This window comes from Chaetodon auriga, chromosome 16 (assembly GCF_051107435.1).
Source record: "Chaetodon auriga isolate fChaAug3 chromosome 16, fChaAug3.hap1, whole genome shotgun sequence".
Classification (NCBI taxonomy): Eukaryota; Metazoa; Chordata; class Actinopteri; order Chaetodontiformes; family Chaetodontidae; genus Chaetodon; species Chaetodon auriga.
The window spans coordinates 12,656,583-12,790,731 of record NC_135089.1 but is presented as its reverse complement, the minus strand read 5'-3'; the positions used below and the strand labels follow the sequence as shown (position 1 = coordinate 12,790,731).

The window sequence follows — 134,149 nt, the reverse complement described above, 5'->3', positions numbered from 1 at the left end:
ACACACACACACACATACACACACACACACACACACACACAGCTAAAACCTGATGCATTCTCAACCGTCTCTTTGGTACATGCAATAGCATGCTACCCATGCTATTTCAGCTATCTGAATAGACAGGAGAAAAACTGTACTCGTTTGACAAGTAAATGCTGTTATGGAGAGCATCAAAGACAGGAAACCGTCACCTTTGACTCTCATGAAATGAGGTTTTCAAAGGCAGCATTGTTTGTAACGCTGCGTCTTAAAGTTGCCATGCCATCACCATACATTTTCAGCAGAAGATCCAACTTATATCTGCAGTTGGTCAAACAAGGGAAGTACCAGAGGAACGCAGCTGGTTGTTGTTTCTAACAGAGCATTTAAGGAGGCGACGGTTTAATCTGTTTTCTTGCCGGCAGTCAGCTTGTCAGCGTGGAGAGCGAAGGTCTCAGCCACTATCAGAGGGAAGACTAAAGAGGCATCTGCATACACCTGGGGACGGAGAACAGAGCAGTGTGTCACTTTTCTTCACGTTACACACTCACTACACTGGACTGAATCCAGCCCCTGGTTTTCATATTTATGTTTTGATGCCACTCTGTATCCTTGGATCAAACACTGCGCAGACACTGCCGCCTTGAGGCCAAAACGGAGACAACAGCTCCTGGTGAGCACTGATTTTTTTTATTTTTTTTCATCCTAATGGTCAAACATTAAAAGCAAAAAATGAACACAGAAAATTGATGTTTGTTATATTTGAATGGAGGGATGCCATTCCTCATAGATGTTATGCCATGGGAATTTTTAAGATGCGATACAAGCAGCTGCTGACACATAACTACTTCTGTATTTCTGGACCAAATTTGTAGGTAGTATTCATATCTGTCACACTGCCATAATGCTGTCTCAGAGTCAGAGAGATTAAATACAATTTTTCAACTAAAACACCACCGTTAGCGTTTGATGCGGGTCAATCACCAATAAAGAGCAAGGAAAAATCCACATCTGAAAACACTTGAGGTGCATTATCTAAGGGCTGTAAAACGCATCTGGAAAATATGTGAAATAACTAAGTGAAGCAGCAGAAGGGAAGATATCTCAAAATAAGTTCTAATAAAAGGGTATCTGAGGATATAATTGTAATAAATGGAACATAATGTTGACATTAGTCTTGGTCGGGTCATGGCTAACACTGCTGGGATGAATACCGGTACCTTAACGGGTTTGGCATCTGTCTTGATCTTGCCCCAGGATACAGCCTCATCAGGTCTGGCCCCAGAGTCAGAGCCGTCAAACTCCTGACCCGTATTCACAAACACTGCATAGTCAGCTCCATTCCTCTGGAAGGAGACAGAGCAGGTTGTTGTTGCATTAGGTCTGAGGAGGTTTGCTCTGCTAACAGTGGCTGTGCTGTCCGAGCTCATTATTTGCATGTAAAAAACTTAAACTGGAAAAAAAGTACAGAAAAATGGCATTGCATGGAAAATACTCATCACATTACTCATTGGAAATACACAATACACAGCTGCATTCTACCAAAGGCCAACTTAACTTCTCAGATCTTAGCAGGCTTGTATACAAAACCTGATGTGAAGTCATGTATGAGTAATAGAAAGTCAGAAATAAAGGTCATGGACGTTCGTTACCATAAGATTAGCATTGGCTATATGATGTTTGACCAGCCCTCCTCCCAGGATGATCATTCCCGTCCTTTTGGCAAACACTGCCAGGCTGTTCAACTTGCGAATATCTGAAATAAAGTACACATTCATGATATGACCAACAGCTACTGCTGAGACAGCTGTGGCGATCCTGTTCTGTAGCAGCAATGTTGCTTTTACCTTCCACTATGTCCAAAACCAAGCCAGGGTTCCTATAAGAGTGGAAGTAGATCATGTCGCCCAGAGAGCCGTCTGTCAGAGCAGGACTGAACACTGGAATGTTATTCTGATACAGAACATAAAGAGCACATTTACTGACTGATGTTTAGACAAAAATACACTGTAAGTACCATCTAAACAGAGTAAGCAATGTCCAGAAGCCAGATGAACAAAGCAGAACAATGAATTCATAATCTGCATAGACTCACCTTGTATGCCCAGTAGTACACAGAGTCGGTATTATTGATCTCCTTGCCAAGTCGATGAATCATTTTGGAGGGAGTCCAACGAGTGCCCTGAAATAAGAAAGTTCAAAAGGGTTAAAAACATTATATGAGTAGTAGTCAATATTATATGATTAGAAATACCTTTCTGACTGCACAGCTGTGTTTTTATGAGAGGACATCAAACTAACAGGCAATGCCGTTTCATGCTATCCGTTTCGTCTGCTCTGGGTGCAACAGACAAAACATGTCCTAATCACTGAGAGAGACACACCTCTGTGTTCTGCTCCAACAGCATCTGGTCCAGGATGGGCATCAGCCAGTCTTCAAACTTACAGTAGTTGTCATTGGGCACCAGCAGATTCCCTATCCTACATCCAGCAAGACAGAGAAGTGTGAAGATGACAATTTACATTTAACACTGAACATCCACTCTGATGGTGGCACACGGGCACAAGTACTTCCAGGCAACCCTTGAAATCACTGGAAAGTGGGGGGCATTGGATTTCCACCAGAGAGGGGATCTTCATCTCTGTTCAAAATGCTGCCAAACTGCAGCAGTTGCATTTTTTGAGGGGACCGATTCACTTGCGCCCACCATCTGTTTTTCCTAATTTTCCCCCCTCTGAAGAGAAGCTGTCATGTGATGTACAATTGTGATTGCCTCTAAATGGCTTTCTTTTTGACCAAATCACATTGTTTTCAAAAAGCTCGATATTTACTGTACAGACTCATAGATGTATCAGTCTTCTCATCGAGGTAACTCTGAGCAAGGCAGTGCACAAACTGCATCATTCTGAGGATGTGACAGGTGCGTTGCATCTGTAGTTGCCAACCTGTTGATGCCCCTCTGGCGGAGGTCCTTGCCAGGCAGGCTGAAGTCTCCCAAGTAGGTGTGAGCCAGACACTTGATGAAATCCTCTTCTATGCCTCCAGCTGTGGTTACAATCACATCCACCTAAAACAGAGTAACAAGACAGATTCTGGTCCCTGTGTCCAATTGCTTCAAATGTTATCTGTGATGTAACTACGACCTGGACAATAATGAGAACTGTATAAATGTGTACCATTTTGTGCTCTGCCAGGTAGCGGATGCTCTCTCTGACTCCGGAGCTAATGAGGTTGGAGGTGTAACCCAGGAAGATGGTGCAGCCCAACTTGCAGGAGGCTTCACCAGACTCTTCACACTCATTTCTTTCATCTGCCTTCACTGGCTCGAGACGCTTCTCTATCTGTGGGTGCCGAGTCATAAGACAACAATGGTCAACACGGCAAATGATCACTGACAGACTGATCATAGGCTACTGAATCTGTGTCATTTAAAGGGCCAGTTCTCCCAAATCACTAAAAAACAACATATTTACCTCTACTGGTCATTGGCAATGCCGATAGGGTTTGTTTTATGTGCCCAGGTTTAAGAAATCCATCTCTGAGATTTCTGCCTCCTCCCCAATACAAAGGAGGTGAATGAAATCTTGTTTGTGTGGCATCCTGGCAGATGAATGGTTAAGACATATAACAAATAACTGCAGTGTTCACTGTTTGACTGCCAGAGTTACACCCTTATCTCTCCCACCATTTTAAAAAAGAAAGGAAAAAGCCATTAGAGTCTATGGATTTTCCAAAGCAACAAGTACATTGTTTCTGGAAAGACAACCTGTAATTTATTTAGTGTTGTGATCCCCACAAATGAAGTCCCATGCATCTCCGTTGTATTGGGGCAGAGGAAGAAATCTCAAGACACAAATATCTCAGCTGAGACAGATATCTCTCCTGCATGGCTATCAAAAGTAAATGACAAAATGTGTTTTTGTACAATAACCCTCAGGACACAGCCATTCCTCTCACCATTTGGTTGATCTCCTGAATGGCCAAGCTCAGCCTGCTGGCCTGGAAGCCCGTGGTGAGGTAGGACTTCAGCACTGCATGCAGATCAATCCCCTGGTTGAAGTCGTATCCTCTGATCTTTGGCATGTCCTCTGGGAGGTCACAGCTGGGCTTGAGTACGGCCTCCATGGCAACAGAAGGGGCGTGGTCTGCCATTTTTTCTGCGAAAAACAAAGAGAACACGTTAGTGGGGTGGTTATCACCACAGACATGCCCGGTAGAGCCCTGATCAAGTACCAATGGATGTCATCTCTTCAGTCTGTGGTGACAGGTTGCATCTCTGCTCTCCCTGACATGTACAGAAAAAAACATGACTGAGCTTCCCAGCTGCTGGGCTGCATGTCAGAGGAGTGAACAGCTGAAAAAGATGTGCACTAAACATATTAGCCTAGCTTAAATGCACCTGACTGATTTTTCACAAAACGTCCTGAAGCACAGGCTCTGGCAGATGAGTTTTTGGTAATGATCAAATGACAGGATTCTGATGAGGCGGTACTAAAGGAACTGGTTTTCTTGTCAGGGTTTGGCATACTTCATGAGTAAATAATTGCATAGTGGAGCACAACCGTGACACGCCCATGAACATCAAGTTTATGCAACCTGAAGGCAGCCAGGGTGAAGGAAGGAAATCAGCCATTTCTACACTCTAGTGTTTACATATACAGTGCTTTAAAAAAACTGTTCATGCCCCTAAGCTTTTATAGCCTTCATTTCAAATAGGTTACGTTTCCTCTTTTTTTACTTAATTTACACACAATAACAATAATGACAAAGTGAAAACACGTTGCTGCTGCTGTTGTTGTTGTTGTTGTTGTTGTTGTTTGTCACAGTCGCCTCCCTGCTGTTTATCTTGATTGGATGTCTAGCTTCTCCTGTCGGACAAGACAGTCCTGTATAACTGGCAACTGGCTGGCTGGCTTGCACGGCCGCCACACAATGCTTACAGTAACGACTTTATGGCAATTTACCTGAACATGTAAAACAAGTAAACGAAGTACATACTGCGTTTACGAGGTGCAGGATAACGTCATTCATAACATGCATGTAATGTTAGCTGATGTTAGCTAGGAGACAAGCTAACTGTTAGATAGTTGAGTCACGATTAGTTGAGTCACGATTAAATCACGATTAAACATCAGAAGACAGAGATGAAAACACACCTATTCTTGGAGTGACGTTAATTGATGGATGTCGTTAAGTAGTAAAGAACTGTCTCCGGACACGACAAGACGTTCACTGAACATGAGCATTTCTGTAAACACCGCATGAATGCCCTACGGCAGGCACGCTGCTGCTACGGAAAGTGCGGAAGGACAAACGTGACCAAACGGTACTTCTGCGCAAAACGCGTTTGTGAACATTTATTTACATTTACACCAAAGGCTGCATAAATAAAATCCTATCTCTGTGTCTCCTCTTGTAGCAACAACTATAGTCTGCAGTCCATACATTATTTTATTATAACAATGATAAACAGTTTGCTTTGAGTAAACATTCATACTTTAGGTACCCGCAGTTATAATTAACATTCTTGTGTTCTGTGTCACACTCCCTTTTTCAGGCTTTTGTCAGCACTGATTTTACAAAAATGAAAGCCAAATTCTGTTTTTGACAACTTCTACTAGTGGCCATTAAAATATATTTAACCATATTAATGGTTCTATTATTCCATAAACTGATGTAATTTTTGTAAAATATATATATATTTTGTAGCTGAAAGGCAGAACCCATACCTAAAGGACAGCATAATGCCTTAGTCAATAAGCTTTTCATCAGTGGTGGCTGTGAAGTGTGATCTTTGTGACATTTCCAACACTGTGTTCTATGACCTTTTATATCACAGAGTCTTTGAACTGCCCCAACAGTGAATAAAAGGGAGATACAGGTGAGAAAGGAAAGTCAGAGCTTCTCTGACCAGATTTTTCTGCACAACCAGATGTGACTCTTTGGATCAGATAAAATACATAATTTTCCCGCTGCTCCTTTTGGTGTGGGAGAGGCATCCAGAGAGGGTTTTTGCTGAGTCTTTTGCTGAAGGCAATGTCAGGAAAGATGTGCAGCAGCAACAGCGTTGTTCAGGCACAAAAACTGGTGGATCAACTTCGGGTGGAGGCGAGCATTGAGAGAATCAAGGTATGTAAAAATGTGAATAATCCGTGAACTACATGGATGCTAGGTTCATGTCATCATATATTTACTGTACCACTTAAGACCAGTTGTTTTAAGATTTCCATAGTTACAAAACACCAAGTGTGCTGACATGGTCCTTGTCTGTGTTAGTTTTTTTAGAGGTTTATTTCAGTATTAAAATGCATGAACTCCAGTAAAATGCCATCCTGTCCACCTTTATCCCAGATCTCCCTGACAGCAGCAGACTTGGTCCGGTACTGCCAGGAACACAGGCGCAGTGACCCTCTGCTCACCGGCATCGCTGCCTCGTCCAATCCTTTCAAAGACAAGAAGACCTGTGTGCTGCTTTGACGGTCCTGAGCAGACATGATCATATGGATACCTATCTGAGTGTGCAACCACAGACTTTCTACTGTCAAATGTGGACCAGATAAGCCTTTTAGTACAGCAATGTGTCTCGTTTCACTTAATTTTGCTCCTTGACATAACAGTATAATCAATTTCTGTGTCCCTTAAAAAGTCTGATCTCAGCCTTACAATAGTAAAGATAACATGGCTAACTTGAGACAGGTCACTTTTTTAAGAGTTGCTCAGATCAAATAAACAATGTTTGCAATTTGTAATGATTATAGTTGCTTTGTTCAATCCAGACACTCAGCACAAAGCTGTTCCATCATAACTTCCCACAGGGCAGTGAACAAATCCAGCCAACTTCAGGCACTAGATTTTCAGGCCATTTAATAGTCTTTCGATGTGTTTTAATGTGGATGCATCTGTCAAGTATTGAGCAAATTATTCATAGTTAAATTTATCCAAACAATTAGATGGCTAAACATTACTAAAAAAACAAACACACACACACGCACACCGCAGGTATATGCAGATATACTTAAAAAAAGATGAACAGCTTTACAAATACAATCAGTGTGTCACAGAGAACTTAAATAATTCAAATATTTCACTGTACATGACAAGTAACTAATGCTTTGGTACAACGTCAGTTACTGTTATGGATTCAGTCAATTTATGAACATGTAAATAGTAGAAATTTGTTTCCACACTGTTTGAACATACAACAAATTAAAGAGGAGAGACGTCAGTGTAGTGTGTTTGAAAGCTTTGAGAACTGGCACAAAATGGCAATTAAGTGCAGGGACATACTTTACACATTTCATGTAGTAACATATTTTTTGTGGGTTTTTGGCTGAACCAACAGAAGTTACCTTTTTTAATGTTAAGTACTTGTGGTTTACTCCATGTGTTCTGAAAGACCAGCACGGACCGCACCTGTTTGCAAGTCTTGCCACATAGTTTGCAGGCCTTGCTCTTCATTTTCTGGGCCTCCAGACTTCCACACATGCATCCCCTGAGGCAACGGCAAGGATTCCAGCCTCCACACTCAGCTGACAGTTGAAGACAGGTTGAATGTCATTAGTGAAAGAGTGGACACACAAAGAGAAAAACGCATTTCAGAAATGAGGATGAGCATGTTAATTACAAATATCTTTGGAAAATGTAGTAAAACCAGTTGCTTTGTATTGATTATCGCTTTGCACTTCAGCTCAATCAGCTTTTTAATATTTCTGCCATTATTCTGACATTGATTATTTTAATTATTGATATGTTGTACAAAGCACTAACCCCACTGACTCCATCTTGGTGATGCAGTGTGCACAATGTCCTTGGAGGCGCACAAGGGATATGTACCTACAGGCAAAAAATGTCAAAGACTGTTCAGTAGCAGAGTTAGCTAAACGGGCAAAGTGACAAGGAATTTGCCTCATCCTACCTTGACAGTACGATCAGATGAACAGGTGTAGAGGCTTCCAGGTGACCTGTGGATGCCAGTGACCAGAGCTGTGTGACCCACATCAAACTGGGACAGGGGTTTTAAGGTCCCACCTTGAGCGGAAAAGGAGTGGAGCATGCCGCTATTGTCTCCTGCCCATACTTCAGAGCCACTGTAGCTCATAGACAGCAGGTAAGAGCTCAGCTAGAAATAGACGGTTTGGTTGGAGTTAGTCTCAGTATACAGGCCAAATGAACATATATGCACACAAACACAAAAACAAATTGCGTGTGCATGTACCCGCAGTCTCTTCAAGCCTTTGCCTGCCCTGCGGTCATAGATAGCCACAGTGCAGTCTTTACTCCCAGAGATGATGTACTTGTCATCTGCAGCTAGGCACATTACAGCATTACCATGGAGACGGAGGCTTTTCACCAGGGGTTCAGCAGCTGGGGACAAAATAATGACACAGTCATCCTAAAAAAAAAAAACACTGATTTGTCCAAGTGTGTAAGAATGATTTTCCGAGTTATGTCAATGTGTCACATTTCTAAAACGAATGGCCTTCACTTTCTCTTCATGCACATTCTGCCCCTGAACTGAAATGTGATGTATACACTCATCTCCCTCACCTCTGGTGTCATACAGGCTGACCCTCTTGTCAAATGTACCAGCCAGCAGTACATCCGTCTGATAGGACAAGCAGAGCACAGCAGCCCCAGCTCTGATCAGGCCCCTCTCTGCACCACCTGCCTGTAGGTCCCACAGCCTCACTGTGCTGTCAAAGGCCCCTGAGGCCAGCAGAGGTCCCTGAGATGCCAGGCACCAGACCCAGCCCCGATGGGTGCTGAAGTCACCCTGCCCCCCCAATGTGTGCAGCAGTGTGCCACCAGAGCCTGACTGTAGATCCCACAGTTTAACATTCCAGTCTCTAGAACCTGTGGCACAAACTGCCCCCTCTCCCCCGACGAGGAGGACTGAGTTGACTTGGGCAATGTGGCCTGAAGGTAGGGTGATGCACTCCAGTGCTGGGGGTGGGCTAGGACTTCTGGGGGATTGACGTTGCTCCATCTCTACCTGTCTTCCATTACCTATATTCCTGGGGTTTGGCAAGTCCTCTCGGTTATTTAGAGCACCATCTTGGCCTTCATCAGCATCAAACGCCATCTCGTGGTCCCTTTCTTCCATCAGTGCAGCTGCGTCATCCGCAAGTCTCTCTTCCAACGCCTCCCTCAATCTCGCCAGTTGGTCCCCACCTACAATGGGCTGCATTTTACCATCATCACCTTCCATTGCCACCTCCATTCCTTCATCAACACCATACGCAACCGCCTGAGCAGCCACTCCCACCCCTTCTACCTCATCCTCTCTACCATCTTCCTGTCCTTCTGCAACTAGTTCCCCATCGTGCCTTGCTCTTTCCTGCAGTCTCACTTGTTCCCTTTCCTCCTCATCCTCTTGGGTTTGCCTGGCCACAAGCTGCCCTTGGCCTGTCCAGCAGGTTATCAGCTGCTCCATCTCTAAGCAGGCAGAAGGCCAGTCAAAGTCCTCCCTTGGCCCCACTGGAAAGCTAGCTCGGGATCCTATCAGTCTGCGTGCCCGGAGCTGCCAAGCAGTGCTGTCCTTACCCACATTACCCAATGCATGACAGACCTAAGAAGAGGAGGAAAAACAGGTTTGTAAAATGCTTTGTGACGAAGGAAAAGCATTCACCGCATTTGTTAAACTGAATGCACACAGTGCGTTTTGATAAGCAGCACTGAATGAAAACATAAGTGTTCTGTTCCCAAGAGAGCTCCAGTTTAAATAAAGAAAGGTTGATTTTGGAAATCAGTTCCTATGTTTTTTGGCTTACTTTACTTACTTTAGGCAACAGAAATAAGCAAGAAAATTAGACCACAAGACATCTTCAAATTAATGTCATGGAAGTGATGGGCCAAAAGTTCTTTGAAGACTAACCTTTGGCAACACAGTGATGACACACTGAGCAGGAAGGTGCGAGGCAATGTGTGTCACCATCTCCCATGGCAATGACAACAAGCCACTTGCCTCAGCAGAAGGTGAGGGACTGGCATCAGATGAGGTTGGGTGACCAGCGGGCAGAAGACTGGAGGGAATATCAAGACCAGTGCGACCGTATTCATTTCATATGCGACATTGTGCTACATGAACGGCCACATAGATGAGGGTGTAGCGAAGTCTTACCCCTGTTGGTCAGAGCTGGAGGCTTCACTGCTCGGAGGTTTCACAGGGTCAGGAGATGGTCCATCCAGGCCACCGTGTGTCCCTGGCCCTGCTTCACTCAGGTCTACCCTGGCCTCAGACATCACTGTTTCCCCTCTCAGCACAAGACCACTAACTCATGTTCTGTGAGTCAATGTTACTTTTAAACTTTTTTTTTACTTTAAACGGCGTTACCTCTATTCTGTACTTGTCGCTGTATGTGTCTCAGTAAAGAAAAACTTAAATATTACGGCAGTTAGCTGAATTTTGACAAAACGTTAGCTCCCCGGGGCTTAAATTAGCCTCAGCTACACTGGTAGCATTACAATTCAGAGAAGCGTTGCTTAAAGAAAGCTTTAACTAACGTAACCCAAGAAAACAATCCTTTTCTCTTCTGTTTCTCTGGATAGCTAGAGATATCTGCAACAGATGTCAGTAACATACATGTATTAAAAAAACTACTTGTTACAGAAAGACAAACGAGTAATGTTACCACAGCAGATTAGCGACAGTTACTGCTAACGATACGTTATTGTGTACAAGGCGCTGGTCTAAAGTCCTCACCTAAGCCACTGTACTGTCACTGCAGTCACCACATTAAGACTGAAATATAATGCAGGTATATCATCATTATCATCATTATTATCTTGTTGTTGTTCTTCTTTTTCTTCTTCTTCTGCTGCTACAGCCTCCGCTGCTTCTTCTTCTTCGCTTTTGCTTTTTGATAACGGTTGGCTAACAACTACTGAGCCGGCACGTTACCGCCACCTTCGGTATTGGAGTGCGCAACGGAACGATTTCAATGTTAAATTAAATAATTCCTGTTGTCTAAAAATCTGAAAATATCCCTGTAGCCCTGCATCACTTGAACTCCACTGCAACATTACTGTTATAACTAATGTCATGTGATTCTTTTAGTGTAACTGTAAACATCTGTCTCTCCTGTTGTTATCTAGGACAGTATAAAAATACATGCTCCATTTCATGTTGTCCACAATGTTCACATCTATTCATAGCATGCTCAATCAGTATGTTTAATGTGCTGTTCAGACTGGTGTGACCAAACCTCATCCTTGATATGTCCTCCTCCTTTCTATTTCTATTGCTTCCTCTCATTTCTCCTGTTTTTCTTTGTTTGCTGTAGCATCAGCCCTTACGTCCTCTATCTCACTGTTCCTGCCATTTCTGATTTGATTATACTTGTGGCCTCAGCCTTGCTGTATTTTATGACCACAACCAATCAAAACTGTTTGGTTATCACTAACCCTTCTGTCTGACATAACATTTCATTCTGCAATGTTAAATGCGATCCCTACTGTAGACACCAAATACTCAGCTCTGTCCCCCTGGAGGTAGGCAAAGCAGTGTGTCCCACAATCTACTGCAAAAGCACCACCACCACATGTGTTTACAAAAAAAATAATTGCACACCAATTATTACACGACTGGGACTCTGACTGTGTTTGCAGTCCATGACATCCAGTGCTCATGTTTTCAGGAGATAGTGAAATGTAGAGTTGAGTATCATCTGCGTCGCCATGATAACTGATCACGTGTTTGCTGATGATGGAGCCAACCAGCACGTAAACCTGGTGAACGCCCTCAAAATCAACACCTGATTGTTGCTTCTCACGGCATCTCTGACAGGCTGTAACATGCCACCAAATACATCTGGAACTGAGTACCAGAACATAACTCTGGGGTAATTAGCTGCTGTATTGCCGTCTGCATGTCTTCAGTGAGACAGTGACGTGCATCAGTATTTAGCTTATATGGAAACCAGTGTCAGGGCATAACGTTAACACATAGGCATAATGTACTTGTAAATAATAATAATAATAAATGTACTTCTAGAAGTTTACACCTTCTCATGTTTACTAAAATAAGACGAGAAGAACAGCGGTGTGTTGGCCTAAATGCTAATCCTTCCTTAGCTTTTAGTTTTATGTTTGGCTGAACTGGAAATTCAGAACTGCATTTAACAGTTTATCTGATTGCAGATTTTGCTGGACGAAGACAATTCTTTCAGCCTTGCAAGCCAGAAACACTTAAGTTCAAGGCTGTACAATTACCCGAACCCAAATGTTCTTTATAATGCTCATTTTGGGGACATTTACTCAGCCCCACAGTCAGACTTGGCTGAGCCTTATTGGGGCTTACTTGTAAAATCAGGTCAGTAAACATGCTGCATGTTCAACTTGTTTCCAGTCTGACCCCAGTAGATCAAGTTTCATGTGACCACACAGAATACAAACATTTCAGCTGACACAAAGCTTAATAGAAAAAAATTTATTTTCCCCATTCACAAAAATTAAATAAAAAGGGATACATCAGATAACATCCCACCTGCACCACAGTTGAGAAAAAAGATACTACATCAAATTCAATTGCCAGCCTTGATATCAGATTGAAAAAGTTATGAGTTAGTTTTCCACATTCTTCCCAAAGGTATGCACCAAGCACTGACTCTCCTCCAGTCCAACCACAACATCAAATTTGACATAATCAAATGGTCCGCTATAAAACAACGAAAACAAATTATTCTTTAAATAAAAAGAATAAAAAAAAAAGGGAAAAAAAAAAACTTTTAAAGTCCAAAACAATTTGTGCACTGCAGCACAAAAAATAAATCAAAAATAAAATAAATAAAAAAACCTATCACATAAGCATCAAAATAAAAAAAATAAAATAAACAAAAGAAAATAAAATAAAAAACCTGTGGACAACTTGCATTTAAATTTACTTCTGTATATAGCTTAGTGCATCACAACATAGCAAGGAGTGGTAAAGCCTCAACTTTTTACCAATTTCTTGTGGCACAGGAGTTTCATCCTTCTGAAACACCAATGAGTGCTTCATGAGTTAATGCTCTACAAACATCTGTTCAGCCTGTGATCAACGGGTGGCCACTATATCTCAATGCTTGCACACATCGGTAACACTTGTGCTACAAAAAAAAACAACAAAAAAAAAAAACAACCTCCATATCACATTGGTTGAAAAAAAAAAAAAAACATCAACTCTTATTCTATAAAATACAGAATCTATTGATGTGAGCTGATATTCAGGAAAATGTTACAATCAGGAAGGAATAGATTTTGGTGTTTCTCCATTAGTGACGGTCTTCATCGTAGAAGAAGAGCATCCTGACGATCAAACTGATGTTAACTGGCAGGCAAATGTTGATACTCCCAGCGGCCACATCAGCTCAGGCATGACTAAAACTATGCCCTGGACATAACTTTATTGTAGGGCTGATGCAAAGTTACATCGAAGCAGTACTCGCGTACACACCTTTATCATAAAACACCAAGAGCCATGCGCACTTCCATTACAACCGTCCACTATGACAATGTCTAAATGATGAGGCTGGATTGAGACCACCACTCTCACCTAAGCTAACCAGTGTCAGGGGAGAACTATTCGGACTCGGAGTCAGTGTATTCCCAGGCATATCCTACACAGTATCAACGGGTGAATATATGGCAACAACAGTCACTAGTTTGATCACAAGCTGGAGAAGTACCTTATTAGTCCAGCAGCAAGTTGCATTGCCATTGACAAAGCTCTTATAAGGTTTGGATCCCTCCAAACGGACCTGTTATAAAATGACTTAAAAAAAAAAAAAAAAAAAAAAGGAGCAAGACTCATTGGAAAGCATGCAATGTTCATGACGAGGAGAAGCCTTGATGGCTCAAACAGCCATCGTTTAACAAGAAGCTCTGATGAGAAAAAAAAATATACACAGATATGGATTGACAGGTGCACTGGGACGTGGATCCATAATACTGTAATTAAGAGGTCTCCCTCCTCTTAAATACTATTCAATCCATCTTAGAAGGAGCTACATTAAAAAAACCTATCTTAGGAGGCCTCAAGTCTTACTCTAGTCACTTTACCATTGCTTAACATTATCATCATTATGCTTACTTTAGCAAGCCATTAACAGTCCTAAAATCACTTATCAAAAAAACTATATCTCAAGATCAGTATATTACTGTATGTCTTACATTTGAAATTCTAAATTTCTTAAAAAAAGAAAAGTGCATTTACATCAGTAAGAACCAATTTATTCTTGGTGATGTCTTATCGCTCTCATTAAGTCCGTTTTGTAAATACTCTAAAAAACGAAGCAGCAGCAAAAAGGATTCTCAACTTGCCTACAGTATTTGAACTCTTGTTGCAGTGAGTGATTCTCCAAACAATCAGACGTGAGCCGATTCCTGTATCAATCTACCTATAGCTGGTCTTCTCACACGCGCACACTCACGCCCACACAATTAACCTACAGGGACACTGATAAGACAATATGTATGAATGGGAGGACAAAAGAACCAAGCAGTGACAGCTTCATATTATGGCAGCCTCCCCATACTGACAATGTAAAAAAATCAAGTGAGCAACAAGACAGACATTCACTCAAACATGCGTCACTTAAGAGGTGATCATATGCCATGCAATAAACCTGGTACTGCGGTGGTAAAACCTTAGAGGACAGACCTACTGCATCTTTTTTTTGGCCTCGAATGAGGAGGGAAAAAAAGAAACCTATGATTCAGAGGAATTCAGCAACCATGGGAAGAGGAAGGATATTAAATTCAGCTAAATGTACATGTGAAAAGAGAATAAGACCCATGTATATGCACACAAAAAAAATGTTTTTTGCAATTTCGCCGTAAAAGGTGCAAAAAATTTGTGCACATTTCCTGCAGTTACATAGTAAAAGCGTCTCGTGTTTTTTTGTCTTGTTTATTTTATTTTTTGTATAGCCTCTGGCACGAGCCTGTTTAAACACATCTACATGTGCAAGTCATCCTACTGACTACGTGCGTTGTGGTATTTGGAACTGTGGCACCCTATGCTGGTTCAGATAATTCCTTTTTATGTACCTATCTGAAACCCCCTCCCCTCCCAGTCGTCAAATATCTTAACAGAGTAATTCAATCGAGGAAGGGGAGGTCAGAGCCAGCCCCTATTTTTGTCCTTGCCTACGTAGGATCCCTGCGGTGTTGTTAGCTAAAGTCACTTTTGAGTGTGTTGGATTTAGTGAGGCGTTTAATCCGAGAGGTATATGTATATCCCCAGTTTACCCTCCCACACCCACCACCCTCCTCCCTCCCTCCCTCAGAGACACACAGGGCGTGGGGGAAAAGGGGGCCATCCGCTGAGTGGAGGACCAAGGCCAGTCACATCCCTCCTGCTCCTGTTTCTCCCCACAATCTGGGCAGTGCAATGAGTTCCCCAGTAACCCTCCCCTACATTTACCTGGGGAGAAGCAAACAGAGGAGCAAAGATTAATATCACACCATATGAACAAATACTCAATGTAGAGCTCATATGAATGGTTCAGGGGTTAAGAGGGTGCCGCGGTGTGGGTCAAAAATGGGATTCTGGATCAGAAAATTCATTTGGGAACAAAATGTATCACTGCTTATCAATGAGCTGGGAGTTTCATCATTTCCAGAAAGGCGGTGTGGGAGTAGGCTGTTGAGACCTTTGCTGGACATACCTAACAGGTTGGTGTCCTGTGTTTACCAGGGGGTGGCTGGGTTAGACGCCATAGCAGGCTGACAGGCGCTCCTTCAACAGAGGAGGAAACTGCTCAGAGAACTGCTGCCAGTTCTCTTCCCCGACCTGGTCCTTGAAGCCATGCAAGATCTTGGGAGAGAAAACAGGAAACTGTCATGGACACCAACAAACCTCTCTGAATGAATATTTAAGATAGGAGGGTTAAGAATGAATTTGACGCATAGTTGCCAACTTGAAGACTTAAGTCTGTCTTCACAAGAAGCAACAAGGCAACTGACTGTTTGCTAAAACCCTGCCCCCCGTATTTATTGTTGCTACACCTGTAAAGCATCCTATTCCATTTAATGTTGGCTGGGGTTGCTGGAGAGTAAACCTTTCCAAATCCATTACAGAGCAAGAGAGAGCTGCTAACTTTACGCTAAATTCTGATAGCATCCACCACAGGGCTGTATCAAATAAATCAAAGCTTCATTCATCTGAATGTCTATTGCAGTGTTGTGGACCGGGTGGAGCAGAGGGACAGATGCCAGCAGACAGCTGCTGAGAGTCGGGGAGCTCTGGAGGAGAGCAGGGGACAGAAATAAATACTCAAAGTGACTCTGAATTCTGGTATAATTCAAGGCTGGTTGAGGCATCAAAAGAACTCGTAGATTATTGCTCCAAGTAGAGCCTAAGGCTTACGCTTCAGTATGTGCAGAGCTGCAGAGCTTGACAGACCAGTCATGCCTGGTAATGTTTCCAGAGGCATTATTGGACAATCACGGTTCAGGGAAGGGGGGTTTAGCAAACAGTCAACTGTCAAAAGCAAGCTCTAGCCACACTTCTCAGAGTGTAAAATCATCCGCACCATGAAATCAGATTTCGAATGTCTGATATGTGATCATCACAGAGTGTGGTGAGCCAGCTAGTTATCTAAAGTAACCTAAGGTCCGTCCATCAGATCAATGTGTTTGACAAGGTGACAGAATAAGGCACTCACCTTATAAAACATGTCTCTCAAGTCGTCCTTGGGGTTGACCCAGGAGGCCACAGCATCACAGAAGAAAATGAAGTCCTGGACAGGGAGGACTTGTTACTTCAGTGCACAGTGAGGTAGAGCTCCCTCTTCTGTCTAACCCCTTTACCCCAACAGCTTTAAAACATATCCCCTCACCTGCACCACTCCTGCAGGGTTAACGCCGATCATCACACAGATCCCCCGGAAGGCCGAGTCCTTCTCCTCGTTATCTCTGATGTTCCTCAACGATGTGCACCTGAAAACAAACAGACAAAAGTGGAAAACACAAATCAAGTCAGGCCTTTAAATGATCCAAGTTTCTCTTTGTCCTCATGAGGTCAAATTTAATTCCTTTGCCCTACTTCAAGAAAGACAATTTCTCCTTTGATATTATTCCTCCTTGATATCAAATGATCAAATACCATGATGATGATAGTGACTCACCATGGTCGAATGAACTGCTGCAGCTGTGGTGCCACTTCCTGGGGACAGACGTAACCCAGTCTGCCGATCGTAATGGCTGAACACAGGGAGACAAAACAAGTCCTTAACTACCTAATGTGACCATCAGATGCTTTCCAACGCTTCAGACACTTCCCAACTTATTTTGTGTGTGTGACTGCGTGTGTACCTGTGTTTTCCAGCAGTGTCTTGGGTGTGTTGGGTCTATTGATGATCTCCACCAGGTGTGGCAGAACCATGCCCACATACGGCTGCATCTCTGCACCTACAGACACACAGTAGACAGCAAGCACACCATCAACTATCTGGGTAATATGGGCCACCTGTTGTGTGGATATGTCATGGTGACAACTGTCACAATGTCATAATTTTGAATTTGATGCCAATCAGGCATGAGACACGGCCTGCCGCCCACTTTAAACCAGTAAGAGGAGCACAGAGAGAACCTAAATACAGAAAACTCATGTGCAATAACCAGAATTGAACTATGGCAGATCACCAACTCCACCAGCCATCATCAGAAGTTTTCAGGGTCTTAAAAAAAAAAGAAAAAAAATCTAACCAATGGCGTATCAATTTATTGAATTAATTTAAGAATGAAACTTTCTAAAATAATTTGATGCACTAATTTTTCCATTTTTAAAATTGGAAAATTAGGGAAACGTTCCAATGACCACACATAAAATTTGAATTAAACTGCTTTTAACAAATGGAAAGAAGGGGGAGGCAAGTGCCAACATCTGTTGAGGAAAAATGTCATTTGATTTTGCACTCGGTCTAAATCATACGCTCACCAGGACAATCTCTTGTTTTGCTGCTGACACTTGTGCCTGAAAGGAGATCACACAGAGTGTCACTGGGCTGACTAGATCATGCGAAATGGCTTGCCAGGCATGCATGCACGCATGCACGCACAGACATAATGTTCACACAGTGTGCAAGCATAATGAGGTTTTTTTGGTACTATGAAAGACAAAAGGGGAACAGCACACTGCATGACCCACTTCCACAATCAGGCAAAGTTTGTCTATTGTGCCTATAGTGGTCTGAAAAAGATTTGTACATGTCTACAGCTATAGAAAACTGTTCTGCCACGAGTAAACTGTAGAAAATGTTCTGCCAAGTTCCAAGAACCACAATTTACAGCCAACGGAAAGACAGAGACAGTGCAGTTCACACAGGCCTGCAGATCAAATGAAGGCAAGTCAGTTTGATTTATGTGGGCCAGAATCACAAATGGTCCCAGGGGGCTTCAAAATGGCTTCACTTAGCCTGGGGTTAAGTGTAGTGCAAAAATCTTAAGAGGTTTCAAAAAAAAAGACGAAGAAGTAAAGCGCCAAATGAAACTCAGTGGGGAACATTTCCTCCAGAAAGGCCAAAGTCAAATGCAAACTGTGTGATGTTGTTCTCCAGCTCAGCAGTAGTACTTGAACTGTGCTGCACCACATTAAGAATACGCACCCTGCGAAAAAGCTCACTGTAGGCCGGGAGGATATGCTCGCTGATACGAAGCCATCACCTAACTTGGTGTGCCGCATGACAGAGCGAAACGAGAGCTAACGCTGCTGTGACTAAACGCATCCAAACACATGGGAATAAGAAGGATAAGCTGAAAGTTGAGCCAACCACAGCAGATCAGCTTGCTCTGCCCACCAACCGCTGGCAAGCTTAACTTCTAAACATTAAACACTAAATATTTCTGCAAATCTTGATGACAAACTACAAATGCGTGTAGACTGTAAAACATCAGTTTGTATTCTTTACTCTGAATCACACACAAGCTTCCATGCATGTAAATCTACATGTGAGCACTGAACTGTGTCACCTCGAGCAGCATGAGGTACGCAACATCTGGATCAGAGAATATTAGGAACAAAATGTATCATTTTGTGTCAATGAGCTGGGTGTTTCATCATATCCAGATACTGGGCACTCGTCTTCAGTAAACACAAACCATTTGTTAAAAAGAAAAAAAAAAAGAAAAAAAAAAACTCACCCATTTGCATGGAGATCTCTCCAATTGCCCATGTAGCATTGTTACACACCGATATAAACTCTGGGTTCAGGTTGAGCCCCAGGATGGGCATGAACTCAGCTGAGGGAGGACACGGACACACGCTGGTTACGATACAGTCATTTGCTGTCACTTTAACACATAAATATAATTCCTTTACAACCTGCTATCTGTAATGGTTTCTCATCAAAGACATCGAACCATCTATGGCTACAACAGGCATCACAACCAGCCAATGCTGCTGGGAGCTACCTGATATCCAGGGGGTAGAGGACAGGTGACGTACTAAGTTACTCAGTGTTCAGACACACTCACCAATGCAGGGCTTAACATGGAGGAAGCATGCCTTGGTTAGATCTCCCAGCAGAGCGAAGGAGCTTTGCCTCACCTCAGGCATCGTATCCTGCAACACAAACCACACACACACTTTAGTGTTATACTTGTACGATGAAAAAGGTCACATACATAAAAATATAGAATACTACAAAACACACTCCCTCATACCTGCATGCACTGGAAAAGCAGAGTCATGATGTTAGAGCGGGCCACTAGCTGCTCCACATGACCCCCTAAACCCTCAGCCAGGCCGCTCAGCAGATCCAAGGCCACAATCATAAAGTCCTTGTCAGGAGCCTCGTACTGATCTGGATGCTGGTTGTACATCTGTATTAAATACAACAGACAAGTTTCAGTGTCTCTTCTTTACCTCTGAAGAAAGATCACCAAGTTCACAACATTTATTTTGTGTGTGTTTGTGTTCTCACCATAGCCTGAGCTAATGTCTTCTGGACGAGTGTGACACAGCGCTGGTAGACAGGCTCACAGTAAGGCAGGAAACCACTCTGCAGGGCAGTGGCTACTGATGACAGACACTGGAAGAAACACAAAGACACACACCGTTTGTTGTCTGTCCAATAAATTTCAGGGGGTAGAGGACCACTCAGCCCTCTGTCATCGACCCACACACACAGGTTAACTTGCATGTGGGCACTAAACTATGCCACCTAAAGCAGCATAAGGTCTGCAATATCTGGATCAGAAAATATTAGGAACAAAATGTATCATTTTGTGTCAATGAGCTGGGTGTTTCATCATATCCAGATACCTGGCACATACACCTGTCAGGCAGCTATTGCTTTAAACATCAATTTCTCACCTCTAGTAGTGGGAAGAGATCCTTGTCTTCGTCCTTCAGCTCGTTCCACTTGGCAATAAGGGGGGGCATTAACTTCTGAATGTACTCCTGAGAAACAATGTAAATTGATGTGATCAGGGTTTTCACCCACTTTGTAAACATAACCTTTAAACACATAAAAATGTATTTTTCTTTGCCGAGTTAGAAGATCGATACTAATTTAATATGTTTGTTCAATATGAGCCTAGGCTGGCTGGTCTATAACTTATCAGCTTTGTATTTTGTTTGTTTAATCTGCACACTGAAGTAGAAAACAAATGGCACTGGTATCAATCTTCTCATCAAGAAAGCAAATTCTGTCTGTAAATAATTAAGCATGGGGGGGGGATCAAACATATTCTCCCTGTCCGCATCACCTTTCATATGGTGAAAAACAGAACGTGCACACGTGTACATTTCACAGGCACTTACGGGCTGATTGAGATGGTGACCCACTGAGTCTGCCAGAGTGCCGATGGCATCGTAGAGAATGAGGAGATTCTTGTGCTGGTACTTCCCAAAGGCAAACACCAGCGTGTCCAGAATAAAGCTCAGGTAGGGCACCAGCTCTGTGCATGCCTCCTCCTCCAGGGTGGCAAACGCACTAAGAAGAAACAAGATGGAGGACACGTAAATATTTTATCTGTGTCGTAGTATATATTGTTCTAACACACTAGGAACGATACATACAAGCTGTGGATCAGAAACAATATGGGAACAAAGTGTATCATTGTTTATCAATGAGCTGGGATTGTCATCATATCCACATACGACTGACACAAAAAGCACGACGCTGCTCACCTGCAGGCGGCCTCCTGTACCTTCTTGTTGCCATCCAGGATGCGCTTCAGAAGCTCAGTCATAAGGGGTTTGAGGTAGGAGTCGGGGGGCTGGGAGACCACCCAATGTGCATAGCGACTCAGGGTCCAGCAGGCAATTGAGCGCACCAGGGCCTTTTTGTCACACAGACACTGGATGAGGTGAGGGATCAGCTCCGGCAGGTAGGGCACCATGCCCTGCATGCAGCCTGAGGCACGGAGAGACGAGCCAATAAGAAAATCAAAATCAGTGGACACTGAGAGAAAAAAAACACTGTTGTGCAGTCACATAGCAAAGAGCCTTGGTGAGTCTGGATCAGAAAATATAGGAACTATGAGTATCATTGTATATCAATGAGCTGGGTGTTTCATCATTTCCAGATACAAGGTCAACTACTTTATTCTGAGTGGAAAGAAATATGAAAGACTCATTATGGCCTCTCACTGCCATCCACGAAAAACGTCTGTACTGGGCCTCTGGTTTCATCCTAGTGGGTTTATTTCGAAAGTGAAGTTCCACTAACAAGGATAAGATACAGCTAACTTGTAGCATCTCTAATAACAAATGGCTAACTTCTGTAAGCACGCCAGTCCGTTGAGTCTTACCCTCAGCTATGGCCCCCAACACCAGGATGCCAGACTCCTTGATGACCCAGTCCGGATGGAAGAGCAGGCCTTTCAGGAGAGGCAGGAGGTGTGGCAGCAGCTCGTCACGGAACACGTTGGCAAGGACGTCCAGTGCTGCAGCTGAACACTTTCCTACATCAAAAAAAGAAGAGCTCAATTACGATCTCTGCCCCCCTTACAAATCCCCACCCACCCCTTTGTTTTACAGGTGACCTGACAGCAGAAGAGGAGCTTTCCAAAACAGGTTTCCACTCCTGTATGTTCAGTATTAAACCAATGACACCTTTTGCAAGATGAATAACAAACAAAACAGTTATGAAATACCAGCATTCGTAACTGCATTTCTCCATCACTTACGCAAGTTCCAGTCAGACAGCGTGTCATCATCATCGTCATCATCATCTTCAATGTCCTCCCCCTCCTCGCCCTCCCCTCCTTCATGCTGCAAGGTGACTGTGCGCGACTTGTGGAAACGGGGCTTGATGTCCTGATCGCTGTCTGGAACTGCCTCATCCTCTTCCACATCACCCTGGACAGACACACACATTTTACTTCAGTTATATCAACATGTGAACTTTTTAAAGACATGGGGGTACTTTTCTGAATGAGTCGTTATTGAAAGTAAAACAGCACAAGATCAAAGAGAGCTCACCTTTAATAGTATGATGTCTATCTCTGAGTACTTCATCCCATTTACCAAGATAGGTATGAGCCTATAATAAGGTGGAGAGGAGGAGGAGCCGTGCTTAGTGGAACAGCCAACAACTCTCATGTACAAGGTGAAAATAAAGTGGTCGATTCTGTATTAAATTAACTAACTCATGAACAAATCTCTCAGAGTATATATATATTTAAAAATGTGGGGATTTAATATATAGACAGTAATTCATACTGATAGTTTGTGTCATCTTGCATCATCAACACAGAGCACACATTACATTAAGAATGGTCAACAGGCTACTCACTGCACCAGGTGTCCAGACAGCATCTCCTTACAGATAGGTTGCTCTGCTAAAGTCAGCCAAAACTCGCAGGCCTCCAGAGCCACGTTCTCATCGGGGTCCTGGGTTCTCTGCAGCATGTACTGCAGGAGAGGAGGAAAAAAATATTCAAGATATGAAGTGTCAGCTGACAAAACATCAATATATATCTGAAAATATAGGGACTACAGGTCTCAATGAGCTGGGTGTTTCATCAGTATGGAGAGAAATATGAGCGTGGTGTAAATGGTTTCCCACATCTAACTACAAGGGTGTACAGGGAGTCCCTCAGGTGATCGGCGATCACCCAACTCTTACCTGGATGATGCTGTGCATGTGGGGGATGAGGCGGTCAATGCGGACTTCCAGTAACATGACCAGGGCTCGGCACACATTCTTCCGAACCTCAGAGTCCTCATCTGCTGCCAGCGCAAACAGGCTCTAGTAGGGGAGAGGAGAAATAACACAAAGATGATTTTTATGCACACAAACGTAAAATCTGGATTGGGATGAACAAGAAAATGGGCGGATAAAGGCAAATGTCAAAAAATGGGGGATGACAAAGACGACTTTCTCTGGTCTCCTGTTCACACACAGCTCACCTCTATGAAGGTGTCAATGTTGTCCATTAGAGCCTGGGCTCGGCCAATGATGAACTGGTTCACACAGGCTATGGCATGGGATCTGCAAGGACAACAGGAACATTAATAAGTCAACCAAAGAAGTGGATTAGTGTTAAATACAAGAAGCATGTGATATTTTTTTATAGAAACGGCATGTAAATTTCTGAACTATTGTTATGCATTTGGTGTTTCTAAGAACAATTGCTTCTTTACAAGGTACCTCTAAGAACAACAGTGTAACAAGAAAGGTTTTAATTGAATCTTATTAGTGATGAATGTAACTCTATAATTAAGTTTAATGAGTGGGTAAAGTGACTATCTGGATCAGACAGTATGAATACCAACACCTATTACTATGCTTCACGCCTAGATGCTGATGATACAACGAGATGCGAGTTTCTCTCTTGTACCTAATCTTGGGGCTGCAGTGCTTGAAGAACTGAAGAAATTTGGGAATCATAATGTTGAGGGGTCTGTTCAGAGCATCACTGTCCAGCAGCTCCGACGAGTCCTCGCAGATTTTCTGCAGTGCTCCAAACGAGCCCTGAGACACGGACATACACAAAGAAGCTGTCAAATCAAAACGCAAACGTACAGGGACACAGAGGAGAGAATGAGACTGCATCAGAAAATACAACCCAGGCAAAAGCACCGAATGCATTGTGATTTGATGTGTCAATATGATAGAAAACATGAGCTTTTGGATGTTGGAGGCTCGGCACATCCATGTTAAACCCAGAGGTGCTTCAGGAGGAATGTACAAACTCTGCTTGATTGACATTTCCCTGACCATGTTAGCTTTTTTGCATGTGCCATGGAGGGACAAATTACACCTTCAACATTTTTTCTGTACATGACGTTTGGTGACCATGTGTTATTCTCTGCACAGCTATGGCCACATTCACACCTGTGTGGGCGTGTAGAGCTTTGAAGAGAAGTGACAGCCCTGCGGCTTTTATAGTGTAAAAAAACAAATAAGGGCAGAGTGGGATGAGTGCAGACCTCGCAGGTGTTGTAGTCCTCTGAGTTCAGCAAGTTGCAAAGCTGGGGCAGCAACTCAGGCCACGTCTGTAGCTCTCCCTTGGAGGCGATAGTAGTGATCAGGATGCCTGGAGGACCAAGAGATTACAGACTTCAGACAGTGATTTATAGTTGACAGGACCGTGAGCAGCTGCCTCTGCAGCAGCTCTGGATCAGACAGTATGAATACGAATACCTTCACTAGCATTCAGGTGATTTTATGCATCATCTCCAGAGGGTAACAGAAGGAAAGTGGGGGAGTGGTAGGTGTATTTACTGGGTGCGTGGATGAAAAGCAATCCCACAAAAATAACTGGTGATGGAGAACAGCATTTACTCCACACCAACACAAACTCACCAATGGTGGCACGGATGAGCGGCGAAGGGTCGCCAATGTTGTTGAGACATTCCTGCTTGATAAAGTCAGCAACAGTTGGGGGGAAGTTCTGGTAGTGGGCCTTAACATTGTTCTTTAGTATCAGACCGCTAAGTGAGCGAGTCGGCTCGTCTGAGGAGGTGAAGAGAAAAGAAGAAAGGTGCAAAAGAAAAATCATTCCTACAACCGATCAACAAATGTCATCGTCAATGTAATTGTTAAAATATTGGACAAGGATGAACAAAGCTATAAGTCTTTTTTTGGTCTTAAAATGTATCCTGATAACCAGTAGATGCACAAATCCAACTCTTTTCTGTCCAGATACCAGTTCTCAGTTCAGCAGATCTGACACATAGCAGTACGTGCTTATGTGCTTCAACACATTTTTGGGCTTGTGCAATTTTCTTTTTAAAATCATATTGTTCTTGGCCAGTTGAAATGTTGCATTGTTACAATTTTGTAACAGAAGTGTAAAGTGTAAAGCAATTCCAGATTTATATAATAATCACACCCAGTATTTTCCCTTGGTGACACCCTTCCCCTGACAAAGTCAAGTATGACAAACAGTATATTTGGCTTTTAAGTGTATGGGGAGTAATTTTTGTGGCTCACTGACCTCGGTGTGTTATATACGGATGAGAGAGGAAAAACACCTGGCGACTCACCTTCAGTTTTAAGTCGTGTGAGGACAAAGATGAGATAGTTGTTGAAGTCAGGGAACTGGTTGAGTTGTTCAAGTTTCTAGCACGGTGGTTAAGGACCATTTCACTTTAAGATCCAAACAAAGCAACCGACCACTTATCTCCAGGCTAAGTAATGTGTTTGCTAACTATTTCAATAATCCTAAAAACATTCTGTGTATAAATACAGTTAACGGTGTGAGGAGATTTCAAAGCTTGCACTAAAAATGCATCATATGCTATTGTATACTTGGAAAAGTAGCAGACTCTGGAGTCAGATAACGAAACTTGTTACCAGTACATGAATAACTGCACACATCTTCCACTCTAGGCAACAACAAAAAATCCTCTACTTGATAACATGGCAGTAAGAAAAATAAAGACGGTACACATCAAAATTCCTTTGCATCTGGCACGAGCATAACATCATGTATGTCATTAGAGAGGTACAATTTAGTAAAACAGAATATGCTAGCTTTACTACGTACACCCTACAATTACACTGCAGTAGGATACTTGTTGGACAGCTCTCTGTGTGACTGTGTTGGGTGACTGTGAGTCTTTGAGCAGCTGGAGGACCTGCTGAAGTCCCTGCTCATCTGGCTGCCACTCCATCCTGAAAAACACACAAAAATTAATCCTTAAAATTAATTTTGTACTATACAGTAATCTTGCGTAATCTTATATTTTCCATAGATTACTGAGTAGAATGAAAGCAGGTGGTCTCTGGATCAGACAGTATGAATACAAACACCATCACTGTTAGTCAGATGTTTTCAATGCATCATCTCCAAAGTCCACATGCATCAGTATGGTCACGAAAGGACGCGATTTATGTATGGAGCACAATATCAAGCTGAATCTTCTACGCTATACAGATTCCTAATGCAAATCAAACTCTTCAACTCATCTGCATAACTTCTGTACAAACAGACTTCATACCCAAGTCATACATCTAATATTACCTTGCATCATTAGGTTTTAGTTAAAGTCTACGGTATCTTCGGTTAAAGATTATTCGGTGGTGGTCAACCAGTCACAGCAAAACAGCAGTAAAACAGCCCCTGATTAATAGTTTGAAACGTTTGATAAACCTCTGCAGACACCACGTACTCTTATTTCTTATCTAATTGACCCATTGAGGAAGAAAAGGAATCTGCCAAAGGGTTTATGTAGAAAGCTGAAGGTGCACATGGTGTAGGTTCAAGGTGGACGGCCCCCCCACCAGAGTTGGATACTGGGTACGAGGTAATTTGAGGGGGGAGAGAGACACGCAGCAGCAGTTGGCCTCGGAATCCCAGCACGCCAGCACCTAAAATTGTGATTGGAAATCGGCTTGGGCACAAAAACGAGGACATTAGACAACACGACCAGCTAAAATCTCTGTGACCCGGCTTAACCGCTCCAAGTTAATCCTCCCCCCACCCCCACGCCACCCGGTCCGTCGGTCTAAATTACAGAAATGCTTAGTATCTCCATATTTTTCGTTCAAATTTCAACACCCGGGCGCGATACTCGCTATTTACAAAACGGGGAGTAATCAGTCGTGGCTGATTAGAGTGTGTCAAAAGTTGTCCGGGAATAAGTTAGCGATGTAGCAGGGCCGCCTTTCCCGGTTCCAAGCTAGCAATCCGTGTGCTTCACTTTTATTAACGTTAGTTCCATTTAGCTGAACTGGTTAGTTTACTCCCACGATAAAGTTATTTATCGAGTAACCTACAGGATTGTTCCGCACCATTTGAAATGTGTATTTACAGTTGACCTGATACTACCAAAAGTTGCCCTTTTTGCACAGGCCTGGTCGACAAGGCAGTTCCAGGCAGGGTGGTCACAATGTGCCCGGCATAAAAGTAACGTTAGTCAAATATCGCCATCTGCTATCTCAAGAGGGCACTGTACCAGCCCATCCTTTTAGGAAAAATCGAATATCAAATTGAACATGTCACGTCACGGTTAACACAACGCTGGCAGCTAATATTTCGTACAAACTTGGTGAACACGTTTTGCAAGCTGGCGTTAGCCGCTAAGACCTCTGAGCATAGTCTCACTAACGGTAATGCTAATGCTACTAGCCACGCTAATGCTACATAACTAACACTTGCTTTTGATATTCGATTTATCGCAGCACCTTACCCGATGTGACCGTGTAATCGATTGAATATGTCTCGAATGTTTGTCAAAGTATAAAGCGTTACAATATTATACGTACAATATTGACTTGAAAGTTGATTATCAGTACTAGGCCGCTGTCCTCCCGTGCTTCGTAGCGGTTCTTCTTGTTCAAATGAGCACGCCGACTGAAATTGACCTATGGCGGCTTCCGTTTAGTACACATTTCGCAACTACGCGAGATCACAGGAACCCCTGTTGTTTTTTTCGGTCAAATTATTTACAATCATTGTTAATAATTAAATGCAAAAAATAAAAAAATAAAAAACTATATTGTAGGACTACAAACACTAAATGAATAAGAATGGTAATAGTAATGTTACATAAAATAGACACATTAATAAATCATGAAAGTACTTACACTATGGTGGTATGATAACGGTCTTCAACTTTTGTATTTTATTATTATTGTTTCAATCAAAGAAGTGAAACATGTAGCAAAAAAAATCGCATGATAATTAAAAAAAAAATTGAGCAATTCCTTTTATTTTTGTTGAAATTGTAATTTTCATCATGTAGTTAATAGGTCTGAAAGTGCTCTAATAATCATGTCATTTTTTTTTTTACTGGGTAGGGTGTACTGTACTGGGTGTAACTATATGCTTCTAACATTCGACACAGACGTTTGCATTTTGTTTCCTCATATGCTAATACATAATCATGTATATGAGCACATGCTATCACATCAGTGACATAATCCCAAACTCTGCTACTTTATATTAGGGCTCTAGAAATTACAATTGACTGCAAATCCAGTAAATTGTCAGTTTGTCTGCGGATTTGTGCTGTTTTTCCCTCTTAAAATACTTCTCTTGGCTCATATTTTCAAAACCAGACAAAACACAAGACAGAAATACACCTGAGTACATCTGAGTTCTAACTAAAATGGGAAAAGTGAACACCATATGGAACAGCAAACAATCAAATGTTCCAAAACCAAATACCAGAATAAACAAATGTGAATGGTGGCAGCCAGAGTAGAGGTAGAGGGATTGGCTGACTTTCATTGTCTTTGGTAGATTAATCTCTCCAATGACGTCCACTTCCCAGGGTCTTGCAGAGAAAAGCTACACAAGTCTGTCCAGACAGTCAGCGCCTTCTCTGCACATTTAAGAAATAACAACACACATCCGAGAATGTCCACAATTCAACGTGGCGACATCAAGAAACTTCCAGTATTTCTGAAGCAGTGGGCATGAAGTGCTTTTCGTAACCTGATGTGCATTGTTCTTCCTCTGATGAGCTCCAACAATCTTTCCTGTCCTCCTCTTCCCTGTCCCTCTCCTCATCTGAGTCAACCATTTTACTGTATGCCTCTCTTCCACATCTGAAGTCTGTCCTGTGACACTCCTCTGTGACAGCATCCTCCCTCTGATTATCTTGGCAGTCCATGTGTGAGCTCCTATCTCCAACCACTGGCCTTGTTAATCCGTTGACATCTGAGGCTTTCTGTTGGGAGGACTTAGATGGCCAGGTCTCAACTTGCACAACCTCCAACAGAGAGATCTTAGGATGTGGCTCATGGATGGGAATGCAGATCCACGCCATGGGGTCATTAATCTACAGGGAGATCACACACAGACAGTTTGTGATAGTGACATTAGCAAGCATATAGTCGTAAATGGGATAAGCAATTACCAGAGGAATAGCAAAATAATGCCATTTACAAAGATTAATAATCAATGTAAACCCCATTCAGATATTAGACTACAGTTCACAGAAGGCAAAGAAGACCTATCATTCGGTCAGACTCTCACCTGGTGCTTCATCCCTCTGAAAATGCAGCTATTGCGAGGATCTGGCACTTTGTCAGAGAAACATGGCGGCACCAGTGGACACACTTTGAATTTTACTAGACAAGCACTGGCAGTGACATATGAGCAAAAAAAAAAAAGGTAAAACATTAGACACCCATCATAATCTTAATGATCGCTTCAATGTTAACATCAACATTTTTTGATAGTCAACGTATAGACTGAAAAAAGGAAAACAATTGTGATACACCACTCCTATATATCAGACTGAGAGAGGATAATAGAGATTCAGAAACACAATATAAGTCAAAGTCAAGCTGTTTAAGATGAATGTCTCACCTGACCAAGACAACAAGAACACATATTACAAACACAGAAATTACAACCAGGACCAGGAAGTATGCTGGAAGAGAAAGAGACAGAGAAATGGCATGAGAGAGATGAACCAATTTATCCAGCCATATGATCAATTCACATTAAACAAGAAAAGAGTTCAAATGTGATAGACTACCAGAATCATCATCCGTTGTTTTGAACCTTATGGTGACGTTTTGTCCAGGCCCGGCTGAAGTCACAGCTCTTACCCACACCTCATACTCCTGTCCTGGACTGAGATGCGACAACTGAACTGTCTTATTTTCATGCTGTGGAGGTGCACTCACATTGTACACTAGAAGAGACAAATTGTATGCAATGAGGTTAAGCATGTTAAGGTTTGTGTCCTTTACAAATGATTACCACTGTATTACATGTTGCTGATCTTTACCTTTCTGTTTGTCTACTCCTATCTGGTAGTAGAGGATCACCCCATGCTGCTGGGAAAGTGGAGCAGGCTCCCAAAGCAGGGTCACATTAGTGGCAGCAAGGGAAATCACCTTAAATAATGTCACTCTGGGGGGGGCTGAAAAGTGATTGAGATTGAGACATGAGGATTACAAATTTATCTTCTATTTAATGTGAGGAGATGAGAACTTAAAATTAGCCAAGGAAGTAAAAAAATAAAAAATAAAAAAAAACCTCAGAGGATGGCCCAGGAACAATGCACAAATACTTACGTCCTTCAAGAGAATATCCTGTAACTGTTGAAAGGTGAAAGACTTCCCTGCTGTGCGATACTGTAAACAGCGACACTTGAAAGGGTGTGTACTTTTCAAATCGACCTGTAGGTGGAGACACACATCAGAATAAAACAGCCATTTTGAAAACAGCCAGCTCAGGTCCAGCCACAACAGTAGAAGTCTTTGCAAGCTTTAAAACTCTCTATTCAAGTTGAAAATGTATGTCACTGATAATCATTAAATGACAATTTCCTTAAATGAATGTTCTCTAACACTTTCTGAGGGTGCTCCATTAAATGTTTGAAAATTTGAAGCAGCGTCTTTATATAAGTAATCTCTCCTGATGATTGCATCTCTGGCAATGCTATCAAAGTATCCAAATCAAAAAGACCTTCAAAAAATGCTGTTGTCTGGTTTTTGGTCACTTTGACCCAATCAAATCCTTGCCCTGGAGGAGATCTTGCTTGTTTGTATTGCACCACATATTCCTTCAGGTTGTCAGAGGACTGAGAGGGCAGATCCCAGGACACAGTGAGGTTTTCTTCATTGATATTGAGGCGAAAAGCTTGCTCATTCTTCTCTTTTCCTTAGGAAGAGATGAATGCTTTGTTAGTTGTGTTGAACCATGGGAAAAGTAGAAATACAAATGAAGGAAATAGAGAGTAAGATCATACAAAGATATAATTACTGCACCATTTTTCAGCAAGAACAACCCCTTAACTATAACTTTTATCTTGTAGCTCTCCATATGACAGTCTGGGAAGACAATACCTGATACTGGCATAGCGAGGTAAGAAGGCACTGTGGCACCATGAGCATTGTAGGCTGAAATGCTGGCTGATGACGCATCCTTTAGAGAGGAATTGAAGTGGCATTGCCTCTCATCACACTCTAACTGGCCCTCTTGCTTAGATGTGGATGCGTTCACTAACACTACAGTGCCGTTATTGTAGGACAGTTTGACTTCATATCCCAGAATGTGACCACAAGCCTGAAATGTAGGAAGGTTCTGGATGGGATGAAGAGAAGGAGAGGATAGCAATGGGGTGAGTTTGTGGAAAGTGAGACACTGGTTCATTATTTCAACCAGATAATAGTGACTGTGCATAATTTGTTTTACGCACCTTCCAGGTCAGAACACAGTCAGAGCTCGCAGGGGATATACCACAATCCCTCCATACATCCAGCTCTCCAACAGGGGCTGAACAAGAGAGGGAAAAGGAGGAAAAAGGAGAGAAAACCAGTTATAATGGCAAAATCAGAATGACAGGGTTGTGTAACTCAGTGGTTCATAGTTTTAGCAGAAGAAATGGAGTGAGAGACAACAGAGCAGAGTTACTGTCACAATACTAAAATTATAGAGTGAAAAATTGAATTGTGGTCATGTCAACTTGAAGGAATTGTTCAACATTTAGGAAATTATAGTTATTTGCTTTCTTGATGACGTATAAATGACAGGATCAATAACACTCTCAAGTCTGTAGAGTAAGCGAAGCTGAATAGTTTAGCTTAGTACAAATACTGTAAACAGGGGGAAACAGCTATGCCTGTCCATAAAACTATTAACATTTATCAGCCTTTTCAATGGCCTGTGCATTGCTAAACTTTGAGACCACATCACAAATGAGGACTCACTTCTCTCTGTGCCTTTTATTCTGTGGATTGGACTCCAGTCACTCCTCAAGATAGTGCCACAAGCACAGCGAACTTGAAGTTCATAGGCTGTGCAGGGCTTAGGGCTGTTGAGTGTATAGCTGCCATAGAATCCACCCTCCTCCTGTGCAGATAGAAAAACAAAATGAGCTTGAGCATGAGCATGTATTCAGTTGATAAGTCTTTAGTCAATCAACAATTTCTAGCTTTTCTAGCAAGATTATCTTTGAGTTGTTTTCAGGACATTAATAAATTCATTTATTATTTCAACACCACTGCCCCCTCATTCTCAATATACTCCATTGCACAGTCTAGACTATGTCGAGAGGTAGAAAAGGAAAGTAGTGGATGAGAAAACCTAAAACAAAGACACCTCCTGCCATTTGCGGTCTGCTTCAGCCCGATGTCGAACATCACAGTGTCCCATAGAGAGCAGCAGCTGATCACAGCTGAATTTCCAGTCAATCTCGAATGGCTCATCATGGTTCGGTGTGACTTCAGGAGAGGGTGGCTTGACTAGAATCAGAGGCAGATACCCACAAATGATTTGATAAAAAAACATCCCTTGAATCAAAACCAACAATTTACAATAAATTACAAGTCAATATCAATTTTTTACATTGAGACGGGGTAATTATTTTGTTTCTGGTAGACTCACTGATGTCTGCTGTATTGTACACAACCTCCTGAGATTTGGCTGAACCATGCTGGTTCTTTGCCTGGACCCAAACACGAAGGTCACCATGGTTGACAAAGTGTACACGTTGGATATACCCACTAAAACCAGTCCCACTGATCACATGCTGATCCCTGGAAGACAAGACAAGAGAAGATAAGAGAGGAGGAGTAAAACAAAGTCAGAAGGCTTCTCCCAAAGTAAACGCATTATTTTCAGCAAAACTTTTAAGTTGTCAGACGACAAAGACAACGAATTTTTTTGGTTGTGTTTACTTGCTATCTGTTGCCTTCCAGTGCAGGCTGTAGTTAGTGGGGATCTGAGGTTCCAGCCTTGCATTCCAAGTACAGTGAATATCTTTCCGACAGTCTTTCTCATCACATGGGATATAGCAATCGGGAGCAGGGGGAGGAGCAGGAGGACCTGGAGAAACCAGCAAGAGAGAATAAGAGAAAAACAAGGCATTATTTCGCAACAAACAAAAAAAAAACAAAAAAAAACAACTTCACACCTTGTATAAAGAGTTCTTTTAATGTCTGTTGTAGGATAAGATTATCCTTTTATTGATCCCCAATAGGGAAATATGGGCGTTATAGCAGAGCACAGGGACAGAAATGAGTACAGGTAAATAGAAAACTTGTGAACTATATAGTTAAAAGGTCCTTGAAAGAAAAATGAGAATAGAATACTGTGTATTGTACTGTCCAAAACAATACCTGGAGATCCATTCATTTAGTGGAAAAGAGAGCAGTTAAGGTGGGATCAGAGGCACATACTGCACTGAAATGTCTAATCCAAAATGCCACCGCCATGATTCACAACAAGGAAAGGTACTGGCCTACTGTGGCAAGGTTCAAGGATATTATGAGTCACAAAATTACTTACCAAAGACATAAAGCACTAAAATAAAAAACAGTTGCATTTAATTGGCCTGAAGAAGTGAAAATGAACACTATGCTTTTCTGCCAGAAGCTCATACTTCAGCATGACCTTGCAAGGCTCCACAATGTAGTCAAACAGGGAACTGAAAAACACCCAGTACTGATTTACTGTCAGTTTTAAGCTGTTAGATTAAATGCACATTCTTACTAATTTACTAGAGTTTTAGTCTGATAAATGTAACTACCATAATAGGAAAGAAACAAAGAGAGAGAGAGAGAGAGAGAGAGAGAGAGAGAGAGAGAGAGAGAGAGATATTTAAATACTGAAAAACAGTCAGACAGTAACAGAGGACTGAGCTTACCCACAAGAAAAACACACGCATGCGAACACTCACACACACCTTTTTCTATTCATCACAAGACTTCCACCTTCACCCACTTCTCATAAGTCTACACACTGTCAGTGGTGATCAGTTTGATGCCTGCACACAGCATGTTGCAGGGAAGCGCACTGCCGGTAACTTTAACAGGAAATGAGCACTTTGATCAGGTTGGGTCCAGACCCTCGCCTTGTAACCACTTCCTCTACAGACAGAACTGAATCACACAAGGTCAGCAAGAGATGAGAAAAGAGTCAGAGGAACAACAGCTCTCTACTTGGAATAAAAGTATGGAGAAGTATGAAAAAAAAATAAAAAAAATAAACGGAAATGAACAGAAATGAACACATAAAAGGTTAAAGAAAAGTGAAAGTCTACAGTAAGCCCACCTACTACAGCAACACAAGTTGGCAAGTAGGCCAGCAAGATGGACAGAAGCCACCCAGTCCGAAGTGCGGCCATTACATTTGGACCCAGCCCTCACGTGCCTGAGGGACACAGAGAGAGAGAGAGAGAGAGAGAGAGAGAGAGAGAGAGAGAGAGAGAGAGAGAGAGAGAGAGAGAATGTGTGAAGCTACATTCCTCAAATCCACAGTTTGTTGGTGTGTTTGACCCTGGTGATGAACATCTGGAGTCACTGCATCAAAACATAAGCTAGGGGTACGCTCTGGAGTTTGGCATGCCCACAGTCTATCTGCCACACACACACACACACACAGTCCTGTTAGATGTACTCAAATTTAAATGAGCAAGTAACTAAGTGCTATGGCATTGTAAGAGCTACAGTAAAACACGGACATAACGGCTCAAATACTCCGTTAAAAGTGGCCATATCCGGTGTTCGTATGTGAATATTGTTCTGTCTCATTGTAACAAGCTCTTTTGTTCTTCAGTATTAGCGAACTATCGAGAGCTATAACCGTGAATTACTGACCTCATTATGAGACGCACTGAGCCTCCTGTCTTGCATTCTGAAGCGCCTTCTAAGTTTGTTGTGAAGTTGAATTTGTGAGCACGGTGAGTCGTTGTTTGGCCCCGCCCCTTTTCGGAACTGCCGATGACGTAGGCACCCATGCGCCAGAACACACACACGCACGCACACACGCACGCACGCACACACACACACACACACACACACACACACACACACACACACACACAACACTTTCATACTTCCTGCATTGCTACTGCAGGTCCGCAATCATGAATAAGCACCCCGTGTTAAACAGAAGATATCACACAAGAGTGACCAGCTACTGACAAGAGAGAATGGAGGCTGCTGAAAGTGTATTTCATTTTCCATTTTGTGCTCCATTCTTCCTTTGCTCCGCTGTAATGCAAAGGGAAATATTGCTGTTTCTACTTTTCAGATAACATATATATGATGGACCTCTGAAATGCAATGTTGTGTTAAAGGTTAAACCAGAGGTTCCCGACCTTTTTCTTTTATTATGACTCTTTGGAGGGGTCCACCCCTTGGTTTGGAACCATTAAACAAAAATACCCAACAGTACATGAAGTTGTTAAAAACTAGCAAGTAAAACAAACCGAACAAATTGATGCGCCAGCATTAACTATGCAATAATGTCATCATCATCATTACTACAGGTATAATTCTTATGCAGATATAACAACTTTACTTTTGTAATTTGTACATTTGCTTATGATACTTTTTTACTTTTTGTACTTTTACAAAATTTTAAATGTGGAACTTGTAACTTGTAATCAACTATTTTCACATTACTATATTAGTACATTTACTGAAGAAACTGAATATTATTTTTCAACTTTGGCAATGGGCATTGGGAAGACAAGATTTCAACATAAGCAACAATATCATTGTTTTAAGACAATTTTTTATTGTGGGTCTGAATGTTTAACCCATTTGTGTTGTGTGTGCTATGAAACAAAACCAAAACAACAACAATCTATGCTTTACAAACGAGATGGGACATTGTGATTTTTTTACAGTTGTCGTCAAATGATCTGAACAAAACACAGGTGCACAATTCAGCTTCATACAAAAAAAGGTCTATGACAAAATATATGATAGTAGTTGAGGAGAACAAAACAGCTCAGTTCAAGATTGAATAATTAAAGCTGGTCATTACAAAGACTGGAATGCATTTTTAAACAGAAAAAAAACATATATATTAACATGGACATGAACACATGGCAGCCCTTTCCATACACCTCATAGATGTTAAAATATACACTAAACAACAGCTTTAATGGGTTAACTGAAACACACTCGATACACAACTAATTAAGATTCAAGAGATGCTAAAAAAATGTGTGTGTGTATTTGCATGCCTGTTTGTTTACCTATGTATACAATACATGTCTTCCAGTGTATTTGCTCACATGGTGGAGGCCGACCCTCAGCAAAGAGAGCTGATCTCGCTCTTGCTGCAGCCCCACTTGCAGCAGGCATTGGACAGGCCCACCACCACATCCCGGCCCTTGCGGTCAGCCTTGCGAAGGGCTTCCAGGATCTCCTCGGTGATGAAAGAACGGGCCGGCCTGCTGAACACTTCCTCCTGGTTGTCTCCGGGTATGAAGCTTAGATCTCTGTTCCTTTGGAGAAGACTTTCTACCACAGCGTTGTGACTCAGGCCCTCTGAGGACTCCTCCTGCCAGGAGCTGAATGGGTCCTCTGAAACATCTGATACAGTAAAACAGGCAAATTAAGCTCTAGAGAGTAGTTATGCTTTTAAGATAAGAAAAGATAACACTCTATTAATCCCCATAGGAGAAATTTTGGTGTTACAGGCAGCAGCAGTAGTATCAGACGTATAAAAAGACATAGATAGGAATACAATACAAAACAGAAGATTAAAAAAATCCAAATTCCGTATATATACATTTGTTTTTTTCATGATTGCACATTGGTTAAAAAATATGTAGCAGTATATAGAAGAAAAATATGTATATGCATAGACTTGATACAAGGAGATAGGAATGAAATATTGAAGAAAAAATGTCATATTGCACTAGATGTTGCACGAGATGTAATGGCATGATGATGAAAACATAGATGATCTCTTACACCCAGAGATTGAATAATAGTTTGTTCTTGTCCATGATCTGTATTGTCATTAAAGGACTTGCTGAAGATGGTATGGTGGAGGAAGAAAGTGTCACAAGTCCCAGGAATATTTGGGGGAAAATTTGCCTGTTTTATAACTGCGAGGATGCTCAACATAATACATCTAATGGAACTCTAAATAAGGATCATAGCGCTCGGATTCCTGCATCAATTGTCCACTCTCTAAACACTGATTCTCTTCTGATTCTTTGTCAATCTGTGCTTAAAAGTACATTTAATTTCCTTCTCCCTCCATTGCCATTGTTGTATTCTTTTCAGCAGTATTGAAAACAATCACAAATGACCAGAAGACGATAAAGACGGAAACTTCATCATGGATATGCAATTAATTCACGCTAATGTAGAGAAACCAAAAATTATCATCAAAGAAATTATCAAAGAAACTTGGAAAAAAAGAAAGCTTATCTCATACAATGAATGGATATGTTTTACTCACCAGATTAAAGCACATATATAGTCACAAGATAAAACTCGAACAGTGACTGTAGTGACATCACAAGGACAGTAATGGTGATAGCGTAGCGCCTTCAGCCTCTCACCTGCACTCCTGACTGACCGTCTCCATCGTGAGCCTCCACAGGTGAAGATGACAGCGCGGATGAACTCACGGCCACATAGCTTCACCCCATATGTTGGGTCATCCATGGGCTGAACCTTGGCCACCAGGAGACACACAGCCAGCACCACAGCTTTCCACATAATACCCCAAGAAAATAATGCTAAATAGAAGTGGTTAAAATAAGAGGGGATTCTTGGCTTTGAGCAGCACTTAGCTTTCTGTCTCTCTGTTTGCTAGAGCTATGACTCTCTAGATGACCCAGGCGTGGTTTATAAAGGGTTTTGGAGCACTGCAAGGGAGACATGCATACTGCGCATGCAGGCCTTTTTTCTGAGAGAAGCACTGATTCAAAAGAGAGATACAGTCAGGGACCTTTATTGAGACAAAAAGCAGACCAAAGGTGGCATAATTAAAGAATATGTCAGAGGCCTCGATGATCTAATTGTGTTTCAGCGTGAGAAGCATTTCTGTCACCTGTAATGTCCCTCAGCAGATCCCACTTACATCTAATATGTTAAACATTCCATGATCGTGGTAATGTGCTGAGTGAGAATATGAGGATAATGTTGATATTTATATTGATAAACAAAGGAAAAAAGTATGACACTATGTAACTTGACAAAATTTTATATTTTTATTACATACTGGCCAATTACAGCTGTCTCTAGCCATATATCTCACAAAGGTTATGACTACTTCCTTTGCTATATTGTGACATATCATGGTCTCTTATCCCCAACTGACAGCTTAGTATTGTTGTGTAAGATGTATGGATATTTTACAAACTAAATAAACTAGTGAAATAAATCAAAGCAATAAACAGTACATTCAAATGGTAATTCTTTGGAAAATAAAAAATGTTAAAAACATAAGTATGTTGAACTGCCTGAAAACATGAAATTAACCTTCCAGGTCTTAATACATATGTTGCAATGAATTTTCCTGATTAGATGAAATACTTGCTGACACAACTACGGGGAAATAGTTAGGCCATTGTGACCATAGTGATCAGTTTTGCCATTTTTTAATCTACACAAGACCTTGTATTACTTCTATGTGCATCATTTTCCCTTTCACTTAAAAATCGCTTTTTCTATCCTCTCTTTGCCAAAAGGTGAACTGGGAAAACTGAGACAGAACCAGTGACATTTTCAAAGTCAGATAACATAGAAGTCTTATTATGAGTCAGACAAAAATAAAACACATTTTTATCAGTATCATAGTCAAAGGTCATTCGTTTAGAAGAATGACAATGGGGGTGATGAATTTTTAATTAATGTGACGATAACAAGCAAACAAAATGGCATTTTAGGAGGGTGTCCACCCTGACATCCATTAACACAGTGTCACAGCTGTGACCTGTGGTGGTCACAGGAGCAATATGAAAATGCAATGGCCTGTACTTTTTATAAATGTGTAATTTGTCAATGCAATGCACACAGTAGATACATTTATATAATTTGGTCCTACATACTGGTCCTTTATACTGTATTGTTTTAAAGAGTAATTGTGAAATTATTTACAAAATACGTTTGTGTTGCATCAGGTGTTGTCATTTATATGTTCTGTTGCACAAAGGCTACATAGCAACAAAACTATTCAAAAAAAGTATTAGTAAAATATATCTACAGTATAAAGATGAAGAATACAAACTGTCACTACAATCAAGTCACTGCTTGTTATTTGTCAAACAAGTCAAACTGCCAGACCCCAAGGCCATTCACTGAATGTCCTTTGTGTCATTGTATCCAGGTGTTCCAGACAGGTGTATCATCACTAAAGACAAATGGGCAGTGGTGGAAACTAACTAATTAGGCCTACATTTACTCTAGTACTGTACTGTGGTACAAATTTGAGGTGGTTGCACTTTACTTGAGTAATTTAATTTTATGCTACTTCAATACATGACAGTGTACTTTTTATAATACAGTTATTTTACATCTTTAGCTTTTAGTTACTTTATAAAATTACAGATTTTTGTGATCAAAATCTATGACGAGCTAATTAAGTATTATGATTCGTTATCAATCACACTACCCAACAGTATATACAATTATAGCTGAAACAAGTAGTCAATAAATCAATTTGTCAATAGAAAATTAATTGGGAACTATTTTGACAATAGTCGTTTTCATGTTGAAACATTCCATTGTTCCAGTTTCTCAAATGTGGGAATTTGCTGCTTTTCCTTTTAATTATTTTAAATTATTTATATATTTCTAAAATACTTTTTGAGGTCAATTTTGAGGTTTGGACTGCTGGACAAAAGAAAAACCTTTTACATCGACGCATGAGAAACAATACTCCAATGATATAATAGATAACAGTGATGGGGACAGTTCTGAATTCAGTACTTGCATACATTTACTTAATTAACATTTTCACCTTTAGTTGTTGGCCTTACACTGTAGTATTGATACTTTTACTTTGGTAAAAGATCTGAATACTTTTTCCACCATTCCAAATGGTTAGTAGGCAGAGTTACTACGACACTATCAAATGACTAACTGCAGAATTTTGACAAGCACTAAGATTAACCTATTATTTTCACTGACACAGCGGCCTTAATTGTAAAATTTTGATATCTGTGATAGACAGGGACGTTCCACAAATGGGCGTGAAAGGCTTTGTAGTGAAAAATTGCAGTCCCTGTCACTTTAAGGCAATTTGTCAGTACTCAGCCAATCAGAACACGGAAGGGGGAGGGAAGGGAGCGGGTGGGTAGCAACAGTTGCCCTGGTGAGGACGAAGCGCCATAGCCGCGGTAGCCCTGGCGACAAGAGCCCAGCAACGAGAATCAACAACAACAACAACTCAATCCGCCATAAAAATAAAAGAAGATATTTTACCGGTGGGAAATATACACGTGGAACCAGAGGTGAAGCTCTTTACATATAGGACATATTTTATGTCCAACTATGCTTCAGCTGAATTGTGCTATTGCTCTTTTCCCTTGTTGTTTCAGTAGCCATAACAGGCAGCTGCCTTCCAGTGATAGCTGAGGTTAGCCTACAAGCTAACCGCTGTGCTGATAATCAGTCGAGTCGGTTTATTGAATGGAGCAGTTTGTGCTTGCTCCTCATTCCGGTGACAGTGAATTGTGCCTGCCATGACGACGCAGCCACAGACGCATACTCAAGCAGGCCGTTGTTATGGCGATGTCAAATGCAAAAGGTACAAAATGGCGGTTGTTGTAGAGACCAGTTAGCTTACTGCCTGTGTTACCTTGCTACACAGTTAGCATCAGTGCTGTCACGACAGGCGTGTGATCGTTACTGCTAACAGCTAACGAAACGGGTGAAGAGTAAAGGCCACTCGTGTCGTTCAACGATATTTTACGTGCATTCTGTGGTAGTTTAATACATTGACTATCCTTTTTTTCGGTAGCCGGCTCAACAGAAAACCAACTCCCTGAATACGTTACGTGAATCCCCCAGAAGGGAGACCAAATTAGGCTAGTGAAATTCAAAGTTGAATTATTTAACGTTAGACAGTCTTTAGGTTGGTTTTTAGATGGAACTGGAACAGTCAGAGCTAACTGAAATATCGTTCTCTCAATAACGGAAAGTTGAGGAAGCTGGCGAAGGTGGCGGACATTTAACATCCAATGGGCGTGGTGAAGGAGTTTTGCAGGTGCTTTGCAGGTCCGAGTTCAGTTTAACGTTTTTGTAACCTGATTTGAAAAATAAGCGACGTTATAGATTTGTTATAAGGTTTCTAGTTGCCACTGACCGTTAACGTAAGGGTCAAAACCATCATCCGAGCTTGAAAACACAGATATAGATCAACACAAACCCATCAATCTGCCTTATCTTTTCCAGTGGTTAAACAAAGATGGAGTTTGTTTGTTTTTTTAAGTTAGTATGTAGGAGATTGTTTTAGAAATGTAACAAAAAGGAGATGGGGGTACATTTTTATTGCTGGTAATTGTGTGTAATATAAATGACAACAACAGCTCACAGTGTAGTAATAATACATTGTGGTAAGGGATTTTCTCAACTTGTGCTACAGGCATAACTGTACGTGAATGAACATAGGATGTGTGATCACATTACAGGTAATGAGACACCGAAATGCTTGTTCCCGTCAATGCTCCTCCCCCACATCTCCACATTAGCTGTACCACCAACAGGTCAACCACAGTAGTACTTTGAGAAACAGCCATCGTAATCATTCATTTGTATCAAGGCAACAAATGACAATATAGAGATATTCATAATGTCTCTAGGGTTTGAACTGTTGATCAGAGATTAATGTTATTTGAAACAATAATGATCAGATCAGCATCTGATGTGAGTCATGATTTTCAGCTAACAGTCCTAAGAGATCGTGTATCAAATATCACTTCCCTTTCCAGAAATCAGAATCAAAAATCAGAATCAGAAAAAGCTTTTACTGCCAAGTACGATTTTACACATACGAGGAATTTGTTGTGGTGAAGTTGGTGTATGACACATCTACTAAAAATAAGAGTACAAAATATAACAATATAAATATATATACACAAGTGTGTTTTTTGTTTGTTTGTTCCAAGTCGGACTCCCCAATCCAAAAATATTAATGTATTACTCTACTAGTTACACATTTACATAAAAGTAAGAATTTACTAGAAGCTGAGATTCATTTCAGTTTATTCTGCTACATCCTCAAAAATAGGGAATTTTATCCCTCTTACCTTCAAAACTCTTGACTAGATGTCTATTCCCTGCCCTGCCTCTATATGAATGATTAAAGTGGCTTGAAAGATCAGTTGACATTAGGCTCCTATAACCAAACAGAAACAAGAAACTAACAGTTCTGGGATGAATCACGGGTTGACCAATTTAGAACATCCCGAAAAACAAGAAATGTGTCACTAGTCACTTGTTTCTTTTCCCCCAGGGTGATTCCCAGCTCTTGCAATGGCCACCTCAGGCTACGTAGGTGAGATCCAGCCAGCAGCCCAACCCCAGGGGGCTGCTGTTACTGTCACACCGGGGCAAACTGATGCCAGCTCCACCCCCCCAACTGCCCCACAGTTTCTGGCTGAGATTCAGACCACTGTGGTCACTCCCACTGTTGTCACAGCCACAGGCCAAACTACTCCCACTGATCAAGCCACCTCGATCACTGCTCAGAAGCCTGCAGCTGGTAGTCAAGCTCAGTCCACAGCACAGACCCAGCCAGCTCAGACACAGTATGTGACTGCAGAGATCCAGGGCTCCCCCACACAGTCTGGAAATGCTCAAAGCACTCCTCAGTATATCGTTGTCACAGTCACAGGTAAGGACTGAACATCACATATCATTATGCTATTGGTATTAATGTAGACCAGGTCAGTTTGGGGCTTTTCAGTAATGCATGCATAGAAGTGATATGTAAAATAATGTTACCAACTTCCAAATACATTTACATTCCCTCTTTGTCCTTCAGAGGGCTCCCTTCACTCAAGTGACAGTGTGTCGGACTCTAGCCCCCCTCCAGCTGTGGTGCAGACAGGAGTTCCCACACAGGTTGTTCAGCAGGTACAGACAGCTCAACAGGTAAATTATGCATGCGCATACACACATTTACCATGAATCTGATGTTTCCTTGACTCATAGAACTAAATAGTATCTTTATCTCAGCAGAGGTCTGTGGTTCAGGCCACATCTCAGATAACCAAGACTGAGCCAGGCACCCAGCTCAGTGTCACCAGTCTACAGCCTGTTCATATCAGCCCAGAGGTAAGATAAACACCTCACAGTGACACAGTTCATCATTGGTGGTTGAATATGATGTCTGACAATCACTTGTACTGTCACTGTGAACAACACACATTTGTGCAATGCAAACACACACAGAGCTTATCACAGCCTCCATCACAGAAGGGCATCACATGTGATATCCAAAACTTCACAACGTCCACAGATTTTGGCTTAGTGTTAGTCAACTAATCACATCTTTGGTCGAACCTTCTTCTGCTGGCTTCCAGCTCTTCGCTAGCACTGAGGTGACAGTGTTAGTCAGTGGTAACAGAATAGAAGAATGCCAGTCATATCATGAGCTAGGACAGCCAGAGTGCCTCATGGTTGCTTCAGGAGACTGCATACAGGAATGCTGTGCCAAGCCCTTCTGCCTCCCCTTGGACCTCCTTCAGTATTCCCAATCACTATACTGGCTGTCTGTGCATGCGGAAAAAGAGATAGGAGCCTTCCCTGCAGTCAAAAGCTCAGGCCCTGATCAGCCACCAGTGCAGGCTACAACTGACACTTTCCAAGTAGGTCAGGGACACAAGGGAGACTACTGCGATATAGTTAAGGGAACTTAGAATCTTGTCTGTAGCTAAGAAATGTTTGTAAGTGAGAATTGCAAATGGAGGTGTACAAGAAAGATGTCCACAGTTTGCATGGTCCAAAGAGGCGGGCAAGGATTTATTGGATTTTTGTGTGTATGTATGTGTGTTTGCCCACTCCTTAGGTCCAGCAGCAGCTCACCTCAGTGCCAGTGCAACATGTGTACACCAATCAAGTGCAGTATGTGGAAGGAGCGGACACCAACTACACCACCAGCACCATGTTAGAATAAAGCTGTGTCCAACATTTTCTAACACATGTCCAGACAGAACTTTTTCCTTTTTACAGTTTAATTTCTCCTAATTTACTTTGTTTTCTAACACGTCTTTTCATTTCTTTCATCCAGTCGTTCCAGCACCTTCCCTTACACTGACACACCGCTGTACACCCAGACCACAGCTACCCAGTATTATGAAGGTCAGCCAACCTCAGGCTCACAGGCCTCCACCCCTGGCACACCTCTAACCGTCTCAGTGACTGCTGGCACAACAGGGGGTGTATCCATGTTTGTGGCCCAGCCCACCAGTGCAGCAGGGGGAGGGGCCACTGTAGTGACCACAGGTGGCACCACCAATGGGGCAGGGGAAGGGGCAGGCACCAACGGTGGCGCAGCAGGCAGCTATGTGATCCAGGGGGGTTACATGCTGGGCAGCAGCAGTGGAGGGGCCGCTGGCAACACTCAGAACTACTCACACACCGCCCGCGCCTCTCCGGCCACTGTGAGTATTACAGAGGGCGAGGAGAGTAGCGTGCCGTCGGCAGACAAGAAGGTATGCAGAGGCGCCAAGCGCAGGAATTTCTTCTCGTTTTTGTTTTCATCCACACAGACCTTTGGTGGTGCACACTGATGATGTCATAGTTTTGTCAAATGGAAAGCACAATTAAAAATGTGGAGATTAATATTAGGACCAGAAAATGTTAATATTTTGAGTTGTGATCACACTAAAACTTGAAGCATACAATATTTTTAACTGTGATTTCCTAGTCCTCAAAAAAATGACAACAAAACCATGACCTCATCATTTTCATATCATTACAGTGCATGTGATGAGGGTCATTTTTAATTTATATGAAATGCCCCAACACTATATTGTTCATCCCAAATTCATCATATTGAACACCATACGACAATGGTAACCAAACTATGTTTGGCAAACATCCCATATTCCAGGTCATTAATTCATTGCATACCAAAGTTGTATGCCACGGCACGCAAACAAATGTATTTGTGTTTTCATTCCCAAATGATTGACAAACTGTAAATGTGAATGGATTTGTTTGTGTTTGTATAATGTATTGATAAGAAAAATGTGTGTGCATGTACTATATATTGAGCTGAAAATGTGGGTACTGTGTTTGCAAATAAGCGTGCGTATGCAGTATTTGTGAGCACACATGTTATGTGAGTTTTCCTGTTTTTATCTACTGGCTTTGCTAACTGCTCCAGCTATTTCTTTTTTTCACTGCCTGCGTGTCAGGTACAGTGGTTGCTGGACAACTATGAGACAGCTGAAGGAGTGAGTCTGCCACGTTCCACCCTCTACTGCCACTATCTGCTGCACTGCCAGGAGCAGAAACTAGAGCCTGTCAATGCTGCCTCTTTCGGGAAGCTCATTCGATCTGTGTTCATGGGGCTGCGTACACGACGCCTTGGCACACGGTAAGATGGGTCATCGGACTCAGGTATACAAGATATGATAGACTATATGCACACATATACACACAACCCATTATTACCCCTTTCATACACAGCTTCAAGCTTGTATATCTTGATGCCCTTCCTAATGTGCCAGTTTTTAAGTGCATTTTTATGTCAAATTTGTTTCTGCTGACAGAAACAAATCAGACAGAAAATGTTGATATTAACATGACGTCACAGAGAGAGAGAGGGAGATGAGTGTACCTTTTCCCACAATCTCCCCACCACAATGATGCATGTTAGCAACACAAACACCAGACTTTATTCACACTGCACGATTCACATGCATGTAGATCTCAATTAGTGGACACCCAGGCAAAGCTTCCTACAGCAGATCTATAATCTATAAAGCTCTTTGGAGCATTGCAAAATGTTCGCCTAGCGTAGGAAGACGTGTGGGTAGAGATGAAGACAGACAGCATGTGTGTGGGTGAGTGAGTTTGACAAAGGAGGGGAGGGTGAGCAAATGAGATTGACTTTTTAAACGTGTTTGATGGTATGGGTTTAGTTAAACATTACAGTATGCATATTTATGAAGTTAAATGTGTATATTTTAAAATCAGTCTGCGTTGAGACTATTGTGTGTATGTAGCTTTAGGGGAGTTACCATAGGTTTGTGCAGACAACATAACACCTCTCCTCTGATGTCTTGTTTTTTCCTGCCATAGATTTACTATGAGTGACAGATTCGCCAGCAAAGGCTCAATTTGATGCAATAACACATTTTATCTGTTCCTGGTAGGGGTAACTCTAAATACCATTACTACGGGCTAAGGATAAAGGCAGGTTCTTCTCTTCTCCGCCTGATGGAAGACCAGCAACATTTGGCCATGAGGCAGCAGCCCTTCTCACAGAAACAGAGGTACGCACATAAACACCCCTACATAGACTCACACATCTGTCGTCTCCCATTACACCACTGAGATCATTTCTCTTAACTATCTATTTTTCAGTTTTCCCCTGCAGTTGTATCACATTTTTTCCCGCTCTCACACACTATATGTTTTCTTTTAGATCCTATCACTGTTCCAGACTTCTGCTATATGAAAACAAAAGACATTTTATTTCACTTAATTGTTCACCGTCTTTGTCGAGATCTCAATGTTTTATCTACGTTATGTTATGCATTTTATCCCTGTTCATATCAGGTTGAAGCCTGTGCATAAAGTAGAGGGGATGACCAATGGCACAGCGGCAGGTGCAGGCCAGCAGCAGCAACAGCAACAGGGGTCAGGGCAGGTAGACATCAGCACCCAGGTTCAGCAGTACCAGCAGTTCCTAGGTGAGTTCAGTGAATAGTGGGCAAATTATCAAAAGGAAGGAAGGTGATGGTTAAGAATTTGCCGAAAAGAAGATTTATGAGTCCAATGGTATCACTCTGAAAAATAGCATATATGTACATCATATAATACAATATTATGTACAAACCTTCTGTATACGATGTGATTTCTCTGTGATTATCCAGTGTTCTTGTGTCCTGTGTTCCAGATGCATCCAGAGCTCTCCCAGAGTTCCCAGACATCGACCTCCAGGGAAAGTCTCTACCAGAAGGCATTGAGCTGGAGCACATAAAGAGCTTTCAGCTGCTGTACAGAGAACACTGTGAGGTAACCAACCAAGGTTGCCTTTTCTATTTAGTTGTCAGTGGGTCAGTGGAAGACTACTTTGAATGAAAGTACCCGGTATAACGTATGGGGCTGGACAATACTAACTGAAAATGTATTTATACATTTATTTATTTTGTGTCGGTCTAATTGATGTTTTGATAATCTGTATGTGCTCAGTTCTTTATTATCAGTCGTGCGTGTGCAAGATGTTCTCTCTCTGTTCTGTCAGGCTATTCTAGATGTGATGGTCAACCTGCAGTTTACCTTGGTAGAGACTCTGTGGAAGACCTTCTGGAGGTTCAGCCAGAGTCAGGCTGGAGATGCCACATTGGCCGTGTGAGTGATCAAGACTTACAGGCGAACATTCAAAATTCAGTTATATTGCTAGACATGGTCAGAAACATCTCGTATTGCAGTAGCAGTATCATTTTATCCAGAATGCAGGTAATTTAAACTGTGTATGTGTTGGCAGTCATGACGAGTCAGAGAAGCGTCTCCCTAAGTCCTGCCTGGTGTTGCTGTGCAAGTATGACCCAGTGCTGCGCTGGAGCCGCGACTGTGACAATAGCCTGTATCAGGGCCTGGTGGAGATCCTCATCCCTGATGTCCTCAGGCCCATCCCCAGTAAGGCTCTACAAGAAGTACAATAATGTAGTAAAATACAGAGTAATTCTCACATAACAAAATATCATATGATAAAAGTGATTCTTCAGAAAAAAACAAAATAAATGTTTTTCATATCAGACTTTTTTATATTGAAAATCTGTCAAAGGCAAAATTATAGTTGCCTTGAAAGCATATTTGTCCCCTGCAGTGTATGTATGTACACATTAGGAGCTCCTCTTTATCCTCAGTGCCAGTTGGAACTATTGAGAATGAACCTATGAGAGAATAAAAACCATGCTGACATTTCACATACACAAGCAGTTCTGCATTTCTCTAAGGATTTTCTTTTCCTTGTTTCTTGTTGCGACATTTGGACTAATGGACTGGCTCTGTAGTAGGACACCAAACAGTTTTTCATTTCTGTGTGCCTGCTGCTCTGCTGTGGAAAGTTACTGGACTTATTTTTTTGTATTTCAGTTTCAAGTCTAGTCAGATTTGTTATTCTTTTAATATTACTACAACAAAGGAAGGATTGTTCCTTTCATACTGCTGCCACAGAAGTATTTTCCTTGTCCTAAGTCTTTGTCCAAGTAAATTGGAATCACATTGGAAATTTTCTTATGGTACACGGCCAGGAAAAGTCTCGTTCTTCAGCACAAACCTATGTTTCGCAGGTGTTTGATAATCCTTCATCCAGTACATTCTCAGGGAATAAGAGAAGGAAAACCCACTCTGAAGTGACCAGTATTGAGTTCTCTTATTCCTTTTTTCTTGCTGCCTCAGGTGCCTTAACACAAGCCATCCGCAACTTTGCCAAGAGCCTGGAAAGCTGGCTGACCAATGCCATGATGAACATCCCTGAGGAAATGGTCCGCATTAAGGTACACTCCCCTTGTGCTGGCTTGCAGTTGGTGGAATGTGTTCTCCGAGCCATGAAGCAAGCTGTTTCTTAGTCCTGCAGAACCAGCCATCACAAAGACACACAATTTTGTTGGGAAATATTGTAAGCTTAGAAATCACACAGGAAGAAAATAAAAACCCATTTTCTGTGTGGGAGTTTGCTTTATTGTGGTTGTGTGAACATGAGCTAGAGCTGATTTTACATAAAAAACAACCAGCACTGTGGTGAAGCTTTTGTGAAGATAAATACAGCAACACTTCTAGGTCAATCATGCAAATCATTCTGAGTAGAAAATAGGCTATTCTGAAAAATTCTGTCTATATAGAAAGTCTCATTGTTAAGTTTTTTTCACAGTGTAAATAGACCACTTCACCAGGATTATTGATCCAGACAGTGACATGCTTATGTGAAGACACATGCTTATGTTGATAAATACAGTAGACCTGTAACACTTGATCAATGACATGCCTCTCTCTCACCCCGTATGTATGTGTGCCTTAATGTGAAATTATAATTTTGGTGTCCTTTTATCCTTTTCGCCTCTTGCTCTCAGGTAACGTCAGCCAATGCATTTGCCCAGACGCTACGTCGCTACACCAGTCTGAACCACCTCGCCCAGGCAGCCCGCGCTGTCCTCCAGAACACAGCCCAGATCAACCAGATGCTCTCCGATCTTAACCGTGTTGACTTTGCTAACGTCCAGGTCGGTTTGGTCTCTGAATGCTTTGCGCTGGCAGCAATTGTTTCACCTCAGATGAATTTCAGTGTTTCTAGTTTAATCTTGTTTTGGTTTGGTGTTGTGCATATGCAACTATTTCTGCTGTAGCTTGTGGTTTTAATGAGGTTTCATGTGTCAGTTATACAGCTACTCTGACATCATTCTGTCTTTTCTACGTCTTTCCTACCCAGGATATGCAAACCAAGCGCTCATGCTTTTTCTCAGAAACTCATTGTGTTTCTCCTTACTCCAGTGAGTGATGAGCACGTGGTTAGACACAGAACCCTAAACGTGATGGTGATTTAGTGTCTTGTACTTATTTGCACAAGGACTTAAAGTCTTCTGTCTAGAGCATAATGTCTTAATCCTAATGTCCAAACATGAGGTCACCCTGCTGCCCTTATTGCTACAACTAATGCCTTTTATTGACACATTGCCCTCGTCCTGTCCACCTTTTGCAGGAGCAGGCCTCATGGGTGTGCCGCTGTGAAGACCGCGTCATCCAGCGGCTGGAGCAGGACTTCAAGCTGACCCTCCAGCAGCAGAACTCCCTGGAGCAGTGGGCTGCGTGGCTGGATGGTGTGGTGTCCCAGGTCCTAAAGCCATACCAGCACAGCCCCGCCTTTCCGAAGGCTGCTAAGCTCTTCCTGCTCAAGTGGTCCTTTTACAGGTGTGATGGGAACAAGGACGTTTCAATTTCCATTCTGCATTGTTGTCTTTGTTGATGCTGCGAACACCAGCACTGTAATAAATGTTTCATCTCAATCTTCATCTCTAATGCACAAAGAAAATGAAATCAGTTTGGTAAAGTAGGAAGCACTGTGAAAGAACCAGTTTTAAGTGATTGAGATGGTGCCACAAGGGCAAAAAACACAAAAAAGTATGTGATCAAGTAGGACTAATAACTTAAGTAATAACTTAATGTCCTGTCATTCATGGCTTGTTCACTTTGGTTGTAATAGAACAGGTGGCAGAGTTTGCTTTCTATCGACAGAAATGATGAAATTGATATAAAAATGCGTTCGTGTACACAGCAAGAAGTGAGGTCTCTCTGTCTTTAGTTGTTGAGAAATCAGCATTGTGTTGACTCATGCTCACAACTTTGTGGAACTCAATGTGGAAAGACTGAGAAATACTTCCCATTTGTGGTGAGAGAAGAGTTCTAGTTACAGAATGTATGTGTAACAGAGGTTTAATTTCCACCACCTCTGCTCTCCAGTTCCATGGTGATCAGGGACCTGACCCTGAGGAGTGCAGCCAGTTTTGGTTCCTTTCACCTGATCCGCCTGCTGTACGATGAGTACATGTACTACCTGATAGAGCACAGAGTGGCCCAGGCTAAAGGAGAGACCCCCATTGCTGTCATGGGAGAGGTACCAGACACACGCGCAGACATACACACATGCACGTACAATTGATGAACTAAATAATATAAGCCATACTTACAGTACTAACACATTTCCCCTCTTGCCATTAGTTTGCCAGTTTAGGCCGAGGTCTAAGCCAGCTGGATCCTGACAAAGGTAATTACACAGTGTTTCCACTGTTTCTCAGACTTCACCACAGTTGTTTGTAGCTAACTCATTTATCCTTGTCTATCCCAGAGGAGGAAGAGGAAGAGGAGGAGGAGAGCGATGAGGAAGGGCAGGAGCTATCCCTTCCTTCAGATGGGGCTGTGCTGGGAGAGGAGTCTCTGGAGCCACCTGCTAAGCTGGCCAGAACGGACCAGAGAGTCCTCTTCACGACGGGATCAGCTGACAACTAATCACAGTGGCACTCATAGATGTGGGTCGATGCGTTGATGACACAAACACACACACAGATGTACAAAGAACACTAATTTATACACTTGACACATGTATATAGATCTTGTAAAGTGTGTGTGCCCACTGTCGCTGCATACTGTTCTCTGTCCCACTTGTTTACGCACACACAGTCAGAACACACACTCTATCAGTACTGCTGCTGCCTGAATGGCACAATCACCTGTTGACACCACTGGTTCATCCACAGTCACTGGCTTTGCAACAGGATGTGGCTTCAAAAACCAGACTTCTCAATGCAGAGCGAAACAACCCTCAGTTGTGTTGATCTGTAAAAATGAACTAAAGCCGGGTGTGTTTTTTTTTTTTTTTTTTTTTTTTTTTCTGTTTTTTGTTTTTGTCTCTCATTGCAACCTGTAGCCTCTGCTCACCCTAGGTCCTCCTTAAACTGTCACTGCCGTATCAAAGTGGTCTTGAAAATACTGTGATGTGTGTGTGTGTGTGTGTGTGTGTGTGTGTGTGTGTGTGTGAAGGTAATTGCAGTAGGAGGGTGCAAAGTGGACCTTTCACAGTAAATGGTTGCTGAATTTAGTTGTTACTGATTCGGTTAATGCGGTGAGGAAGCTTTGTCGTTCAGATCAGAGAGACATTTGTGAAAGAAAGGAGGCGGTTGGGATTTTTGGGTGGATTTGTCATGTGTGTGAGTGTGTTTTCTGTATGAGCAATGAGGTCACACTGCTCTGCTGTTGTATTTCTGGAGGCTAACATGCTTTTCAACAGTGGTGTGTATATACATGTGTGACTGGTTGTGTGATTGTCACGAGTCTCGCCAAGTGTGGACTGTTTCTTCTGTAGATATTTTCTAAGGCGTTCAGGTTTTGATTTGGGAGACACGTTTAGATTTCCTGTTTGATTTCATTTGCCTGTAAAGAAAACCGTTCTTGTGTTCTTGGAGTGCCTGTCACAGCTGCTACACACATTTGTAAAGATAAAGCTACGGCTGTGGAATTGGGGCTCCCATTAGTTGCTGCAAAAAATCCTCTTATACTGAACATCTGGTTCCATGAGAGAGGTACTGTGTTTGTACGTGTCACATTTTTATGTTCCAAGTGCTCCATTCCTGTCCATCCAATACATTCCTCTGGCCTCATTTTCCTTTGACACATCATTTTCTTGCCTTATTTCAATACGTTTTTCCACGTGTGTGCCAAGCCTGTTTACTTTTATCCCAGATCCCGTTGCTTTCAAACTCTCTTTCCATGTTTTAAGGAGGACTGTGCCTGAGTAAGAACGGTGATATACTTATATTCTACTGTATATTTATCCACTATTTTGAATTTTGTTGTCACTAAGTGAACCTCTTGTGCAGTGTATGGTGCTGTGTTGTCACACATTGTAAGCAACCTTTGTGTGCATTATTGATTTGTGATTGTACGTTCAGTTATCAATCCTATATCATATCTTATGACTTTTCCACAAACAGGCCAAGGCCCTGCCTCTTTGCACATGCTGACTGTTGTCGTTTAAACTCCGACAAAGTTGTCTGAAATGTTTTTTTCTTTTTTCCTTTGAAGTCGTAGGTATGTTTTTGATGGTAGGCGTGCAGGTGTCAGATTTCGCGTCAAGCCTCATACCACTCAACATGTTTGAGAGAATTTGGTGAGAGGTGAGAGATCTGATGACTCTTTCTGCACAGTCCTCCACCGACACTCATCTCCCTCCACTGTGCTTTCATCTCACTGCGTTTCCGCCTTCCTGCCAATGGCTTTGTTTTGCTTCAAACATCCATATTCTTAAACACTGTTTGTGACGATCGGTTGTTGTAAACATGTCATTTTTGGATTTTTACATACATTGTCTTTAAATAGCTGCGATGCACGTTTTCAACAGGCAATGGCAGCCTCAAACCAGCACATCATCCTTTATATGGAGTCTAATGCTACCACAGCTGAGTACATATCACTCCAGTCTTTTAATGATCTGCAGCATATAGAATGGCCATTGTTTATCCAGTAAGAAAAATGTTTAGTCATTTTTATAGTGCGTTGTTTCTTATGTACAAAACAGACTGAGAAAAAAGATGTTCAGTGGCAGTGTTTTATGAATATGGTCTGCTGTAAGTATGACTGTGCCTTTGGAGGTGGTAGAATGCAATTCAAATGTTTTTAATTTTAAAGATATAAATTAAAGAATTTCTAAAATTGCACTGTGTTCCTCTTGTACATTTATTCTCCTCAAAGTTTAATCACTGTGGCTAACAGATAGACAGGGCTGCTGTCCGACATGCAGCCAAAACATTATCAAATCCTCCACACACACGGTTCTCACACACTTAGTTACCATTTCTGATGCACTGTAGAAAGTATGAAACCAGAACAGAAACTACAGGTCGGTGCAGTCTGTTTTATGAGGTTTCAGTTTGGGATCAAATGGCTAAGCGATACACAGACGGATGGGAAAAAAAGTGTCATTGTAAGGTGTTGGGCCACCATGAGCTGCCAGATCTAATAAGACTCACAAAATCATCCTCACATTCTTGATTTATGTTAAGTGTATATTCAATTATTCATTTCAAAAGAGGTCACCTTTAAAAATCATCTTTTTGTCAATAACTGGGTTTCAGCTTTGTGCTGCTGTTAATCTAAGGAAGACTAATAGTGACATCTAGCTGTGATTTACCTCAACTGCTCATGTTACATCTGGGGCCCGTTTCACAAAGGAGGTTCAACAAACTCCGAGTCTAATCCTGAACCCTGAGTTGATCTAGCCTGAGATAGGAAACCCCGAGTTTCCGGTTTCAGAACAGGTGATTTGAGTTAGTTCAATCAACTCAGAGTAGGTTAACTCAGAGTTAAGCGCGTGCACCACGACTATAAAAAGCCAACATCAATGGAGCCCCGATTCGACGAGTCACCATGGCAACGGGGAAGAGGAGGGCTGCGTTTTTTTACCCCACTGGAACTCGAAATCTTAATGCGCTCATACGGCGAATTTGAGCATGTTTTTAGAAAAAAGTGTAACACCGCTGCAGCTGCAAAAGAGAGGGAGGCGGCGTGGGGGAACATTGCTGTTCGGGTCAATGCGTAAGTTTAAATGTAGTCCTTTGCAATCACAATAATATTACAGGGGAAAACTGCTTGAATGGTAGCTCATTAATTTATTTCATGTAGGTGCAATCCCGCGGAGGAGAAGCGCACTTGGCCGCAGCTCAAGATGAAACATAAAAACATTGTTCAAACAGGTAAGACACGGCACAATTTAATGGGGGTACCTCATTTTGATCATGTGTTACATTGTAAAGTAAATATTAAGTGGCTGTTTGACTGTGTAAGTTGTTTTATCACCAACATAATGCTGCGCAAAGAAACGCAGCGCAACACACAATATCTGCTGGGATGTGAGAGCATGACTCCGGCTGGTAATGTTGCAAATGTAAGGACGGATTAGGTTATGTATGTAGATGATGGACTGTGACGTGAAACGGTACCGTTCAAAAAGATAATTGTCTGGAAATGCCAGAACATCTATGCGCGGTCTGATAATCTCCCGACGAATATTTAATTCCCTGCGCAGTAATGCTGCACCTTCATCCACGGGATCGTTGTCAAAAGGACATGCCATGTTAGTGAAAAAAGTGCCTACTGACTGATTTTTTTTTTTTAAATAACAGACGGCAAAACTATGTTATCCCAAAACTCTCCTGCTGACGAATGAATGAGGAAATCAAATACCGTGTGCGGAGAGGGCGGAGACAGAGAGAAACTCGAGGTTCATTGAGAAAAACCTGGTCCCGACCAGGTTAGGTTCATAGAGTCTGTTACTATGGTAACTGACCGAGAGCTTAAGTTACCTCTCTCTGTGAAACAGGCTAGAGTTACCCCTCTTTCTCTGGTTTGAGTTACCTCCCTTTGTGAAACGGAAAACTCAGAGTTTCCTTCATTTCAGGCTTAACAAACTCGGAGTTTTCACTAAACCTGCTTTGTGAAACGGGCCCCTGGTGGCAGTGAGCTGTTTTACTGTGTATATATACTGTTTGTAAAAGAACAAGATAACAAAATGTTCAACACACATTTTAAAGTAACTGACATTTGCCCCTTTTAATTCAGAGTATTGCTGCTGGTGGTCATCTATTAACAATATCAACACTGCTGCCAAAGGCAGGCTCAGAGCTGCCATTCAGAATACAAGAATCATACCTGATACATCTCTGTAAGTCAAAACCAACAGCCTTATATTGCTGAATATATGTATCTATACAATATATATGGGACATATTGGAAGACTAAATTTAATTCTGTTACACAAAGGGTTAGGGTTAAAAACAATGGCTGTGGGAAGGCAAAGCTCAACAGATTCTTGTTGGCATCCATAAAAACCGATGTATATAAAGTAAAAAGCAATCACATGCAACTTTGAGATCAAACAAAATCACAGCGTGATTCAAACTGATGGTTTGAATGTAGCCTTGCACCACATGTTCACATGGTAGAATAACCTGCAGCTGTTTAAACTACAGAGGGCGACAAAACCTCCACATGAAAGTCACCACACTTTAAAGTGACAGACACGTATGTTTGTTTTCTGAGCAAAGTGAGAGAATTGGGATTGTTCAAGCCACTCGGGCCATATTTTTAAAAAAGGCATCTTTTTATTTCTGTGTTGGCCTTCTGTCCACAGTAAGCCGGCATGTTCCTAGAATGAAAACAAAAGCTCTCGGGTGAAAAAGAAACTCCTGAATTGACATTTCAAGATGCAAAAGAGGTGCGTGACCAGCAGATTGGTGTGTTAAATCTCTGCATCATAACCCAAACATACAACTCTATGTAGTGATCCTCACACTGATAAGTATTTATGGAAGGGCTGTTTATTGGAAGCCACTTGTACCCAAGGCCAAAACAAAGATGCATCACCTGGTGTACAGCGCAGACATCCTGGAAGCTGTAAGCCATTAAAAAAAAAAAAAATGTCTTTTAACCCTCTAGGACGAAATCTAATACCCATCATAGCGTCCTGAATTAAACGATTTAAACACAAACCTTATGTGAACATCTCAGATCTCTACCTCCATCTCTGAACCATCATTGCACACAGGGGCCTTACTTTTAAATGTTTTATCTAATCTTTGTCAACTATTGATATCTCCCGTGTTCTCATTTCCATGAAAACAATAAAAACAAAGTGGGAAAAAAAGTTTCATCCTTTACCTCTAAAACCTTTCAACAGTTATTAGTCATCCCACATGCATCAATCAGCACTGTAGCGTTCCTTTTATACACTGGAAAACTGGCTCACTTGTACAAAATACTGTGAGGCCCTGTTTACACCCGGCATCAGCGTACATCTTGGGTGATGCGAGTGCTCGGTACATCAGTTAACATTTGATGCCAAATTTACAAGAAGGCACGAATGATTAAGAAACTGCCATTGCTGTTTTGCCAAGTTTAAGTTTCTCCTCACTCGACAAATGAGGGCATCACTCTGCAGAGCCAGTGTTTGGCTTGTCTGTTGTGGGCTACTGTGGTGCAACATGGCTCAACCATGACTCTGTGGAAGAGGACCTGCTCCCTCTGTAGATATAAAGAGCTCATTCTAAGGTAACTATAACACAATTATGAATATTATACTCCATTTCTGCCACTATAACCCCCTAAATCCTACACACTGGTCCTTTAAGGGAATCTGCAGTTTCTAGTTCCATGGTGAAATCTGCTGAAACAGACGGGAGCGTTCACAAACATCTGCTACTTATCTTGGCAGGTAAGAGTGCAAACATATGATCTGCATTACAGTGAACCAAATGGAAATGAGAGAGTGGGTTTCATGTGTACTTGCACAGAGGATGTCAGGTCCTTCAGTGTGGACCAGGACATACTGCTAAAATAATGTGGCCATATGCGACCCAGACCCCCTCTGAATGTGATCTGAGTGATCGGACCTCAGTGTGTCCCTTGCTGCGTCTTGGGTACCTCCACTTGTGATCACCCAAAACACGTTAATGCCAGGTATAAACGGGGCCTAAGTGAACACAATCATAAGCAAAAGAGAAACAATCCAAATATACAGTACACAAGTTGAAACACCATGCAAACCACAGCGGAGAGTAATGTGATTTAAGTAAAAAAAAAAATCAAGATACTGAGCAAATCAAATGAACTTTAAAAAGGATTTCTCTGACGTAACAGATACCAAACATGATTATAGTCCTACTAGCTCTGTGCAACTCAGTAAATATAACACAGGCCTTAAAGTCATTAGAAGTTAATAAAAGGAAGATGAGATAGATTTATTGGCAACTCAGTCTCCTCCGCAATGAGGTAAGCGCTTCAAGGCTTCCAAGTTCATAATGGCATATATAAATGTATGTCGGGGCATTGAGAAGCTGTGCACCTGTCATGGCAGGATCAGCAGTCTTCTCCCTCCCCTCAGCAGCAAAGCATTAGAACGTTTGTTCACTTCACATTTTTATTAAAAAGTATCCAGGTGGTGTTTGGTGGTGAGGAAGGGTTTTGTTTCCCCTCACAAGAAATTAAAAAAAAAAAAAAAAAAAAAAAAAATCTTAACAGGCTATATTCTGGCCTTAAGTTCAGGGTCGTCTTCTTCATCCCGTCTTCCTGATTCTCTCCGGCATCAGAGGCCTTCTGTCATGAAGTCTCACTGCGTCTAAAATCCAAACAAGTAGAGGGATCAGTGAAGGATGCATTACTTTCAGACAGATTAACAGTGAACACCTCCCTGCAGCCTCTGTACCAACCTGTCCTTGCTGGGGAGTGCCTGGCTGGCCGGGGGCTTGTCCTGTCTGTCCATAGTATGCAGCCTGCTGCCTGTAGTACTCCGCCCAGGCTGCGCTGTAGTCCGGCTGGCCCCCTGATGTGGATGCTGCTCCCCCTGCTGCTCCTGGGGCTGCAGCTGCTGTCCCAGGGACAGAGCCGCCTGCCTGGGCTGGAGGTGAGAGACAAAAGAGACGTGACCCAGTTCACCGCTACATTCAGCAATAGTTCACCTTAGGAAAGAAAAAGTCAGTGAGTCCAGTGGAGAGCAGCTGCTAAAACAAAACCCTATGGTGACTATTATGTAGTACTTTATTGAACTAATATTAGGAATTTGGGATATACTCTGAAGCTCTTACACTGCGTGTCTTACTACATATTTTCTTTTCTGCACAAGCCAAGTGACCAACATCTTCCCTGCTTTCTTGTTGAGAATACATTTGCAGCGCTTGTGCCAAACATCAGCTGTTTAAACCAACAAATCACAAATTTTCGAGTTAACAGAGGGTAAAGTTACAGGTCTTTGGCAGTCTCACCCATCTTCTTGTAGTACTCCTCCCAGGCCTTGGTGTAGTCTGGCTGGCCCCCCGGCGTCTGTGCAGGCTGGGTCTGGTCCCCTGAGGTTTGGGCACCTCCAGCTGGGTTAGCAGGGTACTGGGCTGGCACAGCCCCTGACGGCTGCTGGTAGTACTGAGCGTAGTAGGCCGCCCAGGCTGCGTTGGGGTCATTGGCTGCTGCCTTGCCTAGAAAAGATGCAGGGTGGAGGGGGTGAGGTCCTCATAGGGTGAGGGTGAGCCCCTGCTACTGGCCTGGAGACCGGGCTTGGAGACCAGGGGGGAAACAGAGACAGGGTTAGCCAGAGCTGCTTAAGGTAAAGACATGTGCATCTCATCACAACATTTCCATCAGTGCTCCTGTTGACCTTCCCAGATTTATAAAAAAAAAATAACAATAATAATCCTCATCTGAAATAACTCGGGGGGTTTACAGTAAAACCTACAGCCTGGGATGAAAGTACTGAAGTAGAGATGATGTGTTAATAAAGAGAGCCAGCATGCTAAAATTAGCAAAAATAAACAGTGATCCTTGAAAAGCAGGAGAGGCGGTGCAGTCATAGGTGACTCACTGGGATCATGAGGTGCCTGCGGCTGCCACTGCTGGTAGGTGTTGCTCCAACCCTGAGGGGTGTACTGGTGAGGACCTGGAGGACCGCCACTGAGGAGCGTAGAAATGGTTTATTATTAAAAACCTCTCAGGATCATCACTCTGACATGACGAGAAAGAATCATCTCCTTACATGGTAGGCTACAAAAACAGTTGGACATTAGCTGCAGCTACTCACTGAGGAGGTCCAGGTGCCCCAGGTGGTCCGGGGTTGTATGGGTTGGGGTTGTAGGGGCCCATTGGACCAGCAGGACCTGGTCCACCTGGCCCTGGGCCCACAGGACACAGAGGACCCTGGAACGCATGATATAATCACACATCAAATGAATGTACAAAGAAAAGCTTCAAACTCTCACATTTTGAGGAGCTGGAACAAGTAAATGTTTCCTATTTTTGCTTTAAAAATGACCAAAATTTTCGATTATAACAAGAATTGGCAATTGTTTAAATGAATGTGGCAGCTGTAGATTTAAGTTTCTTAACTGGCCTCAGTACTGTTGCACAATGTATATGTAAGATAATCTGTGCTCATTGGTGTTGAAAACAGTTTCGGTTCTCCTCCATGTAACTAAGAACAAACAAGGTAAGTACCTCAATCTTCTCTTCAATGAGCTGTTTGGCGTGGTCGATCTGCTGCGGTGAACCCCGAATGATGAACAGCTTGAAGTTGGGGTCTCCGTTGGGGGGCGGCTGTCGAGAGATTTCCACAAAGGCCCCCGTCTGCTGGTTTATGGACTTGACGTTCTCTCCTCCCCGGCCAATCACGAGCCCACACTTGTGGGCAGGAATAGAGAAGGTCATTTCCCCTCCAGGGGGACCCCACCCACCCTGTCCCCCACCTCGGCCCCTGTTTCCTGCAGGCATACCAGGAGGACCTGGGGGACCCTGTGGATGGAGGAGAGAGACAGTGTCAGTACTACAGCATAATGTGTGCATACATGTTTAAACTGAATGGAAAGTTGTCTAAGATTTAATTTGAGGGTATCTCTGTGTTTTAATAAGTTTAGATCTACGGATGCAAAGATTACAAAACTCAAAATCTACAAAATCTGCTTCAAGCCTGCTGCCATACTTTTACTGTCATCCACAGCTGATTAATACAATCCTTTATCGGGTCTATTAGTTTGCGAGTGGAAAAAAAGCAGGTTTCAGAGTGTGACAGTTCATGCGTGTCTGAGAAAGAGTGGTCCGTACCCCCTGTCCCTCCTCCCTGACCCTGATGCTCTGCAGCAGGTCGTTGATGATCTGGGCGGCGTGTTCGCAGCGGTCAGGGGGACCACTGATGTGGGCAATCTTATCTGGACCAGTGCCGTCATCTGGAAGAAAGATTTTGATCTGCATTAAGGAATGTTTTTGACAGTAACATTCACTTGTAGTGCTGAACCCATTTGAGCATCAACACCCAACTCTGTAACTCAAGACCTCACAGTTCTCTCACGCGGTCTTGACATTGACAAGAATCTAAATGTACAGTTCATGCAAAATATTACATCAACAAATGTGGACAATGTATTAATATAACCAAAGTCATCACAGGCTCCTACCTTGTTTGAACTGTATCCTAACTCCAGCATCATTCTGGATTTTCTTGATCATCTCTCCATTGCGTCCAATGACCACGCCGACTGAGTGTCGTGGTACTGGGATCTGAATGGAAAACAGATGCTTTTGTAAACTTAGATGGCTCAAAGTCAGCTGATCCCACTCCGAATCTTGCTGCCACACACAAACTCACATCCATGCCTCCTCCCATACGGGAGCCAAAGTCATTTCTTTCACTAAAGCCGCCATGGTCTCTCTCCCTCAGAATCTCCTGCACCATCTCCTGGGCTTGCTGAAAAGGAAAACATGGTGGTTACTGTGCATGGCAACTCAGCAATCACACATTTATTTTGAACTTGATGAGGTGATTTGATAAATGTACCTGAACTTTGTAGGGATCTCCAATGATACGCAGGGGCTTGTCAACGTTGGGTCCCTGAGAGGCATCCTGGATCAGGATCATCTTCACCCCTGCGCGCTCCTGGAATATCGCACAATTGAACATTATGGTACTGTACGTCTACCTGATTGACACCAAAGCTCTATTTTTCTGGCTCCACTTACGGCAGTTTTTCATTTATAAGACAAAAGATAAAGTGAAATCACCACTTTTTACAAAAATACACATCAGTCCAGATGATTGCAATTGCTAAAAGTTCAAAAAGCAACAGCCATGCAATGTACCTGTAGCTGCTTGATGGTCTCCCCTCCCTTGCCAATGACAAGGCCAGCCTTGCCAGCTGGGATCATCATCTCATGCACCGTGCCATTCTGCCCATTGGTCGACTCGTGATAAGAAGGAGGTGTGCCCCTCCCCCGTGACACTATCTCATCCAGCAGCATCTTGGCTTTCCTAGCCGGGGAAGAGCTGACCACTTACTCCACATTCATTTCACCAACACATGTCATCAACCTGATATCATGGCAAGTGACACTGACCTAATATTACATCACATGGTATTTATGAAATGGAGTACTAGATAATTATAGGTAACTTGTGTAAAGATGGCATGAAAGAATAAGGGGCTTCAAACAAAGTGCTGCGCTTCCACAGAAAAAAAAGCCAAAAAGTCAATTTGCATGAAGTCTGAAACTTACTGTATGGAGTCAAGGGAACCTGTGAGAGAGACGCTCCTCTCTGGAAGGCCTCCGCTGTCTGGACACACATGAAGAGTACATATGTAACTAAGTTCAACACCAAAAGGAGGATAAAAGAGTAACTATTATAAAAATAGAAAGCTGTGGATGCAGACATTACCTGGAGCTATCTGAACCTTGCAACCTGACTCCTGTTGAATTTTATTGATCTGTTCACCTCCACGGCCAATGACTGAGAACAAAGAGAGAGCAAACTGTGCGTTGTTGGTGGGTCACACTCGCAATAGTGGCATCTATCTGTGTCTTATGCGACACAAACAGAGTGGCATCAATATGTGCTACAGCTGAGTTGGGCTGAACTCACTGAGTCCCACCATGCTGTCGGGTACACTGTACTCCTCTGTGCTGGAGGCGGGCCTGACACCATCAGCAAATGAGATTGGCGAAGAGGGAGAAAGAGGCAACAAATCAGGCAATAGTTGACTTTCTAACTGCATTTTAGCTACAATCTCATAAAAACATAGTAAGCAGTCAACTGAAAGCTCTGAGATCTCACCTTTGTTGTGCAAGAGCAGCTAGCTGTGCACCAATAGCTGAGATGGGACATCAACAGAAAGAAACAGAGTGAGAAAGCAGAGCGAGGGAGAGGTTTTGGATTACTGACGGACTGTGAGGCACAGACAGAGGAGGCACGTGGACATACAAGGGTAAAGAGGCAAACTGATGAAACAGAAACACCGTACAACTGGAAATCTATTAACATCACAAAAAAAATCAGACAGCATAAAATAGCAGGATGAACTCACACAGTGCTTTGGCTGAATCCAAGTCACTTTGTGCAGCCAGTTTCTTGCTCTCTGGTTCATCTGTCAGGTGAAGATACGACAGATATCCACTGTAACTGGGTGTGTGTTTGAGGTGTTTGTGAGATCTGAATACCTTCTGCAATTAGGTGCAATGTGAACGGAGCAAGAGTACATGAATGAGCCGCAGTCACCGTACCTGCATCCTCCAGCTGTCGTTTCTGTGCAGTGAAGGGAAAGCCATCTGATGGAGTGCTGTTGTTCAGGGGAGGTCCAGCATCGCCCCCGATCTTAGCTGCAATCTGAATCACAGGCGTAAAATTCACCATGACAATAGAGAAAAACAATGAGTGTTCTGCTCTGCCCCTAATGTGCCCACATATTAACACCCATGTATAAGTTACATGGTCCGTGCAGTCTCCAGCAATACCTGCATGACTGTACATTGCAGTATATTACTGTACAGATTGTAAAGTATGCATTGAGCACCTTTAAAATACAGAATAGTGGCTGCTGTAGAACTGGATTCTATAATAAAGTAATCTATCCATCAATCTGGCCTGGGAGATCCAACATTATAATATGGATATCACAAGACAGGGCACAGTGGCTATTACATAGGATTCTGGTTATTAAATACACTGATGCACTGGTGCCTTACTTTATTTATTTATATATTTATTCATTTTAGCATCACACCTGCATTACTTAACATTAACACTTTAACATCAACCATCCCCACAGGTAATTTGAACTCACTAAACTCATACTGTCTTACCATGACGTCGTCTCTTCGTTGAGTTAGATGACATAATTAAAATCCTGTAAATTTCCATTTTGTCTAACGTTATAATGCACAGCTCACACTGTGGGTTTGTTGGGGAACACACGTAGTATTTTAGCTAGCTAATGTACAAGCAGCAGTGACATGACGTAACTAGCTTAATTGCACTATTACGAACACCGCTGACTCGGACACATGTGTGGATATAAAACATTAATTCTCCTGTGTCAAACTGTGTCAACCATGTTAGCCCTCAGGCTAACTATTTAGCTTGCCCACCTTCCAAACATGCTCCTGCCTGTCACATCCCTTACCTGCCGGGCCCGCTGCACCGCGTCCGCGAACGCATCTTTTTTGATGCCTCCTGCTCCGTTCCCGAGAGCTGACTGTCCGCCGAGAGGAGCCCCGGATCCGGGTGGCGGCACCGCATTGTACTCCGACATGTTGACCTGAAGACAGGCGAGGGACGGGGAGCGGACAACCGGGATCAGAGCTGCGCAGGAGTGGGAAGGAAAGTCAAGTAACTGACGGGGCAAGAAAAGCGCCGGAGACACGACGGCGGCCGGGAAGGTTCATTCGCGTTAGTATTAGTCTGTGTGTAATCGCTAAAAATAATGTACGTCACTGGGGAAAATGTTACAGTTCATCAGTATTTGCTTTGATTAGACGTTGTTTAAGTTACAGTTTTTGCATACCAAACGTTTCTGTTTCTGTTTGCTTTCAAACAGGTGATTTAATGTAGCATCTTAATGCAATACATTTCGCAGAACTTCATAGCTGGTTGAATAAAACAGTACCCCAGATCATGTCTCCTGATAGTTATTAGATTTTAATGAAGAGGAAGTGTTAGGTTTAACCATAGTATGACAATACAGTATGGTCACACCTCCAACTTTCACTTGTGATAGGGTCACTTTACACCTACAATACATTGATATTTCTTTTTTTTTTAATTTCCATATCCTTCATACAATTAAACATTTCTAGACTGATGCAACATGGTAGAATTGTTAGATTATCATCAAATTAGAACCATGTATTTGCACTTCTTGTTTGCCACTTTTTACAGTATTTTTAGTATGCTTTACAATCCAGTAAAGTATAAACCTGAGCAACAAGGTTTTCTTTGTTGATCTCACTGCTCTATTGTTTCCACTCCAAAAATTATTACTCACAAACCTCTTTTCCACAGACTTACAGCAAGAGGTAAATGTTATAACCACAAGGATCAATCCTGTAAATTTGGATTCATATCAGACTTGAGTTTTGAAGGGGGTGTTCCGAGAAAATAAGAAAGAAAAAAAAAAAAAAGAATATGGATATGGCATTATTGTTGCTGTAACAAAAATTACAAATACATTTAATCTCCTGGCTCACTATTTGGAAACTAAGCATTTGTGAGTTGTGAGTCTTTTGAGTAATACAGATAGTTACAACACTGTTTCCCAGGTCACCAGGTCAATGTGTCACTTTGGTGGTGCAAGGTTTGGTAAAACCTGCTACACAATTCCCTCATGCCCATGAACATCACTGAGACTGACATGGGTCATGATATTAATATTATGTTGTTGATGACACTGTCAGTCACTAACAAACAATCTTGTCAGGTCAAGTACACAGTCAACCTGTACAAAACAATGAAGTAACACATTTTCAAGTAAGCCACCTGCAGTTACTGGATGCTCATTTATAACAATTATATCTTTGTGAAACAATTATCATTTCAATTTGTAATTTTGGCATGCTTGTATTAAAAACTCTCATAGGGTTCAGATAACTGAAAACGGTTAATAACAGTGTTTATTGTGTTCATTGTAAGTTAGATTTATCTTAGCAAATATTTCCCTTCGTGTAAAGTTCATGTATTAATAAATATGTCATGAAAAAGTTCACATTTGTGATCTGTAGTAATATCAGTGAAAATGTCATGTTGAATTGGCGCAGCCAGTAGAGGCCGCTGTCATTTTTTGTTCTCCATGAAATGCGACACCATGCGCCATCTTTGTTATGGGCGAACGACGTTATGAGATGACGTAAGCATTTTCTTTTCTTGTGATTGGTGGAATTCAGTGATGCCAAAGGTCGCGTGTATTTGGCGCTCTTCATTCACGTCCAGTCTGGCGCGTTTTTGAAAGCGCAACATACGCCATAAACATGTATTTTGAATTCGTACTTGGGACAGTTTGGACACTATCGGCGTAACGATTTTCCCTTTCGTTCATATATCTGTGGCTGACAGGTGGAGAATGTTTGGACCACTTTTGGGACTGCTGATGAGCGAGGCTGCTCTGAAAGTAGCATCGAGCCAAATCAGCTAGCTTGTTGTTTTACAGTGAAATTTATGTGTGGTGGCAACAGACAGTTCTCCTCACACAATGAACTTTGCCTCTTGTTCATTCACACACACGGACAAGTGAATAAGGAAAGTCTCTGAAGTTGTAACCTAACGTCAGCAAGTGACTGGTTCAGCATTGACGGTGAGTGTTTTTCTCGACCTTTGTTTTTCCCGTCTGTCGTGATGCGTACAAGTGAAAGATACTGAGCGCCGTGTCAGCAATAACATACATTTCAAGCTACTCACTGTCCCATCGACTGCTAAAGTACATTTCCTTGTTTAAAACAGTAAGAGACAATGAGTGTTATGTTTTCAACACCAGCGTTAAAGCATGCCAACCCTGAAGATAATTGTTGTGGAACTTTTGCCTTCGTTCAATAACTCTGCTAAAGAGAGACAGGAAAGAAGGGGAGACAAAGGTGAATGTGACGGAGCTTCCCAGCTGGAACTGATCCGGCGCTTAAACCACTGAACCAACAATTAATATTGATTTACTGCTGTTTCAGACCTCAGTGTGCGTAACAGTGTTTCCTTTTGCTTTAGTTCTCTTCAAATGATGGCTGGTGTTGTGGCTATGGCATCTGTCATTGAGGACTTTGACACTCAGGTATTTTTGTCACACTAATTTGGGCTATGTAGCGCATGCAGAAGCTGCTACAAAAGTGTTTTTCTTCAATGATAAGCATTCTCATATCTGATTAACTTTGTCACTCCTTTTACAGCCATGCAAGAAACCTCGCAAAAATGGTGGCAGCCCTGTGGTCAAGACAATCACAAACTATTTCTCACCTGTGCCCAAGCCTGTGGAGAAGCCCTTTTCTCCTCCCCGCACCAACAACATTATGGACTACTTTAGCCGAAAGGCTCCGTCCTCTAAAGAAAAGACCAGCTCACCAGAACAGTTAAAAGAGAACTGCCAGCTTGCAGAAAAACACACCAGCTTAGGGGTGGCAACGAAACAGCTGTCTCAGAAACGGAGTAGAAAGGCCAGCAAAGCTGTCAGGAAACTTGTGGAGGCTGACACTGTTGGCTCCACAGTGGAGGAGAGCTGCCTGATCCTAGAAGAACCACATGATAACGGACACTCAGCAGAAGCAGTAAGGAGCTGCGGTGTTCTTGGCAGTGATCCAGCATCCCTGGTGGTCCAGCTTAGTGCTGAGGCTTGTGTTACTGCAGGAATGGAAGAGAGCAATCCAGCTAAGACTGACAGTGAAAAAGATGACCATCATGAAGATGATTCCAAATGTGGAAACAATGTCAAACTTCAACCAGATTTGAAGGGTATTGAATTATCTCCGATTGTACCTTCAAAATCTAAAGCAAAACAGATTAAAACTGCGGCACGAAATTCTAGGAAGAAGCAGCAACAAGAAGCAAAGCATACAGAACCAGAGGAGAAAGAGACCGAGAGTTCCTTGTGTGATGTTAGTATGGAGGTCAATGTGGATGAGGCCTCTCAGTTAAACAGGAGCACAGTCACAATCTCTTTTGAGGAATTTGTGAGGAGTCAGAGCCAGGACAGGGATGAAGATGACATAGATAAGCAGGGCAAGGAAGATGAAAGTAAAATCACAATAGAGGCAGAAGAAATGGACACTGACCAGTTGGACAACCCTAAAGCTGAAGAAAATTTAGGTTGTGAGGAGCCACCTTTTGGAGTCTCACCCCGTACCGTCACCATCCAGGCTGAAGTGCATGTAGCCTCACCCAAACAGGAAGCCAAGGCGGTTGGAAAGTTAGCTTCCATCTTCAACAGGAGAAAAGGGGCTCTGAGCCCTGTGGAGGGACTATTGTCTCCCCATGGCGAGACTGGACACCAACTTCCTTCTAACTCTGTGACTGCCAAGCGGAAATCTAATGTGGTTCTTCAAGAGGAAGATCTAGAGCTGGCTGTGCTTGAGAGTGAATCCACACCCAAATGCAGTGAGGCAGAGAGGAAGCACTTCATGGCTGCCTTCAAACAGCCCAGTTTGGATGGATCCAAAAACAAGCCTGGCAAGAGCCACGGCAAGCAGAAGCAACAGGGAGAGCGGGTTTTGGATGGTGCAGACAAAGTTGCTGAAGAGGACACTGTAATTCCACCCTCTGTTGAGCAGGTCCCTGCGCCCACTCCGGAAAACAAAGTAGCTAAAAAGAAACCAGTTAGAAAAGGCAAAAAAAGAGCTACAGAGGAACAGGAGGCAGTCACTGCCTCACCTGCTGCTACTTCTGTGGAAGAAACAGCAGCCACAGTTGTCGAGGCTGATGATAAAAGAGAGGAGTCTCCCATAACCTCAACTCCCTCCATCCCAGTGGTTAGGAGGTCCAGAAGAGAGGCTGTAGTCAGGCAAGCCATCCCAACAACTCTTATCAGAAAAGCCAGGAAAGACAATTCAAAGGATGCTGGTGCTGCTTTACATGACAGCAGCCCTGCAAATACGTCCACCCCAAAGACGCGCAAGTCAAAACACGGAGTCTTTGTAGCAGAGATGGTGTGCCCACCGGACACAGAACAAAGTCCAATCAGGTGACATATCCACATAATCATATGTTTGATTCTATCACAGTTATTACAGTCTATTATGTTCATTTTTTGGTCAAACTGTTTTAGAGGCGTTGATTCAACTTTGTGATCATTTTTGGGGATGCAGTTTGCGATGCCATTGCTTATGTCTTTCATGCTCTAATTCAAATGTTTTCTTTTTTATCAGGATTAAATTTACTAGAGTCCATAAAAATGTTTCCATGACCAAGGCTGAAGGTGGAAGTGGTATAAACAATTCTTTGACTACTAAAGTGAGTAGGATATAATTCACAGATTGGACAAATAAAACATATTTAAACATCAAAATGATGGGCTGAAGACAACGAAGCACTCATTCATACTCCCACTTTATCTCTTTCAGACATCAAATGACACTAAAAAAAGGAAACAGGCAAAGAAGTTGGTGGAGAAAGCCAGAGTGATCCAGCAGAGTAAAAAAGCTGCTGTCAAGGAGAAGGGCACGTTAAGGCGTTCTGCACGAGCGGAGGCCTCCACCAAGAAGAGCTACTGTGAGGCCGAGGTACAGTTAAAGGCCAACAAAACAGATGACTGACAGTTTTCAGTGTTCATTCATAATTCATCTTCAGGTTGTTTCACTCATTTTTTCCCTCACTATGTGGTTTGTTTTGTCAGGATTCTGTCATCTGCCTGGAGGAGGACCAGACTGCCACTCCTCATACAGCCCCAGAAAAGAGCAAAGCCCAGAAGTCTTTACGCAGTCTAAATGATGTTCTTGGAAAAGTTGCCAAAGAGACCAAGGCTGTCCATGGTAGTCTGTCCCACTCCTAAATCACCATTTACTGTTGAGCACTTTGTTGACATTTCATCTTATGATGATGTATTTTCTTTCTCACAGGCTCCAAAGTGGCCTCGCTGGGCCAAGAAAAGACTGCTCGCAGGGTGTCTGCAGTGATTTCCATCTTTGATGAGAGCAGCTGTGAGGGCTCTGAAAACTCCCAGGATGATGAGCAGTTCAGGGCACGCAGAGAGTTCTTGAAGAGTGGTTTACCCGAGTCCTTCAGGAGACAGATAGCCAAGACGGCTGCCAGCAAGGAGGCGTACTCTCTCTCCTGTTCCTCATTTCAGCCGGTTATACACATGAAGCAGCCACCAAACGGTAGGCTGTTCCTTCATAGTAATTAAAATCAGCTCCACCTTTACAGCTTCAACATTAAAGTCATTAAGGCATTGATAATTCAATTATATAATGTACAGTATTCTGAAATGAGCCATTGTGCATAATGTACTTTTACTGTTGGTACTTAAAACGTGTTTGAGTGCTAATACTTCTGTACGTATGTGAAATTTGTATTTTCATGACTTTGACTTGTAACAGAGTGTTTCTCTTTTTACTTACATAAATAATCTCAGTACCTTACTCACCACTGTCCTCTAATAGGGTTAGATAAATTGTTTTTTAAGTTTATTGATTTGATGGGAAATTAAGAGGAACAAGAGCCCGGAAAAACTTGTTTTTGTTGTGTACTGGCAGATTGCCCTCTTTGGAGTCTACTGTGGCCTGAGTCTTCATTACTGCGTCATCTGAAAGAGCTCTGCCAACCATCCAACCCACTTCCACCTGTTAGTGGCTCCCTTTGTGTGACGACAGAACCAGCACAAAGAGCCTTTTGTGAGCGGGTATGTTCAAATGACTAATGACTTTATTCTCGTAGCACCTGTCCCTCAATGTCCAGGGTCACCAAATTGTTTGTGTTTTTGTGCAATTTGTGGTTGGTAGTGTATTTTGATTATACCATGTATAAATTACCAAACAAATAAAATTTTCTCCATTGAAGGGTTCTGGCTGGAGGCCTGAAATCTCTGAAAGTGTTCGTCAACTTCTGATGGAGGAGGTCAGCACCTCCAACCCTCTTTTCCCTGTTCAGATGTTCATCACTCGCTTCCTGAAGAGACGTGCAGACCACCAGCAGCAGTGCACAGCCTCAGGTCAGTCTTACTGCACTGAAGCAAAAGTAGATATGCTATATTGCAAAACATCAGATTGCAGTAACTCTTGGTAAGCTTGATTTCTTTAATCATTTTAACTGTATTCAGCATTTATATTGTTTGCATCTACAAGAAGAAAGTGCTCATGAGTTTGTAAGTTATCCAAACTGCCCTCAAAGCACAAATATTGCGGCAGTATTTGTATCAGTTAATGCTGACAATCAATTTAAAATGGACTACAGCCAGAAAGTAGAGCATAAAATCTAAATGATTCTCAACATCATTTGCATGTTACCTGCTAGGACCAGAGGATGTAACCAGACCCACAAGCACCACACTGCCAGCAGAACCAGTAGGAGGGAAGAGGAAGAGGACGGATGGTGAAGGGGAAGTGACAGTGAAGGTGGCTAAGAAACAACGGACCAGTTCCTCAGAAGAGAAAATTTCCACAGCTGAGCCTGAGTCAACAAAAAAGGGAGGTTGTACGAGACGAACTCGGAGATCCAGGCTAGAGCAGGAGGAAAATGAGGAAGCCAAGCCTTCTGTCAAAGCTGCTCCCATCCCGTCTGAAGAAGACTGTGTTGTTGTGCATGATGACTTGATTTTTGGAGAGGACACTGGAAAAGGTAACGAATTGAGTGTGCTTAATCGCCTGATTTTATTTTATCTCTTTTTTATTATAACACTCTATGAATTGGGATCAGCAGACAATATATCATCCAATTAGGAAACTGCCATAATGACATCAGATGTTTTTAAACTTACCCTCCAGTATTTGCTTTTGTCATTATCAATGCCACAGGTGATTGGCTCTGTTAGTGAAGGCAAACTGAGAAGTAAAGATTTAGTGCATGAAGTGGAGTACTGATAATGGAGTTGCTGTCATTGACTCCACCACAACAATGTGTAATTATCTTAAAAGCCACCCATGAGAAAAAAACACCTACCAAACTGGCATAACAACTAATGGTATGCTAGCAAGAGATCATTGGTGCCATCATTGCTTACATATTTGCTCTACTCATGAAGTTAGTGTCTGTAAACTTGATTGGTTCTTATGTTTTGTCACATAGCAAATATTTAAAGCCTCCAACTCAGTCTTAAGCTTGTTCTACAGATGTGAAGGAGGATGTGTTATGGACAGACAAATATCAACCTCAGCACTCCAGCGACATCATCGGCAACGCTGCCTCAGTTAGGAGGCTGCACAGGTGAGGAACTAGAACTGCTTTGATTTCACTGAACCTCTCTTAGTCCATTATGCAAATTTGCATCCTAAATCAGGAACAGGGGGTTGAATGTTTCATGTTTTTTTAATTTTATTTTTTTCATACAGCTGGCTAAAGGAATGGAAACTCCGCGCAGACCGAGAAGAGAGAAAAAAGCTGAAAGACAAGAAACGAGAGGAAGACAGCAATGGTGGGAGATTAGAAAAACACAAACTTTTTTTCCCTTCATAACTGCCTCTGCTGTGCTTGTTTTGACTGCATGGTGGCTCTTTGTGTTCAGACTCAGACTGGGACTGTGGAGAAGAGGACTCCCAGGATGGGGAGGACATGTTGTGTAATACAATGCTCATCACAGGACCCACTGGAGTTGGAAAGACAGCTGCAGTCTATGCTTGTGCCCAGGAGCTTGGCTTTAAGGTACAAAAGCTTCGAGGTACACATCCGTAACATTTGTGTGGGATTCAGCGCCCTCATTTTCTACCTTCCCTCTGGTCTCCCAAGGTGTTTGAGGTGAATGCTTCTTCTCAGCGGAGTGGTCGCCTAATTCTGTCCCAGCTGAAGGAAGCCACTCAGTCACACCAGGTGGACAGTCAGGGGGTCAACGCCCACAAACCCACCTACTTCAACAGTTACGGCACAAGCAGCAGCGCTGGCGCTCTCCGGCCTGGATCCTCTCCCAGTATGTACAGAGCTGACACTGAGAGCATTGTTTCCAATGAGTTGCTGGCTTGTGTTTTATGCACATTTTGTATATGGTTGTACACCGTAGAAATATTCCAAAATGAACGCAGACCGTTGCAAATTGACTGTTTTCTTCATCTTCTAGGAAAAATTAACTCTCCTCGGAGGGTGGTTTCATCTCCTAGGAAACATCCCCAGTCCCCCAGAGGTGCCAAAAGAGGAGCCCTGGCCCCCACCTCTTTAGCCAACTTCTTCAAAATGGGGCGACCCACCAACAAGGAGACACCTAACACTAAGAAGACTGAACAAATGGGTAACTCCACCCTCAGTGTGTCGATTTTTTAATTAACACAATAACCTTCATGGAAAGTTTTCCTATATATATTTTTGTCTGTCTCCCTCATCTCTTCATACAGCTGCTTCCAAGAAAGTCATAAAAGCAAATGAGTGTGTCAGTAAGCACAAAGACCCTGCAGTCAAATCACCGACGGAGAAAACCAGCGAAGATCAGAGCAAGAAGACCGCCACCTCGCTTATCCTGTTTGAAGAAGTGGATGTTATTTTCGATGATGACTCAGGGTTTCTAGCTGCCATCAAGACGTTTATGACCACTACCAAGAGGCCAGTCATCCTCACCACCAGCGGTGAGTAGAAAGTGGAAGGTCAAAGGCACTGTCTTCCAGTCTGGCTGTGTTCATTTTATTTGCTTTATGTACTTTATACTCTGTGTCTGGTCTTTCTGGTTTAAATGAAATCTTGTGTGTTTTATAGATCCTGCGTTCAGCACCATGTTTGATGGCAACTTTGAAGAGATCCATTTCAAAACACCCTCAATGGTGAGTGGATGATTTCTTAACATACACATTTTTCTGCCTAGTCCACACGTACATGGGTAACAGACTTTTCTGTTGATTTTGGTCTTTAGTCCACACACAAATGCAGTTTTTTGGTCACTGAAAAAGGAGCTTTTGAAAAACTGGACTTCAGTTACCAGAAGCACATTTTTTGGTCATCGGTCAGCTTTTGTCCTTCTCTCCCTGCTGCAGTTGGATGTGAGCAGTTTCCTGCAGCTGTTGTGTCTGGCAGAGGACATGCGGACAGACCAACGGGACGTCAAGTCTCTGCTTCGACTCAACGGCTGTGATATCAGGCAGAGTTTACTGCAGCTGCAGTTCTGGACTCGCAGCGGAGGAGGCCGCTACATAACCAGGCCACTGACACACACCGGCAAGAAAGGTGAGGAAATGAGCTGGAGGAAGTTCACTTTTGACTATATTTTTATTACTGTCTCATATTTGTTTTGTCATTAGTTAAAGCACTTTGTAACTGCTACTATTATAACACACCATTAACCTAAATAGTATTTTCCCTTCATTTATTAAAAAGCTGAACTTAAGTCAGAGACTGAAGAGGCAGCTGCTCTGTCTGTGTGCACAGTGACTGACCCATCCACCCCCCCTCCCTGTGACACCGGCTGCACCGACAGCATGCTGGGCCTGCTGAATGTTCAACCTGAGAGAGACATTTGGGACCTGCTCAGGGTAAACTCTTCATTTACCACATGCTCTCACAGTGTGGGGTTTTATCTTATCTTCATATTGTACTTGGTTTAAGATATTGATGGGGTATGTGTTGTCAACAGAGCCGGAGTCCGGTGAAGGAGGCGTTGTGCTGGGAGCTGCTGGTAAACAGCAGGCGTCAAGGAGTCGACCTGCTCTATTCCAACATGGAGACACTCTTACATCTACCACTCACACAGTTGACTACCTCCACCTACAAACCTGAGCAATCTGTGTCTGTATCACAAGACCACCCTTCTGTTAATCCAAAAGAGCTGCCGTCCACCTGTCCGCAGTTTGACATGCTGCCATCTCATAACAGGTTATTACACACAGCAGAATCGGCGGATTGCTCGGACGATGGCAGTCCAGTCAAAATGTCAAACACAATGAGAAAGACCAAGAGGCGGCACCGTCTCCCTGACCACGATGGACTGCACTCTGACTCGGACTCAGAAGACAGCTTTCTATCTCTCCGCAAGCTGCAGGGTGCTCCTCAGGTGAAGGAGGAAGTCAGAGAGAGTCTATTTTCACAGACGGTGAAGAGGAAGCCACTGACTTCTGAGGAGCGGCTGAAAAGTGTCCCAGTCTCCCAGTGTCTAGAATCAATAGCTGACTTCTTAGACAATATGTCCTACATGGACTCCTCTTTGCTTACTCCTCCAGAGAGAGGTGACAATCCCAGAACATTACAAGTCAGTGCTGCAGTGAAAGATGGGATGACAGATGAGTCAAGGGTTGAAATTGACGGAGGGAGCTGGGTGAGAGGAGAGCGTGCCTTGGAGATCCTGGCTGCTGTGGAGGCTCTGAGCTTCCACAAGTGTCGGGTTTCAGTAACGGAGGCCTGGGACAAAGCCCAACAACTAGAAGGGGAGCTGGGAAAGGAGGCTGCAGCAGAGCTCACCCTCCCTGTTGCCGCCCATCGAGAAGGTTACAGCTTCACTCAGGATGGCCCCTGTCAACCACAGTGAGTCTTACTCATCTTTTTCAACATAATGTTATCAACTTCCTGCACTGTGACCCAGTCCCAATAATATTGGTCACAGAAGTAATAAACTATAACTCTGACCTGTTTAGCCAAAGTTAGATATGTTCAAAGAAAGTTAATGCATTTTGATATGTTCCAGGCTGGTCCAGCGGAGGAGAGAAGTGATGGAGAGTCTGACGTTCAGAGGAGTCTTTGGGACTCTGTGCAACAGACCAGCAGCTGCTCTGGACTACTTGCCAGCCTTACGCACCATCTGCAGATCAGAGCAGCTTAAGGAGCAGGGCAAGGTTAAACGAAGGTGAGCATGCAGGGGTAAAAAGTTGTTAAGTCTTTACAGGCAGCCAGTGTTTTGTTTTTGTTTCAACACCAAGCGCATATGACTGACAGGCTACAAGTAAACTTGTTAAAGTGTAAACTGAATTTGAATTTTGTGCAACTTCAGTCTGTTGCAACGGGTCTGCAGAAAACTAAGCTGTGTTTCCTTCTCCAGGTTCCTGCACTACCTCGACGCAATCCAAGTAGGTCTTGATAAAAGCACTCTACAGCACCTTGCTGAAGATTTCCCCTAAGCCATAGAGGAGATCAGATGTGTCCTCATGACCGTACAGAGGCCTTAAATAAAAAGTGGCTTTAAAGTGATCACACTTTTAAGGTCTGGCTATTAAATTGAAAGAAGGACCATGTTTACAGGTTGTGTTGTGGCATAAGGCCAAATCATCAGACAACAGTAGAAGTCAGCGTTGGCCTGGTGTCTCTTGGTGATCCTGACCTTGGCATGAGCTGAGGTGTCTAGCCGGTCAGAGGTGTGTGTACACAAAGGACTCCGGTGAAGCTCCCACGTATTTTTTCAAAGATGGAAATGATGGAATCACTGAACCAGAAACGGCTTTCTCACCACAGCTTACTAACCTCAGATGTTCTCTGATTCAGCACAGTTTGGTGCTTTCAAAGGATGCACTAAAGATTACTACTTTGTATGATTTTTGTAATATTATGTTGTGCTGCAGTGTGCAGGGTTTTTTTTTTTTTTTTTGTACAGTAGTGTTTAATACAGTGAAGTCTTGTGTATCAGTATGCTTTGCATTTTGCAAAGTGTTTTTATCAAGTAGACATTGCTTTTTAGGAGCAAGTATGTATCATTAATGATTTGTAAGAGATTTAAATGTAAAATAGTATTTTCCTCTGCATTTGTAAAGGCTGTATGTCATTCTCCACACAAAGTACTGTTGGTGCACGTGGGATCCTGTTTCTGTTCATCAAACGCAGGCAGCTTTTCACAGGAAGTTAAATTCACTTTCACATTGTACACATCTTTTAACTTTTTTGTTTTCTTTAGGTATTCACAGTGGGTTTTGTTGTGACCAAATAAAGGTTTATCACAACCAAATAAATAAATCGTTGCACCGTGTATGTGTTCATTTCCATCCTGACCTCAGTGTGACTGGTGGTGTATAGCAGAGCATGAAGTGATGGCTGTTTATGTTCAGTGCATTGAAAATGCCTTTGCCCCACTGCACAGTGGCTAGACTGGTTTCAGGTGAGACTGTTATGAAAGGCGTGAATGAATACCTCGTCAGCGCTTGTGTTTGGAGGCAGAAAGGTAGGTTGTTACAAAATGCCCGGTGACCAAACACGATTCATTGTTTCCTCCGTTGCCGCCGCAGAGGGAGGTCCCGCGCCTGCTTTGTGTTGTGACATCCAAAACACCAAGTTCCAGTTTTCAAATGGACATTTTGCATTTCCCCCTGTGTGAAGCTTTGTGAACACCATGTTTAGTGTCGACAGCGGGATTCATCGCCGTATGAGAAGAGACCCTAATTTTGCACCGAAATGGCAAACCGTGAACGCAACAAAAAGATTTTACTGGAACTGGTGAAGCAGCCGGACAACAGCCGGTGCGCCGACTGCGGCGCGCCAGGTAAGCAGCATGTCCAAGTCCGTCACTGGTAATGGAAGAACTAAAACTTAAGCTGGATTCACGTGTACGGCTTTTTTCAAAGCTTATTCCAGATTTGTTTTTTATCAGAGACTCTTCTACCCCATTGTTAGCAGCGCAAAGATAATCAGATTTACTTTCTCTTCTTAGATTGATGAGGTTTTTTTTTTTTTTTTACATGATAAAATATCGTCTAAGTGTTATATATAAGTGTTTTATATATGAAATGAATGTAATTGTTTTTCTAATGAACAGCTGGTTCAACAGACTTTGGCAAGCAAGGCCGGTTATCAACCCGGGAGAGTGGGCAACTAACCCGGTCCCCTGACAGGCCCATTTACTGTTGTGGTAGTTTGATAATACTTTTTTATAGGAATATTCACTCATCAACTGATGCATGATGCCAAATTGTGTGATAAACGCCTTAAGGAAAGCCTCTGTGACAAAATGTAGTTTTAAGGTGATGTTATGCTCTCATGGTGAATATTCCTAAATTCTTTTTTGTTACGCCAAATACACAACTTCGACTTCATAATATTCCAACATAGGAATACAGTGACCATGGCAGGTAGAGTGGGAGGAAAGGGGGGGTAAATTGGAGGTCCACATGTTGGATATCATGGCCTTGAGGGCAAGGTGTTGCATTTGAATCCCACCTCTTCTGCACAACACAGATCCAGACTGGGCATCTTACAAGCTGGGTGTGTTTGTGTGTCTGAATTGCTCTGGCGTCCATCGCAGCCTGTCCAGCCGGGTCAAATCCATAAAGCTGGATTTCTGGGAGGATGAGCTTGTGGAGGTATGGACATTTTTTTTTCATGTTATTATTTCTTTGATAACATATTAGCTCTTTGGGTGGAAGGACGAATTGGCTGTGCCCGTGTGTAATCTTTATGTGTGTCATTTTGGGACCCTCACAGGTCATGAAAATCAATGGCAATGCCAGCGCCCAAGCTTTGTATGAGAAAGCTGTTCCACCGTACTACTTTCGGCCCCAGGAAAATGACTGTGTGTAAGTATTTCTCCAGAATCTTGTCATTCTTCCGAAAACTGTGTTTGTAACTGGCTCATGTCTTCACGTTGGAATGTGTGTTTATCACAATCACAGACTGCTGACTGGGTAGTGGGATAAAAATAGAGAGAAGTACAACTACTGACTGTAGAAGTGAAATATGGATCAATTTGTGCTGCTGGATCAAAATGTTGACTAGCTGCTGTAGAACTGTTTTGCCTGTCTCAGAATATTTATATGTTTGCTGTTGAACCGCAGTGTTTTAAGGGAGCAGTGGATTCGGGCCAAATATGAAAGGATGGAATTCACAGGAGAAACCAAGTATCCACCCATTTCATATACCACAGGTGATTTTTTTGTAACACATGAGTGTACTGTAGAACATGGTGTAAAACTAATATGAAAATATGGTTCCTCTAACACATGCAGAACTGTGCAAGAAAAACCTGTTCTTTGCATGAAGAAACAGGAAGTGAAAACTGTCTGGGTTTTTTCACACTTTGCAAAACGTTTGGCTGTGCTCCCAAAACATACTAACTAACTAAGTAAGTAAGACCTGTGTGTATTGAAGCAACTGACTTATTGGATTTCCTGAACTGAATCCAGGTTTCTATGAGGGGATGCTGTGGAAGAAAGGGAAAGAGAACACACAGTTTCAGAAGAGGAAGTTTGTGCTGTCAGAGAGAGAATTTACCCTTACCTACTACAGCAAGGAAAATGTGAGTTCCCTGCAGCTCTAGCACAGTTGAACTGCACTCACATAAAAGAACAATGAGCTTTTTAAAACAATTTAAACGTGGAGTTGATATGAATGTCTTGCATGTATGCATGTGTATTGCTTTGAATTGATCTACAGTAGTTCAGTAATTACAATGTTAATGAATCATTGCTGCTTTTTGCTCCGCAAAGACAAAAACTGAGAAAAAGACAAACAAGACTAAGAGCATCTAGCCATGCTCTGCGAGGCTCAGTGGTGCTTTGAGCTAAATGCTTAAGTCTGCATGCAAACATGAACATATGGACAAAGCAGGTATTGTGATTTTAGCAGGTATAATGTTTACCATGTTCACTATCTTAGTTTAGATATTTTAGCAAACTTAATATTTGCTAATTAGCACTAAACACCTACTGATGGCGCTAGAGGAAACATCAGAGGATCGCCAAAATTATTACAGTTCATCTGCTGGGGCTTCCTCTGGAGTAGTTGTCCAGGCATTGCAATAACAACCAAAAATGTCAACCTGCTGCTGCCTCAAGAGATCATCAAAATCATTAAGATTCATCCTCTGAGGACCATGAATGTCTGCACCAAATTTCAGGGTCATGCTGCTTGCAAGGCTAAAAATGAATTTACAAACAGCAAAATGCTAATTAAATCCAGTTGTTTCATTTCTACCAACCATCAAGTGCACATCTATACATTTGTGTTCTAGGAGTCCAAAGGCCCTAAAGCTGTAATCTCCATCAAGGATCTAAACGCCACCTTTCAACCCGAGAAAATTGGTCATCCTCACGGGCTGCAGCTCACCTACCAAGATGACGATCACACCAGGAGCCTCTATGTTTATCACGAGAGTCCTGAGGTGGGACTGCATGATCAACCAAAGTATAAATAACAGTAACCAGCAGTTGTTATGCTGATTGTCATACAGTAGCTTTGGGAAAATGGAGAATCTTAGGGTTTCATCTTTTCCTCTAGGAAATAGTCACGTGGTACAACGCCATCCGTGCTGCTCGCTATGCATACCTGAAGACAGCGTACCCGACTGGAAGTGACGAAGAAGTAGGCCGCAAACCTTCACATCACCAAATAAACTGACAAAATGTTTGCTCATATCCACCTTTCAGGAACTCCAAGATGTTGATACACTGTAAAATACACTCTGAATAGACAACATAAGAGGAACTGAACTTTCACTTTCAGTCATCAGCAATAGAACAGGAACTTGCCTGTTTTCACTTTTACGCTTCAAAGCGTAATACATGTGTGCCTTTGTCTCTTTATCAGCTGATACCAAAGATTACAAGAAATTACCTCAAAGAGGGTTACATGGAAAAGACAGGGCCATTGGTAAGTCATTAAAGAACAAAAAGTTCAGACATATGCAAATACGTGTCCTTACATGAGATTTATTTGTACAATGTGTTATTTGTCAGCACTCAACTGCTACTTTGACTTACGCATGCATCAGCAAAGTCACAGTCATCACCAAAGAGTTACAGCCGTTTGCTCTGCATTTAATTATGTGTTTCTTTTCCTCTTACAGACACAAACACACATATTCAAACATACTTGAACTGCATTTTTTGTAAGAGGTGATTGGCTTGATATAAGGTGGTATTGAAAGGGTGAATCTTTCAGGTAAAGTGTTAATATTACATGTGTTTTTTTTTATATAACAGCAAAAGGAGCCATTCAAAAAGAGGTGGTTTATTTTGGACTCTCAAAAAAGGAAGTTGTTCTACTTCAAAGGCCAGTTGGTGAGGACAAAACCTCTTCTCTATCTAACCTAATGCTGTGCTCTGCTGTAATGATTTGTCAGGCACATCGTTTATCAAGCACTGTAACCACCATTGTGTTTCAATGTTCGTTATTTTGAATGTAGGATGCAGAGGAGTTAGGGGTCATCTTCATCGGCACAGAAAGCAAAGGTTACTCTGTGAAGGAGTGCGTCCCCAAGCATGCTCGGGGAAATAAGTGGAAGTGTGGCGTTATGGTGGAGACGCCCGAGCGACAGTTTGTCTTCATGTGTGAGCAGGAGAGGGAGCAGAGAGAGTGGCTGGATGCCCTCAGACAGGTCCTTCACAGGCCCATGGCACCGCAGGATTATACCAGTAAGCAAGGCTAGAAAATAGTGCAAACATGTCAATGTACAGTGCTTTCTAATATCCACACACACAACCACATACTAGTCATTCCTGTCATGTGAAAACCTCAACTTCAAGCATTTTTGTGTCTATAAGAAGATTCTAATTGGACAGTCAAGGGATCACCAAATTAATTAGCACTCATCCTCTTAGCACCATGGATATCTATACCAAACTTCATGCAAATCAATCCATCAGTTTTCAAGGGATTTCACTGAAAAACAAAAATGTCAACCTCATGGTGGCACCAGAGGAAAAGCAAGGGTAACAACAAAGTCAGTAGTATTCATCCTTTGGGGACCATTAATTTCTGTACAAAATTTATGATAATCTATCCAATAATTGTTGAGGTATTACAGTCTGGACCAATTTAGCAGACTGACCAGTGGATAGAGCCATGCCATGAGCACGCCAAATAAGAAAAAAAGCAAAGTTACTGAGCTATTTGGTTTATCTGCTCCAGATTTTCTTTGCAAAGTTAGTCAGGACAATTCACCTGTCCTCACAAATGTTCATGCTTGCACAAACCTGTACACAGCACCACAGAAAGTTGCCATACTCCACCACTGAATTATGTCTCTTGTTTCTCATTCCAGTTGAAGCCAACATCAAGCATAAAAAATAAACTAAAGGCAGGAGAAGACCACAGCACTTGAAAACACAAAGAACTACTGCAGGGACCATTGTAGGACAGCAGATGAGCAGTCTCCACTGCACTCTATCAGTACTGGATGTTCACAATGTGGCTTCCAGGACTGACTCTCAAGGAAGCATCTTGAAACATGACTCTGCTGATGCTCTGTGCCACAGTGTGGATTAAAGACTTCAATCCACTCCCTTTAACTGACACCAGATCTGATGTTCAATCTTAGACTTCAGAAAGTTTTGCATCATTATGTACAATTACTCTCATGACCAAACATACACCACTCACTAGTGCAGCACTGTTATACTGAAATAGAAGATTGGTTACAATCGCTGCATGTCATTATGGTCTATTTATGATGTTTCTCCATTTTTGTAGTTTTAAATTTCCTAATGAATACGCATATATTTTTCTTTTTTGTACTAAACATATTTTTTGACACTATGCTCAAAAAGAAAAAAATACTTTACTATATACTATTTTTTGATTACATGTGCTTTAAACCATAAATTACATGTGAGGTACATGTTGGACAAAACTAATTTAATTTGAACTTTTTTGCCCCTTTTTCTAGCATGCTCAAAAAGCATTTCTAATTGTCTTGTTTAGCTTGCTTGACTTCGACATCCCATCAGAATTCTACTACAAATGGAACTTGATAAATCACGATTATGTTGCAGTAATAATGTCAATAACTTTGGTGCAACCATTAAGGATATGTTTATTATTATTAACAGAGATTTTCACTGCTCACTGACTCTAAATAAGACTGCTAGTTTTACTGACATTCTGTACAGTAAATTTAAAAAGATCTCAATCTGGGGGATATTTTCACTTCTCAACACTACTATTTTGTTCTCTCTTTTTGATCTAAAATTGCACGTTTGTACAGAAGGTATAGCAATCAGGACTGTTAAGGACGTGCTAAATTATTTTTTCTTGAATTTATTAACTTTCTTCCTTTTAGATTAAATTATAAGCGTTTTGATCACTGAGGAGGAACCTCGACGTAAATGCAGTTCATCTTTTTTGGCGCCAGAGATCAGCATAACGCGTTTTAAAATTTCATGCTAAGTTTGTCCTGCACGGCTTGCTGTAGTTGCCGGGTAGTGGAGGTCGGGCATGCTCGTGGAACATTCACTGCGAAATGCTATGCAAGCGCCGAAAAGACTGTGATTAACATGAAATTACCGAGAAATGTGCCACAAACTACTTTTTAAATTGCATCCCTGCTGAGCTGATAAGTCGCAAGTTGAGAAGAAGCGTGTATAAAAGACGAAGGAGCACAGAAAACTGTCCGTCCGTTTTGTCCTACAAAGGCGCCCAGAGTTTGACAGCGGCAGGACTTCACTGCGCAGGCCTGACGTTAGGTAAACTGCCGGAGGAAGACAGCAACCAAAGGACTACATGAAACAATAAAGACAGTCCTTTCAGTAGAGGGACGCCAGCTAAAACATGAGGAAAGACGTGAGGATACTACTTGTAGGGGAACGTAAGTAGCAGCTGTTTTTAATCCCGAAGCGGTTTGTTCCCACTTAGCTAAAATGCTAGTGAGTGAGCTAGAGGCTACAGCTAACAGATGCACTCAGTGAATCCCACAGTGTACCGTGCAGTGAGGGTTTGATTGGTGTATTCTACACTGTGTACGAATCACACACAGTGATCGTAAGTAATATTAAGTGTGTGAGTACAATACAAATCTATGGCTTTGGTTTCTATCTGGCGTTGATAGCCAATTAAGTATCACATGGTGCATGATGGCTATCTCACGAGTATTTCCATGTACTGCCATGTCTTGATACTCAGCACACTGCTTCTCATAACCAGACGTACCGTGAGGACGATGCTGCAGCAATCTGTAGGTTGAATAGTACAACATAACAACTCCCTGGTTGTAAATGGCTAAATGGGTCACGAAAAAGCTAATATGATAAGAGTTATAAATGAGGTATTCATTGCAGGCCGTTGCATTGGGTTTGATTTTACCCACTGAACTGGACATCATACAAACAAAAATCAACAGAAAGCAAAAGACCAGATGCTGTTGGTGATAATTTTCCTATTGATCAACTAATCGTGTCAGCTCTAGAGAAAAAAAATGTATATTAGACAGAATTATGGGTTTGTGATTAAGAGGATTTAAGAGGGCCCTGGTGTGAGGGCAGTATTAAGCTGAAAGGGAAACTGATCCCATCCTTCCTTAGCTGTGTTTCCCCTGGTCTATAAGTTCAATTTAAAGCATGTGTGTTGTCAGTACTATTTTTATTTCAAATGTGTCTATGCAGGGTGGCCTACATTGCTGCATTAGGCCTGTTGGTACCGACTTTTTGATAGAGCTGCAGCCAAAATACTGAGTGCCTACTTCAGTGTTGTGAAATTTGAGTTTGTTTGGGGGTGCTGTCACAGATAGACTGTCAAGACACTGAGGGGCCAGAGGTACTGCAAACTAAGGCTGCAAAGAAGGATTATTTTCATTAATGACTAGTCTGATGACTATTTTTACTTGATGAATGATTTGGTCCCTAAAATGTTGTTAGATTAGTCAAAGGAGACCATCACAATCTGTCCTATCATAGGTGTAATTTCAGCCCATATTTCTCCACCTTCTTTTATAGCTTTGCTCTGTACTGGAGTGGTCGTTTGAGAACTGTGGCTCTTGACAGCAGCTCTTCAACCTCTTCACCTACTCTTATCTGTGCCCTGTCACTTTATACTTTATCTGTGCCCTGTTACTTAATACATTACCCAGACCGCTCAGTAACGCTCATTCAACACATTCCAACAAGTTAATGACTCATTGTTAGATTGTAATAAAAATACTTTCCCTTTGCCCGTACAGCCAAGGTGGGGAAGACATCACTGATAATGTCTCTGGTCAGTGAAGAGTTTCCTGATGAGGTATGTATCAACAGCCAATCACATGATACATGTGGTAGCTAATACAATTGCATCCTGACCATGTACCTTGAATTTGGACTGTAGATTTGGCTGACAGTTGTTTGGATGTGTGAGGATCTTGAGGGTAAATATTTATTGAGGCTTCCTTGTTGTCAGAAGTTTGGATCATTGTATGCTGTCTTCCAGGTTCCTCTCCGAGCGGAGGAAATCACCATCCCAGCTGATGTCACCCCAGAGAGGGTGCCCACACACATTGTGGACTACTCAGGTAATCCTTACTCCATGTCAATAGGCATAGGTTCATTTGGCAACAGTAAGGCTTTATAACATGTAAACACTATACTTATGTGCCTTTTTAACACCTTTAGAGGCTGAACAGTCAGACGAGCAGCTGTACCAAGAAATATCAAAGGTTAGTTTGACTTTATTCTTACCCTCGTCTGGTCTTGTAATGTCTGTGCTCCATGTATTTCCTGTGTGCATCACAAGTTCATATTGCTATTTGTTCTTACAGGCAAACGTTATCTGCATAGTTTACTCAGTCAACAATAAGAAGTCCATTGAAAAGGTGAGCATGTTTTCTCTCTGTGCTCAGTGCAGTTCATCAAATACACATTTGCAGTATGTCTGGAATTTGAAACAGGATACTGCATATGATTATCATCCTAATCTGAGAAAATGAATTCGTGTTTGGCATGAATGTCTGCCTGGCTCCGGTGTTTGATGTTGTGCTTTACGCCGCTAGGTGACGAGCCACTGGATTCCCCTCATAAATGACAGGACAGACAAGGATAGCAGGTGTGTTCATGTCACTTAAATGCAGTTGTGTTTGTGTATATGTGTTTGTCTCCCTGTGGGTTGTGTCAGCCAGGCAGGTGTTGGTGGAAGTTTATTAAGCATTAAGCCACACTGTATGAACTATAAAGTCATAAGTCCAGTAGAAAACCCTGCAAACTCTCACATTAGAGAGGTTGCAATCAGAGAATTTTGAAATTTTTTCTTGAAACATGGCTTAAATGATGAATAGCCTGATTGTTGCACTTCTATAATGTAGTAATGAAAGGCTTCATTGCAGGGTGCCATTGATCCTTGTGGGGAACAAGTCGGACCTGGTGGAACACAGCAGCATGGAGACCATCCTTCCAATCATGAATCAATACCAGGATATTGAGACTTGTGTAGAAGTAAGGGATTGATACACACACACACACACACACACACACACACACACACACACACACACATATAAACCCTTTGGATCCATTGAGGCAGGCCTGTTTGGAGGTCTCAGAAGTAAACATTGATGAAGTACTTGAGAGTGAAGAATTGGCAAGTGAAATATGAAATCCAATACTAGCTGAGATTCTTCAGAGCGAGGATGGCTGTCTACAGGACAGATCGGCCCCTTGCTGCCCTTTGGCTGCCGTCCAGCTCTTGACTGAGTCATTAATAGATTTATATCACTGATCCCCGCGCTCCAAGGCCATGGCCTGCTGAGAGTGTGTTGAGGGGCTTGGAGAAAGTTGGCTTCTGTCTGCATTACTGTTAAATTCAAATTTCCCTCTGTCGCATGAGACAGCTCAGTCATGCCCTCCTCAGGCGGATTAGTTACAAGGTTAAAATAGGGGGATGAGGAGGACGTGAGAGAAGACACGTACAGAGTGGACAGTTGGAGCACAGTCACACAGCTGCTGAGTTAGGCTTGTGAGAGACACGTGAAGTATGTTTTACTGCTGGCTCAGTGTTCGACCAGGCTTGGATGAACTGTATGTCCTGCTTCTCTAAGTCACTTACATGCCTGGTTTATGTGTTTTAAACAAAAATAGCAGCATAGTAGCAAGTACTCTGTTATAAGTGAAAGTACTGCATTTAAATTCTCACATACATAATGGGAAAATCGTAAATGTAGTCACCCTGCAGCTGCAATGGGCTCTGTCAGTGTTACATTATTATATATTATACTGTAGGATTATTATCATTGATGCAGTAGCATGTAAGCTGCATTTTGGAGCTAATTTTACTTATTGTATTTGCAGCTGGATAGTTTAATTTCTTACAATGCATTGTATGTTTATATGCTCTTGATATGCTTTTAAAATATGCATGGTAACTTCAGCTGCCAAATACATTTAATTGAGTTAAAAATACGCATTTCCCAACAAAATGTAGTGGAGTAGAAGTGTTAGCATAAAATTACAATACTCAAGCAAAGTACAAGTACATCAGAATTGAAGTTAAGTACTGGACTTCAGTAAATGTGCTTACTTACTTTCCACCACTGTTGATCAGTCAGCCTCTGTTGACAGTTATATTGTTAACTTCATTAAGTTTTTGAGCAGCTGTAAAGGTGAAAGGCTCCAGAGTTGCTCTTGCTCAGTGCACTCTCTCTCTCTCTCACACACACACACACTTGTGCTCTCTTTTTTCCATCAGTGCTCTGCCAAAAATCTGAAGAACATTTCTGAGCTCTTCTACTACGCCCAGAAGGCTGTTCTCCACCCAACAGGACCCCTGTACTGCCCAGAGGAGAAAGAGGTGAGGTCTACACGGGTAGAACAAGCACAGTGTAATAGATAACATCAGTGAAGTCTGCATTTCATTTTGGTGTGCAGGTGTTGGGGCCGTGGTGTCGTGTCTAAAGGCCTTTTCTGAAGAATGACAAATGTGTAACAGCCAGCATTACACTAAATGAAATAGTTTAAAATGGTCATATTTTAAAGTTAGTTGTAATGTAATGACCTGATATGCTGTGTGAATGCTGCTTCTTTGTCAGTGTCATCATAAAATTCAGTGTACCCACCATTAGTAACGTTCATGAAAACATGACAGAGAATTGGTTCTTGATTAGTGTCTAAGCTACGATTACTCTCCAACATGAACATGGGTGTCTGTGTGTAAAAGGAAATATGGAGGACTAAAAAAGAAACTGGAGATGGTAGTGGGTTGTTTGGAGCTCACCAAGCAGCGAGCTTGAGCAGAAGCTCCACAAGCAGCTGGCAATAATCTATGAGGAGAGAAGAAGTTGGATTACTACATCCCTAAAGTCAGCTAACACAGTGATTCCTGCTGATTGAAATCTTTCTGCATTGAATAAGTGCACAGAAGCACCTAAATGATCACTTGTGTTTTTTGTATTACAGTTGAAGCCCTCTTGCATCAAGGCATTAACTAGAATCTTTAAAGTGTCAGACCTTGACAACGACGGCATCCTTAACGACAATGAGCTCAACTTCTTCCAGGTAATGTTTCCCGCTTAATGTTGTCACAACCAAAAAAATTTCCTTGGCAACATAAGAGTTGAAAATTGTTAAAGTTTTCATCACTAGCACAGCTTGGAGAGCCTGAGGCACACATCCATGTATCTCTTGTTGTGTATGTCTATAGAGGACGTGTTTCAATACACCACTGGCTCCTCAGGCCTTAGAGGATGTAAAGAATGTGGTCAGGAGGAACATGACAGATGGAGTCAAAGACAACGGACTCACACTCAAAGGTCAGACATTCTCTCCTCCCTCCTCCAACATGACTGATCCTTTCTCATGTCCCCTCAACAATCTTTCTTTTCTGCTTGTCTTCTTAGTATGTTTACAATTGCTGACTACTAAACCCATCCATTCTTCCATCATTGCCTCTTTATTTGCAGGCTTCCTGTTCCTTCACACCCTCTTCATACAGCGAGGCAGACATGAGACCACCTGGACTGTGCTTAGGAGGTTTGGTTATGACGATGACCTGGAGCTCACACAGGAATACCTGTTCCCCTTGTAAGTGCAGACTCTCAGGATCTTTGTGGAATTGTGTTTTTTATTTTATTTTGAAAGTATAGTTATGACAGGAAGTAGATAGATGTCTGAGCAGAACTTTCGTCTTGCTAAATCAGCAGGTTATTTCTTCCTTTGTCACTTTTGAAGGCAGCATCAGAAATGTTTGAGTCAGTGATGCTCAGTCGATGCTCCAGATCTTTCTGTTCAGTCACTGTTTGTGTCCATGTCCATGAATTGCAGGATAAAGATCCCCTCCGACTGCACCACAGAGCTAAACCACAACGCTTACCTCTTCCTCCAGAGTGTCTTTGACAAGCATGACAAAGTGAGTGGTTCAAAATGTTGAAGATTTAGAAATTCATTTTGCTTCCTTTTTAATAGCTTTGTTAATTTTTCAAATATGGTCATATTTTTTAAGGACGGCCAGTTATTGCTCTTACTTACAATATTTTTGCACATTTCCCCTGTTTTTTTTTGGGGGGGGGGGGTTGTGTGTTTTATGTCTAAATTTGTGTCGATGTATGTGCACTTGGCTTGATTCAGGACAGAGATTGCGCACTCTCGCCAGACGAGGTGAAGGACTTGTTTAAAGTGTTTCCCTACATGCCCTGGGGTCCCGATGTAAACAACACGGTTTGCACTAACGACCAGGGATGGATAACATACCAGGGATACCTCTCTCAGTGGACGTGAGTGTGGAATATATCTAATAATATACACACAGATGCACTTCCATTCCTATTTTAGTTTTACACAACCTGAATATATCCATACTTCTGTAGGACATTATGTAGAGTACACAGATCAGAATCATATTCATGTAAATCTCTCATAGCGTCATACTCATCATCACTTTCGTGTTTCCTGTGGTAGGTTAACAACATATCTAGATGTACAGCGAAGTTTGGAGTACTTAGGTTACCTTGGCTACTCTATTATCTATGAACAGGAGTCCCAAGCAGCTGCCATTACAGGTAAGAGAATCGAGTTCAACTGCAGATTAAAAAGAACAAGTAGTAAATAGTAACAGACACACTTGTGTTCAGAATGAGAGTGTGTAGTGTACTAACCAGTGCCTGTGTTGTTTGCTTTTTTGTGTAAAGTTTAATACGAAAGAAATGTATGAATTTCACTCCATGTTGCCATTGCTCATGTATGTATGTAAAAATTTGCATTCCCTATTCTTTCAGTGACGCGTAACAAGCGCATTGATCTGCAGAAGAAACAGACCCAACGCAGCGTCTTCCGCTGCAATGTCTTGGGGGCCCGGAGCAGTGGGAAGAGTGGCTTCCTCCAAGCATTCCTGGGCAAGAACCTGCAGGTCAGTGGAAATAATGGATGTAAAGTCTTTTAATCTCCCTTTAAACCACTGTTTTTAGTATCGTGTCTTGCTGGATTTTTCTGCACCAGCTGACTGCGTGTATGGTCAATGTGATGCACTGCTGTAATTACACAGCTCCATTCAGTGATATTACTAACGTGCAGCTCAGCAAGTTTGCATATATAACGTATTGCCCCAGCTGAGAATCTATATTGCTCATAGACAGTATCATCAGGAAAAGAATTAGCGAATGGGTGGCAGGTTAGGTGTGCCTCATTAATTAACATGGCGATCTTGCCAGGTTAAAAGAAAGCCACCTTTGTGACATTGAAAACGCTGTCTTTGGGCTCCAAACATCTCGCTAACCCGTTCATTTCACTTTGTAGTACAACGCTCAGTTTCTAAACATGTCAATAGTGTTGATGGGTGTCTGTTATTGACCTTGTTTATTATCCACCACAGGGACAGAGGCGGATTAGAGAGGACCACAAGTCCTTCTATGCCATCAGCACGACCTATGTTTATGGTCAGGAGAAGTACCTGCTGGTAAGAGCCATTCAGTCACCATCTGATGTTTGGATTACTCTTACATAATCTGGGTGTACTACATTTTACTGTGTATTAGCATTAGTAATGTGCAAAACATTAATCCCTCCATCTGCACACTCTGTTTCTCTCTCTCTCTCTCTCTCTCTCTCTCTCTCTCTCTCCTTTCTCTTTCACTACAAGCTCCATGAGGTGATGCCGGACTTTGACTTCCTGTCGGAGGCAGACCTAGCATGTGATGTGGTCTGCCTGGTGTATGACATCAACAATCCACGCTCTTTTGAATACTGTGCCAAAGTGTACAAGGTATGTTTCAGATGATGGAAAAAGGCTCATCAGATTCACTAAAGCCTCTCAGGCCTGCGACAGTCTAACTGATAACATTGAACGATTGTGTTTGGCAGCAATATTTCATAGACAGTAAAACGCCATGCGTGGTGATTGCCGCCAAGTCGGACCTGCACGAAACACGGCAGCACTACAGCCTCTCACCACAGGAGTTCTGTCGTAAACACAAGCTCCACCCACCTCAGCCGTTCACATGCAACACAACCGACGCACCGAACAAAGACATCTACACCAGACTCACCACCATGGCCATGTATCCGTGAGTATTGAAACTCGTTGTGGTCTTATGGTTTATGTTTCCTATGGATTTCCTCTTTTACCACTCCCCTGGATGTTTGTGTCAGGCAGTGACATTTTGCTCTTACTATTTAGAGGTTACAGCGTGGGAAAATGAATGAAAACCACCATCTACCTATATACTGTGTAACATGTAAACTTTGGACTCCTCCGGACACTCAGTCAGTAGATGAGGACTGTTTGACTTTATAGGGTGTCTTAACTTCTCAAAGCTTTCTGATCAGATTAGATTTTCAGAGTAGATTAATTAGCACTAAATCTCATTTTAGCTGCTGCTCTCTAGGACGTCAGTAGTAAGGCTTTGATATAAAGAAAAGTGCTGAGAGGTGAGTCCAGACTTAACAAGGAGTAAATTCATCTGCTCATTTAGGGTGACTTCTGGATCAGACTGAATAGATGATTCAGAAACTAGTTGTCTAAGATGTCAGCCAAGATACTCCGATACTTATTTCAACATGTTTCAAGTTTTCATGCATTATATGAATTATTTGTATTATTTGTCAAAGTGTAAGCTGAGCTAATCCTCAAGTCTTGAAACTGCTCTATTCCCTTCACTCAAGCAGCGAATGTTTCCCATTTAACTGGAAAAAAAGTTAACGATAGAAAAATGTCCAGTAGCATAAAGTGTGCGGTGCATAGCTGAAATACTGCGTCTTTAGTACTTGTACGATGTCTTCACTTCTGTATACTTCCAACAGCTCACTGCAATCTCTAAAAACTCTTTCCTTTTTCATTACTTGCTCTTATTGTATATATCATGTTAGCAAATCACAAATTATGAATCATGTTTTCCTCTTTTTTTTGTGATGTGGTGCCACTGATTAGCAGCTGTTGCTGATTGTTATCATGGAAACATGGCTGTTAGTACTGACTTAGCCTGACGTGAGGGTAACTAACTTTTCAGGCTTAAAGCAAGTCACTTTATTTTTGTAAAACTGTATAACTTAGAAAAAGAAAAAGAATCTCTCATTGAAAAAGGCCCGTTGTGTTTTTTGTTAGTGGTGGTTTGATGCTTTATGTTCATAAAGTGGTTGTGGTTACTGTTTGGGGAAACTGGTCACAGAAACGTTCCAGTGGTCAGAATTAGACGACAGATTTTGAGCTTTTGCATTTTGCAATGAATTTATCACCCTGAAATTGTTTGGCTGTTGTGACTGTTCCCTTTCTTTCTATATGATATGTCTCTCCTCATGTCTCCCTTGTGTTTATTCTCCATTAAGCTTTATGCTTTGTAGTTCATTATAGATGCTTCCTTGTCAATACTTTTGTTTACTTTGAGTTAAGGAGGTAAAGGTAAATGGCAGCTGTGCAGAGTATGTATTCTCATTACTCAGGTGCTTTGATGTAGCCTAGTGATAAAACAAAGTTGAAGTTTTCATCCTGGCTTTGGCCTCCTCCTCCTCCTCCTCCTCCTCTGTGTGTGTTGTTTGGTGCGTGCTGTTTTTGTACTGTGGTGAATACACGCATTTTTGTGTGTCTTTCCGCAGCCACGCCCGTCTCCGCTGCATGTGCGCCTGCAACAGGTGCACCTATTGCCTGTGTCAGAACCTCCTCAAGTCGGAGCTGCTGCGCAGTATTAAGGCCCAACTCCGCAGGGTCGTTTTCAACAGGTTCATTCGTAGAATAAGATCTAGTGTTTTAACATAGACTCATTCCTCCTCTCTGTGTCTCCTATCCTCGGGTTGGACCTCCAGGATGGGTCACAGAGAGGCTCCTTTTTCACCCAAGCTCTCTAACACTGGTGATGGTGACAGCTCCTCTGCTTTCCTTCAGTGCTCGCCAGTGGTCAGGTTTACACTGCATATCCACCGCAGGGAAAGGGGGATGTTAAAAGTGATTAAACTGGTGGTGGTGATACCTCGTGCCAAAACATGTTGTTTAAATGAATAGTAAAGTCTTCCATTTGAGTTGCTCGATTATGTGAAAATATTTTCTGTGGTGGTTACTCTGAGGGGGGAGATTTCTCCATTAGCTTGCCACTATGTTGCAGCATCGATGTCACCTGTAGGATTATCTGTTGTGATCAGCTGCACCTCAGCAGAGTGATACTTGTTGACAAAGAGCGATCTTTGGTTGTATGTTCAAAGTTATTCCTTTTCACCAAAAGATCAACCATCTGTCCTGGAGGTCATTATTTCAGCTGATTCGTTGATATTTCCAAACTTACAAACCAGAACTCAGTTCTTTAGAAATTTACCATCTATCCAGTAGCGAATCACAAAACATCTTTAGTTGAAAAGGAGCTCCTAACTTGCCGAGTGAGGAAAAACATCTACAAATAAGGTGTCAGTCTGAACTGTCAGACTGTCAGTTGGACGGTTCCTTAAGTATTTTAGCTCTAAAAGTAGCTCTTCAGTCTGAGAGAAGTTGAAGGTTGAGAACTGAGGGATTACATTTTTGATTCATTTCATTCTTATTTACTTAATTTGATTTCAATTTTATTTGCATTTTAATTTTTCCCTTGTGGTAAGATGAGACACTTCTGGAGCACGACCATATGTTATTTTACACCCACATCAATAGTGAGCTGCGATTTAATTCACTTCCTTTGTCATATACCTAAACCCATCAGTCACGTTAGGTGTCTTGGTCTCTGCTCCAGCTCCAGCCAGCCCACGCGCTCTCTGTACAGTTTGACAAAGGGAAGTGTGACCATGCTGTGGCAGCTAACACACGGGCTGCTGGCCAGGCAGGTGACAGTGTGTCTGAAACAGTGTGAGAAATGCATGTTTGTGCAGTGCAAACTTTACTCATAATACTGACCCCTGTAACATGAACATGCTGTAAAAATAGACACAGAAATTGAATTTCAGAGGCATACATACATTTTTGTATTTTGGATAGCTCTGGGTAGTTGATATTTATATTTGCATATCTGCAAAACTAACTGTAAAACACCAGATCCATGTGTTCAGCCAGTGCCGACAAAATAAAGTCCAATTATAAGGCACTTATATAGAAGTTTTCAGTTTAGATAAACAGTGACCACTTTCCTTTAGCGTTGTGGTTCCTCTCTCCTGTCCTGCAGTGGATATGCAAACTGTAAATCTTGACCTACAAGCAAATAATTTTCACAGAAAAATTAGAGAAATGCAACCATTTTCTTTGGTTTGTGCTTCAAACTGAAAACCTCATTGAAGTCTGCATATCTGCATGTTTGCCATGTGATTTCCTTTCACTCACATGAAAGTGTTCAAATTCTTGCTGTCTTTTAATTTCTTTATGGTCCAAACCTTCATCAGTTATCAAAGAGTGCTGAAGTGATTATCTGTGTTGTTTTCAGTCCCTCTTTGTCTCCTTATTTCTGTTTTTAACTGAAGTCTACACATACAGGAGACACTTTATTTTGAAAAGCAGAGGTCTTATACTATTTGCATCCCTCCTGTGCATATACTAAACAAACAGCTGCTTTTCACTTGTTCTCCTGTGGGTTGAGACTCATTACGTTTAACGGGCTAATGTTTAACTTCAAATGTGTTCCTTTGATGTTTAAATTGATTGTATTACACTGCACCAATCACCCTGTCATGTCATTTCATCCTGTTTTTCCCTATCTTGTATTTCTTGTCTTTGTGTTTTTCCCTTTCCTCTATAGGTGTTCAGACACATATTTTTGGCTGCCCCTCTTCCTCTTCATTTTGCACATTATCACCCTTTGCTAATCTGCCTGCTGTTATGTTGCATGGCTCACCTTCCCCCTCTCTGGGTAACCAAAGGCTTGCCTCGGCCCTTGACAAAATATTTCTATCTACTGGCAGCGGGTAAAAGGTTTCTTATCTGTCCATCTGTGCAGTGATGACAGCTTGGTGTTTAAGATGGGGAAGCTTTATTGAACTACAATGCAAGGTTTGAATGGCTGTCTAGGGTGTTAGATTGGGCAGAAGTGCTTTGTGTGTTTGCTGAATTTGGCAAATAAGTGATTTTCTTTTTAATTTTTTTAGCCCAAAGCCCAACAATGGCAAACAAGGCAGGGCTTCTGGTCATCATGGACCCAGGCTGAGCAATGTGCTGTAGTGTTGCATCCAGCACTAACCCTTTGTGTTGATGCTTGTTTAATCTCTGGGAGTGTTTGACACTATTAATAGTATGACACTTAACGGGCCAACCCACCACATTGAATGCCCAACATGTTTCTGAAAAGTGGGTTGATTGACTGGGTTAAGCATCAGGCCACTTGAGGAACTTGAATTTAAAGGAAGGGAATAAATAAGTCTCATCGGTTTGCACTTTAATTTGTTATTGTAATTGTTTAATTTGTAATCAGAATTCAAGTACGTAACAACTGCCATCCACTGTCTGAAAAAGATGTGAGAGCATAATCAGCAGCAGAGGAAGTAGAAAAGAAGACAAACTGATTGAAGACAAATTGGAGATGTTTCCAAAGAAACTGGAAGCAGACATTTATTTTATTTCTTATTTTTCCCTTTTTAAAATGGCTCAACATTTCCAGTCTGGCTGCCATGCGGTGTGTATAGTATGCGGTGTGTGTGTGTGTCTGTGTGTGTATGTAGCTTTTTTCAGTCATTGTTTGAAGTGTGTGGTGATATTTGACCAGGTATGCAGTCATGGTTGAGCTTGTGCTTCAAGGGTTTGGGTGATGACTGAAGTTTTCAGGCTGGGTAGAGCTGGGTGATATGGATGAAACTGGATATCAGTAGTTTCCACTTCATATTAAGTATCTCCCAGCTCCACCTTCTGTAGCTGACTATATGTGAGCACACCACGGGGAACTGTGTGACTGGGCGTGTGTGTGTATGGAAGGCCGCTGGGCTGGGTGGAGGCTGTGGGGGGCTACCTGCTGTCAGAGGAGGATTTCAGCCTGACACAGCAGGTTTCAGCTGTCTCCAGCGTGGAGGGGTCCATCTTTATGGAGGCCTCTGCTGAGCACCTTATTCCCTCAGAAAGGTAAAGGCAGAAACCACATCCATAGAGAGAAGGATGCTATATTTTAATCATGTGGATGGAGCGGCGACACTGTGGTGGATAAGTTCAACTATCCCCTGTTCAGCAACACGTTGTCAATAGTGTAATGGCCAATGTTAGTATTTATGTCCTGAAGCGTTATAGAGAAACTTATTGGAGTCTTTATAGAAACAGTTGTGGAGGTGAGTTTGAGAGGAAGATCAATATCACTGAACCTAGTTAGCTTAGCTTAACACCAGGAAATAGGGCGAAACAGCAGCATTTTATGGTGACGTATGTGCAGGACTATTTTTTTTGACTGGGAGCGGTAACTTCCTGGAAGGGGCTCCTGCTCAGAGCCCAGAAATAATCCTCCTGTCTCTAATCTTTGTGCTAAGCTAAGCTAGCCGGCAGTTGGCTGTAGCCCTATTTCATATATTTAATGGACAGATATGAGAGTGATGGTGATCTTCTCTGCTAACGTTCCTGCATAGGTCTTTTATAGGTCTTCTAGGTCTTTTTCTCTTCCCAGTAAAGGGAGCATGAGGGACCTGTGGGAAAGATGTTTAAAGCTGGTTTCTCTCCTGATCCTACCGGAGTATGAGGGTACCGGGGCGTGTGTTGTAGGTTTAGCTGTAGAACAGTCAGAGATGAGCCTACATCAGCTGCTGGAAGGATTCAATTTAAAGGTCAAAACTGCTGTTGAAGCTAATATAAATCACTTTAATTTCCCTTTTTTTACACTTTGCTGTCTCCTTTTTTTCATTGCTTGCTTTTATTGCAGTCTGCATAGTTTCCCAGTCTTTGATCAGCTGGATCTGTGTTTGGTAGGGCAGGTGTTAACCCAATTTTAATAATCCATTTTATATTTTTTAGTATTTAGTATTTTAGTTCTCTGCCTCCCAGTGCGAATCAGAGCAGCTCCTCCTCATGGTCCAAAACCTGTCCTCCTTTTCAGCCAACTGCTTTTATTCTCCTTTCCTGTTCCCAAAACCAAAAGTAAACCAAATGTCCAGAGAAAGCATTTGTTCCTGTTTCAAGATGGTATCACAGAGCACTGATATTTGTCATCCATTGTCCTGATTTAAAGAGTTTCATGCAGAGAGCACATGACTTTGTCTGGTCATTTGGCGACTCATCCCACTGTGGTTTTAACAATGTGGAGGGAAAAATAGTGCCTCAGCACTAATCATGTTAGATGCTTTTTGCTCCTGACCTGCTCCCGTCTCTTGCTTCCTCTCACAGGCACATGGCTCAGGCAGACCTGAAGAACTCCACCTTCTGGCTGAGAGCGAGCGTTGGTGCCACAGTGTGTGCCGTGCTGGGCTTCGCTATGTACAGAGCACTTCTCAAACAGCGGTGATCAGACAGCATGAGACAGATACTTCGTCCCCCTGGTCCCTCTGTTGACTTTGCCCCTTCCTTCCTACCTGAAAGACTCAAAAGACTGGCTGACCAACCAACCGGGCCCATCGCCTCAGCCCCCAACTCCACCTCATCCCCTTCCCACGAAACAACCAAGAAGCAAATGAACAAAATCATCGGTACATTTTATATGCATTTGAAAACAGAGTGTGGCTTAGGTTTTTTTTTTTTGTGGGGAAAGGAGCTTTTGAAATATCACTTGTCCATTGGTCAATTTGTAAATGCTGACATTCTGTGATCTGTTGGTCTAGTCTAGTTCAGGTCAGACAATACTAGTCACTGGATGTTTTCAGCTGATCCAGTCCTCTTTTTTTCTCAGGTCAGTATTATTAGATAGATGGTTGGAGACCAGAGAGAGGCAGCCATATTCAGAAACACCACAAAGGGACTTGAATCTGTTTATAGATGTGTATATGCAGTATATTATGTATGTATTCCTCAACAACTTTAGGATTGGACTCGTAGACAGCATCACAAGCCAGAAGCCACACCTACAGGAGGTGTTAGCGCTAACACTAGAAAGGTCATGGATGTCATGCACTTGTTTATTTTTTGTGTTAATTTATTAACCTGTTTCTTTGTTTTCTTGTCTGTTTTGAGTGCACTGCATGAAACAGATGGAGGGATTTACATTTTCCATGTATTTTTGTATTTAGCACTATCAAAGCTGTCCTAATGACTTTCTGCTTCTGTTTTTAATTTTCTGGTTTTCAAATAGAGCTTTGTCCCTCATTATATTTTTATCAAGTTAGAGGCACCATAGAGCAAGAGATTATGCTATTAACAACAGCCATTCAGCACACCTCTCCCACCTTAAAAACTATGAAAGTGTTTCTTCTCATTCTTCTGTTTTTCAGCATTTACAATAAAGTCAAGAAAAATATCTGGCACAGCTGTTTGTGCGTGTTATTGGGTGACATGACAGCTAATTTAACAGCAACATGGAAAATCAAATTGTTTTAAATATCTGTAATAAATGACAATTTACACCCAATGATGTCTCTGTGTTTGCGTGTCCTTGATGAGAGCAGTAGTAGAATTGCTTGCGTCAAGAATAGATCTGTGAAATGAATGTAAAATCAACTGTTTTGTGAACAACGGGGACTTCTGTGAAGCCAGCGAATAGAGAAGTGAGTAAAATGATGCGGCTGAGAGCGATACTGCTCTCAGCCCGTGAGGAGGAAGTCATACTACATACACAGGTAGATAGACACCAAATGACAGTTTGGTTACCACAGTGAGGGCCAACATGTCTATAGTCGGGACTAAGCTACTGTTTGAGGGCTTCCTGCAGAAAAGAAAAGACAATATGGTAAGTTACAAACTCTTGGTCTTGGTATTTAATTTGATTTTTGTTTATAAAAAAAGTGATTCATTTCTATTTTGTTTTCTGTCTCTAGAAAATAAGATGGGTGACATATTGGTTCAGGCTTCAGAATACAACTTTGTTCTTCTACACAAAGAAGAATGGCAGCGCTGTAAGCACACATGTTGTGGTGTAAAATGAACCATGGTTACTGTAGTAAATAAACAATTAACATTGCTAGTTTCTTTTTTCTTTGAGAGATGTGAATGACTCATGTTTTTCTGCTCACTTTGCTCTTTTCACAGTCACATTTGAGAGGCAATTACTACATTTACACAGTAAGTTTAATACAGCTGATATATGGGAAATTGCATGGCAAGAACTCTCACTCAATTACTGCACTTAATTACATATTTGAAGTAATTGTACTTGAGTGGATCCATTTATACTTCTACTTCGGTACATTTCAGTGGCAAATTGTATTATTACTCTGCTACATTTTATTTGGCAGCTGTGTTTTATTATAGATTCAGCTATAAAGTTGCTAAAATCAGTCCCACCTGCAACATTACAACATGTCACAACAAGAATGTTGTAACACAACAATATACAGTGTTATTCTGAAATGGGCCATATGGAATTATGGGTGCTTTAGGAACTTAAAGTATATGCTGATGCTAATAATAATGTACTTTGACTTTAGTAAAATATAAAATACATGGCGAGTAAATGTCATGTCATTTCCATGTTTACATAGTTGAAAGAGAACTTCCTCCACCCCCGTGGCTTTGTTTCTAGCTAGGCTACATTAGATTAATTGACCTAAATGCTGTGTCTTCCTGTCTGTCCACCACTTGGGGAAGGTGCAGTCAGTGCGAGAGGTCCAGAGAGCTGACAGCAAGCGCTTCATGTTCGAGATCATCATGATGAACGGAAAGAGAAAATTGTTGGTGAGACATCACAGTAGTTTGACTGTTGTGTTCTCATTTAAAATCTGTAGGCTGTGAGCGTGGAAGGTCTGGTCACATATGCCAAACCACTCATGTATGTGTGTGTATGTGGACATGTATTACTTATGTTGTGTGAACATTAATAATATGCTTATACAGTCACAATGTGGGGACTTGCTTTCCTAATGGGGACAAAATACAAGTCTCCATTATGCAAATCATTCCATTTCAGGGTGAAGACTTGGGTTATGCGTAGGTTACAAGTTAATTTTTGTGTGTGTGTTTGTGTAGGCAGCAGAGACAGCAGCTCTCAGACAGGAGTGGGTAGGACATCTATGGCAAGCCATGCATCTTTCTACCTCTGGGGTCTTGGAGTCCGGAAGCACTCAGTAAGTAAGACGAGGGTGTTCCTCTCATGACAGATCCAAACTAAACCTTAAAAAAAAATCCATGTTTGGTCAACTAGATTTGAACTCTTGACAAGCATTTATGTGATTTTTCTTGTTTTAGTAGAAATAAAACAGCTGCACCTTGTCAAGCCGGGTACTGACTATTTCTCTTCTCCTTAGCCTTGAAGTCCATGAACAGCGGGAGAGAATATACAGCAGCACACCAACCTGCTCACACACAGACAGTGTGATGGAGTTGCTTCCAGATCGTCCCTTCTCTGCCCCAACAGGCGACATCCACCATGAGATCAGGAGCAACGCCTCCCCCATCCACCAGTCCGAGGAGGTGAACAGTGAGGAGACCACGTACCAAACCACACTGCCAACCTATACCTACCAGCATCACAAGAGTAAACATAAAACCTATTTGATTTATTAATGAAGTCATTAATTGAGTTGCACTTTGAGCAACATGGTGCTAACCACTCTGTTTTCAGGTGACAGTCTCAACAGTCAGTGGTCTGGTGCAGCAGTCACCAACCTTTTTTGCCCCACAGACCAGTTTCATGTGAAGCAATAATTTGCCGGACCGGCGTAGAATAAAAACAAATAATTAAAAATACAACTCACCATTACCCTGAATGTAGTTGTTGTAATTAGTGGGAGCCCTGCGCTTGTTTCCCTTCAAGGAGGCGGCTTCATTGCCTCATTTGCGAGCCTCTCACCACATATTACCCAGAGCGGGAGAATCGATAGAAGCAATAAACCCGTATTTTAAGTTGGACTGCTGATATTGTCTCTTAAATGCAGCTTTCTTTTTCCTGGAAGTCGTAGGCTCTTCTTCTTCTGTCTCATCATTTGGCCTTTAACCCTTTTTGAAGAAGCTCTCCAAAGACTTGTTTTTTAGTCATTTTTGCGAGCTTGTTGGCTTACTTTTTTACTACCATATCATGTGACCCAGACGAGCGATTTGACGTGTATAGAGGCACAGGCGGATGCACCCGATTTTCAAAATCAAACTTCTTTCAGACTCTGATGATCAATAAATTATTTTTTGTTCAGTCTGTCTGTGTGGCCTGGTACTAAAGGGCCCACGGAACGGTACCTGATTCTGGGAAATTTCTGGAAGAATTCTGTGAAATTTCTGGGAAATTGCCAGGAAAGTTCTGGAAAACTTCAGGAAAATTCCAAGAATTTTCCGGGAAAATTCCAGGATATTTCTGGAAAAAAATTCCGAGTCTGACCGGGACCAGACCCAGGATCCGACCTTGGATCCGACCTTGGATCCGACCTGTCACTTACCCGGGTCTGACTCGGGACCAGACCCAGGATCCGACCCTGGACCAGATTATTTTAAAAATTTCCCGAAAATTTTCTGGGAATTTTTCTGAACTTTCCCAAAATTTTCCCCTGATTTTTGGAATTTTCTTGGACAATTTCCAGGATTTTTCTTGATTTTCCCCAATTTTTTCTTGAAATTTCCAAAAAAAAATTCTCCCATGGAATTTCCGGAAAATTTCCCAGAATTTTCCTGGAAATTTTTCCCCAGAATTTTCCGGGAAAATTTCCCAGAATTTCCCGGAAATTTCCTGGAATTTTTCCTGAAAATTTCTCAGGAATTTAATGTCCCAGGAAATTTCCGAGTCGGTCCTGGGAAAATCCCAGGAAAGTTCCGGCTTGGACCCGGGTAGGTACCGGGTCGGATGCTGAAAAACTGACCCAGCTGTTATTATCATTATCATGTGTCCTGGGTCTGGATCCCAGCCTAGGTTATTATTATTATTATTATTATTATTATTATTATTATTATAGTGTGTGTCAGGTCAGATCACGGGTCGGCCCCAGGTACTGACATCCAGAAGAAAAACCACTGATAGATTTAAGCTTATTTAAAACTCTCGCTCGACTATGAACCAAGAGCAGAGAGCACATTAGTCTAGTTTTAGCTGCTCTGCACCGACTTCCTGTAACTGCTATTATTATTATTAGTATGTGTGTGTGTTTGACATGTGTACAGAGGCACAGGCGGATGCACCTGATTTTCAAAATAAAACTTCTTTCAGCCTCTGATGATCAATAAAATATTTTTTGTTTCTCTCTTTTTAGTCTCTCTGTGCGGCCCGGTACCAAATGGCCCACAGACTGGTACCGGTGGCCCCGTGATTGAGGACCGCTGGTCTAGTGGGTCTAGTGGTCTAGTGGTTGGCAACGCAGAGGGCCAAGAAGGAGACTATGACGTTTTACCAATTCGAAAAAGTATGATCTCTCTCTTTAAATTTACCATCTATTATAACACAACATACAGTATGATGATGGTTAAAGGTTCAAACTGGACCTATCATGTGTTCTGTGTCTTTAGAGATATGTGGTATCAGCGCTTCAATAGAGATGCATGAGGACGTGTATGACGTTCCTCCCTCTTACAGAAGGGCTGCTGAACATCTGGGTGAGATTACATGTTTGGGTTTTTTCCAGCAGCTAGCCTTTAAATACTTGGTCATACCAAAATAATAAACATTTTTGTTGTTTGTGTTTTTCAGACCCCACAGAGAACATCTATGATGTTCCGAGCTCTCTTTTGAAGATGACGTCTGATCACACTGAAGGTAAATCCTGCTTTGTGTTATTGTTTCACCTGGTCGTCTTTTTCCTCTCACTTATTCTTAATCATCTTGCTTAAACATACACGGGGTGATTTATGCAACAAAAGCCCCATTTGCAACAGCTGCAAACATTTTCTCATCTATGTTTCAAGCTTTCAGCTCAGGGGAGCAGCTGCAGAATGGAGTCTGCTGGAGGTTATGAGATCCAACTTGAGGACACAAGTGACAGACTGGAGGGTAGCAGCAGCTCCCTGTGACTCACCACGCACAAATACAGAAGACTGTTGCTGCCACACATCTGTAGCTTTGTGCTTCACTTTCTTAAAGGTTTGAGTGAAACAGATGGTATTTATGCAAAAATTGTAAATAATGGTCGTCACCTTTGTGAAACTTTTGTTAGACAACAAGCACGACCACAACAAAGAGGTTCAACTGTGGTATTTATTATAGCTCCTATACAAGACTGGGAACCCCATAGACATTTATAACTATAGGGAGCACGCTGTACAGGAATATCTACACATCACGCACTGTGGGTCAGTCAAACTATGGTTCACAATAGTAAAATGACTCATTTACATGTCACCTGCTTCACAGTTTGAAAGTATACACCACCAACATTGATATTGCTGTATTACACACTTTGGACTGGTTTGAATGGGAATGGTTTAAGCTTGGTTCTAAAACCCTTAATGGGTTTAATAGATTATACAAACTTTTTGAAGGTACACAATGAAAGGAAAATAAAACCGAGGCATGCTAACACTTAATGAGTGCCCTTTTATATATCATCTACGTTTTCTGTGGGTACTGACGTTGCAGGGGCTTTTAAACTAAACAAATGCTTCATAAATGTGGTGAGTGAGTGAGTGGTCACAGAGCTGTTTTTTCACATGAGGTCTTCAGCTGGTGGCACTGAGAAGATTTTTGTAAACAGAAAATGATATTGAAAAATCACAGTATACTTACAACACCGCATTCCCAAAGAAGGATTACACTGACATCTAAAATCACTTGATAGACATACGTATATACAGTAGCAGTATTCATTAGACAAAAACAATATAGTAGTGCAGGTATCGGGTGAAATATAAGCAAAAACAAGGCCTATGTAACACGCAATGCATGAAAGTGATTTGTGCATTCTCAATATGTTCTTGAAATAAAACTAGTACAATCAAGTAAAATACAAAAGAATAATAAAATATTTGGACATCAAATGAGCAATAGATAATTCCACTCCAGTGAGGAGAAGCTTTAGTTTCGTGTTGTGATCATTGTCAGTTAGCAACACTAGTAATAATATTTGGTTCAGTAATGTTACACACACTCACACAGCAGAAAAACTGCAAAGGGAAAAGATTGGGAAAGTGTCACTCTACAACCAGATCTGCACATTGTTCATTTTACTATCATCTCCAATTAACAACTAACTTTATTTGTTAAGATCAGTGCAGTGATGTCAGGTTAATCAACTACTTTTAGCCCCCCAAAAAGAAACAGAAACTGAGTGTAAGCTGTCGGTCTTTTGCAGAACATATTAAAAGATCTGACCATGGCTCCTCTGTCTGAGAAGCAGCAGCAGTGTCAGCAGAAGAAACCTATGTGTTATAACTTAAATTTAAATATCCCATTCAGAAGTTGGTTGATTCACAATTTGCACACTGCCAAATTTTTATCTGGCGATGTGACGTTTAACAGAGGATGTAGTGCTAGGTTTAGAATGATACTAGGTTACCTACTTTGTGGCTGTAAGAGCAGACTGTCTTACTGGCTACAGAGAAAGTATCCAGGCTCCAACAACTTGGAGTTGGGAGTTGTAATGGAATCAGGCCTGGGCCTGAGATTGTTCCTTGAGGAACTCCTCCAGGACAGTGATGATGCTGCAGGCTTCAGGCAGATCGCTGTGCTCCGCCCTGGCATTCTGCAGCAACACATCCCCATTTCCGCAGCCCTGCAGGAACTGGCAGCAGCGAAACAGGGCGTAGTGACTCATCTCTGCCTGCCGCACGAAACGCTTCAGGCTGTTCATGTCCTGGATGGCCTGCAGAGTGAGAGTTGTGGTTGATAGAAAAGAAGAAACAAATTAAAAACGAGAAGAGATCACGACAAAGGAACGATGCAAAAGGAAAAAAATAGTTTTCCTGCGTATCTGCAAAGAGGAACTGAGAGCTATTGTCCAGGGTTTCTCAATCTTGTGGGGTAATGGAATTTTTAAAGCTGATAAATTTGTTTCATAAGTTTGTAAAACACATATAGTGGCATGCAAAAGTTTGGGCACCCCTGTGCAAAACTCACAAAAAAATGAGTAAAAGACAACCTGATTTCCAAACAGCATGAAACAAAAATGTAAAAATGCTTTGTTATCTTCTTAAAGCCTTCTCTTGCTCCTGAAATTTTGTATTTATGAGAATGGTATGGAAATACAACCTGAAAACATCATGCCTCTGGGCATGGCTGTGGCTGACGCAGAGGCATAAAAAGTTTAAGAAACCCTGTTATATTCTGTCTGTGTGTAAGTTTTTTCACCTTAAGTTTGAAGTTCTCCAGAATCTGTCTGAGCAGGAAAGGATTACAACGCTCTGCTGCGTTTAGAAATGCCTGAATCCAGTCATCACAGAAACGATTAGTGACTGGGAGAGAAAAGGTCTTTGTTAGATTGTTAAACAGTGCAGAGATATCAAATTATTTTTCCTCATTAAGCCATGGAGTCATGGAGCATGACTTACCAGTGTTGGAGAATGTGGGTGGGCTGGTGGAGCAGTCTATGACCAGGTCAGAGTGCGTGTCCTCGGAGATAGCCTTACACAGAGAAGCTGTTGTAGTGTCTTGTTGGGACAGGCCCTGCAAACTGGCTGCTTTGATAAACCTAGTATAGAATACAACAGACATTTAACAGCTAAGAAACTGATAATTACATACCATACTAGATGGAAATAAACAACTGGCAGGCAGACCTGCTATTGTTTTTTAGTAGTCTGAGGATTTACAGATGTGTTAGTGTCGTTCCAGGGGCTGTCACCGAACTCACCTGGAGACATCAGTCTTTGTCCTCTCATCTGCATTATTAACCTCCACATGAGTGTGGCTCAGAGCCTGCGTACAGAAATTATAATGGCTGAAATGCATTGTTCTGGAGAGACGTTCTATCTTGCACATATGCAAAATTTGAGTGATGACAAAATAAGTGAACTGGATTACAGTATTTTAATGCATGGGGTAAATAAGAGTTTCAAGAAACAGTTCACTCAAAAACGTGGTGATATTTACTTTTCCTCTTACCCAGAGTGCACTCTACACATCCAGATAGTTTCAGTGTAATTAAGTGAGGCTTGGATCGCTTGAAAACGAATAATGTTTAGAGTCTTTTTAACAGGGTCTCTAAAGGAGCTGCCCCCCAGGGGAGGGGTTTGTGGTCATGGTTATGATGGCATATTACTGAGGTATAATAACAATAATTTACTGATTTCTAAATATATTATAAAATTAATACTGTACGGATCAGAGTGTGTGGATGCTTTTCCTGTCATTATTTAACATAACTTAGTTCCAGTACCTCTGAAGAGCCTTTTTTTGGTGGGCAGTAATATTTATTGAACATAGTCTAGAGATGAAAAGTGACTCACAGCATGCAGGCAGAAGCTGATGTTGCTCTGGACCAGCTGCACCACCCGATAAATGTGCATCACAGACTCCTCGTACCAACGGCTCAGATAGGGGCGCACCTCTGTCTCAAGGTTCTGCAGCTGGCACACACACACACACACACACACACACACACACACACACACACAAATAAATATTAATAATGTAATGACAAATATATCTAACTTAATTAAGAGTATTACATTTTTGTACCTCTGGGGTTTGCAGGCTGCTATGCAGGCCTTGGACATATTTATCAAGCTCTAATCTAAATGTGTATTGGGTCAAGGAATTGGAACTATTGTCTGTTTCTCTGTTCAAAGTTACAGACAATGCAAAAAAAAACCAAAAAACAAAAACCATACAACAATGCAGGAAAAAACATTTTGTAATGGCAAAGATCATGTAAACAGTTAATGCTGGAAGACTTTGAATGATGCCTATAACTCAGGTTGATTTCAGAAGAACACTATGCAATAGACAACTGTGTGCAAAGGATATAGGTTCAGTCCTTTTTCAGAACCGCCCATAAAGCAGATGACATATCCATTTCCATCAGCATCAGGCTGCTCAGGAGACCTTTCCTGCTCCAGTAGACAGCAGTAGCAGCCAACTGCCTGCTCTGGGATACTGGGAAGAGGAAATAATACATTTGGGTTAACCAACTTACTCATTTTTCACCTGTGAACCATAATTTCCTGCTAAATTCATCTTATTACTGTTATGGAGTCAGACAGGCTACATCCACTATGATACCATTTATAATATGATAGCCAAGCGCTGCACTGCATTAGTCCAAGAGGACTATAAATGTAAAGTTATTACCTGAGTTCCACAGTGGCGATGTTGCCCATGCCTCCCAGCAGGGCTCCTTTGCTCAGCCTCCTTGAAATATAGGTTCGCAGTTCAGGTTCTGCCTCCGATGGCAGGCTGCTGTCAATTAGGGTCAGGCTGTGGGAAGGACAGAAAGTCAATATGGATACTATGGATACACAGGATAACTTGGAAGCCACTCAAGTCAATGGAGAACAGATGGAGAAAGCTGATGACCATTAGCCACAATCAACACAACACACAACTGAGTCACATAGCTGCAACTGTGCCGCCCCGCTGGGTGTCAAAAAACACCACCACTCAACACTGTATCCAGGCATTCAGAGGGATTTCATTCACTTTTTGCCAACTGCACATGACAAATGGAAGTGGAGCCCGGTTCAAATTGGGAGAGACCTAAAGGCCATGTAACTCAGCAGCACAGCAATGACCAATCAGAACAAGATCACGAATGAAAACAGCATTGATTCCATGTTGATTGGATTTCCAGTGACAGCCCGTGGATACACCAATGCACAACAGTGAAAGCCAAAGAGAAACGACCACTGAAAGCAACGACAGCGCAGGTGGACGGCTCCTTTGTTACCTAAAGTCATCCTGACTGGTTGTGGAGTCTGCTCGTCTCTGGTTCCATGCCACATTTTCCCCAGAAGCCTCAGATCTAAGACAATTGACAGTTCACTCGTCATCACCCGTTTAGTTTTTAGTGTATGAATCTGCTTTTACCTGCATGAGTGTCAATGTCAGCAGGTTCAGGAACCAGGAACTGTAAATACTAAAGAGTGCTTTAGGAATCAGAGACTGTAAAATAATTAAAACAGTGAGACAGAAAGAAACAACTCATTATGCACCAGGGACCTCGCCGTATTCAGGAAAAAAGTCATTGTGTGATGTCCTGCAGGATAAGGGGTTATAATTGTGAACAATAGTACTACTAATAAAAAAAAACAGTAATTGGAAAGTAAATTAAAATCACGTTGTAGACTAATGACTACATCAATATATCAATACTTCAGACACACTTACCATTACACGGTGGATGCAACGCCAACTCCCGTTATTTGCTTTAATTTTAAGGCATATTTTAAACAGAAACTGGGACAAGTAACATAAACCATTACCTTGTGCCCTGATAAAGATAGATGGTGTAGTAGCAGTTCAGTTGTATTTTCTGGCTGTATCCAACAATTTCTTCGCTGTCAAAGTCATCCCTCTCTTCCACGTCAATTGAGTCCTGGAAGGACGAGGTTTGGGAGGTAAACATGATCCTACTGCTGCACGGAACGAGCTAGCAGCCGGCTAAAATGGCAGATAACAAGGGCTTGTTTCTATTCTTTAGCAGTGCTATGCTGGTGGATCGCTATTTTTGACGTTTTGATTGCTATCTGATATTACAATTGCAAAGCACATTTGCAACAGCTGCAGTAATACAAAACGTATCCCAGCTCTCGTTTACATGTCCTGTGCGCATGCGCACGATCTGTCCGTGTCCGTTCTTAATAATGTCCGACTGTGTTACTAACTCATATTTCGGTTCCAGGGACAGTCATCGCGAAAGGTAAACCTTTAGTCTGTAGTATTAAGATTTTTTTCTCTTAATTACGACGTTTGGGTTGTAAAAATGGCTGTGTAAATATGTAGTCTTATACATCTAAATTCAAGTACTTTAACTTGTAATCGTGGTATGAATTGTGGATCTGTAACGTTAGAAATTGCAAAATCCCTGTCACAGTTAAGAGTTCTGTATGGCTGAAAAATATATGGCGAAAATATTTGTAGCATGAGTAGGTGTGGAAGTTGATTTAGTAGTAGTGAACGCAAAGATATTTATATAAAGAACTAAATGACATGAAGCATTTTTATTAAACAAACAAATCAATAATAGTTTTGGACCACTAGGGGACGCTTGAGACGGCAGAGTCTTGTTGTGGCGCTGGAGACGTGACGCCATCTTTAATTGCTTCATTTCCGCTCTGGTTGGTATGTTAGCTGTTTTATTTTACTGGGTTTGCAGGCAGTGAACTGACAGTACAGAAATCATGGGGAGAAAGAAGAAAAAGCAAATGAAGCCTTGGTGCTGGTATCCTTTTTCAAACCTTAGCTTCAGTGTTGTAATGCTATCGGGAGCTGTGTGTTTGGAACCCAGCGTTATCCACTGTTTACTAAGCTAATGTCAACTGTAACGTAACCCAAGCTTCGTATAATATGTGTGTAACGTTAATGTCAGCATGCTCACAGTATGTAGCCAGCAAGACAGATTTTGAACTTGCTGTCGGCGATGCTTCAGTTGAATTAACAGCTCTGAGGAGATGATATGAGGATATAAAAAACAGGCGATCTCGGTGTTGCACGGTGTTTTTGTGTATGCAAATCCGCGTCACGTTTAGCCGTGAAGTAATTAGCATTGCAGTTGTCGAGTCTCTGCAGCGATAATTTCCTTAACCATAATCTCAGGTACTGTAACAGAGATTTCGATGATGAAAAGATTCTTATTCAGCATCAGAAGGCCAAGCATTTCAAGTGCCACATCTGTCATAAAAAGCTGTACACTGGCCCTGGGCTTGCAATCCATTGTATGCAGGTGAGGAAACAATAATGCAAACCATCTTCATAAAATCAAGCAAAATCCGTTGTTCAAATGGTAAAATTACCTTGCCGTGTTACTTCTATCATAGGTACATAAAGAGACCATTGATGGAGTTCCTAATGCAATACCTGGAAGAACAGATATTGAGCTGGAAATATATGGCATGGAGGGTATTCCTGAAAAAGACATGGAAGAGAGAAGAAGAGTGCTGGAACAAAAGAACCAAGGTATTGGAACCAATATATGTTCATGTACTCTTTTGTTGTGGTTTATTCTAGAGATGTATTATGCTCTTCCCTACTTTCAGAGACTCAAAAGAAAAAGCAGAACCAGGATGACTCTGATGAGTATGATGAGGATGAAGAGCCTGGACCCTCCTTCCAGCAGCCTGCTGCAGGCCAGCCACAGGCTGGCTATATCCCCCCTATGACTCAGCCTGGCATGCCTCCTGGCTCCGGTGCTCCAGGGATGCCACCGGGCAGCTACTCAGGTGGGAAATAATGACTTGAACTGCGATGAGCAAACTTCTCAGCTAAACCTAAATACTGCTGCATTGGTAACATGCTGTTTATAAAGGTGATTATACAGCTGTGCTATTCATATTCCTGGTCATGCTACACAACCTTTGTGGAAACAGTATTATCCCCTTTATAATTTAGCCTTGCTCATTTGCTGTATTTTTCCCTAAAATCATGAGAATATGGTCTTTAAATAGCCATTTTAAATTCAGGTATTATTTATGTCATGTTAAAATAAGAATATTGATATCAATAGAAGCATAATGTAAATTAAATGAACTGTTTTTTTGTGTAGGAACACACTTCATTTTGTAAAAATGAATGTCTTTGTTTTAGGAATACCCCCAATGATGCCTGGTGTACCACCAATGATGCCAGGAATGCCCCCAGTACTGCCAGGAATGCCTCCAGGGTAAGTGCTTCAGATTATTAATCAAGTCATTTTTTTTTAATCCCACACTCATTATCTTTTTTCCACGTGTGTTTAGGATGATACCAATGGGTGGCATGATTCCTCCAGGTCCAGGGATGCCTCCGATGATGCCAGGTGTGCCACCAGGTAATGCCCTGCCAGTTTATTCCTCCAGAAAGCACTCGCTTCCCACATCACTGCCTTGATGTAAATTATTCGTTTGAAATGAATTTTCATTCAAATGGAGGTTTTTAAATATGTTGGAACACTGCTGGTGAGGACTTGTTCACCTATATAATGAATTTGTTCTGCTGGTTTCAGGCATGCCTCCTCCTGTGGGCCACCGTCCAGGCATCACAAACATGGCTCAGGTCCCCCCTGCTGCAAACATGCTGACTAGACCTGCTGTTCCGGCTGCAAGTGCCACCTCAGCCCAGCCTGATGTTACGAAGCCTCTTTTCCCCATTGCTGGACAGGTAAAATCTTTATGACACTATCTGCTACTTTTCATCTCCCATAGCACTCTGACATTACCTTCACCTGTTGACAGAGGGATGTTTGAGTAGCTCTGTGTGTGTCACACAGCCTAATCAAAAGGAGACTTTACCCAGCATCTCCTTTAACTGAAGACTTATTATATTTACATTTCCTATTCTTTACTCTTTTCCTGTGCTGCAGATGGGCAATCGTGTTGCAAGTACAAGTGCAGGCTCATCAAGTGCAGATGCTCAGTCCGCCTCCCCTAAAGCTCTGTTTCCTATCACATCACAAGTACGGAGCTGTCTGTCTGCTCTACTCTGGCAACCTGCAGCTTTACAATTGGCATGCACACAATTGTGTATAGCTTGCCTGTGATGTACTTGGACAGTTTAATACTAAATGTTTTCTCATTTCTGGCAGTATGCCATTGTTTGCTTTTTCTTTTGCTACAAATCTGCATTAATAGAAAACTGTTGAAAAATGTGCATAATCACCTCAACAAATCAAAAAATGGGGAATTATGCAGATTTGTAAAGTGGTTTCTTACTCCTGAACTGCTGTCGGGCAATGTAGCACAGCATGCTCTTTTGGATTTGTTTTCTTGCAGGCTTGATGAGACATGTTTCACTCCAGTCATACTTTAAGTGTTTACTCTCCCATGTGGGTAACAATACATGTGTTAACACGTTATACAGATAACTAAGACTCCAGTTTATAGACTTGGCATTAACATGTTATTCTTCAGTGGAACTACAAATTAGCACAGCACGACACACAACATCTCCCCATCACTTTTAGGGTTTTAGTTTGATTTATTCAGCATAATCTCTCTAAACACAATCTTTGTACTGTTCAGCCAACAAAATCCAGAGGAGAGATGTTGACATGTTCATCAAGGTCACGTTCACTTATTTCCATGAAATTCAAGTAGTGAGCTTTGAAAGCAGCAGTGAGTGGACAGACGTCTTTTTGCCCTGGATGTCATCTCTGAGGCTACATTGAGGCCACTGCTCCACACTCTCTGACTGGTGTAGGTGTACCTGCAGTCACTACTTAGGACAGTAAAAATGCTGTTTCAGTTTCTTCAGTTAAGAAAATCTGCAAAGACGTGTTGCTGTTAAGTTTTTTGTAATAGAATTTTTCTGTATAATATTGCAACATGTCAGCACATAAAAGCAAAACTGCTGTGTTTGGCTATGTCTAAGGGTAAAATGAGAGTGTGTTTTTCTCATTTGGGTGAAGTGCAGGGCTCCTGACTTCAATCCACAGTTAGTGATGATTGGTGGAACAGTGACAGATGTACCAAAAATGTTTTGGTGAGTTTTATTTTTGTCACATTTGACTCAAGTGTGTTTCAGTAAAGTGTGAGAAAATGACTGTTTCTGTGAATGGAGTCTGGTGGCTTTGCGGGAGCGATATAGCTGTTTCCGGTCAAACAAAATGGATCTTACTCTTTAACAAACAGGTATTTCTTTTGGGATCCTTTTTGAAATATTGTCAGACATTATTTTAACAGTCTGAGTCAGTGGCAAAATAATATGTGGCCAGAATTCCTCCTGTTTGTCTGGGACATTGAAGTCTTCCAGGAAGTGTGGGCTGGTACCAACTGGGAACTCTGTGCACACAACAGCTCTTTCATTGATTGAAAATTATAGGTCAAGCTATAGGATGTTATTTTACTTGTTTATTTTGTAAACATTACACGTTGGTTTTCCCTCTTTTGGACATAATGAATGTTTCGAACCTTTGGGTTTTTTGTAGAGGGAGTATTTGAACATCATTTTAGCTGAAAGGCTGGAGCCTTGGTGAACTGACCCTGAGAAAGTGAAAGATGAGATGCAAGCACTGAGGGAAAGATGAATCCAGAGGCAGTCCAGTGGAATCCATCTAAAGCCTGTGTACAAACATTAATATTAATGCCAAGCTTTGACTGGACTCACTATAAACTTTAGTAATGGGTGTAACCTCAAAGTATGACTTAAAAGTGTCCCCCATGTCAAACTGAAATGCCGTTTAGCAGAGTCTCTCTAACGTGTTTTCCTCTCTCCTCCCTCAGAGTCAGCAGACAGTGACAGGGTCCCCCCACCCTCCCCCCTCTACCTCCTCTGATCCCTCAAAGCCCACATTCCCGGCCTACACTCAGGCCACCGTCGCTGTGGCCAGCCCCAATGCTGGCAGCAGTACGGTCTCCAAACCTCCCTCTACTGTGACCAGTAAGCCCGCCACCCTCACCACCTCCAGTGCAACCAGTAAGTTGATCCACCCTGATGAGGATATCTCACTGGTGAGTAGTCCAGCTGCAGCTGTCTCTCTTTATAGTTTTTACAGTAAGTAGCATTTTGATAAAAGCAGATGTTGTGATTATAGGAAAGGTCAATCAGTGGCTTTTTAAAAAAATAAAATGATGTGCTAATTTTCTTTTTTATTTCTTCCTGTTGCGCAACAAAATTTCAGTGTCAAATTATTCTTCCTTTTTTGCTGTCTGTGTCCTATAGGAAGAGCTGCGGGCTCAGTTGCCCAGGTACCAGCGAAGTATTCCCCGCCAAGGCCAGACCACTCCTGCAGCCCCATCAGTGGGTCCCGTGGGTGGCATGATGGCCCCTCAACAGCCTGGCATAAGGCATCCCATACCTGGTATACACCGTGTGCCTCTAGCTCAGAAAAAAACTCCACATTTTATGTGGGGCTTTTTTGGGCTGTTCACCAGAGTTGTTTATTCTTGGCTGTCAAAGAGTCATTATTATGTAAAATACTATCTAAGCTTTTCATCACAAATGCAACTTTCCACGAAAAACTGAATGACACTACATGCCATACTGGCGGCATGCTAGTATGGCATTTGGCGAATCCCTGCATTTTCAAGAGGAAACTCCTGCACCATCATCAGGGAAAGATTTCAAATTGTCCTGTACTTTGTTTGATGTCCAAATACCTGTACATCTGATGACACTGCCATTAGCCTCAGCTGTACTTTTAGCAAATGTTACCGTGCCACCATACCAAAATAAGATGTAGAATATTATTCCTACTTAGCATCCGGATGCCAGCATTGTCATTGTGAGTATGTTAGCATGCCAGTGTTAACATTGTGTTAACAGTGTCTGACTTATAAATAGCGTTCATGCCAACATCCAACCAAACAAATATGGCCACCTCATATTAGCCAAAGGTTGTCATTGAATTTAATTAAGTCTAAATGTAATGAATGTGGTGTTATATTGTAAATGCACAGTACTTAAACCATCACATAACTAACTCTTTAATCATACAACAGTCTTGATGACATGAACTCTCACAAGTTCTTAACATGGGAATCTTGCCATCCATCCCATATGACAAAAATTTAGTTTAAGTCCAGTCTTAAAGAGCATGGCTCTAGAATCTTAGCAACAAATTAGCACCATCTGTTTTTATTGTATAACATGACTGATTTCTAAATAAAAAGCAAACGAACCTGTGGTCTTGCAGGTCAGTATGGTGGTCCACCCCAGGGGATACCGGGCTACGTGCCAGGAGCGATGCCTCCATATGGACAGGCCCCTCCTGTGGTTCCCCCAGGGTACCAGGGAGCCCCTCCACGGCCACCCATGGGTATGAGACCCCCTGTCATGTCTCCCGGAGGCCGCTACTGAAGCCTGCCTTCCTCTCTTCAATAGGTTTGGACACTCAACCCTTTTCTAATGTCCTCAACTGCTAGACAAACCAGAATTGGTATTCTAGTACGACGGCGTACTGTTTATTCTACTACTGAGCTATGAGGAAGAGACACTGAATAAACAGCAAACAAAAGAGCTATAAAAGCATCACAGAGCGCATGGGAAATAGTTACACTGTACCTAACCAAGACTATGAGCTGTTGTTTCAAACCATCTCTGTTCTGTGGCTTTTTTTCCTTCTCATGTTTCATTTAGGTGTATAGAAGTGTAGTAGATATGGTTCGTAGTGTTGTGAAGGCGCTGGAGTTACATGGGCAGTACTCACCCTTTATCAAGGCAAGTTTTTTGTAAATACATTTCTGTTCTCAGCTTAACAGTGAGGCCTTCACAGCACGTAGTGCTGTTGGACTTTGTGTCCCCAACTTTGTTTGGTGAGGGCTTCAAATAACTGTTTATGCATTCATTCTGTTTTATGTTAAATGAGGAAATACTCCCTCAACCTTAAATAGATGAAATACTAAATGAAGTGGTATATGTATTGTTGTAAAACTGTATTGTAATAAAATGTGGCAAAAATGTAAGACTCTTCTTTGCGGGACGTTATTGGGAAAAGAGACGTCACAGCAGGTTTGTACTCCAGTTATAAACTACATGGTGATTGTCCTTTTGTTGTCTTGAACGTGAACAGTATCAAGAGAAATGTGCATCTGTGCTTTTAAGTTTTTGTTGAGTTGAAATTAAAAATATTGGGAAATGTTTTCTGTTTGCTGTAAGCAGTATATTGATTTTTTTTTTTTTAATTGATGCTCTGTACATGGCACTGGCAGGCCAGCCTTTGACGCACTGAGTGCATTGTACAGCTGCATAACTTCCAGGTCGCTGATGGCTGTAGTGCTAAAACCCAGATTTCTCTTCTCCCTGTAGCGATGCCATGGGGGACTGGCTGAGGCCCTGTCTCAGTGTAGCCCTGTTTCAGCCTGAGGCAAGTCTCACCATTTTCTGTCTTCTCATTCATTACCAGGGGCCCTCACAGCTTACACGCTGTTGGATCTCAATGTCCCCAAACTTGCAGCAAGTTTGGTGAAGGCCCTTGTTTGTGTTGTTGCGTTTAGGCACCATTTTCTTCAGGCATGTTAATTCATGTAAATTGTAGGCTTTCCTGTTAAGTTCTTATGAGTCATTGAACCTGTATCCTACATTCTTGATTCGTGAGAGTATCAGGATGCTCTGTTTTCATTTAATAACTTTATGCTGAAAATTAAATGAAACTATATTTCTTTTGATGCTTTTGTTATTAACTAGTCCTGCAGTCCAAAGTAGTTCTCTGTCTGAAATATTGATGCCTTGGTCAAAAGTCAAATCATTTAAGAGTCCCACATACAGACACCATTAGCAGTTTATCACCTACAGCCATATTTACATAAAATGTTGGTTGGGAGGATTGTGATGAACAAATGACTTTCCATATGCTTGTAAATAGCTTTACCACTTGATCCTGTTTGTTTCATCAGCTTTCCTCACTTGATCATTTGACTTTAACTACTTACATGAAGGAGAATCTCTACCAGTAACAGGTTAGTTAAAGCTGTAAGTACCACTGCTGTAACTTAAATTTCCATCGACCTGTGTTTTGTGTGCACACATTATACGAGATTTGAATGCCTGTCACCTAGAGGTCTTCTTGAAAAAACGTAAAATGAGCCCTCAACAGTTCTCAAGCATTTCACAGTAGTGGCAGCCAATCATTCAGTGTGATCTTGGGAAATAATTGTCTAATCATAGTTGAGTGTGCAACACATTTCCACTAGTTCTGCTTAATGTGATCAGCATCTCAACAAAGGTTTTGGTGCAAACCGTGATTTAAACTAATGATTTAATGCTTTACACGAGTAATACAGGCAGTCTTCACTGGTAAGTATGGGCTCATTGTCACTTTTGTTATATATCTAATCCAGTTAATATTGAACTATTTTTTGCTTAAACTCTCCGCTGTGTAAGAGAATATTCCAAGATAATGGTTTTATTAAATATCACACAATAAAGGTCTGTAAAGCTTGTACCTGCTGATGAATACAGTTTCATGAAAAGATTTGACATGTAGGTCTGCCATACCTTGTCTGAGAATATGATGGTACTGGGACAGCGTAGAAGAATTGGAAAAGATATTTTTCTGCTTTTGAGTAAGAAAATGAAGCGTAACCATGAATATTTGTTTCAGGATCTGTCCCTCAAAGCACACCACAGGATTTTATTCTTGATTTCTGTACAAAAGTCTGAATGTTTACGGTTTTGAATAAACAAGTTCTTAAACTCTAATGTGTCTTTTTGATGTTTCAGTATTAAACACTAAATATAAACTTGGGATATTTTATTATAGACATGACAAAAGCATATACAGCCTCAGAGACAGTCACATTATTTAATAGATTTCAACATACAAGTTCAAAATCAGCTAGGGAGATGAGACATTCAAACTAGAATTTACAGAAATCTGACATGTGCCATCTCACCTGTTTACTGCACGTCCCTCTACTTCTAAGAATATATCAAACCAGTATTGATGTCACAGCAACTGCAAACGCTATTATTTAATAACAGGCAATATACAGAATGTAAAAACATATACGTGATCAGTTATTTATACATTTCAGTAAGATGAGATTTGTCTCTTAAATATTTCTTAATAAAAAAATAAAAAATTCTTGTGAGATTCATAGTATGAAATACGGCTTCCATCAATATGTTCTGTACAACAACTGTGTTGCCTCAAACTCTGTTAATCTTAATGAGGCAGGCAGGTTTCTGTTTACAGGTACAATTCAATTACACTTATCACATCATTCCAAAAACAAACAAGTATTAAGCTCTAACATGGTAATGGTCAAAATAATTCCAAGTGTAAATACGACATAAAAAAACAAAAAAACAAAAAAAAACATTAACACTAAAAATAATTCCATTGCATCAGTTTAAGGTTCAGCCATTAATCAAGTTCATTCATTTGAGACAAAAATGTGCTTCTTAAATTCACCATTTAAAACAGCTACATCCACAAGTAGTGCTGTTAGAGAAACATATCCCAGTGAAAGCTGTGTCACTGGACGCAGGCGTGAATACACAGGATAGCAGAACGTATTTACATGTAAAAGTTGTTCAGTGGTCCATTTAAATATCTTCTGAGGCACTTCCAATGACTATTTCCCTTGAGGGACAGAAGAAAGAACCCATCTTTCAATCTTCATCTTCAGTCTGGCCTTTCAGAAAAATACATATACAATTTTAATTTCTCCAGATTGGTTTTTGTGAGCTGTATGAAACAGGACAGGTCTGCTTCAGCCTTTGTAGCTCAGGATTATGTAATGACCACTGCAGCATATGACAGATATTTGCAGATTTACATCAGGGAAACTAATCCCTTACTTGTATGTCAAAGGCAAGCACTCCATCAAACGAGAAACCCAGGTAGAAGGTGACATTTTCATTTCCATTAGGCAAGGAGGCGGAATATCGTGGAAAGACCCGAATCTTGCTGTCTTTGGTTCCCCCTTTCACAAACAAGTCTCCATTTTCTGTCCATCCCTCAACACGTACCAGTAACTGCAAAACCTCCCTGGTTTTCCATACTTCTCCTCCAAGCCATTTCAGTTTTCTTTCACTTAGAGTGCCTTTAATCTGCTTTTCAATAGCAGTTCTGTGGACAATCTTGTTAAGACCTTTTGCCTTTGCCAGAAAGAAGTGGGTCATGATTTTGCTTTTCCTCTGAGAAACATCCTGGCTTTTTTGCCAGCAGAGTCTCTGAAGTGCATCAATGGCTGATAAAAGGATCTCTGTATCAGCAGGTTTGAGCTCATTGCTTGTCTCAGGCCAAAACAGAAGGGAAAGAAGGAAGAGAGCACTTGCTGTTGACATGTTTCTCCCCTTTGTAATAAATCTCTTGCTGAGATCTTGAAGCTTGTCCAGGGACATCAGCTTTGAGGACCCAGGTAGAGTGCAGTTAAGAGCGATCTGGCAAATGATGAAGTTTGCAAGTTCTCTCTGGTCCAAGCAATTCCTTGTCAGATTTTCTGGGTACATGCCAATTATTGTCTCAAGTTTTTTTCCTGCCCTCTGTCGGTTCTTGTCATACAGTAATGAAAGGATGGATGTAAAATTTCCGCCACCAAGCTTATAGGTCCTCATCTGTCTCTGGAATGCAGACAGCTTTTCAGCTTGGCCGATGTCAGCACTGTCGCTTTCATCTGCTTGGTCATTCTCATCCGACGTATCACAAAAAAATCCAGCATATACAGCACTCTTCCTTGTCAGCCATTCTCTAGGATTGTATACTTGCTCTGGATCTCTTGCATCAAGCTCTTCATCCTCTTCGCTGATGTCAGTTTGAAAGTAGCTGAGGTCTTCAGAAATGCACTCAAGTGCGTGCCCCAAGCTTTTTTGCAATCCTTTCAACAGCTGATGAAACGTCTGCCAGGGTTTTTTGACCTCTGCTGGGATGTAGTCTGTTAACAAGTACTGCATCAACTCTGATTTTCCAGTATTGTTTAAAAAAACATCTACTCCTGACAGGAATTTCAGCAGCCTGCAGCCAACATCTACTTCCCCCTGGTATGAACTGTTGAGGCTGACTGTCTCTTTCTTTGGTGTTTTCTCTGAGGCTCGAAAGGCAGAAATTCCTTTGAGTGCAGTGCTTATGATTTCAATTGCCCTTTCAGGGGATGGTTCTTTTTCCTCAAGGGTGTCATACAAGTGGTAAAACCACCACTTGTAAACTTGTCCCACAGTGTCAAGGACAAATGTATCATATGGAAGAAGGGATTTTGCTTCCTCTGCCCATTCTAGGGCCTCTTCAAATCTCAAATTTGTGTAAAGCAGCCGGGCAAGCTGTTGTGCCACGTATGGCTCCTTTCCCAAAGCTATGTGAGCAGCTTTCATGAGATCAACAGCCTTCTGAACACCACCTCTTTCAGTGCTGACGTGCTCAATAAGGGGTGAGAAAGTTGTGTCTTCTGGGTCTCCTCTGCTCTTTTTGTTGCGTCTGATGAAAAGAGCTCTGATGAACTTCAGGAACTCATCTCTGCCGAACCTATGATTGATAAGTACCTTGTCATTGATGAGATCCATGGCAAGATCACTCTGAGGCAAATTTGCAGACAGCTGGCTCAGAATTTCCTTTGCCACCAATGTGTGAATAATCCGTATCGATGAGAGGTGTGTTGAACCTTCTTTAAGGTGGATGAAAATAAGCCTAGCTTCCTCACTGAGATGATCCACAAATGCATGGTACCGAGCTTTGTCCAAATGGGTAGCTATGCCAAGAGAGGCCTCGCAGTGTGATACAGATAAGTATGAGTCTCCAACATAGCTATTCAAGAGAGCTACAAATCTGATGAGGCGAGTGATTGGTGACGAGTGATCAATTTTATCCAGAAGGTTTTTGACAAAGTTCTCAATGTAACTTGGCTCGAACCCCTCACTCAGCAGCACAAAAGTGAGGATGAAGTCTGGTTCAAACTGCAGTTTGAGTTGCTCGTGCTTTTTTGAGAACAACTGCTTCTCTACATTTGTAAGCTGATGTGTGACTCCTACTGTTTGAGAGGGTGATGCTTTGCACATTCTTCCTGGATCATTAGACCTGTTGCAGATGAGGAGGATAAAGCACAACACAGAGGGACTTATTTTTTTGGTTGCAATGACATTTCCAAGCTCCCGTCTCAGATCATGTATATAATCTGCATTGCGGTCCTCCAAGAGCAAGAGCACTGGCAGACAGTTGTTCTTGTCTTTCTCATCGTGCTCTCTCAGTCTCACTGCATGCTCACACACAGTTGTGATTTCCTTGCCCTGTTTAACAACTGCACAGCGTACTTTTTTCCTCCAACTCCAGAGGATCTGTCGTGCCACTGTGCTTCCACCACTGCCAGGATGATGGTATATGTTCACACTCTCAATGGAACGTATGGCTTTGGTAACATGTGCTATCTTGTCCAGGATTGTGCTTGCTTCGTTATAGGCATCCCTCTGTATGATATTTCCACATTTGTGTTTGTCAGCAAGCCAGAAATTCATCCAGTCTATCTTTCCACCTCGATAGAAGTAGCTCTCAATTTGTTGGATTTCGTCCTCACTCATGATCTCCACTTTCGTGTCATCACACTGGTCAAGACTGATGACTTCCAAAGAATCTAGCTTAGCCTCTTCAACTGACTTAAAGAAGCATACTCCTCCGTTTAAGACTGGCAATGTTCGCGTGGGTTGATTCCTTGAGAGCTGAATGCTTTGAATAGTGGCGTCCACATGAGTCAGTGGCATTTCAACAATGCTGATTTCTTTAAGTGAAGACATGGGACAAGACGCCTGGGCGAGACTTGACCACTTTTTGTAGTTTTCCTTTGACTCTGATATGACTGCCAAGAAATCATGTCCATTCATCTCTGCATAGAATTCATGGAATGTCTCAACAAGTGGCTGCTCCACATCAGACATGAGCAGGAAGAGGACCACAAATGAACTCCTGGGAAGGATGTCATTGCAGATGAGAGACACCGCCTTTTTCAGTTTCTTCTTTCTTGTTTTGATCCAGGTCTTTTCATCACAGGTTTCCTCTCCACCCGGGAAGTCTGTTCTTCCATTGCAGAAGATCCAGCTTGTCCTCTCAAACAGCTGCAAAGAGTTAACAAAGTCTGCAGTTTTCAATCCATCATTGTTTGCATAGTTTTCAAGAAAGTGAAGGGTGACAACCCTCTGCTCCTTATATTGACTACAAAGACCAGATGTCTTCGAATCAGGGTCAAAATCAAACACACAAAAGAGATTCATGTGAAACAAGAAGCTAATGCTGCTGAGATGCTCGGGCTGAAATTTGTTGGCAACTATTATGTAGAACAGAGAGTTGTCCATGTGTGTTTTCCCACATGTTAAGAGGATGCACAGTTTCCTGCTTTGATCCTCTCTACAATCAACAGCTGTTTGACTGCTTGAAGACTCTGCTTCTTCTCTCTGTTGGTCTTTCTCGCTCAGTTGTTGAATGAATTGAACAAGGTTATCATCAGTTATTTGCGGTGTGTTGGCTCCTACTCTGTAATAAGCAACTTTCTTCTCATAGATGACTTTGTTGCTCTTCTCAGAGTATTTTGGGACACCAACAGAGAAGAGCTTACCTTTCACAATGCTTGCTTTTGGGACAACATCATATTCAATGACCCATGTTTTCTCAGTAGCTTCCTTGTCAAAGACCTCAATGAAGCGGGGGTTCCTTATACACTTCCTGGCATCACATTGTTGATTTGAATCTTTGAAGCATTTTTCAATGTAGTCCAGCGCATCAACAAAATCATCTCGACTCCTGACAGGCACTCCTATTATTTCACCATGCTGATGTTTGCCTTTAATCTTATCCATGATCCCAAAATGGATTGTCCCATTGGTTCGCATATTCATGCATGCACATGCAAACCTTAACACCTCACTTCCTACTTTTGATTGGAGCTTCTTTGACTCTAGTTTGTGCGCAGTTTCTAGTGACTTGTATTCATGACATGGAATCATCATGTCTTCGATTCCTGTCTCTGGAGGCAGCACATTGTGTTTGATATATCTGCAGTTTGTTTTAGGCTGGTCAAAGTTCTGATAGTCACAGAAAGTTAAAGGGGCTCCTGTAGAGGATGAGTTGTCATTGCACTCCACAGGGATTTCCTCCCTTTCTGCTGTGTCACAAGGTTGTTGTGAAAGGGGGTCTGGTTCCTGTCCTGGATGTAACACCTTTTCTTTCATGTCATCCCTGCTTTTACCACTTGAATCACTTGAGTTTTCCAGTTTGTTTGGTTTTGGTTTGGACATTAAAAGCTCATCTCTTTTCTTCAGTAGATGTTCAATTTGGCCACTTCTCATTCCAATTTTAGTGCTGAGGTATTCGCTCTGTAGAGTTGTGAGAACTGGTCCCGTCACCTCCTCCTCCTCCAGTTTTAGAATGTACTTGTCTTTTATTCCAATGCATCTCAACCAGGCGCTCACATGAATTTCTGTCCATCTGTCACAGGACAGATCATGCCACCCTGTAGAACGAAATGTTGAAATCCAAGTGTTATAAAAAGGAAAAAAAGAAAAAAACAAAACAGTTTGATGCATCTTTGACCATCTCACTGTGAAGAACTTGTGAAACTACGGGTCATCTTACTGATGCAACACACACTTCTGAACTGCTCCAGTAACAACAGCAGAACTGCTTAGATCCACATCTCTGTGTGTGAATGCTGAATAGTCATAATTAGGCACATTGTTGTTGAGAATAAGGAAGGTTAGAAAGCTAAATGTAAACAGGGTTTTCTGACATATAAGCTGTTTTGTATTAAAAAGTAGATGTTCGGAGAATGCCTGGGTTTAAAGGGTTACTTCACCCAAATTACTGTGTAAATTATAAATATTTCCACAATCTGGGAACATATCTACTAAAGTTTTAAGATAGCCACCTTTGAAATTTTTGTGCATGTGTGATTTGGGTAAACTGCCCCCCCCTTTTTTGGACACAGAAGAATAATTACTAATAATTACTATTCCTAAGTGGCCTTTTTTCTACTAAGCTATAGTGACATGCAGCATTTCGTACTCACCCGTCTCTGAGGAGCTGCTTTCCATTTTGTTACAGATGTTTCTAAGGACATTAAAAGACCAAACTTCAATATTTGTAATATTGTAACTTGACATGCACATACATACTAGACTGAACATCACTCTTACCATGTGGAGCGTGGGACTAGAGCACCTGGATCACTGCTGATCAGTTTTCAGACTTTCTCTGTCTCTGTTGGTGACAAAGCAGTATTAGCACCTTCACTTCTTAACATGTGTTTGAAATTTCACAATCAATTTTTTGTCAGTTTTCTTAGTATCGTACGTCTGAAGTCAGTTATGCTTGGTTATGCAATTCATTGACTCTGCAGCAGCCTCTATACACATGGCTGAAAGTGGACAGACTTTGATGCATGTGGTTACTTCGGCTGTGGAGCATCCTGGCACAGACACACGCTGCTCTGGATGTTTCCTAACACCACTGGAAGAGCTGCTGGGGCTCCCAAACCAGCCTTCCCTAATGATGTTTCTTACTGGCACAGCACCAGAACAAGAGCGTCCACTGGAGTGGACTCGGTTACTGTAATGCACTTTTTACTGGCCTCCCAAAAAAAAAAAAAAAAAAAAACACTGAGAGACTTCATCTCATTCAAAACTCTGCAGCTCAACTATTAACCAGAACCGTGAGGAGATAGCACATTAGTGCAGTTGTAGCTGCTCTGCTCCGGCTTCCTGTAACATTCAGGATTGACTTCATGGTCCTCCTCCTCGTATACAAAGCCCTTAATGGACTAGGACCAAGCTACATCGCTAACTCCCTCCCTCGCTCCCTTCAGGAACGCTGCGATCATCTGCTGCTGGTCTACTGGAGATCTCCAGCAACAGCTGAAAGAAAACTGGGGATGCAGCCTTTGACCGTTACGCCCTGAAAGCTGTGGAACACACGACCTACTGATATGAGGGAAGCCGGCTCACCGATGAAGGTCTGAAACTTTTGTGTTTTGCCTCACATGCACTGCTGTACTTCTTTTAAAATCTTGTATTTTACTTGATTTTATTTTATGTAATCTATTTTTACCTATTTTATGTCATTCTGTGGTTATATGCATTGTCTTCATTTACTGTCTTATTTCATTCATTTACTATCATTATCAAGTGGGTTTTATTATCCATCTTATTTTATGTTCATTTTAATCTGTTTTTAAGTGCTTTCTGTCTTTTCTATGTGAAGTGAAGCTCACTTGGTGCAAGTCACTTCTTTCTAGTAAAGAACTTTGAGCTGCAATTCCTGTATGAAAGGTGCTATACAAATAAAGTTATTATTAGTCCATGAGTTTAAGTCAGTTTATTTAAAAGGTTCATTTTCATTATTTCAGCAACATTGTTTTCATACTGTACTCACCAAAAGACATCTGAGACAGAAGCAAACAGCCAAGGAAATGGTGGTACAATGAAAATGGCTTCCTGCAAAAATATGAAATTTTATTAAAGCAAATAAAAAAAACAAACAAACAAACAAAAAAAAATGATGGATTAGTCTCTTACTTCCACCAAGACACAGCGAGCCAAAACAAAGTATTAAAGTATTTAATGGTGACAAATATTTAGTCTTGGCCATTTGTAAAATGTGCCTAATTTACACTAAATGGCACACGTCTGAACCATCTTAATTTAGGCGTGTTACACTGAATGTATGCATTAGTCTGATAATGCTCCTGCTAAGGTTTCACTTGGGCGTCTCCTCCTGAGCCTCCTGAGCTTATCTGGCTTCACATTAAACAGCCCTGCTGTGACAGAACCTCCACACAGTAATACTGCATTCAAGCTGCAGCCTGGCAAAGACCAAAGGTGACCGATGGAGCGAGGACGGTGAATCTGATGAGGTTTTCCTTCATGTCAGTCTTTTTGTCACCAACATTTAGTTTTTTATTATCTTAAAATCACTCCCTCCCCTCAGACCCCTCCCCTTCACACCACATCAGTTACAGAGAAATGAAAGTAGAAAGTCATAAACAGAAACTGATGCTTTTAAAAAAGATTGTCCTCGAAAAAGACAGCAGAATACAAAAATCTAGAAAAATAAATCTATCTTTGAGACTAGTTCGATTTTTAAGTGGAACATTTTTTTCTGTGCCAGTAAAACAATTTCCCAGATTGGGATCAATAAAGAAACAGTCTAAAGTCTAAAGTGTTTCCAGCAGTGTTTCGGTGACAGCGTTTCCTCTTTGAGGTCAGGTTTGGTTTTCTATGACACATTTTGTTTTCGATACTAGTATTTAAAGTCACTGTCCTGCAAAATGTGAAGTGGTTTCACTTTCTTTCCAGGGAAAACGGCCTCAAATGTAACACACTGACAATTGGAGCTCGCCATTAAATGCTGCATTAAGCCTCGCCAGGAAATGGAGAAAAGAGGAGAAAGTGCATGAGGTGGTTTCATCTGGCACAATCCGATCTTAATGTTAGGCTTCAAAGTTGTTTCAGCCTTCAGGGAACTTCAGGAATCAAATGGAAACCAGCTATTTGTTGTTCTGTTATTCATTTATTTATTTATTAACGGCAACATGTCTGACTCAATAGGCCGCTTCAGCTTCTCCATCGACAGTAATAAATAATGCACTTAAAATAAAAAATCCACAACATTTTTTTTTTAATCAAGTTATTTAAGGTTTCAAGCTTATATAACTAATTGCTCTTACCAATATTGTGATGTCCTATGCACGCTGTATCCAGCTGCGCCTCTGTACTGCGCTCCTCCTCGGTTTTACTGTTTGTCTCCTCAGAGCCACTCCTTCGCGGAAACTTGAATTAACCATTTCATAAACTCTGATGTCTTGGTAATGTCTCCCTCCATGTACTCATCGTTTTACCCGGAAACACTAACTAGTGACTGCTCGATATAATTAGAAAATATTATAGAGGGATAGTGCTCGTGACACTCCTCGGTTGGCAGAAGCAGAATTTACAGCTCGACTGACGCGTGTTTTTGCAGAGCTGCGATTCCTCCATCTGACACACACACACACACACAGTGCGTCATCTCATGATGAAGTGCATAACATCAGTATATGTGACACTGTTGAATTGTTCCAATACATTTTCTGCTGTGAGAAGCAGTTTAGTCCACCGCCAAAATCCATACCAGTGTCAGGCGTTGCAGACATAACTTATCTTCATCGTACATCATACGGCTGAACCTGTGAATCATAGGGCCCAGTTGCGTTTTAAGCCACTGCAGTTTCCGGTTTAGCTGGAGACATCAGCCACCCCCAACAGCTTCGTTCAGAAGTTAGGTTTAGTTGGTGTCACTTGAAGCACAAGACAACTGCAGGCATATGAGTGTTTTACAATTTTGATCATGAATATACACTGCCCTCCGGCGGTTAACGCATGTAACTACAACTGTTCATAGAACTTTTATTTTGAATATTAAAACCGGAATGATTATTGGGCTATTATGTCTAACTCGACTCTATTAGAGTTCAATTGTAGTTACTCACTATGTCCACAAGGGGGCAGCGCACTCCTGACTGGGAAGAAACGGAGATTGAGAAGGCGAACGTGAAAAGTAAATTTGAGTTTGAGTAATTTTTAAGTATTGCAGACAGAGGTACCGCCCAGTTATCTCCCATTACACTTTAAGCAGACGTGTATTGTATGAACAGCCTAGTTAGCAAAAAAAAAAAAAAAAAAAAAGAAAAGAAAAGAAAAGAAAAAAGAAAAACAGCTTCTGGAAACTGGTCTGACTTACAGCTTTAAATGCTATCATCGTCTTCTACCTGTCACATCGCCTCGTAGCTCGTAGCAGCTCTCAGACAATGAGACCATCGAGGTACGAAGAGGGTGAACTGGCCTCTCCATACTGTTGTTTGGAAGAACCACACTAGCAGTTAACCAAGAGGTACATGTAAAATTGATTGTTGATTCAGTCGAGTAATTTAATTTACTGTTGCAGTTCGTCACTATGTCCACTGGAGGGCAGTGAACACGGTTGTAGAATATTACACTGAGTGCGTCAAGGCTGACAGATTACCTAACACTAACTTTTTCCGGTATAAACCTTCAAAATAAAAAAAAAAGAATTAGTGTTTTAAATAGTCCACTACCAAGCACAATAATAGAGGTAAACAAAATATCCACAAAGACCGGATTTGTTTTGCCATCGCAGACGAGTCTGCGGTTATATTACATTTCGTGTAATAAGAGTATTGAAAAGGCCACAAAGAATTTCTTCAGCGCTGAAACTGATCGGTTGATTTTTAATGTCACCAGGCCAAGAAAATTAAAACGACACGATTGAAATATTGACTGTTTATTATCCGGAGTTTTGTTCTTCGCCTACTTGCCGGGGAAAATCATCAAAGGGCCAAGAGTTACAGTGCCACAAGCCATGATATCTGAAACATTAATCAAACTGTTAATGGCAGAGCATTTATTTGGGGCGTTTGCACAGAAATAACAGGTTTCCTCTTGTTATGAAACTCTAGTTGGGACCTACAGCTTACCTTCACGGATCAGATGTCTCAGATATGTCTTGTCCCTCCATTTGGGAGAACTTTTGGAACAGTTACTGTCACAACATCGACACACATTATCAGTCCCGTCCACATTTTTCCATCTGATGAGAAAAGTATATAGAATTAATTATGAAAGCTGGACAGCTTGACTGTCTGGCTATAATGTACTTGCAGTAGACATACTGTAGTTATGATTCGGCATATTTGATTCACAGGCCTGCAGTTCATGGTTTCTCTGCTGATAATCTTTAAATCTGAAATTTCAGTTGGGAACTCTCAGTTACTTTAACTTTACAAAACTTGTTAACAATCACCTTGAATGTAGATAATTGCAGGCCTTGTTGACGGGGCTACTCTCCCACAGTTTAGGAGTAGCTTTTAGCTGGCACGTGATAAATATCTAAAATAATAATAAGGAGACCACAGAAATGTCATTACACAACCTTGAAACATTTCCAAACATTTTAAATCCAGCAGGTTATAAGTGACTCACTGAGTTCTTCGAATCCTGGTGAAACAGGAAAGCATCAAGCTGCAGCTGAAGTGAATAAGCCTTCGTTCTGGGCTGGAACAGAGCGTTTGATCCTCCCTCTTTTGCATTATTGAGGCACCTGACATATATCAATTTCTTATGCATGGCAAAGGCCAACGGCTCGGTTACAGGTGTTTGTAGTTAATTTACTGTAGATCTCTCAAGAATTCAGTCAAAAGCCAGTTTGTTTCATACTGCATACTGAGCTACTCTTACCCGTGGTTTTCAATGAAGTAGTATCTGGGGATTGATGTTGCATCAGGCGACAGTGTAGCAACACAGCTGTCGATGAAGAGTCGTCTTTGTCCCCAGTCAGGACCGGTGTAAGATGCCTCGAGGTGCAAGAGGTCTCCGAGGTAGAAGACAGTGGAGAACGTCTCGCTTGTCCAGTCACCTGCACGAAAACACAAACATCACTACGTGCACACTGAAAGAAAAGCCATTAGAGCCAACAGAGGTCACACGTACCGCTCATCAGCTTTAGAGAGAAAGCAGAGTGCTTTGTTGAAGACTGTGCAGAAGCAGAAAGGATCAGCGGCTGCTGAGCGTTACTGCTCACCAAGTGTGTCCTGTCCCAGAGAGTTAAGCTGTCAGCCAATATGAAGGAGTCTAAGACAGGAGAAAAAAAGTCCTCATCCTGCAAGAAACCTCACCTTTTATAGTGGCAGGAAACAGGAACTACAGCATGGCTCATCCTTGTAATGCCATGATAACTGGCTGCTGGTGAGATTACCAGCTTGTTTGAGTAGATCACAGAGTCCTCAGATATCTAGAGATGAACATAAAAACACATGAAAATCTTTCTGAAAGACGGATAAAGGGCCACAGGTAAATCGGGCATCAAATACTCACACTTAATTTGGAGCCACAGTCTTGCAGTCCAGCTTCAATGATATACTCACTGTCACCAGCAGCAACAACTCGGCACTGACTGCTCTGCGAGTGTTCGGCTTCTCCCAGAAAAAGCTCTCCAGGTGACACAAGACGGCCATTTTTAAACAGGTCAGCCTTCACCACAATGATCATGGAGTTTTCTTTGCACTGCACACGGACAGTGGATCTGTCACTGCGCTGTGGTCCGCTGATGTCTGCCTCATCAATTCTTAACAGCACAGATTTATATTGCCTTCCTTCATCATCGATCATGGGTCCATCTTTTAGAGCCCGAATGGCGTCTGCGACACCAAAAGCAAACGACAGCAGCAGTGCCAGAGAGGCTGAGTGAGCTACAATCGACATTGTGCTCTTTTTCCACAGCAGGAGACTCCAAAATATACTGTATTTAAGGTGCGATGCAGAATTCAAACAGTGGAGAGGAGACAATCCTCCCAGCATCTCAAACACTCCCCAGTTCAGACCAATCAAATCACAAGGAGAGGACAGCTGGAAGCAATTACTCCTTATCTGATCACACACATGCATTTGATTGGCCCACAATGTATCTGATTTAGAGAAAGGAGATCTTTCATGTAGCTGTACTATAGCCACTCACTCAGTTTGTTATTGATAATAAACTGGGGTGGTTTGGCCTGACTGATCATGTTTGACAGACAGACTTGACTACTAATCAAAATCTTCACGTCCAGCCAGGATTGGGACCACATTAAGTACAAAAACATGCTTTCTCTCAGGCGACAAACATGCTAACAGTTAGCCACATATTCATATGTACCACTGCTGAGCGATCCTGCTGATTCCTCTGGTGTTTGGACAGCAGGTGGAAGCAGACAGGGAAGTTAATCATGGAAACATTGTTTTTACTGAGCCATATTTCTTGCAAGCAGTTCAGTTTGTAATGCAGCTTTGGCCTCTGACGTCCCTTCTCTATTTGAACACTTGTATCTGCAGCGGCTGCTTCCAGAACAGTGACAGTGTAAATAGCTACGACCTCTCAGTGTATCCCAAATACACTTATTCTCAGCAGGTTGAGCATATACAGCAGAGTTTACTCAAGGCAGAGGGCATGCATACTAAATCTGGTACATTTGCATAGCATAAATAAGTGTTTATTTTTGTATATTTACAGGATATAAATGATATGTCACGATACGTGTGACACCAGATGTCAAACTGAAGGTTCACTGTCAAACTTCAAATGGACAAACTTGTTTAAGATGCATTTTTGTTTTCCAAGTTTTGGTATTGCTCTTCTATTTCCTTTGTTCATTCCATCATGGGAAAACACACATTTAGTCTGCATGCATGTAATGCCTGCTTTGAGTACACCGTTGCTTTTCCAGCGTGAACACACCACATCCTGACCTGGATTCATCCCTACTGCGACATCCGCTTCTCCAGAGAAGCAGCTTGTCTACGCTGCAGACTTCTCTACTTATACGCCATTAAAGACAGTTCTCACATATGCAGTCAAAAAGCACACCGGTGTAGTTTAAACTGTTTATTATCTCTTTGGGTCAGTTGTATCTGAAAGGTCAGATTCTGTAGCTGTTGCATTTGCGGTCACGTCCACCGCAATCCGAGCTGTGGGGCTGACGTCACTGAGGTCCGCCGTGCCGTTATTGGCCACCGCTAATGGCTTTGAGTTCGAGTTGACCACAGGAGCGGCGACTTGACTTTCTGCATCTCCGTCTGGAATTAGAGAATCGGTTTTAAAAATTACCTGTTAAAACAACAACAAAAAACATTTTAACAGTTCTTTTCATACTTTACCTTTGAGGTCTGCGCCACTTTCGACGTCTTTATTCTGTTCAGAATCAGCAGTCTGAACCTCCACCTCATCTGGTGTAGATGGAAGCAGTCCCTTCCTCAAATCTAAGATAAATACAATTCAGCATCAAGATCCATCTTTGCTAAAACATTTTCAATCACCTCTCTGAGCAGGAGGGTCTTTAGGGTCAAATTCAGAGGCTCTCTATTATCAAAGATAATCGCCTTGTCAGAGTTTAACCCTTACCAGCTCCTCTGTCGTTTAATCCACTCCTCCACTGGCTGCCATACAGTGCAGGTCTGCTGATTTTATTGAGAACAGGAGGAAGCTCTTCGAAAGGTATGGGTCCACTTTTCTGCATGCCTGGCAAGACCACCATTGGACCCACTCTCGCCTCCTGTTCCCACACTAAACAGACAGGCATAATGCAGCTTTTAAGTCCAAACCCACAAAACTGTTTAGTCTTGGTTGTAGGTGATGTGGCTCTGGAGTCGGCACATCGAAGACCAGCTGGTGGATGATACGGTCTTTTCATCGCAAGTCGTCTACTTGGAAAGAGAAACTCTACCTTTATTGGTCTTCAGTCCCTTCGTCAAGATTTCAGAATCAGCCGGCTTCCCAAACCCACGAGGAGCAAACTTGCCGATGCTGCTGGGCTTGTTGTGAATTTGGCCAACTTCATTTTGGTTTTGACAGTGTCCACATAAGAAGTCATTACTGTCCGCTGACCTCCATCTGAAAAGGATTCAGCACACACACACACACTTCCCTGCTTACTCATTTTATCCAGTGTAACGTCACACTTCTCAGAGTGGGTCGCACTTGCCTTCCATCTATCAAAGTGCACGCCTTGTTTGGTGCCTCGGCATCATTTAGCGGTATGGCGTTCAGGTGACACGTGATGTAGAGCTGTGAGAAAGGAAAAGGCAGGTGTTAAAAGCATGTGCAGTTATGTCTTAAGTCAGTTTAAGTACAGCCTCACCTCTCCTCTGTCCTCATTATGAAACTTAAAGGCATCAATGACCAAGTGGAGCTTGTCATCCTGTGTCCTGGGTAAGAATTGAGACCTTGAACCTGGAAGCTGGGAGTCAACCAAGCACCTATGAACGGGAAAAAAGTCAATTGTGCACATTACCCTTAAGAGTATGCTAAAGATTTATCATTGCACTGCCATAACATTACTGCACTCAGTTTAAGTGACGTCACATGAGTCAATTTATTCAGACTTCACAGCACAAAAGGCTTTACACAACTTATTTTACATCTATACAACAATACAAGATAAATACATTTTAATGTGTAAAATCAGTGGCGTTTCTCCTTTAACTTCAAGCTGCAGCCGTCAAGTGCTTACCCATTTTCAACAAAGATGTATCTGGGAACAGAGTATATGTCTGGACCAAGTGTGGCCACACAGCTGCTCACAAATACTCGCAGCCCCATGTGATGTCCAACTCTGACGGAGGCTTCGATGCTGATGGGCTCACCGAGGTAAAACACATTAGAGCTTCTTTCATAAAGCCAGTCGTCTGCGCAAAAATCAAAACAGTAAGCACAGATAGACCCCCCCCCCCCAAAAAAAAAAAAAAAAAAAAATAGTATACATGATGAGCAAATGAAACCCACTTGTCATAATTCTCAAATCAAACGTCAAGGTTTCCACTGCAGCCTGAGTAGACATGAAGGGGATCCAGGTAGGTGTGAGTGCAGAACTGGACAAACTGTACTTCCTATGAAACAGAAAACAAGCATTTTAATAAGTGAGGCATTGCCAAGAGATCTTTATAAAAGCACTTTATAAAAAAGGCAGGCGGACCTTTCGTAATGACACTCAACTGGAATTACAGCCTCATCCATTCGAATCAGGCCGTCTGGAGAAGCCATGGGGGAGAATATGAGGAGGTTTGTGTAGACCAGAGAGTCTTCAGTCATCTGTGGACGATAAAAATGTTTACAACTACAATCCTAACATAAGCGTTACAATAAATTAACTTACCCAGTGTTTGGTGCCGCAGTCCATTAGTCCAACAATGATTCTGTACTCGTCTCTTGAAGACGCTGTAGCTCTGCAGAAGTCATTGTGCTCCACTCCAAGGCGCAACTCGTCACCGCTAACAGGAGCTCCAAATCCAAACAAGTCGGCATCGATAACAATCTCCAATGAGTCTGGGTGGCAGGTCACCCGGACAGTGTTCACCTGCACTCGTCCCTTTGACTCGTGCACAGGGTGTTTGGTCATCTGAGGTCTGTGAAATGACGCATGTTGTGTGTCGGGATTGGATGGAAAAGCAAAAGATGAGCTAACACAGAACAAGAGTCCAGCAAGGAGGTGAACCCACAAATACAAGGTCTCCATCAGTATAACTCAAAACAGGAAACTGGCTCAGAATGTAAAAGCTCCCGTCTGACCCACCAGGCAACAAGCAGGTGTGAGCAGCTGAACATTTTAAACTTAATGCAGGCAATCAGTCTCATCACGGCGCACCTGAGTCTGATCTACCAATCAGCGACCAACTGAAGCCCCGAGACATTTCCCTTCGTTCGTGCCCCTCGTTTACACGCAAACGGAAACGATGCATTCTAAAAACTCCGGCCAGTGTGGAGATTTTGGAAAACGTCGGTTGCACATTTGTATGTAAACGGAGAAAAACGGAGTTTTAGGTAGCCGACGTCACATTATACGGCAGAACTTGCATGTTTACATTTGATGTGGCCATGGTGATCATGGATGCCTTCAGAGTAGCAGTCGCATTTATGTTGGTGCGAACCCTTTTCGTATGTTTGCATTTGCAAATACAGCTGCTCTGTTATATCAAGGAGCAGAGACGGAAGCGGACGGTATGTTTGTGTGTGTGTGTGTGTGTGTGTGTGTATGTATGTATGTATGTATGTGTGTGTGTGTGTGTATATGTATGTATGTATGTATGTATGTGTGTGTGTGTGTGTATATATATGTATGTATGTATGTATGTATGTATGTATGTGTGTGTGTGTATATGTATGTATATATGTATGTGTGTGTGTATGTAGGTATGTGTGTATATATGTATGTATGTGTATATGTGTGTGTGTGTGTATGTATGTATGTATGTGTATGTATGTGTGTGTGTATATATGTATGTATGTATGTATGTATGTATGTATGTGTGTGTGTGTATATGTATGTATATATGTATGTGTGTGTGTATGTATGTATGTGTACATGTGTATGTGTGTGTATGTATGTATGTATGTATGTGTGTGTGTGTGTGTGTGTGTGTGTGTGTGTGTGTGTGTGTGTGTGTCCCTGTTGATGGGCAAGTTTTATACACACACACACACACACACACACGTATATATAAACTTGGCCATCAACAGGGATTGTTGACACCTACTTTTCTCTTTGTCCCTTTCATTTTCTTTTCTTGTTCATGTGAGTTGAACTGTATTGTAAAGAGCTCTGTTTTCTCTGTGTTAGAAGAACACAATAAAAACAGTACCTGGAAACAAAAAATGGAACATCATAAGCTTCACAAAGACATATCTGTTTATTATTTGTTATATATTTATTGCAGGGCTGCTATAATAGACTGTCAGTCAGTGCTTTTATCTACAGGCACGTGCACATTAACAGAATAATTACTAAACCAAGCCGCTTCCGCTGGAAAGCAACTGCTCCCTATGTGGTTTATGTAAAACCCTGAAGATCAACAACCAACAATACTCCCTCTGCTGCTGATGACTGCCGTCCTGACTGTGTCTGACATGTCTGGTGATAAAGACTGAAACTAATATGCTTATATTCTCATTTTTAACTCCATCATCGTTTGAGTTACAGCTCAAATCTTTTGCCCCATTCTGT

The 134,149-nt window shown here is 41.9% G+C and overlaps 17 protein-coding genes and 1 non-coding gene across 34 annotated transcripts in view; 7 read left to right on the top strand and 11 right to left on the bottom strand.

The window, feature by feature from the left end:
- The window catches only part of dhps (deoxyhypusine synthase), a 6,240-nt gene extending 956 nt beyond the window's left edge, over window positions 1-5,284 (bottom strand). The window contains exons 1-10 of the mRNA XM_076753534.1: window positions 5,140-5,284; window positions 3,941-4,140; window positions 3,160-3,324; window positions 2,929-3,050; window positions 2,367-2,463; window positions 2,078-2,164; window positions 1,830-1,935; window positions 1,635-1,738; window positions 1,203-1,328; window positions 1-480 (exon numbers count right to left, since the gene is read on the bottom strand). The exon at window positions 1-480 is cut by the window's left edge and continues 956 nt beyond it. Of these exons, the coding sequence (XP_076609649.1) occupies window positions 385-480; window positions 1,203-1,328; window positions 1,635-1,738; window positions 1,830-1,935; window positions 2,078-2,164; window positions 2,367-2,463; window positions 2,929-3,050; window positions 3,160-3,324; window positions 3,941-4,135 (1,098 nt within the window). The 5' untranslated portion in view covers window positions 4,136-4,140; window positions 5,140-5,284 and the 3' untranslated portion in view covers window positions 1-384. The remainder of the gene's footprint in view (window positions 481-1,202; window positions 1,329-1,634; window positions 1,739-1,829; window positions 1,936-2,077; window positions 2,165-2,366; window positions 2,464-2,928; window positions 3,051-3,159; window positions 3,325-3,940; window positions 4,141-5,139) is intronic.
- Window positions 5,285-5,893: 609 nt separating this feature from the next.
- LOC143334447 (guanine nucleotide-binding protein G(I)/G(S)/G(O) subunit gamma-12-like) lies at window positions 5,894-6,585 on the top strand. The gene is made up of 2 exons (XM_076753256.1): window positions 5,894-6,112; window positions 6,335-6,585. The coding sequence occupies exons 1-2, from the start codon at window positions 6,020-6,022 to the stop codon at window positions 6,458-6,460; spliced, it is 219 nt and encodes a 72-aa protein (XP_076609371.1). The 5' UTR covers window positions 5,894-6,019; the 3' UTR covers window positions 6,461-6,585.
- Window positions 6,586-6,830: 245 nt separating this feature from the next.
- Window positions 6,831-10,844, bottom strand: fbxw9 (F-box and WD repeat domain containing 9). The gene is made up of 7 exons (XM_076753255.1): window positions 10,104-10,844; window positions 9,858-10,005; window positions 8,531-9,551; window positions 8,199-8,347; window positions 7,899-8,102; window positions 7,751-7,816; window positions 6,831-7,512 (listed from the first exon to the last, which is right to left on the bottom strand). The coding sequence occupies exons 1-7, from the start codon at window positions 10,223-10,225 to the stop codon at window positions 7,438-7,440; spliced, it is 1,785 nt and encodes a 594-aa protein (XP_076609370.1). The 5' UTR covers window positions 10,226-10,844; the 3' UTR covers window positions 6,831-7,437.
- A 1,551-nt stretch (window positions 10,845-12,395) lies between these two features.
- On the bottom strand, window positions 12,396-27,736 carry LOC143334042 (transportin-2). Of its 2 annotated transcripts, none has more exons than XM_076752544.1 (25): window positions 27,631-27,736; window positions 25,938-26,037; window positions 25,407-25,482; window positions 24,724-24,873; window positions 24,348-24,454; window positions 23,756-23,889; window positions 23,325-23,406; window positions 23,041-23,163; window positions 22,708-22,826; window positions 22,395-22,455; window positions 22,100-22,271; window positions 21,722-21,874; window positions 21,099-21,324; window positions 20,730-20,901; window positions 20,280-20,366; window positions 19,888-19,995; window positions 19,628-19,786; window positions 19,439-19,526; window positions 19,106-19,204; window positions 17,279-17,374; window positions 17,092-17,167; window positions 16,804-16,903; window positions 16,630-16,704; window positions 15,631-15,779; window positions 12,396-15,386 (listed from the first exon to the last, which is right to left on the bottom strand). In XM_076752544.1, the coding sequence occupies exons 2-24, from the start codon at window positions 26,034-26,036 to the stop codon at window positions 15,672-15,674; spliced, it is 2,670 nt and encodes an 889-aa protein (XP_076608659.1). In that variant the 5' UTR covers window position 26,037; window positions 27,631-27,736; the 3' UTR covers window positions 12,396-15,386; window positions 15,631-15,671. The 2 variants fall into 2 exon arrangements, with proteins under 2 accessions (XP_076608659.1, XP_076608660.1); XM_076752545.1 differs by having other exon boundaries at window positions 23,756-23,915; window positions 27,631-27,720.
- LOC143334751 (small nucleolar RNA SNORD41) lies at window positions 26,148-26,215 on the bottom strand. The gene has a single exon (XR_013078354.1). It is a non-coding gene; the product is annotated as a small nucleolar RNA SNORD41 (small nucleolar RNA).
- A 224-nt stretch (window positions 27,737-27,960) lies between the features above and the next one.
- il12rb2l (interleukin 12 receptor, beta 2a, like) lies at window positions 27,961-35,045 on the bottom strand. The gene is made up of 15 exons (XM_076751622.1): window positions 34,927-35,045; window positions 34,382-34,480; window positions 33,007-33,154; window positions 32,714-32,865; window positions 32,429-32,571; window positions 32,038-32,179; window positions 31,527-31,603; window positions 31,174-31,411; window positions 30,794-30,988; window positions 30,400-30,504; window positions 30,111-30,245; window positions 29,856-30,014; window positions 29,684-29,747; window positions 29,348-29,453; window positions 27,961-29,150 (listed from the first exon to the last, which is right to left on the bottom strand). The coding sequence occupies exons 2-15, from the start codon at window positions 34,452-34,454 to the stop codon at window positions 28,752-28,754; spliced, it is 2,136 nt and encodes a 711-aa protein (XP_076607737.1). The 5' UTR covers window positions 34,455-34,480; window positions 34,927-35,045; the 3' UTR covers window positions 27,961-28,751.
- Window positions 35,046-35,828: 783 nt separating this feature from the next.
- On the bottom strand, window positions 35,829-37,908 carry rln3a (relaxin 3a). Its single transcript, XM_076753123.1, has 2 exons — window positions 37,641-37,908; window positions 35,829-36,657 (listed from the first exon to the last, which is right to left on the bottom strand). Exons 1-2 carry the CDS (start codon window positions 37,798-37,800, stop codon window positions 36,374-36,376), a joined length of 444 nt encoding a protein of 147 aa, XP_076609238.1. The 5' UTR covers window positions 37,801-37,908; the 3' UTR covers window positions 35,829-36,373.
- A 2,478-nt stretch (window positions 37,909-40,386) lies between these two features.
- On the top strand, window positions 40,387-53,473 carry rfx1a (regulatory factor X, 1a (influences HLA class II expression)). Of its 5 annotated transcripts, none has more exons than XM_076752527.1 (18): window positions 40,387-40,538; window positions 42,542-42,922; window positions 43,073-43,182; window positions 43,267-43,365; window positions 44,099-44,196; window positions 44,321-44,744; window positions 45,453-45,634; window positions 46,416-46,535; window positions 46,822-46,955; window positions 47,162-47,280; window positions 47,510-47,616; window positions 47,753-47,904; window positions 48,670-48,767; window positions 49,341-49,490; window positions 49,967-50,175; window positions 50,725-50,878; window positions 50,983-51,028; window positions 51,110-53,473. In XM_076752527.1, exons 2-18 carry the CDS (start codon window positions 42,562-42,564, stop codon window positions 51,268-51,270), a joined length of 2,724 nt encoding a protein of 907 aa, XP_076608642.1. In that variant the 5' UTR covers window positions 40,387-40,538; window positions 42,542-42,561; the 3' UTR covers window positions 51,271-53,473. The 5 variants fall into 5 exon arrangements, with proteins under 5 accessions (XP_076608642.1, XP_076608643.1, XP_076608647.1 ...); XM_076752528.1 differs by having other exon boundaries at window positions 40,400-40,538; window positions 43,270-43,365; XM_076752532.1 differs by having other exon boundaries at window positions 40,400-40,538; window positions 44,321-44,693; window positions 45,459-45,634.
- A 2,639-nt stretch (window positions 53,474-56,112) lies between these two features.
- Window positions 56,113-63,974, bottom strand: LOC143334145 (far upstream element-binding protein 2-like). 3 transcript variants are annotated; one of them, XR_013078319.1, is made up of 18 exons: window positions 63,741-63,970; window positions 62,842-62,944; window positions 62,646-62,705; window positions 62,396-62,432; window positions 62,204-62,256; window positions 62,000-62,071; window positions 61,840-61,897; window positions 61,426-61,609; window positions 61,124-61,222; window positions 60,935-61,033; window positions 60,744-60,846; window positions 60,394-60,515; window positions 59,791-60,084; window positions 59,378-59,493; window positions 59,162-59,250; window positions 58,572-58,856; window positions 58,020-58,207; window positions 56,113-57,928 (listed from the first exon to the last, which is right to left on the bottom strand). XR_013078319.1 is itself a non-coding variant. In XM_076752702.1 (18 exons), the coding sequence occupies exons 1-18, from the start codon at window positions 63,867-63,869 to the stop codon at window positions 57,920-57,922; spliced, it is 2,007 nt and encodes a 668-aa protein (XP_076608817.1). In that variant the 5' UTR covers window positions 63,870-63,974; the 3' UTR covers window positions 56,113-57,919. The 3 variants fall into 3 exon arrangements, 2 of the variants coding, with proteins under 2 accessions (XP_076608817.1, XP_076608816.1); XM_076752702.1 differs by having other exon boundaries at window positions 58,572-58,778; window positions 61,426-61,594; window positions 63,741-63,974; XM_076752701.1 differs by having other exon boundaries at window positions 58,572-58,778; window positions 63,741-63,969.
- Window positions 63,975-65,503: 1,529 nt separating this feature from the next.
- Window positions 65,504-76,073, top strand: atad5a (ATPase family AAA domain containing 5a). Of its 2 annotated transcripts, none has more exons than XM_076753637.1 (22): window positions 65,504-65,903; window positions 66,305-66,368; window positions 66,484-68,267; window positions 68,452-68,536; window positions 68,647-68,805; window positions 68,919-69,054; window positions 69,142-69,402; window positions 69,778-69,923; window positions 70,082-70,232; window positions 70,535-70,858; window positions 71,350-71,443; window positions 71,569-71,651; window positions 71,742-71,878; window positions 71,963-72,140; window positions 72,288-72,455; window positions 72,559-72,786; window positions 72,914-72,978; window positions 73,189-73,378; window positions 73,580-73,683; window positions 73,785-74,668; window positions 74,829-74,987; window positions 75,180-76,073. In XM_076753637.1, exons 2-22 carry the CDS (start codon window positions 66,315-66,317, stop codon window positions 75,256-75,258), a joined length of 5,469 nt encoding a protein of 1,822 aa, XP_076609752.1. In that variant the 5' UTR covers window positions 65,504-65,903; window positions 66,305-66,314; the 3' UTR covers window positions 75,259-76,073. The 2 variants fall into 2 exon arrangements, with proteins under 2 accessions (XP_076609752.1, XP_076609751.1); XM_076753636.1 differs by having other exon boundaries at window positions 73,529-73,683.
- Window positions 76,074-76,328: 255 nt separating this feature from the next.
- adap2 (ArfGAP with dual PH domains 2) lies at window positions 76,329-81,966 on the top strand. Its single transcript, XM_076752637.1, has 11 exons — window positions 76,329-76,607; window positions 77,300-77,424; window positions 77,546-77,637; window positions 77,896-77,984; window positions 78,244-78,356; window positions 79,071-79,220; window positions 79,337-79,420; window positions 79,646-79,708; window positions 80,041-80,118; window positions 80,244-80,472; window positions 81,102-81,966. The coding sequence occupies exons 1-11, from the start codon at window positions 76,520-76,522 to the stop codon at window positions 81,128-81,130; spliced, it is 1,140 nt and encodes a 379-aa protein (XP_076608752.1). The 5' UTR covers window positions 76,329-76,519; the 3' UTR covers window positions 81,131-81,966.
- A 282-nt stretch (window positions 81,967-82,248) lies between these two features.
- Window positions 82,249-97,648, top strand: rhot1a (ras homolog family member T1a). 4 transcript variants are annotated; one of them, XM_076752374.1, is made up of 21 exons: window positions 82,249-82,643; window positions 83,991-84,049; window positions 84,236-84,317; window positions 84,418-84,461; window positions 84,564-84,617; window positions 84,795-84,847; window positions 85,125-85,233; window positions 86,483-86,584; window positions 87,190-87,288; window positions 87,434-87,542; window positions 87,693-87,813; window positions 88,054-88,138; window positions 88,357-88,502; window positions 88,687-88,787; window positions 89,004-89,134; window positions 89,597-89,680; window positions 89,864-89,986; window positions 90,085-90,287; window positions 91,813-91,935; window positions 95,087-95,230; window positions 96,473-97,638. In XM_076752374.1, exons 1-21 carry the CDS (start codon window positions 82,607-82,609, stop codon window positions 96,588-96,590), a joined length of 2,127 nt encoding a protein of 708 aa, XP_076608489.1. In that variant the 5' UTR covers window positions 82,249-82,606; the 3' UTR covers window positions 96,591-97,638. The 4 variants fall into 4 exon arrangements, with proteins under 4 accessions (XP_076608489.1, XP_076608490.1, XP_076608487.1 ...); XM_076752375.1 differs by lacking the exons at window positions 95,087-95,230; window positions 96,473-97,638 and adding exons at window positions 92,928-93,014; window positions 93,921-94,099; XM_076752372.1 differs by lacking the exon at window positions 95,087-95,230 and having other exon boundaries at window positions 96,473-97,644.
- A 61-nt stretch (window positions 97,649-97,709) lies between these two features.
- On the top strand, window positions 97,710-102,115 carry LOC143334427 (uncharacterized). Its single transcript, XM_076753229.1, has 10 exons — window positions 97,710-97,964; window positions 98,053-98,130; window positions 98,264-98,296; window positions 98,822-98,908; window positions 99,200-99,297; window positions 99,478-99,707; window positions 101,404-101,553; window positions 101,657-101,743; window positions 101,838-101,903; window positions 102,053-102,115. Exons 1-10 carry the CDS (start codon window positions 97,902-97,904, stop codon window positions 102,100-102,102), a joined length of 942 nt encoding a protein of 313 aa, XP_076609344.1. The 5' UTR covers window positions 97,710-97,901; the 3' UTR covers window positions 102,103-102,115.
- A 208-nt stretch (window positions 102,116-102,323) lies between these two features.
- On the bottom strand, window positions 102,324-107,867 carry c16h17orf75 (chromosome 16 C17orf75 homolog). 2 transcript variants are annotated; one of them, XM_076753227.1, is made up of 10 exons: window positions 107,501-107,866; window positions 106,966-107,040; window positions 106,371-106,496; window positions 106,047-106,175; window positions 105,759-105,819; window positions 105,527-105,646; window positions 104,932-104,996; window positions 104,630-104,769; window positions 104,430-104,533; window positions 102,324-103,944 (listed from the first exon to the last, which is right to left on the bottom strand). In XM_076753227.1, exons 1-10 carry the CDS (start codon window positions 107,641-107,643, stop codon window positions 103,729-103,731), a joined length of 1,179 nt encoding a protein of 392 aa, XP_076609342.1. In that variant the 5' UTR covers window positions 107,644-107,866; the 3' UTR covers window positions 102,324-103,728. The 2 variants fall into 2 exon arrangements, with proteins under 2 accessions (XP_076609342.1, XP_076609343.1); XM_076753228.1 differs by lacking the exon at window positions 106,966-107,040 and having other exon boundaries at window positions 107,501-107,867.
- A 428-nt stretch (window positions 107,868-108,295) lies between these two features.
- Window positions 108,296-116,221, top strand: znf207a (zinc finger protein 207, a). Of its 4 annotated transcripts, XR_013078304.1 has the most exons (14): window positions 108,304-108,459; window positions 108,834-108,960; window positions 109,055-109,193; window positions 109,274-109,456; window positions 109,821-109,896; window positions 109,973-110,043; window positions 110,218-110,372; window positions 110,575-110,667; window positions 112,433-112,660; window positions 112,872-113,010; window positions 113,845-114,032; window positions 114,288-114,368; window positions 114,957-115,014; window positions 115,544-116,221. XR_013078304.1 is itself a non-coding variant. In XM_076751940.1 (11 exons), the coding sequence occupies exons 1-11, from the start codon at window positions 108,419-108,421 to the stop codon at window positions 114,006-114,008; spliced, it is 1,416 nt and encodes a 471-aa protein (XP_076608055.1). In that variant the 5' UTR covers window positions 108,296-108,418; the 3' UTR covers window positions 114,009-116,221. The 4 variants fall into 4 exon arrangements, 2 of the variants coding, with proteins under 2 accessions (XP_076608055.1, XP_076608056.1); XR_013078305.1 differs by lacking the exon at window positions 110,575-110,667 and having other exon boundaries at window positions 108,312-108,459; XM_076751940.1 differs by having other exon boundaries at window positions 108,296-108,459; window positions 113,845-116,221.
- Window positions 116,222-116,392: 171 nt separating this feature from the next.
- On the bottom strand, window positions 116,393-125,409 carry LOC143333716 (sterile alpha motif domain-containing protein 9-like). Of its 2 annotated transcripts, XM_076751938.1 has the most exons (5): window positions 125,291-125,409; window positions 123,997-124,058; window positions 122,763-122,826; window positions 122,636-122,676; window positions 116,393-122,080 (listed from the first exon to the last, which is right to left on the bottom strand). In XM_076751938.1, exons 4-5 carry the CDS (start codon window positions 122,658-122,660, stop codon window positions 117,441-117,443), a joined length of 4,665 nt encoding a protein of 1,554 aa, XP_076608053.1. In that variant the 5' UTR covers window positions 122,661-122,676; window positions 122,763-122,826; window positions 123,997-124,058; window positions 125,291-125,409; the 3' UTR covers window positions 116,393-117,440. The 2 variants fall into 2 exon arrangements, with proteins under 2 accessions (XP_076608053.1, XP_076608054.1); XM_076751939.1 differs by lacking the exons at window positions 123,997-124,058; window positions 125,291-125,409 and having other exon boundaries at window positions 122,763-122,885.
- Window positions 125,410-126,915: 1,506 nt separating this feature from the next.
- LOC143334617 (zona pellucida sperm-binding protein 3-like) lies at window positions 126,916-128,879 on the bottom strand. The gene is made up of 8 exons (XM_076753477.1): window positions 128,493-128,879; window positions 128,294-128,409; window positions 128,109-128,209; window positions 127,857-128,034; window positions 127,602-127,719; window positions 127,423-127,508; window positions 127,097-127,209; window positions 126,916-126,988 (listed from the first exon to the last, which is right to left on the bottom strand). The coding sequence occupies exons 1-8, from the start codon at window positions 128,877-128,879 to the stop codon at window positions 126,930-126,932; spliced, it is 1,158 nt and encodes a 385-aa protein (XP_076609592.1). The 3' UTR covers window positions 126,916-126,929.
- A 1,162-nt stretch (window positions 128,880-130,041) lies between these two features.
- On the bottom strand, window positions 130,042-132,664 carry LOC143334259 (zona pellucida sperm-binding protein 3-like). The gene is made up of 10 exons (XM_076752957.1): window positions 132,305-132,664; window positions 132,125-132,240; window positions 131,935-132,038; window positions 131,663-131,837; window positions 131,291-131,408; window positions 131,135-131,217; window positions 130,877-131,043; window positions 130,555-130,716; window positions 130,311-130,412; window positions 130,042-130,229 (listed from the first exon to the last, which is right to left on the bottom strand). Exons 1-10 carry the CDS (start codon window positions 132,662-132,664, stop codon window positions 130,042-130,044), a joined length of 1,575 nt encoding a protein of 524 aa, XP_076609072.1.
- Window positions 132,665-134,149: the final 1,485 nt, after the last annotated feature.

Excerpts from the sequence above, each read along its gene's own strand:
- LOC143334447 (XM_076753256.1), top strand. The coding sequence starts at position 6,020 with ATGTCAGGAAAGATGTGCAGCAGCAACAGCGTTGTTCAGGCACAAAAA. Across the intron at positions 6,113-6,334 it reads CGAGCATTGAGAGAATCAAG|ATCTCCCTGACAGCAGCAGA; the intron begins GTATGTAAAAAT and ends CCTTTATCCCAG.
- fbxw9 (XM_076753255.1), bottom strand. The coding sequence starts at position 10,225 with ATGTCTGAGGCCAGGGTAGACCTGAGTGAAGCAGGGCCAGGGACACAC. Across the intron at positions 9,552-9,857 it reads TCATCACTGTGTTGCCAAAG|GTCTGTCATGCATTGGGTAA; the intron begins GTTAGTCTTCAA and ends TCCTCTTCTTAG. Across the intron at positions 7,817-7,898 it reads CATCTGATCGTACTGTCAAG|GTACATATCCCTTGTGCGCC; the intron begins GTAGGATGAGGC and ends TTTTGCCTGTAG.
- LOC143334042 (XM_076752544.1), bottom strand. The coding sequence starts at position 26,036 with ATGGAGTGGCAGCCAGATGAGCAGGGACTTCAGCAGGTCCTCCAGCTG. Across the intron at positions 19,527-19,627 it reads TGCTTTTCCAGTGCATGCAG|GATACGATGCCTGAGGTGAG; the intron begins GTATGAGGGAGT and ends TTTGTGTTGCAG. Across the intron at positions 16,705-16,803 it reads ACCCTGCAGGAGTGGTGCAG|GACTTCATTTTCTTCTGTGA; the intron begins GTGAGGGGATAT and ends CTCCCTGTCCAG.
- il12rb2l (XM_076751622.1), bottom strand. The coding sequence starts at position 34,454 with ATGGCCGCACTTCGGACTGGGTGGCTTCTGTCCATCTTGCTGGCCTAC. Across the intron at positions 30,989-31,173 it reads CCTCGCTATGCCAGTATCAG|GAAAAGAGAAGAATGAGCAA; the intron begins GTATTGTCTTCC and ends TCTCTTCCTAAG. Across the intron at positions 29,454-29,683 it reads GTTCTTGTTGTCTTGGTCAG|TGCTTGTCTAGTAAAATTCA; the intron begins GTGAGACATTCA and ends TGTCACTGCCAG.
- rln3a (XM_076753123.1), bottom strand. The coding sequence starts at position 37,800 with ATGTGGAAAGCTGTGGTGCTGGCTGTGTGTCTCCTGGTGGCCAAGGTT. Across the intron at positions 36,658-37,640 it reads ACGGTCAGTCAGGAGTGCAG|ATGTTTCAGAGGACCCATTC; the intron begins GTGAGAGGCTGA and ends TTACTGTATCAG.
- rfx1a (XM_076752527.1), top strand. The coding sequence starts at position 42,562 with ATGGCCACCTCAGGCTACGTAGGTGAGATCCAGCCAGCAGCCCAACCC. Across the intron at positions 45,635-46,415 it reads ACACGACGCCTTGGCACACG|GGGTAACTCTAAATACCATT; the intron begins GTAAGATGGGTC and ends TGTTCCTGGTAG. Across the intron at positions 50,879-50,982 it reads CCATTGCTGTCATGGGAGAG|TTTGCCAGTTTAGGCCGAGG; the intron begins GTACCAGACACA and ends TCTTGCCATTAG.
- LOC143334145 (XM_076752701.1), bottom strand. The coding sequence starts at position 63,869 with ATGTCGGAGTACAATGCGGTGCCGCCACCCGGATCCGGGGCTCCTCTC. Across the intron at positions 62,706-62,841 it reads ACGACAGCTGGAGGATGCAG|ATGAACCAGAGAGCAAGAAA; the intron begins GTACGGTGACTG and ends TTCACCTGACAG. Across the intron at positions 58,779-59,161 it reads GCAGGCACCTCATGATCCCA|GCAAGGCAGCAGCCAATGAC; the intron begins GTGAGTCACCTA and ends CATCTTTTCTAG.
- atad5a (XM_076753636.1), top strand. The coding sequence starts at position 66,315 with ATGATGGCTGGTGTTGTGGCTATGGCATCTGTCATTGAGGACTTTGAC. Across the intron at positions 70,233-70,534 it reads GCAGCAGTGCACAGCCTCAG|GACCAGAGGATGTAACCAGA; the intron begins GTCAGTCTTACT and ends GTTACCTGCTAG. Across the intron at positions 74,669-74,828 it reads GATGGCCCCTGTCAACCACA|GCTGGTCCAGCGGAGGAGAG; the intron begins GTGAGTCTTACT and ends GATATGTTCCAG.
- adap2 (XM_076752637.1), top strand. The coding sequence starts at position 76,520 with ATGGCAAACCGTGAACGCAACAAAAAGATTTTACTGGAACTGGTGAAG. Across the intron at positions 76,608-77,299 it reads CGCCGACTGCGGCGCGCCAG|ATCCAGACTGGGCATCTTAC; the intron begins GTAAGCAGCATG and ends TGCACAACACAG. Across the intron at positions 79,709-80,040 it reads TGGAAAAGACAGGGCCATTG|CAAAAGGAGCCATTCAAAAA; the intron begins GTAAGTCATTAA and ends TTTATATAACAG.
- rhot1a (XM_076752374.1), top strand. The coding sequence starts at position 82,607 with ATGAGGAAAGACGTGAGGATACTACTTGTAGGGGAAC. Across the intron at positions 89,987-90,084 it reads ACTGTGCCAAAGTGTACAAG|CAATATTTCATAGACAGTAA; the intron begins GTATGTTTCAGA and ends TGTGTTTGGCAG. Across the intron at positions 91,936-95,086 it reads CGCAGGGTCGTTTTCAACAG|GCCGCTGGGCTGGGTGGAGG; the intron begins GTTCATTCGTAG and ends TGTGTATGGAAG.
- LOC143334427 (XM_076753229.1), top strand. The coding sequence starts at position 97,902 with ATGTCTATAGTCGGGACTAAGCTACTGTTTGAGGGCTTCCTGCAGAAA. Across the intron at positions 98,909-99,199 it reads ACGGAAAGAGAAAATTGTTG|GCAGCAGAGACAGCAGCTCT; the intron begins GTGAGACATCAC and ends GTGTTTGTGTAG. Across the intron at positions 99,708-101,403 it reads TACCTACCAGCATCACAAGA|TCTCTCTGTGCGGCCCGGTA; the intron begins GTAAACATAAAA and ends CTCTCTTTTTAG.
- c16h17orf75 (XM_076753227.1), bottom strand. The coding sequence starts at position 107,643 with ATGTTTACCTCCCAAACCTCGTCCTTCCAGGACTCAATTGACGTGGAA. Across the intron at positions 106,497-106,965 it reads ACCAGTCAGGATGACTTTAG|CCTGACCCTAATTGACAGCA; the intron begins GTAACAAAGGAG and ends TCCTTCCCACAG. Across the intron at positions 105,647-105,758 it reads GCAGCCTGCAAACCCCAGAG|CTGCAGAACCTTGAGACAGA; the intron begins GTACAAAAATGT and ends TGTGTGTGCCAG.
- znf207a (XM_076751940.1), top strand. The coding sequence starts at position 108,419 with ATGGGGAGAAAGAAGAAAAAGCAAATGAAGCCTTGGTGCTG. Across the intron at positions 110,044-110,217 it reads GATGCCAGGTGTGCCACCAG|GCATGCCTCCTCCTGTGGGC; the intron begins GTAATGCCCTGC and ends TGCTGGTTTCAG. Across the intron at positions 110,668-112,432 it reads TGTTTCCTATCACATCACAA|AGTCAGCAGACAGTGACAGG; the intron begins GTACGGAGCTGT and ends CTCCTCCCTCAG.
- LOC143333716 (XM_076751938.1), bottom strand. The coding sequence starts at position 122,660 with ATGGAAAGCAGCTCCTCAGAGACGG. Across the intron at positions 122,081-122,635 it reads AAGCAGCTCCTCAGAGACGG|GGTGGCATGATCTGTCCTGT; the intron begins GTGAGTACGAAA and ends TTCGTTCTACAG.
- LOC143334617 (XM_076753477.1), bottom strand. The coding sequence starts at position 128,879 with ATGTCGATTGTAGCTCACTCAGCCTCTCTGGCACTGCTGCTGTCGTTT. Across the intron at positions 127,509-127,601 it reads ACCAGGATTCGAAGAACTCA|ATATTTATCACGTGCCAGCT; the intron begins GTGAGTCACTTA and ends TTATTATTTTAG. Across the intron at positions 126,989-127,096 it reads GAGACATCTGATCCGTGAAG|ATATCATGGCTTGTGGCACT; the intron begins GTAAGCTGTAGG and ends TTAATGTTTCAG.
- LOC143334259 (XM_076752957.1), bottom strand. The coding sequence starts at position 132,664 with ATGGAGACCTTGTATTTGTGGGTTCACCTCCTTGCTGGACTCTTGTTC. Across the intron at positions 132,039-132,124 it reads GTTGAGTGTCATTACGAAAG|GAAGTACAGTTTGTCCAGTT; the intron begins GTCCGCCTGCCT and ends TCTGTTTCATAG. Across the intron at positions 131,838-131,934 it reads TGATTTGAGAATTATGACAA|ACGACTGGCTTTATGAAAGA; the intron begins GTGGGTTTCATT and ends ATTTTTGCGCAG.